The sequence below is a fragment of the Megalobrama amblycephala genome, linkage group LG18 (assembly GCF_018812025.1).
Source record: "Megalobrama amblycephala isolate DHTTF-2021 linkage group LG18, ASM1881202v1, whole genome shotgun sequence".
Taxonomy (NCBI): domain Eukaryota; kingdom Metazoa; phylum Chordata; class Actinopteri; order Cypriniformes; family Xenocyprididae; genus Megalobrama; species Megalobrama amblycephala.
The window spans coordinates 19,053,226-19,197,404 of NC_063061.1; the positions used below are offsets into that span (position 1 = coordinate 19,053,226).

At 38.3% G+C, this 144,179-nt stretch overlaps 8 protein-coding genes, 2 long non-coding RNA genes and 3 other non-coding genes across 18 annotated transcripts; 6 read left to right on the forward strand and 7 right to left on the reverse strand.

The window, feature by feature from the left end:
* Positions 1–2,326: 2,326 nt before the first annotated feature.
* On the reverse strand, positions 2,327–33,798 carry ssh2b (slingshot protein phosphatase 2b). Of its 3 annotated transcripts, none has more exons than XM_048165443.1 (15): positions 33,571–33,798; positions 31,045–31,088; positions 16,401–16,516; positions 16,242–16,306; positions 15,876–15,997; positions 15,725–15,790; positions 15,567–15,632; positions 14,238–14,432; positions 11,954–12,047; positions 11,708–11,836; positions 11,575–11,621; positions 11,254–11,400; positions 9,933–10,133; positions 7,205–8,114; positions 2,327–4,826 (listed from the first exon to the last, which is right to left on the reverse strand). In XM_048165443.1, the coding sequence occupies exons 1-15, from the start codon at positions 33,631–33,633 to the stop codon at positions 3,531–3,533; spliced, it is 3,561 nt and encodes a 1,186-aa protein (XP_048021400.1). In that variant the 5' UTR covers positions 33,634–33,798; the 3' UTR covers positions 2,327–3,530. The 3 variants fall into 3 exon arrangements, with proteins under 3 accessions (XP_048021400.1, XP_048021399.1, XP_048021401.1); XM_048165444.1 differs by lacking the exons at positions 31,045–31,088; positions 33,571–33,798 and adding exons at positions 6,666–6,687; positions 21,716–22,407 and having other exon boundaries at positions 4,663–4,826; XM_048165442.1 differs by lacking the exons at positions 31,045–31,088; positions 33,571–33,798 and adding an exon at positions 21,716–22,337.
* A 2,202-nt stretch (positions 33,799–36,000) lies between these two features.
* nsrp1 (nuclear speckle splicing regulatory protein 1) lies at positions 36,001–42,033 on the forward strand. The gene is made up of 7 exons (XM_048167070.1): positions 36,001–36,148; positions 36,833–36,920; positions 37,003–37,059; positions 37,149–37,277; positions 37,787–37,994; positions 40,033–40,135; positions 41,007–42,033. The coding sequence occupies exons 1-7, from the start codon at positions 36,081–36,083 to the stop codon at positions 41,812–41,814; spliced, it is 1,461 nt and encodes a 486-aa protein (XP_048023027.1). The 5' UTR covers positions 36,001–36,080; the 3' UTR covers positions 41,815–42,033.
* Positions 42,034–42,440: 407 nt separating this feature from the next.
* On the reverse strand, positions 42,441–43,724 carry LOC125253206. The gene is made up of 4 exons (XR_007181377.1): positions 43,288–43,724; positions 43,064–43,092; positions 42,848–42,870; positions 42,441–42,652 (listed from the first exon to the last, which is right to left on the reverse strand). It is a non-coding gene; the product is annotated as an uncharacterized LOC125253206 (long non-coding RNA).
* On the reverse strand, positions 42,726–42,800 carry LOC125253654. Its single transcript, XR_007181516.1, has one exon. It is a non-coding gene; the product is annotated as a small nucleolar RNA SNORD65 (small nucleolar RNA).
* On the reverse strand, positions 42,941–43,015 carry LOC125253655. Its single transcript, XR_007181517.1, has one exon. It is a non-coding gene; the product is annotated as a small nucleolar RNA SNORD65 (small nucleolar RNA).
* Positions 43,162–43,236, reverse strand: LOC125253653. The gene has a single exon (XR_007181515.1). It is a non-coding gene; the product is annotated as a small nucleolar RNA SNORD65 (small nucleolar RNA).
* Positions 43,725–44,076: 352 nt separating the features above from the next.
* Positions 44,077–66,899, forward strand: nup98 (nucleoporin 98 and 96 precursor). Of its 4 annotated transcripts, none has more exons than XM_048167069.1 (33): positions 44,077–44,263; positions 45,609–45,715; positions 45,824–45,919; positions 46,494–46,676; positions 46,805–46,944; positions 47,049–47,156; positions 47,317–47,500; positions 47,592–47,752; positions 47,864–47,983; positions 48,160–48,292; positions 48,431–48,523; positions 48,626–48,769; positions 48,904–49,037; positions 49,265–49,452; positions 49,545–49,664; positions 49,765–50,048; positions 50,143–50,256; positions 52,485–52,623; positions 53,633–53,810; positions 53,932–54,084; positions 55,070–55,294; positions 55,378–55,504; positions 56,881–57,298; positions 57,401–57,630; positions 58,460–58,729; positions 58,823–58,980; positions 60,369–60,509; positions 63,263–63,417; positions 63,530–63,751; positions 63,860–64,101; positions 64,934–65,088; positions 65,179–65,290; positions 65,478–66,899. In XM_048167069.1, exons 2-33 carry the CDS (start codon positions 45,637–45,639, stop codon positions 65,678–65,680), a joined length of 5,409 nt encoding a protein of 1,802 aa, XP_048023026.1. In that variant the 5' UTR covers positions 44,077–44,263; positions 45,609–45,636; the 3' UTR covers positions 65,681–66,899. The 4 variants fall into 4 exon arrangements, with proteins under 4 accessions (XP_048023026.1, XP_048023023.1, XP_048023025.1 ...); XM_048167066.1 differs by having other exon boundaries at positions 44,078–44,263; positions 47,861–47,995; XM_048167068.1 differs by having other exon boundaries at positions 44,078–44,263; positions 47,861–47,983.
* A 958-nt stretch (positions 66,900–67,857) lies between these two features.
* Positions 67,858–79,546, forward strand: LOC125253603 (neuronal acetylcholine receptor subunit alpha-9). Its single transcript, XM_048167638.1, has 5 exons — positions 67,858–68,251; positions 71,907–72,052; positions 73,165–73,319; positions 75,688–76,220; positions 77,629–79,546. The coding sequence occupies exons 1-5, from the start codon at positions 68,191–68,193 to the stop codon at positions 78,321–78,323; spliced, it is 1,590 nt and encodes a 529-aa protein (XP_048023595.1). The 5' UTR covers positions 67,858–68,190; the 3' UTR covers positions 78,324–79,546.
* Positions 79,547–104,515: 24,969 nt separating this feature from the next.
* On the forward strand, positions 104,516–106,365 carry or6at1 (odorant receptor, family 6, subfamily AT, member 1). Its single transcript, XM_048166592.1, has 2 exons — positions 104,516–104,642; positions 105,033–106,365. Exon 2 carries the CDS (start codon positions 105,056–105,058, stop codon positions 106,004–106,006), a length of 951 nt encoding a protein of 316 aa, XP_048022549.1. The 5' UTR covers positions 104,516–104,642; positions 105,033–105,055; the 3' UTR covers positions 106,007–106,365.
* A 2,151-nt stretch (positions 106,366–108,516) lies between these two features.
* On the reverse strand, positions 108,517–111,078 carry LOC125252178. The gene is made up of 4 exons (XR_007181171.1): positions 111,001–111,078; positions 110,670–110,720; positions 110,364–110,457; positions 108,517–108,569 (listed from the first exon to the last, which is right to left on the reverse strand). It is a non-coding gene; the product is annotated as an uncharacterized LOC125252178 (long non-coding RNA).
* A 4,094-nt stretch (positions 111,079–115,172) lies between these two features.
* On the forward strand, positions 115,173–118,627 carry LOC125252835 (olfactory receptor 6N1-like). The gene is made up of 2 exons (XM_048166448.1): positions 115,173–115,309; positions 115,706–118,627. Exon 2 carries the CDS (start codon positions 115,729–115,731, stop codon positions 116,677–116,679), a length of 951 nt encoding a protein of 316 aa, XP_048022405.1. The 5' UTR covers positions 115,173–115,309; positions 115,706–115,728; the 3' UTR covers positions 116,680–118,627.
* An 11,340-nt stretch (positions 118,628–129,967) lies between these two features.
* On the forward strand, positions 129,968–132,497 carry LOC125252815 (olfactory receptor 4E2-like). The gene is made up of 2 exons (XM_048166400.1): positions 129,968–130,138; positions 130,536–132,497. Exons 1-2 carry the CDS (start codon positions 130,087–130,089, stop codon positions 131,507–131,509), a joined length of 1,026 nt encoding a protein of 341 aa, XP_048022357.1. The 5' UTR covers positions 129,968–130,086; the 3' UTR covers positions 131,510–132,497.
* Positions 132,498–138,796: 6,299 nt separating this feature from the next.
* LOC125252763 (olfactory receptor 146-like) lies at positions 138,797–141,858 on the reverse strand. Its single transcript, XM_048166326.1, has 2 exons — positions 141,745–141,858; positions 138,797–141,575 (listed from the first exon to the last, which is right to left on the reverse strand). Exon 2 carries the CDS (start codon positions 141,554–141,556, stop codon positions 140,615–140,617), a length of 942 nt encoding a protein of 313 aa, XP_048022283.1. The 5' UTR covers positions 141,557–141,575; positions 141,745–141,858; the 3' UTR covers positions 138,797–140,614.
* Between the last annotated feature and the right edge of the window lie 2,321 nt (positions 141,859–144,179).

The following is a 144,179-nucleotide window of genomic DNA, read 5'->3' on the forward strand; positions in this document are numbered from 1 at the left end:
CTGAAGTATAGTATACACATCAATAACTGAGACGCAAAATACGTCTCCCACTACGTCTGTATGAAATGAGAGAAAGGGAATTGGTGGTGTGATACGAGAGACATGAAAGAAACATCAGCTTCACATGGATGAGCAGTCTGTTATCCACCTTATTTTTCACATAAGAGCAGGTGCGGCCATTTATAAATTAATATGTCTAGCTTCCAGTGTCCTTCACTTCTAGTTTTTTTAGCAGTACAAAACAGCTCATGCTGCTTGATATTGCAAACTGGCTTAGTTACCATATTATTTTAATGTATTGTCATAATTATAAACACTGGTTTGTAGAAGTTTTGTAGAAGTTTGCAAAGTTTTACCATTTACTTCATTATTCTTATCATTATTTCCCTATAGCAGCTAATGAATCGAAAGCCTCTCACATTCACAAAATAAGGTGGATACAGCAGTCAGACCTGTATTATCAGACCTCGGAATGTCATAACAGACCAATCACAATCAAGTATTCCAGAGGGCTGTGTAATAATTGAATTGAATGTTAAATGTGAAAATGGCTTGCCATAGAGTATGGGCAGGGGGGTCAAGGCGGTCCTGTCTATTTTCGAAACGGCTGTCGGTGTCGGGCTATTTCTCTCGGGCCGGTGACAGGGCTATAGATTGCAGTGGGTGCACTCACCGAGGTCAGGTGGCTGTGAGCACAGCATAAACCACTGCATTCTGCACCCCTGATTTAAGTATACATCAGTTCTGTGGATGTCAGGCATTAACTTTGCTGTAGCCCCCTGCCATTTATTTATACCTTCTGAACAGTCAATAGCTTTAATGCATTACTGTACTCTGTCTTTGGTCTGTTTTTTAAGACACCTTTTCACTTTTTTGCACTCTTTTCACTTTGCAGATGTTAAAGTAATTTTTGAGATAGACCCTTGCCTTTGTCCGCACACTGAAAGACATACAATTAGACCATTTTGTTTACTGTAAAAACAGTTTTATTAGGTGTAATTCAAAATACTATATACTAGGACTAAAACACCTACAGACTACATTTGGTAGGTCTAATTTTAAAAGTGTAGCAAGCATCAGTTAAACGATTAAAGGTGCCCTAGAATCAAAAATTGAATTTACCTTGGCATAGTTGAATAACAAGAGTTCAGTACATGGAAATGACATATAGTGAGTCTCAAACACCATTGTTTCCTCCTTCTTGTGTAAATCTCATTTGTTTAAAAGACCTCCGAAAAACAGGCGAATCTCAACATAACACCGACTGTTACGTAACAGTCGGGATCATTAATATGTACGCCCCCAATATTTGCATATGCCAGCCCATGTTCAAGGCATTACACAAGGGCAGCCAGTATTAACGTCTGGATCTGTGCACAGCTGAATCATCAGACTAGGTAAGCAAGCAAGAACAATAGCGAAAAATGGCAGATGGAGTGATAATAACTGACATGATCCATGATTACATGATATTTTTAGTGATATTTGTAAGTTGTCTGTATAAATGTTTTGTTAACATGTTGCTAATGTACTGTTAAATGTGGTTAAAGTTACCATCGTTTCTTACTGTATTCACAGAGACAAGAGCCGTCGCTATTTTCATTTTTAAACACTTGCAGTCTGTATAATTCATAAAAACATCGTCATTCTTTATAAATCTCTCCAACAGTGTGTAATGTTAGCTTTAGCCACGAAGCACAGCCTCAAACTCATTCAGAATCAGATGTAAACATCCAAATAAATACTATACTCACATGATCCGGTGCATGCATGCAGCATGCATGACGAACATCTTGTAAAGGACAGGGGCAGGGAGTGCACGATTTAAAGGGGCCGCAGCCTGAATCGGTGCAAAGTTAATGATGCCCCAAAATAGGCAGTTAAAAAAAAATTAATTAAAAAAAAATCTATGGGGTATTTTGAGCTGAAACTTCACAGACACATTCAGGGGACACCTTAGACTTATATTACATCTTGTGAAAGAACGTTCTAGGGCACCTTTAACTATGTCCTGAACAATATGAAAAACACTATATAAGTAAAACATTTAGATTGATACAGGGTTCCCACTCTTTTTGACCAACAGATCTCAATACTTTCCTTGTCATGTTATTGGATAATGATTATTAATATTATTTATAGAGACTGGACTCACATAGAGCAATTTCTGTTTATATATTTATATATATACAAAAAAATGAAAATTAATTTTACATAACATTTTAAGATTACATTTTTAGGCCATTTTATTTTTATTTTTTTTAGGACTGTGGAAACCTGGTCATAAAATACCCCCCTCCCCAAAAAAATACCAAAAAATACTTTGTGAATTTGAAATTTTCTTTAATTGTCACAGTTTATGCACAATAAAAAGAGAAAATATTTTTCCAGTCTTACGACAAACAGAAAGACACATTTCAGTTTTCTTTCTTTCTTTTCTGCACTGTACAACAAACATCCTTACAAGCAACTCTAAATACATACTCTGTGAGCATGCTTCCAAAATACAAACCACAGTTTAAAAAAAAACATAAAACAATAATAAAAAGTGCATATTAAAATACCCCATGTTTCTTTTTTGTTGTCCCTTTAATAAAACAGAAAATGCTGAAGAAAGAAACTGCACCAAAAACAGACAGAAAATACACACACACCCATGTTTAAGTATACATATCATACACATCCACAAAATATGCATACGCATAATGAGGCCCATAAACTCTACATTCTACGTGTACCACAGAACTGATCCCATTCTCATTAATCCAACATGCATACACATATTAATCTCACATCTGTAAGAATTTTACACTCACAATTACATCTCATTCTTTTTTTAATGTATTTAAACACACTCATCTATGGCTCTCCTTCAACCCCCAACACACACACACACACACACACAGACACACACACGCACATACATGCACACACACCTCCAGAATCCAATTCAGCAGAGAACATTGTGGGTTTCGTTCATAGACTGACAGGTAAAGGATGAAGTGGTAATGTACTACCATAGTATGCAAAGAACGACCTGATAGACACTGTGCAAAAAGTATATCAGTCATAGCACTTCATTGTTCCTCCAGAGCAGCAATTTTTTTCTACTCAAATGATGGGTCAGGATTACACAGTTCCTATTTTATGAGCCATCAATCCCACCAAAAACATTCAAATCACATTGTGCTCTAAAATGTCCACATTGTTTGATTTCCGGTTGGATAAGGCCCACTGAGGTATGCGTGGCAAGTTAAACAGATAGTTCAGCCAAAATGACCATTCTGTCATCATTTACTCATCCTCATGTCAATCCAAAACTGTACGACTTTGTTTCTTATGTGGAATAACAAGACACTTTTAAAAATATCTTCTTTTGGGTTCCACAGAAGAATGTTATACAGATTTGGACTGAGATAAGGGTGAGTAAATGTTGACAGAATTATCATTTTTGGATGAACTATCCCTTTAAAATCACAAATTCACACTTGCAGACACAAACACGTACACTCACACATACAGAATAAAAGTCACATAGTGTGATAAGGGTTAACAGTTCGTTTCTTCAGCCTCCGCAGGGGATGTGTCCTCCCATATTGTTGGCGTGTTGCCACGGGTATAGAGGCAGGAGCAGGTAACGGGGCGTAACCTGCCTCCTCCTGTTTATTATCCTCCCTCCAACATTGATTGGTGGGTGGAGAGAGTGGCAGTGGCATGGGCATGACATCATAGTCACTATATTCCGCATCTTCAGTCTGATCATTATTCTCTGCGTGTCCGAGCGTTTGAGATCCAGGGGACGAAACAGGAGGGGCAGAAGAGGAAGGGAGAGCAGGAGTGCAAAGAGGTAAAACACGCTTCTTTTTTGAGGTATCGTCACTGTACGAGTGGGGCCGTGGCTTATTGGTGGGAGCAGGGAGTAAGGCGGGACGACGCAAGTCAAGCTCGCTCAGGTCAATGGGCGAGAGCTCCAACGATCCAAGCTTGGCCAATGAGGCCGAGCGCTTCATCATTGAGGGTGGGGTCAGTCCAGCCTGCCGGATCCGAGCCTCCACCTCTTTGGTCCTCTCTCGCATAGCCCAGCCTTTTCTTTGCTCCCTCCTTGCCCACGGGAGGGACCTGTCCGAGCAGCCACTCACCTGCCAGAGGAATGCCCCAAGCTCTTTCAGGGTCTCCCAGGTTTCTCTCATGTCCTTTGGACAGCGTCCCAGGGGACAGTCAGAGTCAGTGTAACTCTCCTGCTCGGTGATTCCCTCAAGCTGGAGAAGCACGACTGGAGATGAGCTAGATGAATCTGAATGGCTTTGTCTTGAGTGCGTGAGGCCGGTGTTCCTGTGCTCTCCCTCCCTGAGTCGTCTCTCGCTTTCACTCCCTGTTCTGTCCTCTTCAGCTGAAAGACTCTCATCTTTCTCCATCTTGTCCGTGTTGTTCTGAGGCTGGTGATGGTGTGTTGACACAGTGCTTGGATCAGGTGTGAGGTGTGTGTGGGATGAGGTCTCCTCAGTTTTCTCTCTGCTGCTGGTGTTGACGGGGGAGCTTAGCGAGGGAGATGCAGGGGCCGAGGACACCTGTGCCACTGACGAGACCACCTGCTTGATCTTCTGCTCAAGCTCCCTGGTGGCTCGGCGCACGGTGCCCTTTGGCCAATCTTTCCCATGCTCCACCTTCTCAGTTTCAGCTTCTGCTGATGTGGCTGGAGTGAACTCCTCTTCCTCACTGCTGCTACAGGAAACAGGTTGGCTGGTAGGAAGGGGGGGAGGGGTTACACTGTGCTGTATGGACTCCATTTCTGAAACTATGTTATGGACTGAGACACTGCAGCTCTCCTGTAGCAGAAAAACAGGGACATGGGGTGGTCATTTGAATTGAATATGTACATCCATTATTTTGTGATTTAAAGGGTTAGTTTACGCAAAAATTAAAATTCTGTCATTAATTACTCACCCTCATGTCGTTCCACACCGTAAGACCTTCATTCATCTTCAGAACACAAATTAAGATATTTTTTGATTAAATCCGATGGCTCAATGAGTCCACCATTGCCAGCAAGATAATTAACACTTTCAATTCCCAGAAAGCTACTAAAGACATATTTAAAACAGTTCATGTGACTACAGTGGTTCGAACTTAATGTTATGAAGCGACAAGACAAAATAATGACTTTATTCAACAATATCTAGTGATGGGCGATTTCAAAACATTGCTTCATGAAACTTATGAACCTTTTGTTTCAAATCAGTGGTTCAGAGCATGTATCAAACTGTCAAAGTCACGTGATTTCAGTAAACGAGGCTTTGTCATGTCATAAGTGTTTCGAAATTTCAACTTTGGCAGTTTGATACGTGCTCCGAACCATTCGAAAACAAGATTCATAAAGCTTCGAAGCTTCATGAAGCAGTGTTTTAAAATCACCCATCGCTAGACATTGTTAAATAAAGTTATTATTTTGGTTTTTTTGGGGCACAAAATGTATTCTCGTCACTTCGTAACATTAAGGTTGAACCACTGTAGTCACATGAACTGTTTTAAATATGTCTTTAGTAGCTTTCTGGGCATCTGAAAGTGTTAATTATCTTGCTGTCAATGCAGGCTTCACTGAGGCCGGTCTTACTCACTGAACGAAGGTCTTACAGGTGTGGAACGACATGAGGGTGAGTAATAAAGGACAGAATTTTCATTTTTGGGTGAACTAACCCTTTAAAGGTGAAGTGTATAATTTTTTTGCCTCTAGTGGCACAAAGCAGAATTGAAAAAATAAGTCGATAAAATGTGAACAATGCTTGGCCGTGCAAAACCTTGATACTAGGGTGTTGCCAGGGAGTTACCATGTGATTGCTATGGCATTCTGGGTGGTGGAGTAAATTCATAGACGCATAGATGCTAGACGTTAGCTTAAGGTGATGATACACGGGGCAACTTTTTGAGCAATGCTGCCGGACAATGTTGTCAAGCGATGTTGCTTGGGCACTTTCCAATTGAGAATGGGGAACAAATTTTATCCAGATAGAAATTTGTTGCCCATTTTCAATGGGAAAGTGCCCAACCAACATTGCTCAACAACATTGCCCGGCAACATTGCTCCATGTATCATCACCTTTAGAGAATAAAAGAAAACATGTTTCTCTAGTCAGTCAGATGACTGGCTACTATTACTGAACCCGTAAGTAATTTGTTACATTTAATAAAAGAGTCACAGTGGCTTTCCCAGTGATTCCAACTTCCATTTGCATTTATATTTCGTGCCAATTTTTTCCAGAAGTGACCATTTTGTTCTTTTGAACACATCAGATGGAAACGCAGCTTTATTCACAAGTTGTTTTCATATTTTTGGTATAAATGAAATTCGTAACTGGGATGGAAGCAGCTAGTGTTAAGGATTGGTTATAGGATTGGTGTTCTTTTAGTTTAAATGGGAACATGAAACTGGAATGTATAAAAGCATTTTAATGTCACAAAATTACACACTTCACCATTCACTATACATGTGCATAAAACTCCAATACAGCTTCAGCAGATTGATCAACACCATGACAGATGAATGATCCCATGCAACATTTCTCATCAACAGTGGGTGGCAGTGTGGGGCATGAGATTTCACTCAAACATGGTTATGGTGAGACACGGTATGAGAACGGATCCTGATTTTAATAAAGTTTGACACTTACTCTCTGGAACATTATTCCCTTGCTGCAGGACGATAACATAATATTAAGACAGATTCATTTAAATATTTGTCCAGCTATCTAAATAAGCATTTAAAATCATTCATAGAGATTTATTTCACTGATAGTTAACACTGTGATTTTGTTTATTTCTCCAAGTAAGAAATTAATTAAACACAAGTTTAGTATTTTAGCACATTAATACATCATTATAAAAGTTTATGAAAAAGAGTTTGGCTGATTCTTTAAATGGACAAGCCAAGTCATCATTTACTCACCCTGTTGTTCCAAACATGTATGACTTACTTTCTTCTGCAAAAATAAATGAAGATATACAAGATATACAATGAAAGTCAATGGAGTACTATTGTTCCCCACTGACTTTCATGTTATGACAATATTCAAAATATCTATTTGTGTCCCACAGAAGAAAGCACAGGTTGTACAGGTTTGGAATGTCATGAGGGTGAGTAAATGATGACAGAATTTTCAATCCTACTATGGGAAGTTACAAAAATGGCATAATCCCCCCAGTCCCTTACCTTTTTCTGTTCCTCCTCTTTGATAGGGTTGTCAGGAAGTAGCCGTTTGGTCTCTACACTTGGACTTTTGTCCCGAGGTGCCTGCTGCACCGCCTGCTCAGAAGTCCCGCGGATCTGACCCTCCTGAGAAAGGCCCTGGAACTTCTCTCTGGCACTGAAGAAGTCAATGCGATCTGTGCTTAGAGTCGAGGGAGGGGTGGTAGAGAGCTCAGCTCTGTGTAATGTGGCACTGGGGTGTTGGTCTTCATCACTGCTGTGACTTAACCCCGCACAGTCCGTCTCCGTGTTAGGCACTTGCTGGCTGAGATCCTGCAGCCCTGAAGAGTCTGGGGCCTGTGTGCATGGCTCAGGAGTCCTACTCCTAACGTTCACAGATGAGAGCACCTTTGGACTAGACTTCTCCAAAGGCACAAGATTGGACACCTCAAGCTGCTCAGGCAGTACTTGATTGGCCTTTGCATCTGAGAGAAGCCTGGGGGACGAGGGTGGGTGATGTACAGCTGCGGGCGGATGAGGACGACCCAGCGAGACAGCCTCAGCAACGGTCACAGAGGTGACATCAGATCTGGCCTCCGGGACCACAGTGGCAGCCCTGGGTCTGGGGATGGAGGGGGCCTCTGTGAGTTTATGGAGGTTGTCGTCAAGGTTCCCCAGGCCGTTGTAAATGTGAGTATCTGGCCAGGGTGTCGTATCGGGCTCCGCCTGCTCCTTAACTCCAGTAGCATTGGCTGAGATGGGTGTGAGAGTCTGCAGTAGCTCATGTATTGAAGGTGACGTCTGGCCGAAGGTCTGGTTGCGGGAATTGGAGCGTCCGAGAGACTGTGCAGCAGTGGCCTTACAGAGCGGCTCATGGTGCTCCGACAGATCACTATCCGAATGGGAACGCCACAACTTATTGTGTCTCTGTTTGCTATTATGGAGAAAAGGAAAGATTGAGTAAACAAAACATGCAGGGAGTGGCAATAACTAATAAAATCAAAAAGGAGGTGTATGTTTATGAAACTAACCACCAGTGGAGCAATGAATAAAAGAACTAGAGGTGTGCATTTTGGTGGCTGATATATTATTTGATAATAAATATGGACAACTGATTATTATTGATACAGAAAGTCGAATTACAAATGATAATTCTAACTGATAAAGTGTGACCGTATAGTTTCTCGCTGTATTGTTTTTTGTAGTGTGCACGCAAGACCTAACCAGTCTCACATGTCAATGTGCATGTGTGCGCATAGTGTATAAGTGTGAGCTGAAAGAATACCATGTTTTTAGACTAGTTGACGTCACTGTGGTTGTCAACTTGCATTGTGTTTGGGCTAGTTTTAAGTGGGATCATCTGCTGTAAGTAACAACATGCCATTTTCATACTCTGTATGTTTCATGCTGCACAAACTGTTGATTACTGGTTATGTTGTCAGGCCAGAAATTCCACAGTGCATTCCTAAGATAATATGTTTAACATTTTGCTGTAAAAATATGATTCTGTTTTTGAAGCAAACTACTAATGAATTATAACACACAGTCCTGCAGAAGAACAAAAAGTCACTCATAGCACATTTGTATTATTTCACACCCTCTGCTCTAATCAGCTGAGTAACTATTGACTGTAACAACACATTTACAGACTTACAGTACACATATGACAGCTTGCAGGATAAGACAGAGAAATGTCAACTGTGGTATAAATAACTACCAAACATTCACTGGCGGTTTTGTTCATCTTAAAAGAGTCATACCATGGAAAAACAGGATTTTTTCTTGCTTTGCTGAAATAAGAGTATACAGTAACAGACATACACTACTTTTTTAAAGTTTGGGGTCGGTAAAAATGCTTTTGAAATAAGTCTCTTGTGCTCACCAAAACTGCATTTATTTGATCAAAAACACAGTAGAACTATTATTACAATTTAAAATAATTGTTTTCTATTTTAATATATTTTAAAACGTAATTTATTCCTGTGATGCAAAGCTGAATTTTCAGCAGGCATTACTAGAGTCTTCAATCAGTCACATGATCCTTCAGAAATCATTTTAATAAGCTGTTTTCTTTTCTTCTTATTATTTTTCCAGTGTTGAAGGCAGTTGTGCTTCTCATTGTTTGTGGAAACCATGATATGTGTTTATTCAGGTTTCTTTGATAAATAGAAAGTTTAAAAGAACAGCATTTTTTTGAAATTCAAATGTCTTTACTGTCACATATTTGATCAATTTATTGCATCCTTGCTGAATCAAAGTTGTGTATGAGGTAAATAAGTGTTTGAACTGTTTAAAGAGTCAGAGAGACGATAGAAAATTATGTAAATATAAAGAATTATGTAAATATATAAACTTCAGAGGAAAAAAAAAAACCGAATGTGTATTATATGGTTCCTTAATATTTCACAGCTTGAGAGGTTTTGTTAGACCTAAAAACGTGAATAGCCCCATTCATTAATTTTACAGGAAGTGCAAAGTGCATTGTGTTGCCCCACCCACACCAAAGCCCACATGCACAAAACTACAACCTCTGAGACGCAAGGACACGATCAAAGACGCATACAGTATGTTACTAAGCGGAATGTGGTCAAACAGCCACTGTAACTTCTCAAAGAATACAATTAGAGCCCTATAATCAACTGTGAAAAGAACAGTGTCATCAGAATGGAGTGAGTGGCATACTTGCATGTTTAAGTATTTTTAATGCACAGACATTTCCTGCTATTCACAAACATTCAACTGACATATTTACCTGGCCATCAGGATTCCCTGATACTCTTCCAGCTGTCTCATGAACGATGGGTTGGGTTTGGTGACGGCCCTCCGCTCTTTAACATACTCAAAGGCCTGCTCCAGGTCCCAGCCGTACTCCTTCATGGCATATGCGATCACAGTGGAGGCCGAGCGACTGACACCCATCTTACAATGCACCAGACACTTTGCCCCTGCTTTCCTGTAGGTATCAGATTAGTTTTTTGTTAAAAGATGGATGTAGTGCTGCTAGTACTGTCAACATGACACATGTTGGTAAAGCAAAACTAAAACACAGGTTAACAATTAATTTGAATTAAGACTTTATCTGAAACCAAGGAGGAGAGAGAAAGAAAGAGAAACTTTGAACCTGAAATTACGATTTATTTATACAAATTCTGTGCTCACATTATATCAGAGTGACTGTAATTTTGAGTTTATGACTAAAAACTGTTCATACCTTGTCAAACTTGAATTACAAAAAGAAAATTCTGATTTCTCCAGCATTTCTTTTGATCATCCGTTTATCCTTATGAATTTTCTGGCTGTTATTTGATTTCTAAGTTCTTATTCATTTGGATCATGAGCATTTGCATTGCTCATTGGTTTCCTTGTATAAAAATTAATTGTGACGTCATTTTTAAAGAACGGCAGCAGCAAAATGGCAGCATTCTCAACAGTAACAGCTAGTTAGATACCTCAACGCATTTTAATAAGCCATTTTATTATAGACAGTGTTCCAACGTGTGCTATTTTTGCTCTATTTTTTAAGTGCATGTAAAAGATGAATTAATTAGGGTTGCACAGCATATTGAAAAATGCTGCTTGCTCAATGTTAAATGATTAAAAACATGAACAATTTAATAGCACTGTTAAGTGCAATCTCAAAATGATTTCCCATTTTTCATACTGTACATTACAATGTTGTGATGCCTAAATTAACTATTTTTTATTATAGATTTATTTTAATACTTTTATATATTTATTTATTATATTAGATTTATAGTAATATTTAATAGACTAATGATAATAATAATTGTATTAGTCAGTTATATTTTATTGCCAGAATTTTAATATCGCTATATCCCTATTTTAGTTATAAAGTACTTTTCTGCTATTAACATCAAAGCCACAGATGGATCAAATATAAGCATTACTAAAATGTTTTAAAGTAGAATCTCAGGATTGTCAACTCATAAATTGTGGTATTTCTGACATAACAAACGTAGCAAAAGAAGTGTGAAACAACTTTATAACAATTACATCTAGAACACCAGCACATATTACTCCAAAGAGAGCATTAGGAGGTTATTCCTACTCACTTGGCTCTAGAAATGAACTTGTAAGTGTCATTCCAGTAAGCCAGTAAGTCTGTGGCCTCTTCGTCGTAAACCCGGATATTGTGGTACTCAAATAGCCCTGGAAAAAAGTTGTCGATCTCCCGCGTCACATTAAGGATGTATTGCACCCTGATGGTAAACACAAAGACATAACTGAAAATCTGTATAATCATTAACGCCAGGAACAGACTTCAAAGAGAATATAAAAGATAACAGGTTTATGGCTAAAACAGCAAACTAGCTTCTACCGCAGGTATTATAGGCATGAGAGTGTTTTCAGACGAGGACGTCTACAAAGCTCACCCGCTGTTTTGTAGTTCTTCCAGATTAGATGCATTCCATTCAGAACCCTATAATTAGATATAATTCAAAAATGACTGATGGTACAATGTAACTGAAATGTATGATTAAAATGTGTGGGTGACATCACTCTCACCAGGTAAACATGCTCAAAAATCTCTGTGGGCCTGTCCATCTGTCCCAAGATGACGATCATCTCATTATCAATGTACTCCTTAAACTCCCGTAGGTTACACACCATCTGCATCTCCAGCTCCGTGCGGATCTAAACAGGAGTGTGTGTGTGTGCAGGTACAGCGTGAGCTGAGTACACGTGAGAAAATTCTACAGAATTAATAAATCATTCAGGAAGTGATTTTCAGGATGTGTATTTGCATCATACATCTTTTGAGGTGACGTTCTCAAGGTCCTTCTGCATCATGATCTCTCTTAAACGATTCTTGATGAGTCTTTCTGTTCTTTCTCGCTCAGTTGGCCTGGAGACACAAGGTAAAAAGAAAAATAAACTTTCACTATTCTGTTAAAGCCATCACATCCTCCAAAACCACTCGAAAAAAAAAAAATATTTTGTTCAAATCTAACACACATCCACTCGTACAACTTTGCAGGCCAAAGATATGATTAATGAATAATATTTAGAGAAAGTGTCTTATTTTAAAGTGCCCCTATTATGCTAGGTTACTAATTTTGTTTTGGAGGTCTTCTACAAAAGGGTTTCATGCATCCAGGGTCAAAAACACTTTAATTTTCTCATAAAATACATTGCAGCATCACCTCTTTTCTCACAGTGTCTGAAATGGTTTGATCAAGGATCCAGTCTCTCTAAACCCCTTCTTTTACGAGAGCCTGCTCTGCTCTGATTGGTCAGAAAGCCCAGTCTGTTGTGACTGGTCTGCTTACAGCGTGTGTCAGAAACAAAACATCCATTACCATAAATTATATTTGCGGGCAGCCAATGAAGACCATAGGTGGGCATTATGCAAATTTGTTACAAACCTATGTAAGTTGGTGAAGGAACCTCATGAAGACTCACTGGAAATGTCAGAAACTGTTCAGCCTTTTATGTTCAAACCGAAGTCGGACAATGATGGAGAGACTCAAGAAGTGACATGTAGAATGCAACAGGATGTTGATTAGTTGCTTAATTTATATAGTTGATGTGGCATATCATGATAATCTATAAATCGCTCATGTGGGAACTTTTTGTAAGCCTATAGAGCCAGAGTATATGCTGCATGAAGACAGAACAGGTATAGTTTAGTTTAATTATGGTTATAACTTATGTTGGTATCTTCCTTTTATGACATGCTATTGCATTTGTGTTATGTACTGTATTGGAATAACATAGCCTCACCCCTTTGTTGCGTGTTCTCGGGGAGGGGTTTATATAAATTTTAGGGTTAGTGATGTCACCAACCAGGAAGAAGCTTGTTGTAGTTCCTACCAGCTGTTTGTTGTAGTCCTTAAAAAGAGAATTCTTTAAAAGAAAATATCTCCCTTTGCTTTGAACTTTGAACGTCGTAAGTTTGCAGATGTTGTTTATGCTCTAACAGCAACATTACAAACTAACTAAAGTTAAAAAAGTGAAATCATAATCAACCACCCCTTTAAGGCATGTTTATTCAGCCAGTTTCTGTCTTTTGGAAGACAATAGACCAATTTGGTGTTTGCAAACAGCGATGACGTTTTTTGTGGGCGGAGCCTAGCTGGTTGCAGAAAATGACAGTTAGGCAGTAGAAGTCTATGGAAGCCACGAAATAAAAGAATAAAAAAAAGTTAATTTCGAGTTTATATCTCACAATTCTGACTTTTATTTCTCGCAAATCTGAGTTTACATCTCACATTTCTTACAAAGAAAAACAGAATTGTGAGATATACTCGTTATTCTGTCTTTTCTGAATTGCAATTTATCCCGCAATTCTGACTTTTTCCCCCTCAGAATTGTGAAATAAACTCACAATTGCGAGTTATAAAGTCCGAACTCGGAGTAATAAACACGCAAATGCAAGAAAAAAAAAAGTCAGAATTGTGAAATAAAAATTATTATGTTTAAAAGTTATCTATGTAAAATATTATAGGTTTAAATTATTTTAATTATAATTATTTCATGCTGTAACTGCTATGTATGTATGTCCTCTGAACTGCATATGTGAATATTATGTAGACTTAGTGTTTACATCAAATTCCTGCTTTAATAGTCGACTTAATCCTTGCAGGTGTCATCAGTCCAGTCTGTGAAACGTCTCTGTTTATCTTCAAAGGACGTTTTCAATTATGGTTTTCTTTAAAAATGAAGACTATATTTTTTGCATTCCGATTCCAACATCCAGAGGCACAACAAAACATTTTTCTCTTATTCTGTGGATTTTGCACATTTTCCTTCAATTGCTACCGCTATTTTTCTGCAACCAGTATGCGCGCGCAGCTGCAAGTGACGTAATTGTGACGTCTGCTCCAAAGTGGTCTATAACTTCATTTGTCGAGCATTTTGATCTTTGAAACTTAGCAGACCTTTTAAATTCACAATCAGCTATATTACACACTACATGAAAGGTGATATTTGAAAAAAGCATAACAGGGGCACTTTAAAAAATAAAGTCTCATGATCCTTCAAAACTGGCTTCAATTCGCTCAAATTGCAGGATCCTTGACAAATTAGTACTCACACATCAGAGAAGAGCACGGGCGAGTCTGCACGGTGGGACTGCACATCCTTCATGGCATTCCATTCGTTGATGCAGGCCTGATCTGAGGACACCCGGCTCTGGTAGTAACTCACCCAGGTCAGGAAGAGGCTGCCTGGGAAGTAGTTATGACAGCGGGCCACTTCACATGCCTTATGAAGAGACTGCAGGGCTGACCTGAGAGAAAGAGGTGCTCCATGTCAAAACATGTCACCATATAAAAGTTGGAATGTACAATAAAAAGAAAATCCAGTGGTGAACCATTGAAATTTCAAAATACTTATGACGTAACTAAGCCCCGTTTACTGAAATCACATGACTTTGGTAGTTTGATGCACGCTCCGAACCACTGATTCGAAACAAAAGATTTGTAAAGCTTCGAAGCTTCATGAAGCAGTGTTTTGAAATCACTATAGATATTGTTGAATAAAGTCGTTATTTAGTTTTTTTGGCGCGCAAAAAACATTCTCGTTGCTTCATAACATTAAGGTTGAACCACTGTAGTCACATGAACTGTTTTAAATATGTCTTTAGTAGCTTTCTGGGCATCTAAAAGTATTAATTATCTTGCTGGCAATGGTGGCCTCATTGAGCCATCGGATTTTATAAAAAATACCTTAATTTGTGTTCTGAAGAAGAACGAAGGTCTTATAGGTGTGGAACGACATGAGGGTGAATAATTAATGACATATTTTCATTTTTGGGTGAACTAACCCTTTAATGTCAAAACATTTTTAATAAAAAAAAAAATCATATATAATTTAAATTATATGCAATCAGTTCATTTTTTATGAAAATAAATAATAATAATAATAAATAATATTAAATAATAAAATATATTACAATAAAAAATATGTTAGTGGAATAATACAATTCACCAATTGACTATTTTTTGTAAAATATCTAACTATGTTTGATTTGATAAATGGCAGAATGAAACAAGTTTTCATATCAAATTCAGTAAATGTGTTAAATAGTGATGCACCGAAATTTAAAAAAAAATAAAAGAAAAAAATTGTGACATCTATTTAGCAGCGTTTCTCGCGTCTATTTCATACACAGTGTAGATGAGCTGTAACAGGTAAACATGTCAGCGGTGTGGAAAATATAGATTTCTTGGTTTTAATTGATCTTCATTTTGATAAACTGATATTGATTATTAAATCCCAAGATCTTTACTACTAGTTACAGCACAAAATAAATATGATAACTTAAATGTCAGTTCTGTTGTTTGCGTAAAAAAATCATTTCAGTGCATCACTACTTAAAATTCTATTTAATGAATCTCAAGAAGAAAGGAAAAGCACCAACCACATGGCTTGGACTGAGACTGGCTTGAATATGTGTATCCTGTTATCTGTAGACACACTGAAACCCCTGTGAAGAAAACAGAGGAGTGAAACACTATCCGAACAACCTGCACAATCAAATGTACATTTGTCAGTTTTTAACAGATTTGCCACACCTACCCGTCACCATCCAAATGGATCCGTGCGTCACTCCACAGAGGAAGCACCATGCCTATGGAACAGGAACTGCAACACACACAAAATGTATTTATTTGTTGTTAATACATTTAATTGGTTTAACTTAACAGTACAAGTAGCAGCACACACAAACCTGTCGGAGGGGCTGAAGTCCATGCCCAGCACCACGCTCTCTTCTGTGTCCTGTCTACCATTAGTGGAGACCACCACCATGTAGCGGGTGCACTGGGGGAAGGTGCTCTCCAACCGCACAGCCTGTAGGGAGGGTAAGGAGTTAATTCAGAAAAACACAGTATCAGTTTTTTTAGATAAGCCCTTTAGGTTTTTATGCTATGATTTGCATGTTCCCTAAGGTTGCTGCAATACATTTTGGAATTTTATTATGTGTAAAGTATTCATGCAGTGTTGCTTGCTTCTGTCCAAAACTTGCCCAAAATTGTTGTCTACATGGGCAGCTCACTAGATTTTGGCAGAGAGCTAGTTACTGTGTGGTGCTCACCAGACGGATGTTGTCCTCTGGCCGCAGTAAAGTGAACATGGTCTGCAGGTGCTGCTGAAGATCCCCTGTACAAAAAGAGTTAAAATACATTATTAATCATATATATTCATATGCTTTTTATTGCCTAGCTTGCACGTGCTGTCTAACGGATGCCCATACCTGCATGTTTGCTGCGCTGTGCTGTAATTCTGGAGGAGCAGGAAGAGGAAGAGGAGCCATTCCCACGTGGAAGAAAAAGGGCAGCACCTTTCACTGTTAGAAAGCTCTCACTGATGCTGAGGACAGAGAAAGGGACAGAAATTGAGATAATGTGTATATCTGAATATGAATATACTACTGTTCAAAAGTCTTGGGTCAGTAAGATTTTTAAAAAAATAAATAAGTAAATACTTTTATTCAGCAAGGACACATTTAATTGATTTTAATCAAAAAGGACAGTAAAGACGTTTATAATGTTACAAATGTTTTTTTATTTCAAATAAACGCTATTTTTTAAATATTCTATTTATCAAAGAACCTAGTATCACGGTTTAAAATATTAAGCAGAACTAATGTTTTCAACATTGATAATAATAAGAAATGTTTCTTGAGCACCAAATCAGCATATTGGAATTATTTCTGAAGGAGTGTGTAATCCTAAATAAGTTAATGAAAATTAGTGAGTGAATTCGGACATTAAAAAGGCCCGGATATACTTCATTTTCCACATTCCGCTGCGTTCTGCGCACAGCATTTGACCGTGAGCACAGAAAGACGCATCTAGTGGACTTTGTTTTCCAGCGCTCAAGTCACTCGCACATATGCTGTTGCTACGCGCACCGTCCGGCTCATTATTGGCCGCATCGTGCTGCTCACGTGAACAGCATCGGCCAATACTGAGCCGGCGTTCGGACATAAACACATAAGCCTGCACTGCGCTCACTACGTCAACTGCGTATGACAACAGTTTGAATTGTTAAATAAAGTCATTATTTTCATACATGAAAATTGAACTTGAACTGTGTCAAGATTTTTGGGTGGAATAAAATGGCCTTCTTGAACAATGTTTCAAAAGCAGAAAGCTTGTTTAGCACTAATTTATCACATAAATAGCACAAGGAATAGCATAGGATGCACATTAGTTGGGGAAATGATCCTTTATCTGTGTATTTTATCATTCCCTGTGCAGCTCCTTTTTAAATGAGCAAAATGAGTAGTGCTTTTTCTGGCAAGTTTCATCATTCTTCATCAACAGTAGACAAAATGCATTATTAAAAAAACCTATCACATTACAATAAATAACTATTTGCCTTGAAACCCATGAATGTGTCATGTAACGCACATTAAAATGAAGATAAAACTAAGAGGAAACCTAAAAATCTACAGAAACTAATGTTTAACATTATTTAAAGAGGATCCATTAAGGTTTTTTTTACATTTAACTTTCTTTAGCGTTTAATGTTGCTGCTTGAGCGTGAAAAAGGTCTGTAAAGTTACAAAGCAAAGTCACTCGAAAGGAAGTTAATCTCTCTTATCAGTAAACACTGTTTCTGAACTCCCTGAAAAACCTCGATTGTAGATAAATCTGCATACTGCATAATTACAGTGTTTAATTTACAACAATAATCTATGATTACATCTATTATATAATTACTTGATTTTCCACAAATTCCTTCCATCTTTTCCACAATAGAGCCCCTTTTTGCTTTGTCAATTTTAAAGAAAAGGTAAGGATTTCCATCTTATATATTTTAATTACAATTGCTTTCTAGTCTTCTATAGTGGGTGAAGTAGGTTGAAGCCATTTACACCAAAGGGTAAATTTTTAGCTGAAACCAGAAATATTCTCTATAAGGTAATTGGTTTCATGCAAATTCAATTTCCCAAATATAAGACATAAAATTGGAATGGAATTTTGATCTTTAATATAGTCTCTAATGTCCTGTGTACATCGTTCCAAAATATGTGAATGACTGGACATGCCCATAATATATGGTGATGATTTGCTACTTCTGAATTAAAGTGTCTCCAACATCCTGATCCTATTTCACTATGGCATTTTTGAGCTGGTGAAAAAAAAAAAAAATCGAATTACATTTTTCCAGACAAATAACCTCCATTGGTGAAAGCCTTTGGTTTTCCATTGGGATCTACATGTTTTTAACCAAGCCTCTTCTGTTATAGTCATGTTTCCTTCCTTCTCTCATTTAATTCTGACATAAGAGGTGGATTCTGTCGATTGTAGTCTTAAGTTTCTTCCGGGAACGTACATGTCACAATATCCCTCATTTAAATTCTTGCCTAAGGCAAACAAGGAGACAAAATGGGGCAAGGCCTGGTTGAGTTGCATTAGTAGTGTGTTCAAAGTAGTAGTGTGTTGAAACGATTATGGTAAGGGGTGTGACAAAACATGCAGGCTCGAAGCAGTTGACCAATCACAACACCCTGGTCCAGCCGACCAATCAGAGCACACTACGCTTTTTGAAAGGAGGGGCTTCACAGAGACAGGAACTAAACACAACGTTACTGACTGGGAAGAGAGCTGCAATAATGTAAAATATTTGAAAAATAAGGCGTTTTTGATCATTCAAGTGTTAAAACCTATATAGTAAACCCCAGAAACAAAACAGACTGTAAATACTATTGCTAGCACTAAGAAATCAGACTGTTAATTTTTAAATTAGACATCTTAACGGTGTCTATCATGTAAAAGAAACATTGTGTTATTTCTATATGTTCTATGAATGTCTCTGATGTGTTTTAAATCCTGTGTGGAACATGAGACACTGAGTTCAGTAAGGAATATGGGAGGACTCCTTTTTGAAGGCATTAGCTCACACACCGAACTCTCTGTGCAGGACACAAACAAGAACACTCTGTTCCCCATCACTGCGACAGCTGGGGGATCTGTGTGTGCGAGTTTCTGTTCTTTGAATAATACCATGCAACATATCTCCTTCCAATCAATGACATTCAGACTATGCAGACTGTAAAACAAGAGCGAGTGTGAATAGCAGAAAGAGCAGAGAAGTGAGAGAGGCACAGATTCATTTAGTGTGTGTTCGTCTGCTGTTTTGAGTCATGTGCGTAACCATATGTCTTTTTACGAGGGTGTTATTGTAGGTCGGCTTAAAAGTGTGAGAATGAAGTATTATGGGAGTGTGTACATGTGACTTTGTGTTGTGTGTCTAAAGTCTGTTGCATCTCTTCAATGATCTGTTGTTAATCATGAACCTGTTACGTTATTTCTTTATAACTACTATAAAGGAGTGTTTCTAATAGGATTTTTTTTTTTTTTTTTTTTTGCAGCATATTTGGGCCTAAGAGCTTTCTAAATAATAATACATCAATACATTCTGTGCTCTAAATACGTTTGTGTGCTGTAAAAATGTATTTTAAACAAACGTTTTTATTAACACCAAGTCAGCAATTGATTTAACTGATTTAAAGGGATTGTTTGTGTTTGTTATTTAGGTAACACTTTACATTAAGGTTTCATTAGTTAACATGCTGTACAAATATACTGATCATTGTTAGTTAATGAATTAACTAATGTTAACAAATGATACCTTATTGTACAGTGTTACTGTAATTTATTATATCATTATTTACACACACACACATCAGTTTATGATAGACTACATGCGGATAGTGGAGTGGAAGAAATGAATATTGTGACAGATCTTTTCTGTCGTATTGTAATGAGTGGAACAGATTATCAAAGTGGGAAAAAAATTAGGGAGGTCAAGAATATCACCCAAAATTATGAGGATTACTTATCAGTATAACTTATTTATTATTAAAGCCCCATTTAAATAAACTTTAGGTTTATAGAAGTGGCTGACTGCTTATAATAAACACACATAAGTGCGCAGAGACATCTAGACAAGTACCTGACACTGTTATTAAAAAGGGCGGTCTTCGCAGTTTCCGCGATTTGGCTCTATTTATTAATTTTATAATTGTATTTTTTCATCAGATACCATCCATGTTGAAATGGAATGAAAGCACATGAGGAGAAGTGTTAATATAATGTCCCCCTGTCTGAATAGGAATAAACTCATAGTTCTTGGCTCAATTTCACATTTTTCATTTCATTTCTTGGCTTATTTCACAACATCTTGGCTCAGTTGGACATAATAACCTGCAGTTGAGAGTAATCAGAGTCGATTCAATAAGGAAGCTTCCCAGTTAAATCCCAAAAATCCTTACACTCTTGAAAACAATTTTTAAAATGTGCAAACTATTCACTGAATACCCACCACAGAAACTAACAAACTCAGAGAAGCATACAAATAAAGTGGCAGTTTTACAGGGGTCAAGAACTGTCCAACCACACTTCAATCTACGGTCGTCTGTCTCCTCACACTGTACGATGAAATAATAAAACACACATGGTTTCATTTAAGCAGTGGTTTGTGTGTTACAGCAGGAAAAGGGAGGGGAAAGACAGAAAGACGAGATGACAAACGTGTAATGCTTAACCGAACACTTCATCAGTGTGTCTATTGACAGCATCAAGTTTGAGTCATTATTGAAACCAGCTGCATGGGTGTTATTCTCCAGCACATTTCTGATTCAATTTTGATCAGTTGATTTATATGAATCAAGAGAGTCTGGATATTCAAAAGAATGATTTTGAGAGAGTTTCTGTATTAAAAATGCTTTAGAACATTAAAAAGATGTCAATGTTGTGTATGTAAAGACAAAAAAGGGCACATCTTAGACATCTTAATCTATCTTAAATTACACATATATACAAATCACAGTTAAAATGTAATGACGTTTCTGCACTGTACTGTACTATATTTTCACACTTAAGAGATTGTGTGGTCTGCAGCGGAATGAAAAGTTTGGTTTTTGCATAATGATAAAAACGGGTGTGCGGCAAGAACTTCCTGTTTACTGAGAATAGGAAGAACGTGTACGAGTGATGTAAGGTGTAAAATTATACTTTGTTTGTTTTGACTGCCTCAATCACCATGTGACACGAATACATGCATATTTAGTTAAGATGAACTGAACATCCTTCATTACAGGGAGTACCAGTTTTCAGTCATGACAGCAAAAATAAAGAGCTCAATGGTCTCGTAATATAACCAAACTTTGGAATCTATGTGTGAGAGAGTGAAGAAAAGAAAAGAAATGAAATGAAATAAAAGAAAATAGAAATTAAATAAAAAACAACTCCCAAAAATACACAAAAGCAAATAAATAAATAAATGCATGCTCATAAGAAAAAAAAAGATATTAAATGAAAAAAAAAAAAAAAATCAATTAAAAGAAAATAGAAAATAAATAAATAACTCCCAAAATACTGGGTAAAAAAAGAAAGAAATTTAAAAATAGGAAAGAAAGAGATTCCAAAATTGTCAAAAGAAAATAAGAAAGAAGAAATAAATAAATATGTATATATTAAAAAGAGAAGAAAACAGAAAAGGACTTCTTAATTTACTTCAATGTTAAAAACATATGCTGATCTTTTTCAAACTTACAAAGGGTTGATGTTGTCCTGGTACATGAAGCCGCTTTGCAGCAATATTTGTATTCCATCGTGTGCAGAAAGGCATTCTGTGGAGGTACTTAAAGCAGTCACCAGACCACCTAAAGTCATCCTTTACGTCGGACAGTGGTGAGGCAACCCTCACTACAGCTTTTCCATCCTTCTACCACATGCTGAATAAACGATTAAAACACACTTCGAATGACTGATCGGAGAAACGTATTCAGAGCTAATTTAGTGGTAACTCATTGTTAAAATCTATTTTTCTTGTTGTGTAGACTCTCAGTTCGGATCTCTAGTGTATCCATCTGCTCCACGAGTAAATAGAGGCAGACACTGAGATGGTGGGTGGAGTCAGGACACGTGCTCCAGTGGACAACAGACTCCTTATCAACCGACAGAGTAAACACAAATAAACTAGATTCAGAGCTATCTGGAATAGAATTTGAATATGTGCATAATAAACTTTTAAAGTCTTTTAAAAGTAATAATAATCTACCGAATGACTATTAAGAAGGCCAACATAACTATTATAAAAGTCCAGTGATAAACCTACAACGAACTGAGGAAACCATAAAATCTAGACTAGACGTGTCTATACAGTCTAAACTGAATATATCTAAATAAATACATGAGACTAGGAACTATGTAATGTAATTATCTCAAACAACAAGGCATATTTGATGTGATCAAAACAGCCTCATACTGCACACTAAATCGCAGCTATACAATAGGAGGAAGCTACAATAAAAGTGAGGAAATTGCAATAAGTGCTTATTAATAACTATAAGCTGAATACGAGCGTGCAACAGCAGTGTTTGATCGAGGTTGTTCTATCTTCAGGTAACAGAGGGAAGATGATGGAATTTCCCTTGGTAATGATAGCAATCATGAGAGCCCTTGGTAGGGGACAGGATAGGTCTTTTCCCATGGGTCGCACTTGCCTTTTGTCCGGCCCAGTTTCCCTTGTTGTGACTGACTGAGCTACTGAAATCCTAAACCAAAGGTGAAACACAAGGCCTGTGTAAACATTTAGGTTGCTTGTCATGTGACAATGTGCTATGGCAATGTATTTAAACCAGTCCAGATTGCTAGGGCCATCAAAACACAAATGGTACTCTTATCAGTGAAACTTGTATAAACAGAGAAAATTACTGGCAAAGTATTGTTTGTTGTCCATTGAAGTGCAGCATTTACTACATAGTTGTGCTATGAATTTTGATCACAGAATATAGTTGGCGCAAGAAATTCTAAGCTAATTCAGAGGTTTTTTTACCGTCCAGATTTGTATCCATTGGATAATTTTGTTCTGTGCAAATGCACACTCACAAAATGCAAACCTGAGCACATATGCAGCGATATTGATTATCAGGATCTGTCTCTCATCATCTGTAGAGTAATCAATAGGACCAAACAGGTCAAGGTCTCTCTTGACATAATTTACAAGGGGTTTTATGAACTGGTTTAATTAGGTAATGGCTCACATGGGTGAATGGAAAATGAGAACCAATCTGATACGATCTCAAAAAGCAACCGTGTTATTGTTTGTCAAACGCTTAATGGTGAATTAATTTGGTGTAGGGGTGGCAAAATCTACATATATTTTAATTTAGCTACACTTAATTCAGTTTATGAGTTGTCTGAATGACTAACACAGTGTCTACACCAGACGCAACAGTTTGAGGCTGTCTACTAGACGTGACAATGCGACCGTTGCAAATGGCCTCGTTTACACCTGGTATTAAGATGCTTTTTTGTCGATCGGATCACCAGTAGACGAGGGAGACACATACCCGTTTACAACTGGTGTTTTAATCCGTCTCTTTTGTACACTTTCGACCACTTCTGTTCTGATTTGTTCGAGGGGAGGGTCTATGGGTGGGTAAATATGTGGGCTTTTTCAGATCTTTCCATCTAATGGACGAAATACGCTCAAGCAATTTACATATGAATGCTCCGGGAGACGTACGGAGGAGAGCAGCAGCTTTCGTTTCTGACAGCCGCAAGACCATGTCTTCAGCCAACAAAGTTTAAATCCCGTCTGGCTAGTGCACTTCCCACAATGTTTATGCATTAGGTTAATAGGCAGAGAGAAGGCGGTCTTTAGTGGCTGTTCAAACGCATAACCACATGAGCGTCTACACTACAAAAGCAATCCGGTTGAATGTGTTTTCGACTACTCCTGGAAGTGTTTGAAAGTGGACAAACTCAAAACGTTTTAGACCCTGTTTATATCTGTATTTAGTGTTGTCCTCTTGTGATTTGATAGACCAAAATGCATCTTAATACCAGGTGTAAACAGGGCCAATTTGTTCTTCGTGTCAGAAGTAGCCCAAGTGCTTGAAGTATGTCAGAAATAGAACAGGGTATCAGTTTAGACAGTGTAGACAGCATCACTGATTATAATGGATTCTATTTGCTTTTGTTGCAAAGCGACACTCACGTCTGGTGTAAGGGGTCTTAAGGAAGCCATCAAAAATTTGCTATTTTTGGGTTAATTTAACCCTGATCAGACATACTTCTTCACGGGTGTTCACACAATATGTGTTCTTACATTTAAAGCCAATTTTACTTAACTTAATGTATGGTACAAGATAGTACAAAGGCATCTGCTTGTATGTATGTCTTTAGCAGTGTTGTTTTAAAGAGGATGACTGTAGAGATGTCACTTTTCTAAGAGAGTTTTACCATGTATAAAACAAAAATAAATAAATAGTCAACCTTATTATCATGACCCATGCCTAATTTACATAGGTTGATTTTTTCTTATATAGAAATGTCTATACATTTTGCATACAGTTGACATATGCGTTACGTGAATGAACACCTTCCCTTGGACATCTAATAATGTCATGTTTATACATGTGAGAAAAGGACTGCTCAGAAATGATGTGGGAATATTATCAGTAGTACATATAAAACACAGCTGTTCATACAAGAAAAAAAGTCCAACAGCACCGGCAGACCATCAAGAGGCTGTTCCACTAAAGGCCATTAGCACATGTTATCAGAACACACGTGACTGACCCTGTGTCAATATCCATTTTACACAGAAGGAAGTTTCTATTTATTTGTAAAAAAAAAAAAAAAAAAATTAGAAATTAAATATTTTTTTAAAAAATTCTGCTATTCACCAAGTGAGTGAAATTAAAAAAAAAAAAAACACCAAAAGGGGTTGATAAGTTTTTTTAAAATACCTTTAAAAGGATACTCTTATGCTCACAAAGTATCAAAATTACAGTAAAAATATTTTCAGCAGCCATTACTCCAGTCTTCAACTTTACATGGTCCTTCAGAAATCATTCTAATATGCTGATTTGTTATTTTTCTGTAAAAATTACAAACATTTTTTACATTTGTTAATGGCAGTAAATTGTGCCCATTTTCAAAGCAGGTGTTACAATAGACAACAATTTCTCAATTATATACTAGAGACAACTTCCTATAAAAAGGAAGGAGACAGGCATAAGCTAAGGCGACATGGGTTCCACTGAAATTAATCTACTTTATTGAGAAAAAGCTTGAGAAAATACTTATTACTGTATATAAAAGTATAATACTAACTTGCATCGTAGCTAATGATTCAATGGGTGTCATTATCGTACAGTCTACATACATTTTTATTAGAATGCATGTTGTGCAGTGTGATTTGTAATGATCTTATAGGATTGCCGAAATAACAGTCTGTATAGCAGGCATAACAGCCTATAAGATCTGCTTAAACAAGTCTTATTTTTCTTCAGTTTAGTCTAACGATTGACCAGTAAGTACAAGATTCTTTTAACAAAGTAAATCTACAATAAAAAGTAAAACAATTAGTATACGCTGACTTACACCTTTGAAAAAACTTTTTATGCTAGATCAGTCATGAATGTACTTGCCTAATCTCTACAAAACCGCAAACACTCTCATCCTCCTCCCTCCCACGTTCTTACCAGCGTCTCCATCCCTGTTTTGACTTGTTTTAAATGCCGCTCTACTCACCCTTCTGGTGCCCTTCGGCTATGACTAATAAAACCACTCCAGTGTGGAAACCACTGCTTGCAGCTAGAGGGTTAAACGGATCACAGTTGTCACGCATGTGTTTTGTGGATTAATTGCTAAGTTTCACCATCAACTCGGTACTCTCGCACAGCCGTTTCAGATAGTACACAAACAGCAAATTGATTCCTCTTTCGCATCTTCATGAGCTTGAACAAAAATACACAAAATTATATCAAAATACCAGTCTTGGCAAGTATTCTCATAAAACACAGCCAGTTATGTCTTAAGTGAACATAAATAGTTGAGAAAGAAATCAAATGTGTATCATTATACTGGATCCATGCATTCGTTCTTAAAGTGAACAACTGTTTCGAAAAAGAAAAAAAAAACATCCGTAAAGCTTTGAAGCAGTGTTTTGAAATTGCTCATCACTAGATATTGTTGAAAAGTTGTTATTTTGTTTTTGTGGCACACAAAAACTATTCTCGTTGCTTTATAATACTAAGGTAGAACCACTGTACTCACATGAACTGTTTTAAATATGCCTTTCTGGATCTTGAGAGGTTCAGTGACATTGCTAGCAATAGAGACCTCACTAAGCCATCAGATTTCATCAAAAACATCTTAATTTGTGTTCTGAAGATGAACGAAGGTGAACGACGTGAGGGTGAGTAATTAATGACATTATTTTCATTTTTGGTTGAACTAACCCTTTAATAATGTTGGAACTTTATTAGTAAGGTTAGTAGTTTTTGCTGTGGTATTGAGATGTGCTTTAAGTAATAAATGGAAAGCAAAGTTACATTTGCCACATTAAATTTTGCTGATGTGAAAAATTATCCGATCCATGAATCAAAAACCACAATATGATTTGAACTGTGAGTTTTGTGATCCGTTGATCCACTACTTGCAGCCCTATTCTTCATAAATCAGAATATATTGGCCTCAAGACAGAACAATATTTCTAAACACCTTCTAAAAATCTACTGACATTTACTGAAATTATGATGTTAATGAACCAACAAGACAAAAATGTATAACTCACTCTAGTGGTTTTGGTGTTTCCCATTGTCAGCTTCAGTAAAATACCAATTAATGCACATCAGTTAGATACAATTTATTCTGCTGCTATGTTAAAGGTGCTAAAGAGGATCTTTTCGTCGACTGAGAAACCAAAGACTGTTAGTGAGTTTTTGAAATGAGCACATGCGTAAGAACAACCCCCCTCCTTCACAGCTCATTTCGAGGGAATGCCTCCCAAAACTTGTGCACGAGTATTGGAACACAAGTGTTTACCACCGGCATTCGCTGTGTCGTGTTAGTGGATTCATTATGTCGGACTCACCGCAGGTAACTCATAATCTGCAGTTGTTACTCCTGTCTCCTGACAAAAACATTGCATGCGGCGCCTGTGGAGTGTGGAAAGTTACTGGAGCGCGCAGCCACGCATGTAAATATGTAAGCGCACTAAAACTGTGTACAAGTGATTTGATATACTACTGTTGACTATGAAAGAAATAGGAAATACTGCAGGATGCAGAAGCTCTAAAATCAACAATGATTTATGGAAACTTGAGTAAAGACGAAACTGGCTGAACTTGCTTGTTCGGTGTCTCTATGAGCGAAACATGAGAGGAAAAACTACATCATGTTGTCACAAAATTACCATCTAACTTGACATGACGAAATCACTGAATCTCAGAGCAGGTCTCGTAAGATGTCACTGCTATCATGATAATAATGTCCATAGAAATCAGAGCTGTGGCTTAATGATCTGTCAATCCACAGCATGCAATGTGTTATTAAAGAGGTCCGATATCTGATGGCATATTCAATGACACTGATATATGAGAACTTCCCATCTCATTTGATACTCTCTCAAAAAATGGAAGTATACTCTTAATCTCTTACTAATCATCATTTAAGAATGTCTGATTAAAATGTCAATGATATGCGCATAAACTATATGATATGCGCATGAGAAGAGCAAGTGAGGTCTCAGTTTAGTTAAGGACAGTATGCTATTGATTTCTAACACAGCTCTAAAGATCAGAGATACCATAGAGCTTATAATATCTTTAGAGAAAAAACTCTTTTAACATTGTAACGCTTAAGGGAAAGATTTTGTTATATAATTTCAACTTTTCACCCGAGAGCTTTAAAGACATTATGAAAGAGAGAGCTTTCTTTACTCTGTGTCAATGTATTAAAGCAATGTATTGCCATTACGTCATAAAGTAGGAGTCATTAGAAAGAAATTATAAAGGTCCTTGTTCGTGTGACTGCCTAATGCATGGGTCGGGAACCTTTTTTGACCAAAGAGCCAATTTTTAATTTTTTGTTAATGAATTTATCTAAAAAAGCCAAAGTAAAAATAATATAGTCTAATATTATATATATATATTTTTAAAAACATTTTAATAATAGTATCTTTATATTGTCAATACATGTAAAATGTGCCATGCTTTAGTGGAGGATTTCTGTCACCTGGTGGAAAACAAAAACACTTTTCATGAAAATGACATGAAATTATATAACCAGTAGATGGCTGCAGAGAACCACTCATTAGCTCATTTGCCATTTCCAATCCTTTTTATAGTCCCTTTTTAATGTGTTGTGCTTTTGGATTTATTATAAAATTAATATTATGACAAATTTTAGCAATTTTATTGTACTGAAGTATAAAGTAGGAAAAGTCAAGTCTCATGCCATGTAGATGAAAGGAACATTTAAAATAATAATAATAATAATTATTATTATTATTATTATTATTACTACTACTACTATTATAAGCCCAGATTTTACAGTGGATGGGAAACCGTCTTGCCATATCGCCCTCCTAAAATGGGCCCAGTGACGCCCCTGCCGTGCACACTATTTTACATGAGTGAGTGAAGTAATGAAGTAAACAGAATGACTTTAAAACTGTTTTCACTATGATATACACACATTTAGATCAAATATTTCACTCTCATTAATTTAGATATTTGTAGGGGATGTGCTACTTTTGAACAATTTTCTTGTGACAAGATTTGTTTTAATGTTTCAATGACAGCGAGGAGTGCTAGGCGCATGATAAATCCTCTTTAAAATAAACTGCAGGACTCACGATCTGAGAAAATATTTCTCGGGAGAACAATGATCAATGATGCACACTTGATGCAGTGAACACAGTGCAGAGCTTCCGTGATCTACGTCAGAACCAATACTGAGGCCAATACTGAGCCAGCATTCGAACGTAAACACGGAAGCTCTGCACTGCGTTCACTGCATCAACTGTGTAGAAGACTGACAGGGAAGAGGAAAAATTCTTGAATGAAGCCACTATTTTTGTTTTGTTTTTGCACACAAAAAGTATTTTTGTCGCTTTAAAACATTAAGGTTGAACCACTGTAGTCACGTTGACTATTTTAACAATGTCTATACTACTTCTCTGGACCTTGAATGTGGAAATTTTGTTGCTTTCTATTAGAGATGAATAAAAACCTCTTGGATTTCATCAAAAATATCTTAATTGGTGTTCCGAAGTAGAACGAGTTTGGAACAACATGAGGGTGAGTACTTAATGACAGAAATTTCAATTTTGGGTGAACTAACCCTTTAAGGTGTTTAGGAATCTGGTCCTTTGGATGGATCAAATGTTGTCTTAATGTAGTCATTGGTTTAAAATACACAGGAATGTTATGCTTGGAGAAAACCCTTCTGAACTTCTCAGATACTCCAGCCACATAGGGGATGACCACATGGTTTTCATGGACACTAGTACTCGCTCTTGATTGTTTTGCCCTCCTTTTTCGTCTTATATTGGTTTTAATAAATCAAGGCTCGAAATTGCAGCCATTTTGGTCGCATATGCTCCCTAAATGTGTGCGACCTCAAAATACATTTGGGAGCATTTGTGCGAGTGCAAATAATTGTTGAGGTGCGACCTGTTTTCCTTTCTCTACAAAATGTTTGCTAATTACTGCACCGTATGTATCTGCTGTGAGCTGATACAGTAACTGATCCACCGTACACATAACCAATTAAACTTCATCTTTTCGTTCTTAAGTTTTAAGCAGCTTTTAGGTTGGTTAATATTAGCTGTCAATCACTCCCTTTCACTGTGCTCTGTTGTCTCGTGACATGGAGCTAACTAGCGCACAAAATGTTTTCATTACTTAACGATTCAGCATTTTGAACGAATCGTTTGAGTCAAAGAATCTTGAATGAATCTCGTCTTGAATGAATTGTCAGTTTGAAAGAATCATTTGAATGAATGACTCAATGACTCTCTCATTAAGCCAGTCACCTTCCGCCACCTACTGGCGTTTCAATTTCATGTTTAAAAGTATCATTCTTTCCAACATTTCATATTTGTATATTCAAACATTTCATGCAGTTGTAATTTTTCAGTGTAAATTATTTAATTTGACTGGTAACAGCCCCATAGTGTCTAATTCTAATTGAATATATTGATCAAATTTAAGAATTTAAAATGAACGAAGAAGCATATATTAAATAAGATAAGGTAAAAAAGCTCTTTAGATTTAAATATCAAAGCTGAGTGAACACCAAGGAGAATATTGCTTCAGAATAAATTATATTTACAACACAAAAATCCTATTTTTTCCATACAAGCAACATTTTTACACGGACAGGTGAATGACAAGGCTTTTTTTGGTGGTCCTAAATTTTTGCTAGTGCTCCTAACTTTTTGAAGTTGGGAGCACCAGTGCTACAAAGTAAAAATGTTAATTTCAAGCCCTGTAAATGCCCAATCTGGATAACCACATTATTTCAGTGCATGTTTAATGTAGTTATTTTCTTGTTCTTTGGCCTCAGGATATGTGTGTACACTCTCCGCTTGATGTTGCAAGGTGCGAATCACACCCAGTTTTTGTTCTAATGGGTGGTGGGAATCAAACAGAAGATACCGGTTAATATGTGTGGGTTTACAATACTCTTTCACTTGTAGTTTCCTATTTCCACCCACTTTTATGGCACAACCTAAAAATTGACCTTACCATCAACTCTGGCAAGGATACTATGTGGACAACTTGGTTGTCATGTGAATGACTTGTGTGCTGTTCATGTGACTTATGTGTATATTTACCAGAATTACTTCCTGTGTTTTTAAAACTGAACACGTTTGTGAGTACGTCAAATCAAGCTTTTGTGCCTACTCACACTTTAAGGATGAAATCTACAGAAGGTTTTAGACATTAGGGCCCTGGTCAATTCACAATCCAATCAGAGAAAATGCACAAAGTGACCATGTGTAAACAGGCCCTGTGACTTTATAACTACTTGTTTTTAAGACATCAAGGCTTCATTGAGTATGAGTTTATCCTTTACCTTCTGGGCTGAGATCGGCGGTCATCTTCCCCACTGCCAGACTCCTTTAAAAAAAAAATAATAAAAGGAAACAGAGATTTATTATTCTTATTGATCTGCAACATAAAATATTACCTCTAGTCATAACTCAGAGGCTAAACAATAAGATGAAAATGCAATGTAAAGATTAGTATCAAAATTCAATCTTTAATTTAGTGGTCTTTTAAAGATATCAATTCATGAAGAGACAGAGCAGGGACACCAAATTGAGTGTTGCATTTTATAAGGTTTCATAAGCGTAGTTTTGGTTGAAGTTAATTTTGCACATATTTTCAATTCTGACAAAAAATAATTTTAAATATATAAATATATATATATATATATATATATATATATATATATATATATATATATATAACATGGAGTATCACTGTGAAGAGCCCTACTTTAATATGTGATCAATAAATTCTATCCATCCATACAGCTTATTAGACCTTTCAAATGCTGCACCGTTTATTTGGGTCTGACGGCTCAGATCATTGCATAAGCCCACATTATTATATTTAGAGCAGATGAGCAACTGAAGATATAGGGATTTCATGCTAAATGCATATGAACATGTTAAGAAGAGTTTGGAGTTTAAAGCCTAAAAGATTTTAAAATGAACAGTTCCCAGTACCATCTTTATTCCAGATAGCAAAACATAGACAAAGTGAGGCGCAATATCATATTAAGGCTAACAGAATATTTAAAAACTTGCTTCTTTTTTTTTTTTAAACAATGACACAACCGGCTCTGTAAACACTGAAGAAACTTCCACCAGACCAGTTGTGTGACAATAATAATAATTCTATTGCAAAAACACAAGGGGAACATTGTTGTTTTTAATGAAACACAGCAGCATCAGTATTGTGCCTAATTTGAAATGCACTGTATCAATAAAGCCTGAGATTTGCCATGTTCATAAATACATTGAATGTGCCAAAAAAGACAGGGCTATCATAGAACCAATTTATCTCAAGTTACTCATGGCAGATAGACATTACCCAAGAAGGGCATGATTTTGCATAAACCCAAATGAAAGCTCAGTGTTTTGCATTATGGAAATGTTTCACTCCAGAAAATTTCTGTTTGAATCATTTGGTTTTAAGCCAAATGACTGGCAATCTAGACCTCCAAAATATTTCACTATCCAATGTGTTCAAATAGTTTATAGTCATACGCATAGTTCACATAAATGTATAGTTAACGCATAGTACAGCAAACTAAGACCAGATTTGTTGCATGTATAGTATTGGTGCTCCATAGAAGTCAAACAGAACAGGTTGGGGTTAAGTGTACTGCTCAAGAAGATGAAAACATATATCGGTTCCTAGAACCTGAATCAACCCCACCTGGAACCAAACCTACGAGTTCTGTCATACTGACCCAGATTTTAACAGCACCATCATGGCTGCAGTTTTAGCAACTAAATAAACTGTGAAATATCATATGACTCTGTAGTGGTAAAAACGAATTGCTTCATCATAGGTCTTGGCCTTTATCTTTACATACAAATTTACATTCCTCCAGGTCAAGTGATTTCAAACAGGAGTCTAAGGACCCATAGAGGCTGCAGGTGGTGTTAGGTAAATTTGAAACAAAAAAATTATTTTCTTGTAACAATTGTATTGCATGTAACACAATATTATTATTGAACTTTATAATATTCATTCTGCTGTCTAAAGACTGGTGGGAAACAATAATAACAGTTAAATAGTTCAAGAATAGTTTGTGTTGTTAAGTTTCTCCTTGAAATCATATTTATTTTGAAAAGAGCTGCACAAATAATTCTGAAAATATTTCTCTTCAGTTTTATCTAATTAATGGGTAGAGGGCATGCTTTAATATATTACTTTGGCAGTTTAAATGGTTATTATACATTAAAATATATAGCTGATTCTATTGTGAAGGGGTCCCTGACAAGGGGATTAACAAATATTGGGTCATTTACATTACATTATATTGGGTCATTTACATTACGTCATGCTTTATGTTATATTTAACAAAAATGCTGCCTCCTGCTATTCAGTCTAGTTTTGGACGTTTATATTCTCACATTTTCACTACCCTACAGACAGCCAGTTTACTATGACTGGCTCAGTTTTTAAGGGGGCAGCCGTTTACTTCCTGGTTCCAACAAGACTTTCGTTTGAATCACATTGTCATAGTCAAATTTGTATTTGAATATAACTATTTGATACATTGTCAAAAAGAGGCTTTGAGTCATTTCAGCAATTATGAAACACTTCCTGTCTGTGACATGCCGCTGCAAACAACCGGTAGATTTTGCAGAAAATCTCAACAACTGAGATACAGCCCATGTCGCACGCTCGCCAGATATTTGACAAGCCATATGGACAACAATGTAATTCCGAGTCTATATTTCACGCATGCGTGTTTCTATAGCGTCTGAGGACAAACGGACCTTAGGAAACAGCGGAAATGAACCCAAAACTACCGAGGCGGTGGAAGGTGTCGGAAAAAAGAAAGATGCGAGTCACTCACCGAAACGCACGGACTGGATGTTGCGCTTGGAGTAGGCGACCGCTGCACAGTTACCAACGCCATTCAGGCTCCGGTAAACGGATACCTGAGAGAAACTGGTGGTGGCGAGACAGACATAATTGTGTCAGGGATATCAGCCGCAGCTCGTCCGTTGCTACTGCTCTGTCGCGCTTCCTCCCTGCGGCTGCTCTGCGCATGCGCCGGAACCGCCAGCTGTCAAGATTCAGTGGCCTCAAGCCATGGTTAACTGTATGTGTACTGAACAAGCATGTGAAATAATGAATAAAACAGCATTTTTAAAAGGTCCAGAGTGGGTTTCATTCATCATTTACTCACCATCAAACGTGTATTGCTCGCTTCTGTAGAACGTGAAATTATATAGTATGAACATGAAGAATGTTGGTAACCAAACAGTTTCATTTCCCATTGACTTGCGTGTATGGACAAAAAATACAATGGAAGTCAAAGGGTTCCGAAACTCTGACAACCAACATTGTTCAAAATATCTTCTTTTTTGTGTCTCACATGAGGGTGGGTAAATGAAAATCACTTTAAACTAGGGCTGTCAAACGATTAATCACGATTAATCGCATACAAAATAAAAGTATGAGTTTGCATAATATATGTGTGAGTACTGTGTGTAATTAATATGTATATAGAAATACACACAAACTAATGTATATATTTAAGAGAAATATGTTATGTACAAAATATTTTTATTTATATATAATTTAAATGATATAAAAAAATATATATACTTGTAAATGTTTCTCAAATATATACATGAATGTGTTTGTATTTATATATATATATATAATAATTATACACAGTACACCCACATATATTAGGCAAACACAAACTTTTATTTTGTATGCGATTAATCGTGATTAATCGTTTGACAGCCCTACTTTAAACCTATCAAACATGGTTAATTGGCTATTTATCTGTAATGTCTTAATTGTTCTATAATCTATACAGTATTTAATGCAATTACATTAGAAATCACTGTAATTAAATTATAGTAATTCATTAGTAATACATACACCCAACAACAGCAACACACACACACACACACACACACACACACACGCGCGCGCACGTGCGTGTGTACACACACACACTCACAAAGAGACCAGCATCTCTGTTTTCTCAGATGATGTGCAGACAGGAAATGGGTTTACAGACAAGCTGTGACTTTCCTCTTCTTTTGCTCATAACCTCTACTCCCACACAGCTGCTTCACACATGCCAAAGCAAATGCAGCTCAGTTCTTTGTGGGCCATGTGATACTCTCAAAGATGAATAGATAGTAGGCTACACAGTTTTTTTTTTTTTTTGCTTCATGACAAGTGTGAAGCCACCCGACACAGAATTTGATACACACAACTTCATCTGTTAGTGGAAACTTCCTCATACCTTGTTTTGCTCTATTTGCCTCTGACCATTCAACCAAATCCACTGGTACCTACAGTCACTTGAATGGCATTAACAGTGAGAGTAGAGAAAATGAGATTAGGATTACGGCAGGTGTAACAGAGTTTGGGTTAATGCTGAGATACAATATTAAGAATGCCATTCGACATATATAATTAAATAATTTAAAACATTCAAATCAGGTATGTGCACAATACACATAACAGAAATAAATGGACAAAAATCTAATTCTGGATCTAAATGTGCTTATACACATAATATAAATAAAGAACTGATTAGAAGATATACAAAACATGGATCAATTAACTTTTAACCATAATAACTTTTGGCAAAAGGCCTATATGACATACAGTAAGGGAAAAATATTACCAACACGTATAAGATTCAAATATTTGTAATAGTACAGTCTGTTCTGTTTGCTAAAGGAATAAAATGTGTGCTTTCTTTTTACAGTAAAATGACAGCAACTTGCCTGGGGTGTGGTGCTTGGTGATTTAGAGATATATTAAAGAGATTGTCACCATCTAGTGGCAGCCTGTTCTGCATCTACTTTAACAGTTTCGTTTCAGCAATATCGTTCAAGTTTTCCATACAATAAAAACTTGAAAATGGAAGTGCATTAAATGTATTGTAATAATAAGTTATAGGGTACTTATTATTATTGTAATAATAAGTAGGGTATTAATAATATGCCACAAATGTTTATATGTTTATATTCAAACATCAAAATTTGTCATTAATTAATTCAGTTTCCTTTTAGAGGTTTAGCAGATAGCGAAATGGTAGGCTAAAACAAATTACTGATGGTGCTGCATTTAAAACCCTTGCATATTACTATAATCACGTTTCCATATATTTTTCTTTCTATTGGTGAAACGTTTTATGGACGTTCCCAAAAGAAATGGGTCAAGTTGATATGTCGTTCGATTCATGTACGGTACTTTCATAACAACATAAACGAAATCAGTATGACTAATTTGTAATCATTCAGAGGGTATATTAATTCATAGTTGTTTATTAAAATAATTGTGATTAATTACATTTCGATTCTGATTAGTTTTTTTAACGTCGTATTGATGTTAAATGATCGAATCTGCTGTACGCCAGATAGTTTTGGAAGCAAGATGGCGTTCTCTGGTAAACAGTAAGTGTCTTAATGCTAATTTTCAGTTATTTTATTATTTTGTCCACTTACACAAGACATATGAAAAATATACTGTTTATAATGATGTTTTGATAGTTGTGTCTACATAAGTATCTTGAGTATCTTGCTAAGAATAAGCTAATCAAAATTGTCCGAACCACTGAGCTAATGCTGCTATCCCCAAAATACATGTGAATACAATAACATTAGCCATATTATAAATCATAAATAAATTGTATTTATATGTTGCATTTTACTAAAATCTTTAATTCGCTTTATGTAATAGTATTGCTTTTTGTTGCTAACTGTCCTTATATGAAATTGGGAGCGCTTTTGCTTGGCAACCACTGCTGGAAAAAAACAGATAAAACCAACCTACGCTGGTTAGCTATAGCTATATATATATATATATATATATATATATATATATATATATATATATAGCTGGTTTAGGATGGTGTCTCAGCCTGGTGTTTGGCTGCTTTTAGCTGGTTTGTCAGCTGGTCAAAACCCCACAAGCTTAGGCTGGTTTCAGCTATATATATATATATATATATATATATATATATATATATATATATATATATATATATATATATATATATATATATGTTATAATTCTAATTAACCATATCACTTATAATGGATATTAAGTGTATTCATGCTGTCTTATGTGCATTTAAGGTATGGGCTCATTTTGCCCCAGAAGAGTGCATCAAAATCTGCCCTTCTCTCACGCCCCTCTGTGTTTGGAGATGATTCTGATGATGAGGTGACAGCTTCTATGAATCTGAATATCACTTTCTCTATACTTAAAGCAGTGCACTGTTATAAAACAATCTCTTATATTGTAGGCCTCTGTTGGGGAGACCTTGCAGAAGGAGGCAGTCAAAAAGAAGATGATGAAGCAGGTGAGCATGGAAGATATCCCAACAGCCATTGCATAATTCTGAGGTTAATGGTGTTGAAAACAGTTCTTTTGTTATATATCCCACTTCAGACCCGTCTTGAGATGCAAAAGGCACTTGAAGAGAACAGCACTGTCTATGAATATGACAGCGTGTATGATGATATTCAGAAAGAGAGACTGGAAAGCAATAAGAAATTGCTAGGTGGCACAGATAAAAAGGTATATTTTAAAATTTTATTACAAATAAAAAGTTGCTTTGTTCATTTGTTCAATAAATTTTTTTTAAGACCAATTCACACCAAGAATGATAACTATAACTATATTAGCTTCCACACTAATGGACGATATTGTTCTGTTTATTATAAGCATGCATTACAGCTTTGTCGTCTGCCACTTTAAATGCTCAAACTCTTTAAAGCAGGATGGATTCTGATTGACTGTCAATGTTTTCACCCTTCATTAGCTGGAAAAAAAGGTTCTGAAAGTGATTCCAGCAATATAATTCTCTTCGTTGTTATTGTTATAGTCATAGTGTGGACATCCCTATTCTTATAGAATTAGAATGATAAAAACTTTATATTTATTGTTCTAGATATTGTTTTTGGTGTGGATGGACCTTTAATTTAAACCAATTTAAGTCTGTACAGCTGTTATATTACAGTATTATGCTTTGCAATAATTAAAAAGTAGCACGTTCGATAGCTAATTGTTCACTTCAACATTTTCAGCCCAAGTATATTAACCAGCTGCTCCGTGCAGTGGAGGAGAGGAAGAAGGAACAAGAACGTCGTGATGAGAGGAAAATTCAGAAGGAAAGAGAAGCAGAGGGAGAGAAGTTTGCTGATAAAGAGGCCTTTGTCACCTCAGCTTATCGCCAGAAGCTTAAAGAAAGACAGGAAGAGTTGGAGAGAGAGAAGAGAGAAGCAGAGTTAGAAGGTGAGTTCTTGAAGTATAATGCATTGTTGTTAAAGAAAAATGAAAATTTGGTGATTAATTATTCACCCTCATGTCAATCCAAACCCGTAATACTTTTGTTCATCTTCGGAACACAAATGAAGATCTTTTTGATGAAATCTGAGAGCTTTCTGTCCCTCCATAGACTGCCTTTGGAACTGAAACTTTGACGCTTCAAAAAGTTCATAAAGAAATTATAAAACTAATCCTTATGAATTGAGCAGTTAGTCCAAACTTTTCTCAAGAAAAAATATTGCTTTATATAATGAACAGATTGAATTTCGGCTTTTATTCACATAAACATTCATCAACTCACACATCAATTGTGGTCAACAGAAGCTCAAGCAGGTTTTCTTGACATGCGAGAACCTAGGGCTGGGCGATAAATCGATTTTATCGATTAACTCGAATTTGACGTTAAGGGCGATTTGTTTTTAATGAAAATCGGTTTTCTCTTTAACTTCCACCACCGGCTCTCCCCTTAGGCTTCCGTAGTTCAGAGTGGGCTCGCCCTCCCCCCGCTTACCTTACAGTCAGCCGCACACAGACAACATAGCAGGTAACAGCGCAGAGCTCCTTCCAAAGAAAGGCACCGTTTCATCCGTTGTTTGGAATGGACTATATGCACGGAGCGTTCTTTAGAACTTCCGCATTAATATAAGCCAGCTCGAAAACTTCCGGTGAGATGTCATTTGCTGGTGTGTTGAGCATCAGTAGTGTAATACTTAGTTTATAATCAGATTATAGTCACTTAAATAGGCATAGCATCAATTTAGTTATTCAAACATAACACGCATACAAAATAAATAAATAAGGACGTACCTCAGTGTTCCTCCTCGGCTAAATTCAATTCGACCATCAGTTTTCACACTTTTATGTGAAAAAAAAAAAGCTTCAAAAATTAAATATTTATTGTACACTTTAGTTAGATTCATTTAATAAAATGTGTGTTTTTATAAGAGTGCTGAAATCATTGATCTTGCGCTGCATTGACTGACAGCTGCTGTGATTACAAGGTAAAAGTGCGGTATCACTTCCTGTTTAATTAATTCACCATAAAAGTTATTGTTTTTCTTAAGTTTTGTAAGTATTTCATACTTCACATTGACAAAATATATTTGTAAACCTAGTTACTTTATAATGTTTAACATTTAGTCAAAAACAAAGTGAAAAACGATTAGAGGAAATGGCTCACAAATGCGCAAATACATGCTACTTTGCCGCCACCTGCTGGTTAAAGTGGTAATATTGTCTTTTTTATTTTTAAATAAGTGTTTTCTATCAAATGATGAATTTACTATATTTTTAAACGATCGGTTTTACAATGGGGACAATCTCAGAAGGATGAACAAGTAATGTTTGTGGTCATCATAAACTGCATAAGCGAAAATCTGAACAAAATAAAGAGTACATTTGTTTTGAGCAATTTCTTTGTCGGTTGTTGTTTGTTTTTAAATAGAAAAAAAAAAAAATCGATTAAAATCGAAAATCGGGTTTGGTGTGAAAAAATCGGAGATTTTTTTTTTAAGTCATATCGCCCAGCCCTACGAGAACCAATGAGGTTCATTGTTGTGTTACACAGCACGTTTGAGCTACTGCAACAGGTTTGTTCTCGCGGGTCAAGCAGGTTTGGGTGAGCTTCTCTTTTTTTGTTCGCTGATCAATGTTCATATGTGAATATAAGCCTAAATTCAGTCTGTTCATCATATAAAGCAATCGAGTCTCTTCAGAAAATTTGGACTAAACTGCTCAATTCATATAGATTAGTTTTTTTTGCGAACTCTTTATGAACTTTTTGAAGCGTCAAAGTTCCAGTTGCGTAGCTGTCTATGGAGGGACAGAAAGCTCTCGGATTTCATCAAAAAGATCTTCATTTGTGTTCTGAAGAAGAACGAAAGTCTTACAGGTTTAGAACGACATGAGGGTGAGTAAATAATGACAGAATTTTCATTTTTGATTGAACTAACCCTTTAAGAGTATTAAAATGGACATACATAATAGTTTTCTTTATCATTTTCAGCTGCACTGGATGTCAAGAAGCAGAAGGATCTCAGTGGATTTTATAGACATCTTCTCAATCAGACAGTCGGAGAAGAGGCAGTTCCTGATCGTAGTGCTCAAAGGTGAGGCATATCCACCTTATCTTGCAATGCGGAAGCAAGATATTTATTTTTTTGTGCTACACACCAGTGTTTGTGATTCTGTTTTTTTGAGACCAGAATCCTTGCAGATTTAAAAAAAAAAAAAAAAAAAAAAAAAAAAAAAAAGTTCAAAATGGCTGCGCCTGCTCTTACATTACAAATAAAGTGGATTCGTTTATCATAGATAACTGCAAAACAAGCAGGAACTTCAAGTATAAAGTGCATAAATTCACAATTACCTACCCCAGGTTAACATTAAATTGTTACAGGTAAATGGTCTTTCTGTACAGTTCTGCTCATAAGTTTACAAACCCCTTGCAAAACTTGCAACATGCTTAACATTAAAAAACAAACAAATTGTAATTATATTATTTTTTTAAAATGTAAATAAAAGCTTTCATAAAAATAGCTTTTTTTGATAAAAGTATGTTGTAAATATCGTTATATATTATTTTATAAAATAATAAATTTTTGAATTTTTCTGTACAGCAGAACCTGACTGGACCTGTCATTTAGGTCATTAACTGTTATGTTGATGAAACATAAATAAACCTTTAATTTCATTTAAATTCATGCAGTATGAGACATGAAAAGTGTTCAGTTCAAACTGCATCAATTTATATCTGAAAAGATTAAAGGGATAGTTCACCAAACCTGTATGAATTTCTTGAATACAAAGTGAGTAAATGAATTTCTTGAATACAAAGTGAGTAAATGATGACAATTTTCATTTTTGGGTGAACTATCCCTTTAATTGCTCTTTTATTCTTTGTTACTTTTTGACTATTTGAAAGTTTGAGTAACTCTTAAAGCTCTAATTAAATTATTAATCATCAACTTGAACTTATTTTAGAGAGGACAAAGCTACAAGCTCTGCAGCAGCAGAAAAGCCACCGACCCCAGAGCCTGCACCGAATCTAAGAGAAAGCGAGGCTGAATCCCACAGTGATGAGGACCAGAGCGATAACAGAGCAACGTTCAATAAAGCCACCACAAGCGGCAACCACTCAAAACGGCACTACAGACAAAAATCCCCTCATTCAGACAGTGGTGATGAGCAAGACTGGGAAAGGAAAGAGGTTAAAGAAAGGAGTCACAAATATAGAGATGGGGATAGGGCAAAGGAGAGAGAAAGGACGAGAGACAGAGAAAGAGAGGACAAGCACAGTCATAGAAAGGAGGACAGGGACCGCAGAAGAGAGAGGGAACGAGACAGGGACAGAGAAGAGGACAGAAGCCGAGACAGGAGGGAAAGGCACAGAGATGACAGACATGGTAAGAGGGACAGAAGAAACAGCAGCCCAAAAGACAGAGAACGGGAGCGGAAAGGAGAGCAAGATCGAGACAGAAGAGACAGCAGCCCGAAGGACAGAGAACGGGACCGCAAAGAAGAGCAAGATCAGAGGGACAAAGAAAGCCAGAAAATGGACACCAAAACGAAAATCGGGGATGATGAAAAAATTAGTGAGGGGAAAACTGATGATGCTAAAGAAGAAGAAAAGGTTATGGAAACTGAAGATCAAAGTGATGCAAAACAGGAACCCAGTAAATTTGCAAAACGCAGCAGTGACCAGACTGTAAATTCAGCCAGAGAAAGATACTTGGCCAGGCAAATTGCTCGTTTTGCTGTGAAGCCCTACATTGAAAAAGATGAAGACTAGTAAATGGATTGACCATTATATCTCAGTTTAAAGGACATTGTTCCCTTTTTGAAACAGGAAATTGGGTTTGTTAAAGGCAAATAATTTAAATACTTCAGTGTTTATGAACATAAGGAGAATGGAGCTTATTTGGTGCGTTTGTTTTTTTTTTGGGGGGGGTTCACTTTAAAGTGTATAATTGTCCATCTGTGTTAATAAAATAAACCCACATGGTACTCATTTTGGTAAAGCTTTTTAGTGACAATTACACATTAACTAAAACCTTTTTGCCGCTTTATGACAATGGCGTTTTGGGGGGCCTGACAAAGCAAACTTTTGAAAACGGGTTTCAAAATGCATGTGAAAATGATAGTTATTGTCAGATTCATAAACACAAATTTGTGAAAACTGTGACGTCATGCTCACGCGTCTTACGTGTTCCATCTATAGGTGCATCATTTCCTTTTACAAAGTGACCTCGCCAACTACTGACCTGGCATGCATATTACAGCTTTGTTTTCGTGGCTCTGCGTGAACGGGGTTTAGTTTTGACAACCACGTCATCTGTATGCTAAAGAAAATAATTTCCGTTTTTAGTACATCGTGTAAAATGACCCCCAGTTGTCGTTATGCACAATAAAGGTTTTTTTTGTGCTCAAGGTTTTGGAATTGCTTGAGGCTTTTAATAAATCAAAAGAAAATAGAACACAATGTGAATAAACAACTTTTATTGGGTTTTGAGATTTTCAAGTTACAATAATACAAAACATACAAATATTAAATTCACAAAAAAAAAAAAAAAAAAAAAATCAGCTGAAAGTCCAAAGTTGAAGTCATCTCAATCCCCTTCGTTTGAAATCTGGTGGGCAAAAAACAAAGATTTACATCATTTGCAGGCCATTTTTCACAAAAGCTAAACACGTTTGGTTTCATGTCAGAAAACCTTAAATCACCACTGATCAATCTGACGGTAATTCCAGCTATAATCAGTTTAGGTTTCATCATAATGAACTCGGCCAGCATTTAAAAGTAACCGCATTCCTGCAGAACTCACCATGTGAAGCCCTCCTAAGAGATCTGAAAAGACAGACAGATTGTTAAGGAACAGGTCACACATGTGGGTAAGTACCCAGTCCACATTTAGTGTGCTCAGAAAACCAATAATCACCACTGATAAATCTGACGGTAATTCCAGCTATAATCAGTTTAGGTTTCATCATAGTAATGACCTCGGGCAGTATCTAAATAACAGCTTTCCTGCAGAACTCACCATAGATTTGTGAAGCCCCCGAAAAAGATCTGAAAAGACATACAGGCTGTTAAGGAACGGATCATACATGTGATAAGTACTTAGTCCACATTTAGTGTGCTCAGAAAACCGATCATCACCACTGAACCATCTGACGGTAATTCCAGCTATTTTCAGTTTAGATTTCATCACAACACAGTACGGAAGAAAATTATTATTGTGAAACTGGGTACATTGTGTCTTACCATAAATCAGTCGTATATTTTATCGAAACTTCACTGAACACATATTTGTCGATTTGCCACTTCAGAAGAGAAAGAGCTAACCCTCGTGCGCCTCGTGATATATATACGAGTCGCTCAATGACGTAGTTCTTCCTGTTCTTCTGTTATTGAACACTCCGCGCGACCTGCTCATTTCTGCCAACTACTGGATTCACTTAAAAACTTGAACTCGTTCCTCAAATATCATGTTCGTAAGGCTGGACTTGATTTTCATGTGAGTGACAGGCTGTCCCACCCTTGTGCCAGTAAACAGGTCATCAGAGGAGAACTCGAGAAGAAATTACTTTTTATACACAAATTAATAATAAGGTGCACGGATAAATTATTTATAATAAATACTGCAATATTCTATGAAATGTGATTTCATGGTGACTTTAGCATTGGTAGATATAGCAAAATATAAGCATGACTCCAAATGTATGATTCTTTAACACACACACACACACACACACACACACACACACAAACCACATATAGAGACACTGTAGAGCAGCTAGATTGCTTATTTTAAACAACCTGTAAATTGACCAAATTGACACTTTCCAAATGTCCAAAGGACATGTTTATAGGTTTCCAGGTCAGACATTGGCTTTATGTTCAAAGTCTTGCAATTTATGATATAGGAGTAACAACAACTTTCTCTTCAACTTTCAACTTTCTCGACATTTATATAAAAACATCCGCTATGTACGTATATTATTACACAAGAAAAAGCCGAAGAGAAGGACATTATCACGTGATGCGTGATGACGCATGAGGTCTAAATATGACGCGGATTGCTATCGGTTAGCTAGCTACGTTGTTTCCCTCCATCAACACTGAGCAGAGACGGAAAGTCAGCAAGTTGATGTTCAAAACTGACAACACCGGATTCACGTTTGCTATTAATATCGAGTCTTTCGACCGAGGAACTCTTCGCTGGACGTTTGAATAAACGGTAAGACTGATTATTTCTGTTTGTTCGATAAATTGCGTTTTAAACCCGATTGCTAGCACGTTAGCATTTGTAGCGAGCCATGTGAATTTGAAAGTAGAAACTTTGCGTATTGTATTCGTATATCTGCATGCGGGGATTAAATACATCGAAAGATTTTTGAAAATGTTATATTTTAAATCGATTGATAGCAGCTCGTTGAAGCTTTAAAGAAATGTATTTGAAATAGAAACTTTAATGTAAGCACATGACGGCTAACTTTCTCTTTTTTTCCACTCCTAGCTGCGTTGGTTCGCACTTGTTTGTACAGACTGGTTTGCTCAGGTTTATTCCGGCACAAACCAAAATATTTAACGTTATGTAATGTCATATCAATCCCTAAACCATAAAGAAAATCTAATAACACATTCTCACAGGCCGTAAAACCACTTGGACATGAAATTTCTGGCGCCCAACGTTGCTAATAGACGTCCAATCTAACGTGAACAATAACAGACATGACAACTTACCTGAAACATGTCACCTGTTTCTTCACGGCACATCATATGCGACATTTTGGAAAATTTATATGTGTGCTCTCACATTTTTGTCTACTTAACCAGATTATCAACCTGTTTTCTCGTGTGGTTAGATTTCTTGTGAAAGCTCATTTGTTTTTTGTGTAGATGTTTGGACTGTATGAAAATGTGAACTATGCAAAGGCAGTATTCATTTAAATACTTGCTATGTCCAGTTAGTCTTTGTGGTTGTTTATTTAAATTTTATATATATACACACACACACACACACACACACACACACCTTTTTATTATATATAAAAATAAAATAAATGCTGGCTTGATGTTTTCAATAATAAGATAGTAAATATAAAGAATAAGTTGGGAAAATGAAAAGTAGTAGCATGTAAATCTAATTCTTTTATGTTAAAAAGTGTAACGTTTGCATATGTTTTAGTATCATATTTGATGCATCATTCAGACTTACTTGCTTATATAGTGAGAATATGAGAATATGGAGTTCACACTCATGTAATAAAAACACCTAAATTTTATTTTAGTTTAATTTTAACTGGGCAGAAATATTGGTGCATTTGCTGATATTTGAATGGCCAAAAATATGAAATTCTGATATTTATGGAAATAAACTGATTTCCTATGACTTTGTCACCAATATTACAATGACTGAAATAAAGTCTAAGGTCTAAAGTCAACACTCAACATGGTAGTGAACAAAACAATGTTGAGACAACAACACAAACATTCAGTTATTTTGAATAGGTTGATGGTAAGTAAAACAGCTGAAGTGTATTTGGCTATTATAGAACTGAAAGCACTTCTCTTTTGTGTAGACATATGCAGGCTCTATAGCAGTGCAAGATGTTCAACAAGTCTTTTGGTGCTCCCTTTGGGGGAGGGACAGGAGCATTTGGGACTTCATCAACATTTGGGCAACAAAGTAAGTTAATATGTGTGCTAAAGTATTTTATGTGTAGAATAATGAGAGAACCAAGAATTAATACTGTACAGAGACAAAGTAAGAATATTTTGCTTCCTATGTCATCAGATACTGGTTTTGGAGCAGCAGGGGGCTTTGGATCTTCAGCATTTGGTGCGACAAACAACACAGGAGGACTATTCGGGGCCACCCAGAACAAGCCTGGTAATGCTGTTTTCTGTAGCTATAGATGTGTGCAGAATTTTTTTAGTTACTCAAAGAATGAATCACTTCAGGACTGAATTAAGTTGAGTAAATTTGAAATATATAAATAACTTTTTATTGATTGGGTACTTGCTTGTATTTGAGACGCATCTGAGATTTATGCATTCATTTATTTGGTGTCAATGCATAGCCAAACTGCATGAACTCACTGGTGTGTTACAAGACCTGTTCCCACTGATTTGAGCACTGCAGGTTGAGAAGACAAGAATAATTTACTTTGAATGTTAGTCTTTTGCTAAATAGAGCGTGATTACATAGATGAGTGGTGACTTGAGCTGTAATGAAACAAAACAAGTGTTTGCTGTTGAGTGAATCATCTTAGAAGTGAGTTTGCCGTGAGTCAAGTGGTGACATGCTGTGAAGACTTGTATGAGAATAACTGATTTGAGATAGTTTGGAGGGAAGACTTAAAGGGAATCACTGATGTGCTACCACATAAGATGAGCATTCCCATAAGAAGATTGTATTTGGTCAACAGTGTCATTTGTCTTGAAATATTTGTGTTTGTCCTCAGGTGGTCTCTTTGGCTCGAGCACTTTCAGTCAGCCTGTCACCTCCTCCACCAGTACTGGGTTTGGGTTTGGTGCCACTAGTGGCACATCAAACAGCCTTTTTGGAAGCACCAACACCGGAGGTGGAGGACTGTTTTCCCAGCAGAACAATGCCTTTGGTGCCAACAAACCAGCAACTTTTGGCAGTAAGTTTCCTGCAGAAAGTCTGCGTAGAAAAATGTTTTGATTTGTTGTAGACTTGTCTTGGATTAAAAGAATAGCTCTGAATCAATGGACCTAAATATATATAATTTTTTTTTTAATTGCTTTGCAGCTTTTGGTACCAGCACTAGTAGCGGTGGATTGTTTGGGACAACCAACACGACATCCAACCCTTTTGGAGGAACGTCAGGCTCTTTGTTTGGGTCATCAAGTTTCACTGCTGCACCACCTGGCACAACAATCAAATTCAATGTTGGTTTAGACGTGATTACACTTATGTATTTTTTGTTTTCTTCATGGATGCTCTTTATTAACCAAAGTGTTTTTTTTTTTTTGTTGTTGTTGTTTTTTTACAGCCACCAACTGGTAGTGACACAATGGTAAAAGGTGGTGTGACAACCAGCATTAACACCAAACACCAGTGCATCACTGCAATGAAGGAATACGAGAACAAATCCTTAGAGGTAAGATGGATTCTCACTTTGTGATGGTTGTACAAGTACGTGGCGATCTACTAAAGAAATTGTCTGCAGTGATCAAAAATGTGTAACATGCCTGCTGTCTAGAGTTTAGAGGATTTGGAACCATGATAAAATATCTATAGCTTTCTTTCCTTCATCTAAGGAATTGAGGTTTGAGGATTATCAGGCTGGAAGGAAGGGTCCTTCCAATCCCATGGCAGCTGGCACCGGTGGTCTCTTTGGACCGACAGCCGCAGCTACTCCCAGTACTGGCACTGGACTCTTTGGCTCATCAGCTCCAAACACTGGCTTCAACTTCGGCCAGAACAAGACCTCATTTGGCACGAGTAAGTGGTTGTATCTTAAGAATTGTTTTAGTTTTTTTTTTTCTGTTTGTGTGTGTGTCTTGAATATATGTGTTAACTGTTTGCATTACAGGCACTGGGGCATTTGGGACAACCACAGGAAATTTGTTTGGCCAGCCACCGCAGCAAGCTTCCAGTCTCTTCAAACCATTCGGCTCAGCCACCACCACCCAAAACAACACTTTCTCTTTCGGCAACACCAATACCATGGGCCAGCCCAATACCAGCAGCATGGTGAGTTCCAGCAGGTGTACTAAATGTCTGCACTGATTTACTAAACTGATCTTCTTAATGTAAAATCAGGTTAATTCTAGTGTTTAATTCAATAATTTCATTTCTAAGCAGGGGCTGTTTGGCAACACGGCTGCCTCTCAGGCCGGAGGACTTTTTGGAAACACTAACACAAGTACCGCCACAGGCTTTGGCACAGGAATTTTCGGTCAACCTAACACCGGCTTTGGGAATGTGGGTACACAGGTGATTTTTGAAGAGGCTACAATTAGCTCTTTTTTTTATTTACTCTATTTTTTTTTTTTTTTTTTTTTTTCAAAAGTCAATTTTCAGATTTTCACCATGTTCAAATATAAGTTACAATTGTTGCCTTTTTTTCAGAATGATTAACTTGTGTCTTTATTTCACAGAATCTTTTTGGTAATAAGCCTGCTGGATTTGGCACCACCACCACTAGCGCACCCTCCTTTGGCACAGGCACTGGTCTGTTTGCAAATAAGCCTACACTCACTCTAGGGACTAACACGAACACTTCAACCTTTGGTGAGTCTTAATACCTGCTTAGTACTTAGTATTTGCTGCAATCAAATTTTGGTTGTGAAAGTGATGGGGCATCATTTCACCACTGCACACCTAAATTTGATCTAGATATTTAATGTTAATGTTTTTAATTTTTCGAAGGTTTTGGTGCAACTGGTACAGGTGGGGGTCTTTTTGGGAACAAAACTGCTACGACAGGACTGGGAACAGGATTGGGAACTGGCTTCGGAGGAGGTACATTTTAGGGTGCTATTTTTATTTATTTTTTTATTTTTTTGTTCATTTGTTACTTAGAGAATTAAAACATGCCTTCTAAGTATTTATCTGTATTTTCAGCTGTAGGAACTGGCCAGACATCATTGTTTGGGAACAACCAGAACAAGCTGGGCTCCACTCTGGGGTCAGTGGGCACCTTCGGAACTGGAGGCTTCAACACCGGAGCCAACACTCTGAATTTTGGTGCTCCTCAACAACCTGTGGGTCAGTGCAAATGCTTCATAAATGATTTTATTCCCAGAACTGGTTTAGATCATGTTGATAAGTTAAGTAATGTGAGGTTGATTTCTTTAAGGTTTTGTTAAATAATTAACTAGCATACCGTGTTTTGTTCACAGCTCTGACTGATCCCAGTGCAGCAGCCGCTCAGCAGGCCGTCCTCCAGCAGCAGATTAACGCATTGGCCTACTCTCCATTTGGAGACTCACCCCTCTTCAGAAACCCACTGTCGGATCCCAAAAAGAAGGAAGAGGTTTGATTTTTACAGATTTGTGATTTTTAAGATAAAAAAATATTTTAATGATTTAAAAAAAAAAAAAAAAAATCAGTTTTCTTGTTTGTAGGGCTGCACAATTTGGCCAAAATATGTGATTATATATCAATATGCCTATAAAATAAAAGAATAATTTCTTATTAAATGAAAATAAAAAATACTAAATAAAACAAGAAATGCACTGCTAACATCTTCTCTCTCATTAGCGTCTCAAGCCCACAAATCCAGCTGCCCAGAAAGCCCTGACTACCCCTACTCAATACAAACTGACCCCTCGTCCTGCCACCCGTGTGCGTCCCAAAGCTCTCTCCTCCTCTGGCTCATCCAAATCTCAGCTCTTCGATGGACTTGATGATGATGAACCCTCTCTTAACAATGGAGCTTTCATGCCTAGGTAAGAGCCTGACGTCATAACTGTAGCTACACTTATTGCTCATGTAGTGCACTAACTGATGTGTTCCTGTCTGCATGCATTCTTTGTTTTAGGAAGAGCATAAAGAAGCTTGTGTTGAAGAATCTGAATAACAGCAGTCTGTATAACAACTCTGGGAACAGAGAGGTTGATGACTTGGCCTCCCCTTCAGAGTACCCACAAAATGGGCTCAGGTAAGTTGAAACTAGTTCTCAACCATTGATGTGAAGTAATATTTTTGCAGTCAGTAAAGATGCAACCTCAAATTTATAATGTTTTCCTGTCACACTTCAGTCTGAGTATGGATGAAGGAGAAACCAGAGAAGTTGGTGTGGAGAGAAGTGGGGAGGATGACCTAGAGGTCTCCAAGTTCTACACCAACCCGATCACCAGACCCATTCCACACACCCAGCCGAGCCCCTTGCTACAGGACACCATCTCGGAGTTCAACATGCGGGGAACTGGCAGTCATCGCAATGGCTTGGAGGCCAGCAGTGAGGACATTTCTCTGGCTGAGGATTCCATTCAGGAGGAAAGAGATGAGGAGCTGGAGGCTCAGAAACCTCCTCACCCAGCTGGTACGCTTGTCTCTGTCGACTTTCCTTAAAACATACACTGTGTTTGATGGTCTAGAAATCTTATTCTAAGCTATCTTATTCTGACCTCTTTCAGGTATAGTTCTTGGCCGTGTAGGCTACTACACCATCCCATCCATGGAAGAGCTGGGGAAGATGTTGAATGAAAATGGGGAGTGTATTGTGGAGAACTTCACTGTTGGCAGGAAAGGTAAAACTGAAGCATCACCATGCAAAGGAACAAATGATATCAGGGGTGTGATTCTTCCGGAAAAATCCAGAAATCCGGATTTTCCGACCTGAAAATGATGGTCTCGTAAATCATGCAAAAAAAAAAAAAAAAAAAAAAAAAAAAAAAAAAAAATGGGGGGGTGGGGGGTCAGGGTTGCGGCGGTTGCGATGGGTCGAGTATTGGTAAACATAATGACCGCTCACCGCTGTCAACGTTTTTTGTGCCTCTGATTCATGTCGTCATGTCACTCCGCAAGTAGTCCAATCATTTGTCACGATTGAAGTTCAAAGTGTACGCGCACTGTTATGAATGCGCACACACCCAACCGCGCCCAACCATCTACTCACGTGAACAGCTTCAGTGAACACGGATGATTCAGATAAGCAAATCCATATTGTCTTTCATTTTTATATGCAGGTCTAGTAAAATTTAACCAATCTATTGATCATTTTTGTCATGATTCCATAACATTAATGTTAAACGATTCTGTGCTAATTTAGCAAAGTAACGGCAAGGCTGCCAACTCTCACGCATTCAGCTAAACTCACCCAATTCTCACGCTCTGACGCCACACCCCCATATTCTCACGCAGACTCGTGCAGCAGTGAGGAAAAAAAATCGCGCCGCATGATCTCGCAAAGCAACGCGCAGAGAGACCAGACAGACAGTGTACAGACTAGTGAGATTTTGTGACAATTGTGAGGGAAATACACAATTTATTCCCATGAACTGTGTAGTCAGCCGTTCTCCTTCCCATCTGCACCGTGTGAATTGTGAACGCAGGCGGGTCAGTGAGTTACAGGGCGCTCCGTGTCTCCGTCCAGTTTAGGCTATTAACTAATAGGCCTATGCTGTTATATAGTTTATAGGGGTGTGACGAGCGAGACTAAAATGTGAAGAGATTTCTCGTCGAGGCGGAAAAGTAGTCTCGTGATGTTGCCATGACAGAGTGTTAGGATGATTAGGAAAGAATATGCCACCTACGTTTACATTATGCCTCTCCTGTCGTTTTTCTTTGTATTTAAATAAAAAAAACAAACATTTAATTCAGTTGGATAACGGTTGCCACCGCTCCATATTTACAGAGTACGAGCGATCACGAAAGTGAAAGTAAACACGAGCGCGCATTCAAACGAGATTTAAATACCCGCATCTTGAAAGCGGCTCCCTGATGAATACAGATATCTCTCAATATGAAAGCTATTTTAGGCTGGGCAGTGTAGTTGTAACCATCTCTTAGCTCTGTATCAAAGAAAAATTTGGTCTTATTTGCACTTTGAATATTGAGAGAGTGCAGTTATGGTTGCATTTATTGTAAAGTGTTATCATAAAAATGAATAACAGTTTTCTCTTAATCTTATTAAGCACAAACAATAATGTTTCATTTGTTAACATTAGTTAATGCACTGTAAACTATGAACTAACAATGAATGACCATTTTTATTAACTAACATTAACATGTTAGATTAATAAATACTGTAGCACATATATTGCTCATTGTTAGTTGATGTTGGTTAATACATTAATGTTAATAAATGAGACCTTATTGTAAAGTGTTACCATTTTAATTTATACTGTTTTATTTCTATGATCAGTTTGTGGAAAGGAGTTCAGTTAGGAGGTCAAAAGTTGTAGAAGCTCATAAATCATGTACAGTAATGTCTGAAGAGACTGAAATCATACAGGAGAGAAGTCAGTCAGTTGAGTTAGTGGCAAAACCTTTTACAGTGCTTGAGTATTGTTGTCTTTTACTGCATATGATAATTCATACTTGGAAAGTAGAACTGAAATGACATTCATTACAAGATGATTAGTTAAAACATTTCAAATACACCTGCAGAATATTTTTTCTAGTCGTGCATTTCACCATCTTGTCTCGTCTCGTGAACTCAATCTCGAGTCTCGTCTTTTGAGATACCTGTCTCGTCACACCCCTAATAGTTTATATAGAATTAAGTTAGCATTAGCAGAGTTGTCTGTTTTGCAGCACTGAGCAGTTATTTTACATAACTTTATCATAAAAAAACTGTACAAAAGCAAGCCACGCCCCTCAACAAGCCCCTCCCCATAACAAAGCCCCGCCCCCATGGTAAGTGCACCGTATAGTTTCCTGCTTTTTTGTCCTTTGCCAATCACACCTATGTGATATTCTAAGTAGCCCACCAGTGGAGCGTAACATAATGTGTTTTGTTTTTGTTTTTTTGCAGGCTATGGGTCAGTTTTCTTCTCTGGTGAGGTGAATCTTACCAACATGAACCTGGATGAGGTTGTGCACTTCAGGCGTAAGGAGATAATCGTGTACCCGGATGACAAAGACAAGCCTCCTGTTGGAGAAGGGCTAAACAGGTAATCTTAGGGCTCAACATTGCAATTGTTTCACTCACATTTGTGATTTAAGAGACATGTTCAAACTGTGTTTTGGAGCATGCTGTATGCGTTTAGTTTAGTTAATTTATTTAACAGGGACCATGCACAGCATAAATGTTGTCAGAGTTGGCTAAACAGCTAATTTGCATCTGTAGTCCCTGGGCAGGATGTTATTACATAGAATTACAGCACTCATTACAATCCAGAAGTTGTATCACAATGTCACAAATTACAATATCAAATCAGATTGAAATAATAATAATAATAATAATAATAATTTTATTATTATTATTATTATTATTATTTTATTAATAATAATAATAATAAATGATCACATTATTGTTTTTTTTTTTTTTTTTTTTTTTTTTTCTTAAGCCATATTTTAAGAGCAGTGTAACTTGAAATTTAATGTCAAGTCTTAAATGTCAGAAAAAACGTCTTAATTATCAGTTTAAGTGGTCTTAAATTTAGGAATGGAGAAACGGGAATCATGAATACAGCTTAATGTAATTTATTAAACTTCAAAAGGCTATGATTTTATTAAATAAATATTAGCGCTGCTTGTTTCAAAATAAAAACATGGTGCTGTTGCACATTCTATGGGCTCACGGTTTCAGAACAGCTCCCAATCAATGAAAACTGCATTTATGCCAATAGATTTCTTATGCAGGCCTATAAATAATTACATAATTATTAAATACAATTTGAAGCAGCAATAATTAAAAGCCTAGTGTACTTTTGGTATTCAACTAAAAAAAACATTTTTGAATGTAAATGTCTTTTAGTATCCCGTTTATTAAAAGAAAAACATTATTTGATATATTTATCACCCTCCAAAAATTTTCATGTGCTCCTTGGAGGAAAAAATGAGCATCAGGATCTGAATCTGCATGGATCGGTTTTGCATTCTTAACCACTTCAGTCTCTGCTGCTGAAACAACGCTTTTCCCTATAGGTTCAACATAACTTTGTTTCCTGTATCACGCAGACGTGCTGAAGTGACTCTAGATGGTGTGTGGCCCAATGACAAGACAACGTGCTGTCAGATCAAGAGTCTAGAGAGGCTGACAGAGATGAACTACGAGGGCCGTCTCGAGGCAGCATCGCGCAAACAAGGCGCCCGCTTCTTGGAGTACCGACCCGAAACTGGCTCCTGGGTCTTTGAGGTATGAGCGCCTTCACAAAGTGCTCCATTTTGCGTCATTTTATTTTCTGACCAGTCCTGTATTACAGTTATCTGTTGTCATGTATAATAAATTGAGAATGTAACTGAAATCTCCTCTACAGGTGGCCCACTTCTCAAAGTATGGCCTGCAGGATTCTGATGAAGAAGAGGAAGTCCCCCCGGCCAAGCTGGACCTGAAGAAGCTGAAGACGGGGGTTCCTCCTGGGATCCCACAGCTTCCACTGACCCAGCAGCAGATGGCGCCACAGGCTCAGGTAGACTGAGGAACGCACTGAGTCTGACACACATTGGTCTCCGGGGGCCACTCAAGTTCACTCATACCTGCTGTGTCCCCCACAGTCCAGATCTACACTAGCAGCGGGGAGAGAGCAAACAGTTTTAGTGGTTCAAATGCTTTTCAGCTGTGATGCAAAGACATCTGAGATTATTGAAATGCTGTGCACACATTTTAAATATAAGTTTACAAAGCAAGTTCATATAACAAAGGGAGTTGCCTTTTATGTAATATTTATAGTTTGTAAAGCTGACTCTTCTCCTAAGCAGTTGCAATTAGCAGGTGCTTAGAGTGTAAAGACTAGATCTGTCATTTTCAGTGAAAAATGTATTGTTACATGCTTGAATGAAAGTTTTACTTTTAAAAATGAAAAAGGGTGATTCTGATTGTTTTGAGTGGAATATGATGCAGCCAAGTATTATTAATAGTGTATTAAATTATACTTGGTTTCTTTTATCTTTGCCATAATATAAAGTATATTTGTATGTTATGATATTTGTAGAACACGAGCAAAGATTTGCTTGACCAGCTATATTTGAGATTTATTTTTAACAGGTGATTTGAGTAACATTACATGCAATGATTAAAAGTGTGTCTGATCTGAGATTTTCTACAGATGAGCTTGTGAGCTTTCAGATTGTTTTATTTTGAAGTATAGCAGTGGAAAAAATGTATGAAAGAAAGTGTGTGAATTTGTTTTGATTTTTGTCATGTATTTCATTGACAAATAAAAGTACAACAAAGATAAAATGTTTGTGTCAGGACGTTTAATGGGTATATAATGCTTTCATAGCAGCTTTTGATTAGGCAGCAACTACATCCTCGATGCCTGCTAAATAATTTGGTAAAAATTTATGTAAAGTTAACGGGGTGTCGGCATCAGTTTAAAGATGTTACAGAACTGTACTCTGCACTCAGATCAAGAACAAAGACTTGACTTGAACTCTTTGTGTGCATATGTGTAGAGTACTGCAGTACTTGAGCTGCTCAGCCGGGTGTCGGAGTTGGACAGTGACATGGCTGACATTACTCAAGAGCACCCAGCGGACAGTGTTTTGGGAGAGGAGGATGGAGAGAGAACTTCTGTGGAGGAGCACAAGCTGAGATCTGAGACTCCTGCCGAGCATGAGCCCATGTCCGCATCCAGCCAGATTGCTTCCTCGATGGGCATCAACCCTCATACCTTACAGGTAGCGTGCATGTAGTTGAGTTATCGATTGCAAATATGTCACATTCTGTCATTTTAGTAACATTTGATTTGTGTTCCACACAGATTATGAAGGCATCTCTCTTTGCAGAGGATGATGAATGTGACATGTTTCAAGAGCATGGTTCTTCAAAGCTCATACAAGATGTGGCTTCCCCCAAAGTTTTGCTTTCTGGAGCTGGTCGGCTATCAAGTACGCCCCACAAATTCATTAAATGCAGTTTACATACACTACTGGTCGAAGGTTTTGGAATAATTAATAGTTTTTAATTTTTTTAAAGGTCCCGTTCTTCGTGATCCCATGTTTCAAACTTTAGTTAGTGTGGTTAGTAGTTAGTTAGAGTATAAATAAAATCTGTAAAATTTTAAAGCTCAAAGTTCAATGCCAAGCGAGATATTTTATTTCACAGAAGTCGCCTACATCGAACGGCCAGTTTGGACTACATCCCTCTACTTCCTTCTTTAATGACGTCACTAAAACAGTTTTTTGACTAACCTCCGCCCACAGGAATGCACAAAAAAGGGGGCGTGGTCTTGTTGCGCTCCCACGGAGAAGAGCAAGAGTTGCGTTTGTAGAGTGTGTTTGTCGCCATGTCGTCGAAACGCTGTTATTTTCATCCCGCAGTCCAATCACCTTTGTTTGGCCTTCCCAGGGACGCTGTACTTAGAGATCAATGGTTACAATTTATGTTTAACTCGGTTCCCGAAAATTATAATCCACATGTAAAACTATGTTTACAATAACACTGAGTGCATGCATCTCCACGTTATGGTAAGAGGCGTGACCTTTCCGGGCAAGGTGCGCTAAGCTGCTGTCGAATCACAACACCGGAACCGCTGGCACAATCAGAACTCGTTACGTATTTCTGAAGGAGGGACTTCATAGAACAAGGAAGTCATCATCCCGTTTTTATGACAGTGGAAACAGCGGTATACAGATAAGTAAATTATGTGAAAAATACTGTGTTTTTTTTTTTTTATGCGCAAAACATGAACACATGTTATACTGCACACTATAAACACAATCAAAGCTTCAAAAAACCACGAAAAACGGGACCTTTAAATAAAATCACTTATGCTCACCAATGCTGCATTTGATTAAAATGCAGTAAAAACAGTAATGTTGGAAAAGATTATAATTTTAAATGAGCTATTTTCTATAAATATATTTTAAAATTTAGTTAATTATTGTGACTGCAAAGCTGAATTTTTAGCAGCCATTATGTCTTCAGGTTCAAATGATCCTTCAGAAATTATTCTAATATGCTGATTTGGTGCACTCTTATCAAATATTATTGGTACTCAATTAATAATGGTTCTTCCAACAGTTCCTCCTTAATATTGTAGAAATCATGATGCTCCTTTTTTTTTCAGGATAGTTCAGCTTTGCCATCACAGGATTTTTTTAAATTGTAATATTACAGTAAAAACTGTAATATAGTGAATTTTAATCAAAATGCAGCATTGGTGTGCATAAGAAACTTCTTTCAAAAAAAAAAAAAAGTCTGATATGTAGGGTACTTGTACACTTCTTTAAACATGTCTGATATTATGGAATTTCTATTATAGTTGGAGCCCTGTTACAAACAAAGTTCACCTCAGGTGGAGGGCTTTTTTCCCAGTTCCCAGAGGCTCCTTTTGGTGGAATACCTCAGAAGATTAGCAAGTCACTAGCATCTGAAGCCCCATGGCCATCATTGGGTCCATCCTTCCTGTTGCCGGCCCCCCCTCCAGAACCTACGCTTCGGACCATTGGAGCCCGTAGGCTAGGTGGGCCAGTACCTCTGGAGAGCTCTATAACTTTAGGGAAAGGCCGTTTACTGATGGACGCGGCTCTGTTCAGAGGGCGGTCTTTCAGAGTGGGCTGGGGTCCCAACTGGACACTGGTGCACTGTGGAGATCAAGTTAGTGTCACAGAAACAATGAAGGAGCAGGCAGCAGAGAGCATGGGTTTTGGTTTCTTACCCAAACCAACCAAGAGCAAACCGTAAGTTTAGCTTCTTTATAGTTTGTCAGCGCAAATAGAATTTATCTAAAGTGTTACAGAACTTTTCCTCAAAGTAATTTTTCCATTGTTGCATCACACCAGGATCACTGAAAGTCTGTTTAAAGTGCGTATGGAGCAGGTGGTCGGCCTGGAGCCCAAGCAGTCAGCTGAGAGCCTTGCTCTTTACCACAGGCCACTGGAGATCAGTCTAAAGCACAGCACAATCAACAAAGACGACCCCTGTCCTTTCATTCAGCCAGAGAGAGGAGTGGATGCTCTGCATGGTTATGCAGAATGGATTGTGGAGGTCAACAAAGATACAGGAGGGGATGGTATGAAGTTTTTACTAAGGTTTTATGAGTCTAAATAAAAAAAAAAATGGGCTTAGTGAAGTTTTTTTTATCAATTTAATTGATTAATTGAAAGATTTCAATTTCACATAAATCCTGTTCTTTAGAATTTTCTGTTCATTAAAGGATTCTGAAGAAAAAAAAAATTGGTTTCCACAAAAATATTAAGCAACACAACTGTTATCAACATTGATAATAAATGTTTTTTGAGCAAATTGATTTGTGAAGGATCATGTGACACTGAAGACTGGAATAACTGCTGCTGGAAAAAGTTTAACTTTCCCATCTCAGGAATAAATTAAGATACATATTCACTGTATTACAGTTTTTACTCTGTTTTTGATCAAATAAATGCACCTTTTAAGCATGGGAAACCTTCAAAAAGCCTTTTGAACAGTAGTATGTTTGTTTAAATTTCTTATTGGATATTAAAGCTGCTGTCCACGATTTTTGGCCCTCTAGTGGTTAATAAACAGAACTGCACGCGTCTTGCAGAGGAACATTCTAGCCGGAGCTACTTTTCTCCATGTATGTCTATGGCGAGTCACGCCGTTACTGTGATACTCTGCAGCGAGTCCTACCAGTCTGGTCTGAAATAGTCCGAATATAAACACTTATTGTAAGTGTACCATAATGATTCAGGATAAGACAAAAACACAGTTTGGAAAATGGATTCATGTTGTATATTCTCATTATATAATTTTTGTAAATTTTTAACACAAAAAGTTGCGGACTGCAGCTTTAAATAACTTCATTATATATATATAAAAAAAAACATTGTATATTAAATCACTTTGATCTTCCACATTAGCTGGCCTGGCCCATTGGCGGCAAGTTTGGACTTTGTGTGCTGCTCTGTGGGGTCGTCTGGGTGACCGAGATGTGGAGACTGAGCAATACTCGGACTACCAGCAGCAGCTTGAGAGGAGGAGGAGCTTCTCACACTGGCTCTCTGAGAGCTCGGCTGAGTGCATTGAGGAGGAGGTGGGCCGGGCCCTTCAGCGCAACCATGCTGAGGCTGTATTCAGTTACCTTACCGGTCACTGCTTAAGCAAGGCCTGCAAACTGTCCCAGAAGAGTGGTGAGTGTGCACAAATTTTTTTTTCTGGATCCTATCAAGTTGCATGCTGTACAAGCAGCATTAGTGGTTCTAATGAATGCTATGTCTGTATAGGGGACCATCGCCTTTCACTGATGTTGTCTCAGGCTGTGGGGTCTCAGTTTTGTAGAGATCTATTGGCTCTGCAGCTCAGTGACTGGAACAGGATGCAGACAGACTCCTTCATAGAGGAGGAGAGGCTGCGAATCTTTGCTTTGCTTGCAGGCAAACCAGTAAGTAAATAAAATAGAAGCGGGCACGACCATTTGTAAATTGAATGTGTGAGGCTTCTTGTGTCATCTGCTTTGTTAAATTTAGTTGTACAAAAACTCTTGTTATGCTGCTTGATATTACAAACTGGTATTTTTTACCATATTATTTTAATGTACACTCACTGGCCACTTTATTAGGTACACCTTGGACCCCATTTTTGTCTTCAGAACTGCCTTCATTTTTTGTGGCATAGATTTAACAAGGTGCTGGAAACATTCCTCAGATTTTGGTCTATATTGACATGATAGCATCACGCAGTTGCTGCAGATTTGTTGGCTGCTCATCCATGGTGTGAATCTCCCATTCCACCACACCCCAAATGTTCTCTACTCAAATGGGCTCCCCAATTACCAGAGCTTTGTGACATGGCATGTTATCCTGTTGGAAGTAGCCATCAGAAGATGGATACACTGTGGTCATAAAGTAATGGACATGGTCAGCAACAATACTTAGGTTGGCTGTGGTGTTTAAAAAATGCTCAAATTTGAACTAAGGAGCCCAAAAAGTGCAGAGAAAATGTCCCCCACACTATTACACCACCAGCCTGAATCGTTGATACAAGAGCAGGATGGATCCATGCTTTCATGTTGTTTACGCCAAATTCCGAACTTTCCATCTGAATGTTGCAGGAGAAAATGAGAATTATCAGACCAGGCAACATTTTTCCAATCTTATGTTGTCCACTTTTGGTGAACCTGTGTGAATTGTAGCCTCCATTTCCTGTTCTTAGCTGACAGGAGTGGCACCGGTATTGTGTTCTGCTGGCGTAGCCCATTTGCCAGAACTGCCATTCACTGGATTTATTTATTTTTATTTTTTTTGACCATTCTTTGTAAACCCTAGTGATGGTTGTGTGTGATAATCCCAGTAGTTTCTGAAATGCTCAGACCAGCTCATCTGGCACCAACAACCATGCCATGTTCAAAGTCACTTAAATCACCTTTCTTCCCCATTCTGATGCTCAGTTTGAACTTCAGCAGATCGTCTTGACCATGTCTACATGCCTTAAATGCAGTGAGTTGCCAAGTGATTGGCTTATTAGATATTTACGTGAACAGGTAGTTGAACAGGTGAACCTAATAAAGTGGCCACTGAGTGTATTGACGTAATTATAAACACACTGGTTTATAGCGCAAATAGTTCATTTACAGCACTTTATTCTTCTAGTTATTTACTCAAAGCAGCTAATGAATCAGAAGTACCAAATAAAGTAATTTGGTGAACATTCCTGTATTTCTTCATATCTCAATATATAGTGCAGAAAAAAGTAAATATTGCAATGTCAGTTTTTTTTGTACAACCCTAATTTCTTTTTTTTTTTTTTTTTTTTTTTTTTTTTTTAATGAAGGTGTGGCAGTCAACAGACTACTGTATAAACGTGTGCTCCGAGCTTGACTGGAAGCGGTGTGTTGCTGTTCATCTCTGGTACATGCTGCCTCCCACTGCATCTGTAGCTGATGCTCTCGCTAAATACGAATCTGCATTTCAGGTACCTCACATCTCACTAAATTTTTAGAAGCTATTTTAGTTTATCTTTGACACAAGTATAAAATTTCATAATTACACTACCTTTCAAAAGTATGTGGTTGGTAGGATTCTTTTATGCTTAACAACGCTGCATTTATTTGATCACAAATACAGTAATATTGTAAAATGTTATTACAATTTTTAAAAAGCTGGTTTCTATTTAAATATATATTAAAGTGCCCCTATTAGGCCTTTTTAAAGATTCCTAATATTGTTTTGGGAGTCTGCTGCAACAGGTTTAAATGCATGCAAGGTCAAAAAACTCATAATATACATTTAATTTCACCTCAATTAATTTCACCTCGTAAATGATTCGTTTGAAGCAGTTCAAAGAATCGGTCTTTTTACCATATCAATTTGAGTCCGACAATGAAACGTCTGAAGTAGTCGATCAACCAGAAACTGATTCGCAGTCCCGACTGGAGTAAGTGTCACCTTAGTTTGTGTAATTTATAAGAGGTGATAGCAGCATCACTGTTATACTTTATGTAGGTGCACCTGTACGAACTGTATCAGAATGCCAAGCGACGCTGAAAACCTCTAAACATAAGATAAACATTTAGGCCAGATGTGTACACAGACTTTTTCGTTATAATTATTAACAAAGTAAAAAACGGCTAGATCATTGTTTGACATTACAATGCATCTTAACATCCTATTACAATACCGATAGAGCTCCACTCTACTGTAATGATAAAAATGCAGAGGAACAAAAAAGTTAAGCGAACCGAGCCCACAGTTATGTTGTAAACTCCCACGTCAGCCGAGCACAAACGTGAATAGCTGATAATGCATTGTACTTTGTAAACAGACGTCGTGCTCCATCCTTGATCATTACTCCAAGTAATAAGACAGATAAGCTGCATTAATTGACACATTTTTAGACAATATTGGACCCACATCTGAATAGCAGAACTATAGAAACATGACTTAGCCGGTTACACAGCATAACATACAAAACTACGAATTTTGAACAATCGCTAGAAAACATAAACCTCAAAAGCTGCAAATTCAACTTGTTCACAAAATCAGAAAAGTGAATTGCATGATAAAACCTTTGTTAATAAAGCACTGTGGCTCTCTTTTCATACATCACAAATGACTTGTGCCTCAGAGCGCTGTCATGTTATGTGTTCGGCGGTGGAAAGCCTGGTGTTTGGGAATGCAATCATGCACATACGTTTTTTTTTTTGTTTGTTTGTTTTTTTTTAATGGTGGATGGAAACAGCTAATGTTTAAATCAGCTGTGCTGCTTAATACTTTTGTGGAAACTGAGAATTTTTTTTTTTTTTTTTTTTTTTTTTTTTCCCCAATAGAATTACTTTACATGGCAACTTGTCACAACAAGACCATAGCTTGTTTAAAGACCACGTTTTAGCTCTTTCCTTTTGAGAGATGCCACTGATTCTTGATCAACTGTGTAATGAAGTTAAAGGGATAGTTCACCCAAAAATGAAAATTGTCATTTACTCACCCTCATGTCATTCCAAACCCATAAAACAAATGAAGATAATTTAATTTAATGAAATCTGAGTGATTTCTGTCCCTCCATTGACAGTCTATGCAACTACCACTTTGAGTCTTCAAAAAGTTCATAAAGAGATTGTAAAACTAATCCATGTGAATCGAGCGGTTTAGTCAATTTTCTGAAAAGACACAATTGCTTTATATGATAAACAGGTTTAATTTAGGCTTTTATTCACATATAAACATTCATCAACACACACTTCAGATATGGTAAACAGAAGAATGTTAGCTTGACGTGTATATATGTGAATAAAAGCCCAAATTCAATCTATCTGTTCATCATATAAAGTGATTAAGTCCTTTCAGAAAATTTGGACTCAACCACTTGATTTATATGGATTAGTTTTACTATCTCCTTATTAGGGCTGCACGATTAATCGTACGATTAGAAAAAAACCCCCATTGAAATCGCACTTAAACGAAAAGCTGCGTGTTTTTTTTTATTTATTTTTTATTTTTTTTTTTTTTATGCGTGGCTTGTCAATGAATTATGGCTCCAAATGCTAATCCATCTGAAAACATCTGAAAGTTTGAATCGCTTATAATGTATATTTGAAAAAGCAACACGCGTCAAACATCTTTCCAGACATGAGAAGCATTTTTTAACATCTTGTCCAACAAAAGAAAACATTTAATAATGTTTTACTCCAAACTCACTTCATAACGACAGTTGAGCATCCTTCTGTCAGATGAAGTGGCTTCTTCTCTTGTTTAATCATGTTTAATCAATCAAAGCATTTCAATCTTCTGTTTATTCAGCTACAGTGATTGTATAGGATTTCCTGGAATGACACGTGTTCTACTTCGGCAGCAAGGCATATTTGCAGTTTCTGCCTGAGAGCGCCCTCTGGCTTTCAGAAGGAGAAGCATTTACTACTGATCACAGAGCCGTACAACTCTGACAAGCTACGCATGAAATAATCGCAGCCTTTGCCAAATCACGTGCGATAAAATTGCGATAAATCGTGCAGCCCTACTCCTTATTAACTTTAAGCATCAAAGTGGTAGTTGCGTAGGCTGTCAATGGCGGGACAGAAATCTCTGATTTCATCTAAAATATCTTCATTTGTGTTTCAAAGATGAATGAAAGTCTTATTGGTTTGAAATGACATGAGGATGAGTAAATCCTCCTTTTTTTTTTTTTTTTTTCCCACTAACCCTTCAAGACTGTATTTGTATGTGTTACAGGGTTCAGAGGAAGTGAAAAGGTATGCTTGCCCTCCTTTACCTCCCTATGTAGATGAACTCGAGTTGTTGGGTTTGGATGAAGAGATGGATGAGACGGAATCCAAAAAGTCACTCTATGACATCTGCTTCCACCTGCTTAAACTTTACAGTGACAGGTTTGTAATCACATCCTCTTTGATTCCTGGATTTTCCTTTTGAAGATGGTGTCCATAGGCTGTCTATGTATGCAGGATGATTTTGCTCTTATACTATTTCCCCCCTCTTTAGGCACTACAGCCTACAACAGCTACTTGATCCCAGCACAGTAACTGCTGATCATCTGGACTACCGGCTGTGCTGGCACCTGTGGAATGTGTTGCAGGCTCTTAACTACAATCACCTGTCCACCTCATGCCAGGGCTTGCTGCACACCAGCTACGCTGCCCAGCTGGAGAGCGCAGGATTATGGGAGATGGCTATCTTCGTGCTGCTGCACATACCTGACTCTGGGTAAATGACTGCTCTGTTCTGAGTACTCATTTAGTTCGTGATGGGTTTTATACAGGATGAGTTGAGTGACCATACATGAGATGATTCCTATTTTATATAACTGTACAGACGCAGAGAGAGTGCAGTGCGGGAGATGCTCAACTTACACTGCCCCCTTGAGGAGACAGAAGAGTCAATGGAGAAGGAGCAATTTCTTACGGAAAAGTTGCTGATCCCCATCCAGTGGATCCATCAAGCCAAGGCCATCCGTGCCTGCAGAGAGGGAGATAAACATCGTGAAGCCTTGCACCTTTACAAGGCCGGCCACTGGAATCACTGTCATCGGCTGGTCATCCAACACCTGGCCTCAGGTTTGAATAAGCCAAAAACACACACAAACATAATTATTATTTATTTTTTTTTTTTATCTCTCAAATGTGTTTCATGTGTGCAGCAACATAAACGGCGCATGTTAATTTTGGCTGCCATTTCCACTAGCATTCACATTGACTGTACACATAAGTAGCACTGTAATGGGGCGATCGCACTGCACTTTTCGTCCTTTTGACTTCTGTTCATAAACACAGACTCAGGCGAAAAAATTTGGCATTTCGCTACATTTCAAATTTTTCAAAGTTTGGTGAACTCTCACCTACGAATTCGCATTACGTGAAGACGTGTGACCAATACAAGATTAATACGTCATGACGTGACCCCAGAAACTTTGTAGCTGCAGGTTTCAAAGCTTGTTGCAGGAAAGTGGAGTAGGTTGTATATTTTTACATATTAGATTTGTTGAATTTATGTTTTTAAAAAAGCCATCCCAAACCATCTCATAAGTAGATTTGCCACTGTGAAAATGCACTATAAACCTTTTTATCAACTTAATCTTTTGCATTATAGACTTAAAGTAAAATAAAGAAATGAACTATTTACCCATAATTTGATCAAGTCTGAAACTGGTGGTCTGAAAAGGATTTAAGCAGTTTCTAACTAAATATTTGGTTTGGCTTGTTTAAATTTAAATGCCATTTGGTCCCCCAGGAAATGAAAATTAGACTAAACTTTTTGGAATTTATGGCCAAACTGCTCAGTGTATTTCTTAACTTATTTTCTGTATAGAACTTTCTGTAAAAGTTCTATATGCCTGCCATGAAAACCAGCCTAATGTTATCTTCTTGTCTTTTTTTATTTTTCCCTCAGACTGCATAATTAACGATAATCATAAGTACCTGCTGGAATTCCTGGAGGGTTTGGCAGTGCCAGAGCGCAGTGTTCAGATTCAAAGCTGGGACACATCTGGACGGGTCTACCTTGATTACATCCATGTCATCCAGACTTTGCAGGACATCCAACAGGTAACGTGCTGCTTCAGGAAAGTATGTAGCTCTACTAGAATAAAAATTTAAGAAACCACTAATGTGATAGTCTTCTACTTCTATCTATAGACGGAAAGCCCAGGGTATGAGCTGGAGCGACTGCATACAGAGGTGACATCTCTCTGTGGGAGAATAGAGCTCCTCCCCTGCTCCAAAGCTAAAGACCGACTTGCCCAATCAGGTCTGAAATTCTTTTCCTGTGTTTTGTCATTTATACTCTAATAATGTTTCTGAAAAGTTAATTTCAGCCATATTCTTTGTTAGATTATGGGACCGGCTAGAAAACATATAGAAACAATATGAATTAACAATATGAATCCATACAATTACTGTAGAATTGTAACTTTGGATATAAATTTGCCTTATAGAGATGGCCAAACGTGTGGCTAACATCCTACGAGTGGTTTTGAGTCTCCAGCAGGGTGGTGAAGGCACCCCAGATCCCCGACACATCCCTCTTTGCCAGCTTGCTCCACACATTGGACGTCTACCCATGCCAGAGGACTATGCTTTAGAGGAACTCCGCAGCCTTACTCAGTCGTACCTGCAAGAGTATGTTATCAGTCACTGAATATCAAGATATAGGTTTCTTGATCAGTTCTGCAGAAGTAACATGAGTCTTGAGTGGAATTACCTTCAGCACTCCAATTATATGGCTGTTTCAGGCCGTGGTTGAACTTTCGATGCATATTTAGACACAATACTTGTGAATAAAGCATTCCCTTTTGTGCTTGTGTAGGAGCTTTTTTTTTTTCTTTTTTTTTTTCTCTCTCAAATCCTGTTTTGTAGTCAGACATGATTTGTGTGAGTGTCTTTAATTATTAAAGTATCTATTTGAATACATCTCTTGATTTAATCTGCCTAAGATACATTGAGGGAAAATGCCAGACATTGGTCTATTCAGTTACAAAGTTACATTGTGAAGTATCATCTAGTCCATTCAAAGCTAAAATATAATATTGTGTTTGTGTGTTTAGAGCCTACCTTGTACAATTCATAAAGACATAAAAAAGGAACTTTTCATTTGACTGTTATTTTCAGTCAGTGTTTTTAAATCTTAGTGTAACCATGATGTGTGTATACCTTTTGTAAGTACAGTATTTTCATTGTTCTCATGGACTGCCTTAGTCTACAAGTTGCAAGCTTCTGTGTAAATGATAAAGGTTACTCAACCTGTTTTTTTTTTTTTTTTCTTTCGAGGAGACTACGCATTTATTTAAAATTACTCTCCTCACACCAAAAATATATGGCAAGAATAAAAATTTAAAAGTGTGGGCATATCTCTATTTTTGTAGGGTTTTCAACATGTTGATCTGGAAAACCTTATTGTTAAAGGTTTACCTAATGTGAAACTAAATAAATTCAATGCTATTGATTAAAGCTCATAGAAGTATATTTTGGGGTTTCTAAAGTGTTCAACAATATGTGACTGGCGATTCTTATAAAACTTTAATCAAAGTCAACATGACATCTCTTCTGACTAGGATAGGGTTTCGCTGATGTAATTACATTAGAGCATTATGTGAACCCTTCATCCTCTCAGGTTTTTTTCTTTTAGTGATACAAAATTCTCCAGCATCCAGTAATGTGCTTGCTTCATGTAATTTTTATTTTCTAAAAGCATTGTAAACATTAAAATTGGTTTATGACAGATTATGCTTTAGATGATTAAGGTTGTGCTCTTTGAATGGGTGTGTGTTTATGGATGTCTGATTATTTCTGTGCATGAATGTGCTGAATGTTTTGTAATGTAAAACTACAAATAAAATACTTTTAATTTCTATTGAAAATTTTCTGTGTATTTTTATATAGAGGAGTACAAATGTCTGAGAGCAATGCAAATATGCTTGTTTTGGTTTTTTTTTTTTTTTTTTTTTTACAAATTCATATCAGCATAAGTCTTTTAAGTGAAAAATGAATTGCAGAATTTCATAGTTTTTGTTATGTATTTCCTTTAATGGCAGGATAGATAGATAGAATGGTTTTTAAACTTAAAGCCCTTTAATTTGTTGTGGTAATTTATAGTTGCTGTGGTAAGATAACTAATATAAATTACTTTACCCAATACTGTTTTCTACAACTATGGCGTATATTATACTACAATACACTACAGTTTACTGTAGTAAAATCTAAAATCAAACCCTAATCCTAACCCTACATGTATTTCTTAATATTCCTCAGTACTTAAAGGGATAGTTCACCCAAAAATGAAAATTCTATCATCATATACTCACCCTCAAGTTGTTCCAAATCTGTATAAATTTCTTTGTTCTGTTGAACACAAAGGAAGACATTTTGAAGAAAGTTTGTAACCAGGCCACTTTGGGGCACCATTGACTTCCATAGTGGGAAAGAAAACTACCAAGGAAGTCAATGGTGCCCCAAAACTGTTCAGTTCAACACATTCTTCAAAAATATTTTCCTTTGAAGAATATTTTTCAACAGAACAAAGAAATGTATACAGATTTGGAACAACTTGAGAGTGAGTAAATGATGATAGAACTTTCATTTTTGGGTGAACTATCCCTTTAAATGTATAATTACACTGTAACAAAGACACCTTAAAATAAAGTGTAACCCAGTATTTATTACAGTTTATCAGTTCACTATAGTTAATACTACAGTATGCTGTAGCATTCATTAAAGTGTTGTAAATACTATAATATAGTATACTACAATTTACTGTAGTATGGTTCAAAAACACTATAGCATTTACTATAAATTATTATAGTATTTTTTCATGTGGATAGAGTAGCCTACTTTCACTCAAAAGTGGTCTTCGTAGTGTCCTCTCAGTACTCTTGTCTCCAGTCCTACGCAATGTATTGCTATAACTACCACAACGCTCCCAGTTTACCACTAAACACGAGTCGACTATCAGCACTTAAGTATCTAGTACTGAAACTCTTCGTCACCGCTACTAACTAGCACGCGACACTTCTGTTGCCTCGCGAGTTGCGCATGGATCTTGCGCTGCCTGCCTGGTAACAATACGGTACTGAACTATGGGAATTCCTGAGAAATGCTGCACCTGCCTTCACGAGATCACAGAAGAGTTTTATTCCTCATTCACGCCACAAAATGAATCCACGTGTCATTTTGGCTTCTTTCCATTTGATTGCCACCATTGGTTTTATTCCAGGTAAGACTGCGCACATTTTAATGAACGAGTTAATTCAGGCATCCAAGGTATTTTTCGTTTTTAGCTAAATGCCGGCTATATCTATGTTTGAACAAGATCATAATTACTCAAGAGTTACTGATAAAACTGACATTAGCGTCTTTTATCCTACTCCTTGTATGTATTGGCTATATGTGTTTCTGTGTATTTTACGTTGTTATAGTTTTTTATTGCAACTTTTGTAGAGTTTATATTTAATTTGCTGTTGATAATTAAGATTTAATGTTTTTGTCTGTGTGTTTGTTTATTTGGTAGATTTAGTCATATAGGCTAAATGTGAATTCTTAAATAATACACTCAAATAAATAAACTCCATGTGATAAAGGCTGATGCTGAATTAAGATCTTGCGTTTACAGCAAATTTCAACACATGACTGTTTTCCTAAATCAGTGGTTCTCAAACCTGTCCTGGAGTACCATCAGCCCTGCACGTTTTGTATGTCTCCCTATATTTGACACACCCATTTCAGGTCTTGCAGTCTACTAATAAGTTTATGAGTTGAATCAGGTGTGATAGATGAGGGAGACATACAAAATGTGCAGGGCTGGTGGTACTCCAGGAAAGGTTTGAGAATCAATGTCCTAAATGCTCTGCATGCTCTTAGCATCAATTTACACACAAATATCCCTCCAAGAGATTCTAAGATGGACATGTCCCATGGTGCTCTGGAATATCTGTGGATTGAACCTTAACGACAGTGGACAGATGACAGCACTGATCTATAACTTAATGTGTGATATATTCTAATCAACCTGATCTGACCTGTTCTTTCAGAAGGTTGTCCCACTGATAAATAATTAGTGTTTAAAATTCCATAGAGGCATTTATAAAACAGTTAGTTCCTGTCGTTAATTCTGATTGGTCAATAGCTTTGTTTTATTCATGATAAAGCATGACTATGACCGCTTCACCCAACGGTTCTGTGTATCACTACACACAACACCCTTAGCAATGTAAACTATGTTCTCAATTGATATTGTTCATTGAAGCTTACTGTATTATGTAAAAGAGTATTCGAAAGAGATCGAGTGAGCGAGTTTATTACCTGCATTTAGCATATTCCTTCAGGTCAGTCCTATGTTCATAATAAAAAATCTGTTTAAATGTCCAATGTATTATCTTGTCCTTTTAACAGTTAAGGGGGTTTTCCCATGACCGACAGCGCTAGTCAAAGCAAGTGTGAACAACAATTCAGTCTTTTCAATGTAAAAGCTACTGACTGACACACTCATAAAGACAGTCTTTGCCACCATCTAATGGCGTGATAATGTAACTTCTGTTGCTGTTCACGGTCAGGGACAATTTTTTTCTTTTAGTAAGAGTTTACTTCTCTTTGCTTCGCGTCGTGCCTAACAACGCCCTTCAGCCGTGACTTATTCATGATACAGCACAGCCTCTCGTACCTTATTGCTTACGTAAAGATCAGCAGTCCAGCATTACCCAGAATTTCTATTTAATTCCCGTTGGAAGTGCTTTTTTAAATTATTATTATTAATTACGCAAGAATGGAACTTCTGTGAGTATATGGATTTGTAATTTACATATTGGACATTCAACAATTGCGGTCATTCTCAAGTCCACACATCCAGGGAAACTTGAATAAATTTTTATTAAAGGTGCCCTAGAACCAGTTTTTACAAGATGTACAGTAATATAAGTCTAAGGTGTCCCCTGAATGTGTCTGTGAAGTTTCAGCTCAAAATACCCCATTGATTTTTCTTAATTAATTTTTTTAACTGCCTATTTTGGGGCATCATTAACTATGCACTGATTCAGGCTGCGGCCCCTTTAAATCTCTCGTTCCCTGCCCCCCGAGCTCTCGACTATAATACAGTGCATTTACAAAGTTCACACAGCTAATATAATCCTCAAATGGATCTTTACAAGATTTTTTTCATGCATACTGCATGTATGCGTCGGATCATGTGAGTATAGTATTTATTTGGATGTTTACATTTGATTCTGAATGAGTTTGATAGTGCTCCGTGGCTAAAGCTAACGTTACACACTGTTGGAGAGATTTATAAAGAATGAAGTTGTGTTTATGAATTATACAGACTGCAAGTGTTTAAAAATGAAAATAGCAACGGCTCTCTTGTCTCCGTGAATACAGTAAGAAACGATGGTAACTTTAACCACATTTAACAGTACATTAGCAACATGCTAACGAAACATTTAGAAAGACAATTCACAAATATCACTAAAAATATCATGTAATCATGGATCATGTCAGTTATTATCAATCCATCTGCCATTTTTCGCTATTGTTCTTGCTTGCTTAACTAGTCTGATGATTCAGCTGTGCACAGATCCAGACGTTAATACTGGCTGCCCTTGTCTAATGCCTTGAACATGGGCTGGCATATGCAAATATTGGGGGCGTACATATTAATGATCCCGACTGTTACGTAACAGTCGGTGTTATGTTGAGATTCGCCTGTTTTTCGGAGGTCTTTTAAACAAATAAGATTTACATAAGAAGGAGGAAGCAATGGAGTTTGAAACTCAATGTATGTCTTTGAACGCTTGTTATTCAACTATGCCAAGGTAAATTCAATTTTTGATTCTAGGGCACCTTTAAAGATAAATGTAATGTAGCATGTATTATTAAATGTACTATCTTAAAAGTTTATCTTTGTGGCAGTTGCCCAATTAGGAACCCAGTAAATGATCCACAGAGTCCTTAAAGCATTTTTGCATTTTGTCTAAAGAAGCAACTTTGACACCAGTGTTTTTGATCACAAGAATTTGATACTTTCTGCACACTTGCTCAGTTAATGCTGCAGGACAGCAGTGCTGCCAGCTGGAACTCACACATCCTTTTCACACCACAGCCTCCATTTTTATCTTTCATTAGAGCGCTATTTTGTCTGGCACTTGGAGTGAATTGATTCACTAGTGAAAGCGCTGACCACACTCATCCTCAGCGAACAAATATATGGACTTCATATATTTTCAATCAAATATATGGATTGCAGTTTGAAAGGTTGTTGTAGCTCTCCTGTTACTAGTGCTTTTTGGTAAAGTCGGTTTTGATAAAGCATGCTCATTCATCAGGCCATCCTGAGCTGGCAGTCAAATCGTATTTTTTAGCACCTCTGAACTATTTTAACACCCAGCTGGTTACTAAAAGAAAAATGAACAAATCTAATGCTTTGCTGAATGATGTTATTCTTATTTATTTGTCCTACAGACAAATCCAAATGTCAGCAAGAATCAAGGGAATTTGAGAAATCAGGGGAAATCCTTAAAATATTTTAATTTTCTTCGACATGAAATGAAATAAAGATAGTTAAGCTAGTAAAATAGTTTGTGGTGTGGTGGTAATTTTCCAGAATTATTATCTCTGAGAGGGAACCATTACTGACTATAGAGTGCTAAAGGGTCTGATGGGCTTATTGTCATAAATAAGCTAACATAGTTGCAAATGCCTCAAGTGCTCAGATTGTTCTTTATCAGCCCTGGACACTCATCAAACTATTCCATCACAAGCCACCAAGCTCATTATGGCTGTGAGGATAGCCATTTTACTCAAGTAACCACCTTTAATTGATTAATCAATCTAATAATACAAATCGACCAAATCTAAATCACTTTCCTCTTCCTTTTTGGCAGTGTGTTTGTGTGCCCAGGGGAAATATGCATTCAAGCTGCTGAATGATTTATTTGTGAATTACACCAGTGCATTGAGGCCTGTGGAGGACACAGACAACATCATTAACGTCACCTTGCAGATCACTCTCTCCCAGATTATTGATATGGTAATGACTCTTGATCAATCACACATTCTTTCTCATTCACCTTCTTTCTGGGCTCATTTAGCTGTTTTGCATAAGCTCTTTAACTTTGAATTGTGCTGTCTGAACAAATATGTCAACTCTGTTTCTTTTACTACATGTAGGTGAATAGAGTTAAACTAGTTAAAGTAATAGATATCATCATACTGTATATTCCCTAGTTGATTAATTGGAGTACATTAAGACAATTATTTTTGTACTATTTGTATTATTCCAGAGCAGAAATCTGAAGAGTAGACAAAGTCAGGTCAAAAATTTGTTTTTATTTTCATGTATTTGAGTGTAAGGATTTTACAAAGGGAATTGTGTATATCTCTTTTTATCATTCCATAAATCAGAAAATTCTGTCGGGTCGAAAAAATGGCATTTTCACCATGTTTTTTTTAATAAAATGTTATATAAACCAGAGATATATAAGAGAGAGAGAGCAAGAGAGAGAGAAATGGTTTAGCTCATAGTGTCTTGCATTAAATATATTAAAACAAATGTGCTAGGAAATTCAATATTTTCATGTTGGTATCATACAGTTTTGAAAAAAAGAAGGAATTTTTAACATTTTTTTATTTAATAATTTTAAAATGTCAGCTTTTACAACCAACAAGTCAAAGGTAATAAAATATTCCCCTTTTCCTTGAATACACTAGGTGTACACATTTAATCATTATTATAAAAAAAAAAAAAATTAAAAATAACGAACTTACTGACCTTAACACAATATACAGAGGTTCTCTCTGTGACTTTTCTGTTTTTTTTTTGCAACAAAACTGTTTATGTGTTTAAGAATAATAATTAAAGATTATGCAAAACTTAAACTTTTAATTAGACTTTTTTGTTTTGGTTTTTATACAATCTCTGGACAGTTATACCACATAGACATTTTTAACTTCATGCTCCATAAAATAATAAAATCCCTTGTAATTCCTAAACTGAAAGCATGTTCTGACAAAAATAAACTAATGTCACATCTGAACAAGCCAGAACATTTTAGCTATTTAAAAACAAAAAAAAAATTATTTAATTTGCTGACTGGATTATATTTGTTCATATGAGTTGTGAAATCTATCTTTTTTTCCTAGGATGAAAGAAACCAGATCCTCACGACATACTTGTGGATTCGTCAGGTGTGGTTTGATGCCTACCTCACCTGGAATAAGACAGACTACGATGGGCTTGATACCATCCGTATACCTAGTAGTTATGTATGGAGACCCGATATTGTCCTATATAACAAGTAGGTCGGATTGGTATTGGGTTTCATCGATTCAACCACAAATTATGTGTCATGTCCTGTCCATCACTTTGTTGCAAAGGCTGTACATTCTTATGAACTGCTTGTTCATGGGACTGTACAGTTAGTTTGCTGTTTTTTTCTCATAACAAACTGCACTAAATGATTATCGATTAATTCAATAGCAAACAAGTAAAAAGTAAAATATTCAATATTAATCTTAATTAATCTTAATATATATATATATATTCATTTTCTTTTCTGAATCATAACAGCTTTGGCCATAACATTGCGGCATTAAAGCTCTTTCCAAAGATTTAGCTTATCTGATGCTGGTCAGTTGACAGATGGTCTGAACTCTCCACTCATTATTTTTCATGTCCAGAAAGCTTATCATAGCAAAACATGCTAGGACTAGTAATTAATTTAGAGAGCAAGTTCAGATTGTGACACTTCAAAGTTTTTGGACAGTTTTGTGTTTGACATAGCAAATCATAACCAATCTGATTCACATGACCATCCTCAACACAGCTCTGGTTGTCTTCATATATGTGGTTATACTGGCCTTGTTAGTCTTAGATAACTGTGGAATTATATAGCAAATCTAAATATTGTGTTTATTTGTCTGCATTGCAAAAAGTAATTTTCGTAAATCAGCATTTTTGTCTTTTAAAAATATTTAAATATATCTAAATAAGATCAATATACCTGATTAATATATGTTTGCATCGCCACATATTAAATATTTTTTTTATTCAATTGACCAATATACACTATATTGCCAAAAGTTTTGGAACGCCTGCCTTTACATGCACATGAACTTTAATGACATCTCATTCTTAATCTGTAGGGTTTTATATAGAGTTGGCCCATCCTTTGCAGCTATAACAGCCTCCTTTCTTCTGGGAAGGCTTTCCACAAGGTTTAGGAGTGTGTTTATGGGAATTTTTGACCATTCTTCTAGAAGCGCATTTGTGAGGTCAGACAGTGATGTTGGCGTGAAGGCCTGGCTCGCAGTCTCCACTCTAATTCATCCCTAAGGTGTTCTATCGGGTTGAGGTCAGGACTCTGTGCAGGCCAGTCAAGTTCCTCCACACCAAACTCGCTCATCCATGTCTTTGTGGACCTTATGACCTATGGTCATGTTGGAACAGGAAGGGGCCGTCCCCAAACTGTTCCCACAACGTTGGGAGCATGAAATTGTCCAAAATGTCTTGGTATGCTGAAGCATTAAGAGTTCCTTTCACTGGAACTAAAGGGCCAAGCCCAACCCCTGAAAAACAACCCCACACCATAATCCCCCCTCCACCAAACTTTACACTTGGCACAATGCAGTCAGGCAGGTACCGTTCTCCTGGAATCCGCCAAACCCAGACTCATCCATTGGATTGCCAGACAGAGAAGCATGATTCGTCACTCCAGAGAACACGTCTCCACTGCTCTAGAGTCCAGTGGCGGCATGCTTTACACCACCACATCCGACGCTTTGCATTGCACTTGGTGATGTAAGGCTTAGATGCAGCTGCTCGGCCATGGAAACCCATTTCATGAAGCTCTTTACACACTGTTCTTGATCTAATCTGAAGGTCACACGAAGTTTGGAGGTCTGTAGCTATTGACTCTGTAGAAAATTGGCGACTTCTGCGCACTGTGGCCTCAGCATGCGTTGACCCCGCTCTATGATTTTACGTGGCCTACCACTTCGTGGCTGAGTTGCTGTTGTTCCCAATTGCTTCCACTTTGTTATGATACCACTAACAGTTGATCGTAGAATATTTAGTAGTGAGGAAATTTCACGAATGGACTTATTGCACAGGTGGCAACCTATCACAGTACCACGCTTGAATTCACTGAGCTCCTGAGAGCGACCCATTCTTTCACAAATGTTTGTAGAAACAGTCTGCATGCCTAGGTGCTTGATTTTATATACCTGTGGCCATGGAAGTGATTGGAACACCTGAATTCAATGATTTGGAGGGGTGTCCCAATACTTTTGGCAATATAGTGTATATATACTGTATGGTATATTGCTTGTTTTAAGCATGTTAGAAAAATAATAACATTGACATTAGGTAAAGAAAGAAATGTAATTAAACTTATTAAGCTAATATTTCGTATTAAACTGCATTTATTATATTTATCTTGTTTTAAAGATGTGTAAATATTTTTCCTGGAATACAAGACAAAAATACAGTTAAGAAAATGATCTTTTGCAGTATTTGACTAGTCACCAGTAAGAAGGCACTTCAGGTGAATATGTAAATTATCAAAGATGATTCATGCATTCATTTTTGGTTTTAATTAAGCTTATGAAATGTAGGAAAGTGGTGACTGAGAATGATTTTATTGATTTCCACCTTCTGCCCTCCAGTGCAGATGACCAGTTCTCCAGCTCCATGGAGACCAATGTGGTGATCCGCCATGATGGCCAGATTATGTGGGACCAGCCTGCAATATCCAAGAGCTCTTGCAAAGTGGATGTGTCTTTTTTCCCTTTTGATGCCCAGCAGTGCCGCCTCACCTTTGGCTCTTGGACCCACAACGGTAACCAGATGGACCTTCACAATGCCCTGGACAGTGCTGATCTGGCTGACTTTGTGGAGAATGTAGAGTGGGAGGTTCTGGGAATGCCTGCTAAGAAGAACGTTATTCTCTATGGCTGCTGCTCAGACCCCTATCCAGATATCACCTACACACTTCACCTAAAGAGAAGAGCTTCCTTTTATATCTTTAATCTGCTCATTCCGTGCATGATGATCTCCTTCTTGGCTCCGCTTGGCTTCTACCTGCCAGCCGACTCTGGAGAGAAAGTGTCTTTAGGGGTCACAGTGTTACTAGCCCTTACTGTCTTCCAGCTTCTGGTCGCGGAGAGCATGCCTCCTTCAGAGAACGTGCCACTCATTGGTGAGATCCTGCCAAATAAGTTTCACTTGCAATTAGTAAGACTTGCTTTCAGAGAATTTATTTTGAATTAAGTTGAATAAAGCATAATCAAAATAAATTTAACAAGGTTATTGACATGGAAGATAACAAAGGAAAAAAACAAGATATTGTGGCCAGAATTTGTTCCCATGATGTGATTAGTATTCCCACAGTTTATTACTAAAACGAGGGAACAAATTAGTACAATGTGGCCATGATTTATTGAATTAATTATTAATATTTTTTTTGCATGTTGTGAAATACCAAACAATTTAATTCTAAGTTTGTACTCAAGATCTTTTGCTTTTCACAAAGTATGTTGAAGCCATTTTTTCTGTATCAAATACCATGACCATAAACAGTGAGTACCAATTTCAGTCTTACATTTGAGACAAAAGAGTGAAAAGGAATAGTAAAAGATATGTCTATAGTTAGGGGATATATGCAATCTTTGTACTATCTTCAGCTGAATTGCTTTTACCCAATTACAGACTGATATCATTTTAGTATGTTCCCAATTATCATCCCTAGTGTCCTCATTAATTGGAATTGATAATAACTTTCCCCATATTTTTCCCGTATCCTGTGTGTCTGTACAATTAATGCAGTGACCTCAATTAACATCAAATAATGGACCATTAGAACCATAATTTTCTATCACCTTTCTATCACACTCAGTGTTAAAGTGTCTTTGCCTTGGTAAATCTGTTCTGGTACTTTTATTTCCTTCCCATAAAAGTGGACAAATACTGTATAAAGTTTAGTCTTCTCTATTCAGCACAACACCGCTTTGGGTTCCTTTGGTGTGCAGTTAATTTAAAGGATTAGCTCACTTTAAAATGAAAATTACCCCAAGCTTTGCTCACCATCTTCCGTATTCAGTTTATGAAGAAAGTGTAACGGCTCTCGCAGTTCAAAATGCTTGGATGGATGCTTTCTTCACCTTCATACTCATTGGTCATATACATCTAGGATGGCTTGAGGGTGAGTAAAGCTTGGGGTAATTTTCATTTTAAAGTGAACTAATCCTTTAAGTGGATCACTAAAGAGAATACACCCCCACCCACAAGGCCTAAAAGAAATAATTATCAGGAATGCATGACACGCAGATAGGCTGATGGAGCAATAAACAATGCGCCGTGGGTCAATAATTTTAATGAGCCATCCTAATTAATCTAGGACCGCCTGCAACTGTGCCTTATATTAGCAAACTCACTATTGGAGTTGTAGCACAGTCAACGGTTAACGTTGGAATAATTTACAGAAACTTTCCTCTTGAATTCAGATAATCAATGATTCTCATGTCACGCCTAGTTTAATATCTATTCATTGCTGAAAGCTTTAAAATGAAGTCTGCTGTCTATGTTCATCAATCCCAATGTTTCCACAGGGAAGTATTACATTGCCACAATGACCATGGTTACAGCTTCTACAGCCCTGACCATCTTCATTATGAACATTCACCATTGTGGACCAGAGGCCCAACCTGTTCCTACATGGGCACGCCGTTTTATCCTGCACTACCTGGCTCGAATTTGCTTCGTCTATGACATGGGAGAGGGCTGCCTGTCTGTGCACACAGACAAAACTGCTCAAAAGGGAAACAACTGCACTATAATTGGCCAGGCCGGGGGTGAGGACTTCACTCTGAGGGTACGAGGCATTTCAGCCAGTGACGGTTGTTCACAGAAGATAAAAGATCAATTAAATGAGGATGTCAGTCCAACATTATCACTACGGCAAGGAAAGGAGTGTCACACTGGCTGGACAGATGGTACCTGTGTGGGCATTGACCATGGAGAGGTTGCAGGAGCTACAGGAGAGAGAGTATTGGAAAGCGGAGCGAGTGGAATAGAATCGGCGAAGAAAAGGGAGATAGTTGTTGAAGGTCAGTGTTTATTCCATCAACAAAGCCTCTTGAGGAATATCGAGTACATCGCTAACTTTTATCAAGAGCAGAAGGCCACACAGAGACGAAACGGGGAGTGGCGGAAAGTTGCCAAAGTCATGGATCGCTTCTTTATGTGGATATTTTTCATCATGGTCTTCCTGATGAGTTTGCTTATTATAGGGAAAGCTGTCTGAATGCTTGATATGAAAGACATCAGGGGCCTCATGCGTACTGTAAATGTCTGTGCAGTTATCATACTAATGAATGGAAAAATTTGCAAATGCAAAAATTTTCATCAAATTGTCATCAACACTGATGGAACTCCCTTGTGAAAAAGAAGTGTGCCTAACTGTATTGAATGTGCACTAGTAGCCAACTTCAGATCTCAAAGGTTTATTTTTTAAAAACTGTATTTGCAAATAATATAAATTAATTAAATAAAAGGCCACTTATTGTACTTAAAGAGTACAGAGTGCACTGTAATAATGTCCAATTAAAAGTATAACTTTAGTACATTTTAAATTATGTTTTTTTTTTTTTTTTTTGTCAGTTTAAAATAGTACACTTATATTTATGTGATGACTTACTAAAGCACATGTAAAGTTCTTGATATAATTTAACTTTAAAGTTAATATATTTATGATAATGTTAAATGGTATTTATGGTAAATTAGCACTTCATCATTACAAATGTGTAACTACTACAAAAGTATTTAAATACATGAAATACAAGTTTCAATAGAAATTACATTAAAGTATGTTTTTGTTTACCCTAAATGCTTCTCAGTAGATTCGGCAGTACACTTTAAACATATTTCAAAATCAATATGCACTTAAAAGGATAGTTCACCCAAAAATAAAAAGTCTGTCATTATTTACAAGTTGTTTCAAACCTGTGTGCTGAACCCAAAAGAAGATATTATGAAGAATAATGGGTAACCAAACCATAGTATGCGGGAAAAAAATATATTTTTTTTCTATCATCATTTTTCAAAATATTTTCTTTTGTGTTTAGCAGAAGAAAGAAATTAATACAGGTTTGGAACAACTCGAGGGTGAGTAAATGACAGAATTTTCAATTTTGGGTGAAATATGCCTATATATAGTATATTCTTTTAAAGTATATTATTTCCGTAATAAGTAGGCCTACTTTTTTTTTTTAAGTATGCTAAAGTCTACTTCCTTTTCACAAGGGCAAGCTGGACATACTAAGTCTCATTTGTTCTTGTATCATTGATTGTATATTGTTGATAAATCCAGATTATTCTAAATGAGGGAGTGTGTGCCCACAGTAATTAGCAATTAGCATAATACACTGCTCGAAAAATTAAAGGAACACTTTGAAAACACATCAGATCTCAATGGGGAAAAATATGCTGGCTATCTATACTGATATGGACTGGGTAATGTGTTAGGAATGAAAGGATGCCACATCGTTTGATGGAAAGAAAATTATCAACCTACAGAGGACTGAATTCAAAGACACCCTGGAAATCAAAGTGAAAAAATTATGCAGGCTAGTCCATTTTGCTGAAACTTCATTGCAGCAACTCAAAATGGTACTCAGTAGTTAGTATGGCCCCCCACGTGCTCGTTTGCATGCCTGACAGTGTCGGGGCATGCTCCTAATGAGACGACGGATGGTGTCCTGGGGTATTTCCTTCAATGTTGTTCCTTCTATGTTCCTTTAATTTTTTTGATCAGTTTACATGCCCAACCTTTCCCCATTCCTGCCATTCTGAAAATCAGCTGAACACAATAAACATTATATAGGCCTAGACTACTTGTGATCGGTTATTATTCTTAAATAGGGATGTATTGTAGGTTCATTTAGTAATTCAGTTACTACTAACAATTGATGTATAAATAAACATTTCAGTTTAATATATTCTAGGTTTAAAATGCCAACATTAAATAGTTTTGTCCTTTTTATCCTAAAATTTAAATTTGGTTAGTAAATCAGACCTATTGTGTGTTAGCCTTTGTTTTTTGGTACAGGAGTTGATCATTCAGGTACAAGGTCACAAAAATCAACTTCCTTGAATTTATGTTTGTTTGTGTGTTAATTTATTTATTTGGTATTAGGTGAATGAAATGGAAATTAAATGAATTATTTTATGTATCAGCAACATTAAACTAATGTACCTCATTATGTTTACTGACCTTAAGGAAAATGGAGCTCTGAAGCCAAAAGCCATGCAAGCAAACAGCCAACCAGGCATTTTACTACATGAATGCCCTTTTTTGTTTTAATATCCTTACTAAAGTTTTTCCTGCTCTGAATAGTTTTAAGCAGGAATATCACGGCATTATGTTTGCAATTTAAAAAAAGAGAGACAAGAGAGAGGTGAAACATGCAGTATGGAAAGCTGTTGTTAATTTTATTTTTGTCTTTGTAAACAACATGGGGAAATGGAGATGGACAAAAATTCAGAGCAGAATGACAAATGGAGCCAAATCCACCTACAGTAACACTGACTGTTTCAGATTTAAGCCTATTCCATAATGTGGCTGTTACTGCATGTGAGCTGTGGTACTGCTTGATTTGTGTGTATATATATAATACTATATGCACTACTGTATGCACAATATCATTAAATGTTTAGATACAGCATTTAATTGTTTAGCTGTGCTTAGCCAATGTCTTGACTTTGTGAGACACAAGACGTTTATTGGGATATTGAAAGCAAAACATTTTGTGATGTTTTATGAATGTGTAGTGGGCAAATTTCACACAGTGTAAATCCATCAAAAATCCTCATTAAAATGACAACAGGAGACACTGCCTGTGATCCATGGACACAATTTCATCTCATACATCCCATAAAAAAGGACTGAACTAAATGCTCATCACCTTCAATAATTTGTTAATGGTGAGATTTATGCAATTAACCCTTTCAGCATATTTAAATCCCTTTTAAGGAGAGGATGTAGTTACTGAACATTTAATAAGTTTGCAGTCAGAAATAATGGATTTGATATAAATCATCAAATCACAATATTAAATATTCATTATTTCTTCCACCCCACGGTCTAACCTTTTGCTCTGTGTACTTTCACAGCAATGGTAAGGTTAATTAGCTCTTGGCTTCAGCAGACCTCAGGAGGGATGGTAGAGCTATAAAAACTACATTCATCACACAAATTGAGGCTTATCGAACTTCTTCTTTGATTACAGAGCCCCCCTGAGACTTTCCAAATATGCTTTAAGAATTGAAATTAACCCTACAGTTCCTTTCAAACAGTTTTTCCTACACTACCATTTAAAAGTTTGGGGTCAGTAAGATTTTTTGTAAGGAAATTAATAGTTTTATTCAGCATGGATCTGAAAAAAATTGTCAGATAAATTCTGATGCTGTATGTATAAAGCTGCTCAGAGTAAAATTTTAGTCTTAAGTGTGTCAAAATTCTACTCTTATTCATAGACTTAACAGTAAGAGTGATTCCTAAAAGTTCCTAAATGTTAATACTAGGTCTCAGATCCTAAATTATTTAATTAGGAGAGGTATCCTAACCTAGTTAGGAGTAACAAGATCAGCAGAGAGAGGAGGAGAGACCACACACTTTCCAACAAAAACATAATGTATTGGAGTTAAATTATGACAGGGAGTTGATTAAACGATAAAAGCTTGATTGTCAAGGTATTATTTTTGTAACTGACCCAGTAAGAATTTTAATAACTTCTCCCACTCTACAAATCAATGCTTTAAATGCAGAAATGAAAGTAAAAATGACATTTTTGGTGGCAGGAAAATGCAGCAGTGCACCGGTGATGATTTGGACCCTTGAGTCCACAGTGAGAAGGGTCTTAAAGGGATAGTTCACCCAAAAATGAAAATTCTGTCATCATTAGTAGTTACAGACCTGTATGAATATCTGTATGAACACAAAGAAAGATATTTGGAAGAATGTCAGTAATCAAACAGATCTTGCCCCCATTGACTATTATAGTATTTATTTTTCTTACTATCGAAGTAAATGGTGGGTGAGATCTGTTTGGTTACTGATATTTACAGAATTTACAGGTCTCTGCAGGACATTAAAGGATTAGTTCACTTTCAAATTAAAATTTCCTAATAATTTACTCACCCCCATGTCATCCAAGATGTCCATGTCCTTCTCTCATCAGTTGAAAACAAATTAAGGTTTTTAATGAAAACATTCCAGGATTTTTCTTCATATAGTTGACTTCAATGGCCTCCAAACGGTTGAAGGTCAAAATCACAGTTTCATTGCAGCTTCAAAGTGTTCTACACAATCCCAGACGAGGAATAAGGATCTTATCTAGCAAAACCATAGCTCATTTTCTAAAAAAAAAATTAAAAATTATATACATTTTAACCATAAATGCTCGTCTTGAACTAGCTCTCTTCTTTTTCTTCTCTATTAGAATTCCGGCAGTGTAGACACTGCTAAGTGTATTACTGCCCTCCACAGGTCAAAGTTTGAACTAATTGTTATATACTTGCACTAGCAAGTTTAATTCAAACTTTGACCTGGAGAAAAATCCTGGAATGTTTCATCAAAAACCTTAATTTCTTTTTGACTGAAGAAAGAAGGACATGGACATCTTGGATGACATGGGGGTGAGTAAATTATCAGGAAATTTTAATTTGAAAGTGAACTAATCCTTTAATGAATGATGGGCGAGGCCATAAACAGAGGGGCATTTTTGAGAGCATTACCTGATTTGCCCACGTCAAAATGTGGGTAGGGTTTAGGGGTGGGGTCAGGTGAAGGGGATCTAGAAACAATTCACAGAATTGACTTTACACAGACTTTAAACCATCAAAATATGAGGAAAATATGTTTATATTTATATATATTTTAAAATATGGGAGAAGAACAAAACACTAAACTTAGTGTTTATCTGACAAAATTATTTGGCAAAAAAAGACAAACTACAGCTATAGGTTTTAGAAAAACAAAAAAGCTCACAGGGAAAAAAGCATACATTGACTGCAACATAATCAGTTATTAATTGTAACGGAGCGGGACTCAAGGTAAGATCCAAATGCAGCTTTATTAAAAGGTGAGCGTGGTCGTACAGGCAGGGGTCAGATAACAGCAAACAGGTACAGCAAGGAACAGGCAGAATCGTAGTCAGGAACAAGCAGAGGGTCAGGGCTGGCAGATATCAATCACAGGTCAGTATACAAAGCAAAGGTCAGGACAGGCAGCACAGGATCGTAGACAGGAAACAAACAGGCAGACAAGATATAAACGCTTGGAATTGTACACAGAGGCAACAAGACTTCACGGTGAGGTGGTGTGTGTATGAGTCTTTTATAGTCCAGATAATGTGTGGCAGCTGGGTGTGGTGATTAGTGTGGAGTGATTGTGAAGTGAGTGCAGGTGATAAGCAATGGAGGATCATGGGAAATGTAGTCCAGGATGTGACAGGAACAGACGTGATCGTGACATTAATATTTCATTGGTCCTCTCTCGTTTTTGCATGTGTTAATAATTTTCTCGTTGTATATCAGCCTGGCTTAAAATTATATTAAAATTAAATTAGCATAATTTGGCATGTTTTATTGCATTATCACAAATAAAACAACTGACTCCAAGCAAAAACTACGCAATTGTGTGTCTGTTTCCCGTTGTGTCACATGTTCTTTTGTTCTGTTTTCTCACCATTATTTAGTTACTATGGTTACCCTCATTTGAGTTCATTTGTCCCAACTGTGTCTCGTTAATTAAGTCTTGTTTGGTCCTTGTGTGCCCTGTATGTATTCCCTTACATGTCTTTGTCGGTTCTCATTTATGTTCATGGTTGGTTTTCTGTTGTACTCCTGTTAAGTCTCATTAAAGTCAGAATGTTCATTGGATTTCCCTTCGTCATGTGCTTAGTCAACCAACATGTATCATTACAGAAGAACCAACCAAACCAACACCTTCCTGGCTGAGGATCGCCTGCGGGGCTTAAGGCAGAGTGGTCGTCCATTGGAGAGGTATGTGGAGGAGTTTTCTGAGCTCTCTTGTCAATTGGGCTGGCCAGATTCTTCCCTTAGTGCTTGTTTTCTGATGGGCCTGGATGAGGATACCATTCGTTACTGTGAACCTGCTTGTTATCTCTCTCTCTAGTCAAGTCCATTAATCTCGTTCTCTATTTAAATGGTTCAGATTTTGAAGTTAAAGAAGTTAAAATAGAGAAGTATCATCCTCATCTAGCCCCATCAGAAACACAAGTGGCCTGGTCAGCTCACTCCCCGCCTGCTCCCTCCACATACCCCTCCAATGAATCTGTCCATTTCTGCCCTCCAGCACTTCCCCACATCCTCAGTTCAGGGATCCTGATGGCTGCCACTCCAGAGCCCTCGGTCAAGATGGCTGCCGCCATGGCTCTGTGTCTCTTCCTCACCCAGGATCCAGTCCCTGATCTAAATCCAGTGATGGTTCCCATTCCTTACCAGAACCCAGAGGCGACTCTCTCCTTCGTCTCAAGCCCAGAGGATGTTATAGTGTCTATAATGACACTGGCAATTGTGTGTGTTTGGGCCACCCACACAACGGCTCCAACCCCTGACCAGCATCCGGTGAAGGCTCCAGCCCCTGACCAGTGTCCAGTGACCGCTCCAGAAGTCATTGTAAACTCTTAAGGTTTTTTTTTTTTTTTTTTACAGTTTTGTACAGTAATTCCTTCTGATGTATTTGGTAACACTTAAGTAATTACTAGTGGGTTACCATGATCTTCACTTTAGAATACTGATCCGACTGCTTTTAAGTAAATACTTGCCAAAACCGTAATTTTAATGTAATTTTGTGTATTTGTCCGTTCAAGCGCGGAAATACATAAAAGAGAGCTCAATTGAGTACTCGTGCACTGTCTGAGAGGCGGCTTTCTGCATGCTCCCTCTCACATCATCATACTTTTTCAGATTTATCCATATGTCTGCTCTTCTCTTTCTCCCAGACTTTACTTTTTTAAACGTTTTATGAGACATGCACCAAGTGTATGCCAACTTGTGTCCCACACATTACAATTCAAATTTGTGCATCTACCACGCAGGACATAATTTCTGACTGGATCTCTTCCCAAAATTGTTCCTCCCTAAAATTTTTGTCTTTTTTTTATTTGTTGAAGAAAATGTCAATAGATTTTCATCATAGATTTTGTCATTCAAAACTGATTTTTATTTAGTTATTGTCTCATTTTCATCAGTGAAAAAATGTTGACAAAAATTATGACAAATTATTTGTCAACGAACTTCACATTGCCTCTGTGTGTTTGTAACCATTGTTCCCTGCCGGTCATCCTCTTCAGGGTTCAGAGTTGACTACTTGAAATACACAAGAGACCAGTCTTGAGAGGTTGGTTCCCTTAGTAGACCATCTGGTAGTATGGAAACTTCTGCCATTATGTCTCAGTAGGTCCTGCAGACTATAGAAAGAGGGTACAGAATTCAGTTCGGTTCTCATCCGCCTTAGATCATTGGGGTCCTGCTCACAGTGGTAGGCTCTGGTAATGGAACAAGAAGTTTGAGGTCTTTTTGGGAAGGAGGCCATAGAATGTGTTCCTCCTCCAGGGTTCTACAGCTGGTACTTTAAAAAAAGATAGGGGTTGCGGCCAGTTCTAGATCTGAGCCAGCTGGATAGCACTTTAAAAACATTAAAGTTCAAGATGTTAACGTTGAAGCTAATCGTGATTCAAATAAGTTTTGAGGACTGGTTTGCATGATAGATCTCAGGGCACATACTTCCATATATCCATCCTTCCTCAACACAGGAATTTCCTCAGGTTCACTTTTTGGGGGAGAAGCTTATCATTATTGGGTTCTTCCTTTCAGTCTAGCATTGTCACCCTGCACCTTTATGAAGTGTGTGAATACAGTGGAGTTTTCACTTCATGGTGCGCCAGATGGACCCAGTTAACTGCTCAATTGGCTCAGTGTTGGAGTTCCTTCAGGATTGGTTCTCACCAGGGCTAACTCCCTCCACTCTAAAGGTCTACGTGGCAGCCATACATGTTTACCACACACCTTTGTGTGATGAGTCATTGGAGAGAAACCCATTGATGTCACATTTCCTACATGGTGCTTTAAGGCGGAGGCTTGCAAGCCACACAAGGTTTCCAACTTGGGATCTGGCCATTTTTCTGGAAGGCCTGACATTGGCTCCTTTTGAGCCCATTAAAACTATTGCAGGGAAAATTCGAACTTTGAAAAAAAAAAAAAAAATCTGCTATCTATTACATCTCTAAAGAGAGTAGGAGACCTTCAGGCCCTGTCAGTTGCCCCTTCATGTTTAGAGTTTGCACCTGGTGTGGTGAAAGTGTTTCTACACGCTAGGCTGGGTTATGTGCCTAAGGTCTAGACTAAAGTGGTGTGATCGATAGAGCTGCAGGCCTTTAGCTCTCCTCCCTTTTGGACATTGGTCGAGAAGAAGTTAAATTTGCTTTGCCCTTTCTGTGCTCTGGATGCTTATGTCCACAGAGTTGCCCTGTGGTGAACATCTGATCAATTGTCCGTGTGCTTCGGGTCACCAAGCAAAGGATGAGCAAGTAGATAGTCGAGGTTATCTTTCTTGCATATGAAGCATGTGTAGAGCCTTCACCTATGGCTGACAGAGCTCATTCAACTAGAATTATGGCAGCTTCCAAAACCTTGTTGGCAAGGGTATTCCTACAAGAAGTTTGTAATGTGACAGACTGACATTTGTGATGTTTTATAACCTAGACTTGGACTTTGCACCAGGGTCCCCGGTGCTCATGTCTTCGGTTGTGCTCAGCAGGACTCACACGAGACAGTGACTTGTCAGTATGGCAAAGTGGATATTAATGTTCCCATAGCTGACCTTGAAAGGGAACGTCTCAGGTTTTCACTGTAACCATGGTTCCCTTAAAAGGAAATGAGATGCTGCGTTATCCTGCTATACTTCCTGCATGCATGCCTGTGATCAACCTATGCTTCGGCCAATAAGAATCTGACAATGTTTGGTCCGGGTGCGCTTTATAGCTGGTTGTGGTGTCATGTGGTAGGGGGTGACATCCCTCCGTTCCATTGGACTGATTACACATGTGCTTCTAGACACAATCCTGGCATTCCAAAGAGGCTTTCCAATAGCATTGTAACTTCCGACACAGTGTCGGAACCCGAGATCTTTACAACATTGATAATAATAAGAAATGTAAAAAAAACACCACCAAATCAACATACTAATGATTTCTGAAGGATCATGTGACACTGAAGACTGAAAATTCAGCTTTGCCATTACCAAAAATAAATTACATTAAAATATATAAAATAGAAAAGTTGTTTAAAAATGTACAAACCCGATTCTAAAAAAGTTGGGACACTGTACAAATTTTGAATAAAAACAGAATGCAATGATGTGGAAGTTTCAAATTTCAATATTTTATTCAGAATACAACATAGATGACATATCAAATGTTTAAACTGAGAAAATGTATCATTTTAAGGGAAAAATAAGTTGATTTTAAATTTCATGGCATCAACACATCTCAAAGTTGGGACAAGGCCATGTTTACCACTGTGTGGCATCCCCTCTTCTTTTTATAACAGTCTGCAAACGTCTGGGGACTGAGGAGACAAGTTGCTCAAGTTTAGGAATAGGAATGTTGTCCCATTCTTGTCTAATACAGGCTTCTAGTTGCTCAACTGTCTTAGGTCTTCTTTGTCGCATCTTCCTCTTTATGATGCGCCAAATGTTTTCTATGGGTGAAATATCTGGACTGCAGGCTGGCCATTTCAGTACCCAGATCATTCTTCTACGCAGCCTTGATGTTGTAATTGATGCAGTATGTGGTTTGGCATTGTCATGTTGGAAAATGCAAGGTCTTCCCTGAAAGAGACGACATCTGGATGGGAGCATTTGTTGTTCTAGAACTTGGATATACCTTTCAGCATTGATGGTGCCTTTCCAGATGTGTAAGCTGCCCATGCCACACGCACTCATGCAACCCCATCTTCTGAACTGAGCGCTGATAACAACTTGGGTTGTCCTTGTCCTCTTTAGTCCGGATGACATGGCGTCCCAGTTTTCCAAAAAGAACTTCAAATTTTGATTCGTCTGACCACAGAACAGTTTTCCACTTTGCCACAGTCCATTTTAAATGAGCCTTGGCTCAGAGAAAATGCCTGTGCTTCTGGATCATGTTGAGATATGGCTTCTTTTTTGACCTATAGAGATTTAGCCAGCAACGGCGAATGGTACGGTGGATTGTGTTCACCAACAATGTTTTCTGGAAGTATTCCTAAGCTCATGTAGTGATTTCCATTACAGTAGCATTCCTGTATGTGATGCAGTGCCGTATAAGGGATCGAAGATCACGGGCATCCAGTATGGTTTTCCGGCCTTGACCCTTACGCACAGAGATTGTTCCAGATTCTCTGAATCTTTGGATGATATTATGCACTGTAGATGATGATAACTTAAAACTCTTTGCAGTTTTTCTTGGAGAAACTCTGAGTCCATTTTAAATGAGCCTTGGCCCAGAGAAAATGCCTGCGCTTCTGGATCATGTTGAGAAATGGCTTCTTTATGCATTGTAGATGATGATAACTTAAAACTCTTTGCAGTTTTTCTCGGAGAAACTCCGAGTCCATTTTAAGTACACAAATTCCCAGCCAGAATCCATGGAGCTCTGCATGAGGTCTGGTCTTCTGTCAGGACACAGATGGAGGCAGGCAGGTAAGTGTTAAACAGGTAGTTTATTGAAAATAGAGGCACAGAAACTGGCAGGTGCAGGTGAGAAGGCGACTGCTTAAATAAGGAGTGCTGATGAGTGTTGATGACTTGCAGGTGCAGGTGATTGGTGAGTGAATGCAGGAGTGCAGTGAGTGAGGAACCAGAGGGATGCTGGGAAATGGAGTGCAAGTGCTGGTGGCTGTGACAATAACAGTAGTGTATATCATATGACATTCCAGGAATTAAAAGATGCTTTCTCCTGAAGAATATAAAACTAATATTTATAGGTATGCTAGCTGTGCTTTCTAGCTTTAATTATAATTGATATGCTATACCCCCAGTTTCACAGACCAGGCTTAAGCTAGTCCTAGACTAAAATGCTTGTTTTAGCTGTTTTAACTGAAAACTGTTACAACAGAGACACGGAGACAGAGGTAAAAGCAATCCAGGTAAGTTTAATTTCACAATTAGCAGAGCACTGGGTGATAGCAAGCAGATATGTGGTTCTTGAGAGATGAATGGAATGTAATACTGTCCTTTTTAAACTTGCAGATGCTGGAGGAGAGATGCACTGGAGGGAGACGACGGAGACACTCACACACACAGGCAGGTAGGCACACGAGGAGAACAGGAGACGAAGGAGATGAAGGAGATCGCTGGAGCAGGTAAGTATGTCGTTGGGAGTCTTTAAGGTAAGCATACATGTGCTGTAGTGCAAACGAGACCGGACATTGAGTGTGTGTGAGTGTGGTGGCTTTATAGTGGAGGTAATGATGGTGCTGATGATCTTCAGGTGGCGGTGATTAGTATGCTGGTGATTGAGTGCGTGGGTAAGGGAGTGAGGTGGAACCTGACGTGTCTGTGACAGTACCCCCCCTCCCACGGCCCGCTCCTGAGGGCCGCGGACCCCGACGTCGTGGTGGTCTTCCTCTGGGGCGTGGAGCAGGTCTGTCTGGGTGGTTGGTGTGGAAGGTCTGTAATAGAATAGAATCAAGGATATCATTCTTGGGAACCCATGAGCGTTTTTCGGGGCCATAGCCTTCCCAGTCGACGAGATATTCGAGTCGACCACCACGGCGCCGGGAGTCCAGGATCTCGCGAACCACGTAAGCTGTGCCGTCCTCCAGGATGAGTGGAAGGGGGGGCTCGGCGGCTGTCACGTCAGGTTCTGTGGAGGGAACAACAGAAGGGTGGTGAGGCTTAAGCAGTGATACATGGAATGTGGGGTGAATCCTACTGTACTGTGGAGGGAGTTGGAGTCGGTAGGTGACGGGGTTGATCTGCCGGAGGATGGTGAACGGGCCAATGAAGCGGGGACTTAGCTTCTTGCAGGGCAGACGCATCCTGATGTCACTGGTGGACAGCCAGACCTTCTGCCCCGGTTGGTATACAGGAGCGTCGGAGCGCCGAAGGTCGGCTGCCATCTTGCGTCTGCGCAGGGCTCTCTGCAGTTGGTGGTGAGCTGAGTCCCAAACCCTCTCGCTCTCCCGGAACCAGTAGTCGACTGCAGGGACGTTGGAGGGTTCCCCATCCCAGGGGAACAGTGGGGGTTGGTAGCCGAGTACGCACTGGAAGGGTGTTAGTCCAGTTGTGGCTTGGCGGAGGGAGTTTTGTGCGTACTCGGCCCAACCCAGGTACTGGTTCCAGGAGTTCTGGTGGCCGTGACAGAAGGTACGCAGGAAGCGGCCTATCTCCTGAATCTTCCGTTCCGTCTGCCCGTTCGACTGAGGGTGGTACCCAGATGACAGGCTGACGGTCACACCCAGGAGGGAGAAGAAGGCCTTCCAAACGTGAGAGACGAATTGGGGTCCTCTGTCGGAGACTATGTCTTCAGGAATTCCGTAATAGCGAAACACATGGTTAAACATCAACTCAGCAGTGGCCATGGCGGTAGGTAGACCCTCCAGGGGTATCAGACGGCAGGACTTTGAGAAGCGGTCTACCACCACCAGGATGCATGTGTGACCGTCAGACTCAGGGAGGTCGGTGACGAAGTCCACTCCCAGGTGTGACCAGGGTCTCTCAGGAACGGGCAGAGGAAGAAGCTTGCCGGTGGGAAGATGGCGTGGGCTCTTTGAGATGGCGCACTCCCTGCAGCCCCGCACGTACCTCCTGACATCGTTGGCCATGTTGGGCCACCAGAAGCGTTGTTTGAGCAACGAGAGGGTCTCATTGGCCCCCGGGTGGCCAGTGCCAAGTGAAGAGTGGGTATTGTGCAGGAGTGGAGTGCGACGTGCCCGTGTGACGTATTGCAAGCCTTGGGGGCAACCCGGCGGAGTGCGTGTGGAGGCATTGGAGGAGGGCATGGTTTCTTCAGACCACTGGATCGGGTTTACGAAGATGGACTCCGGTAGAATTGTTTCAGGAACTTCAGGCTTTTCCTCAGGGGAGTAGAGACGAGACAAGGCGTCAGCTTTGGTATTCTTAGAACCAGGGCGATAAGAGATTGAGAAGTTGAACCTTGAGAAGAACATGGCCCAGCGAGCTTGACGAGGGTTGAGCCTTTTGGCAGCCTTCAGATATTCTAGGTTCTTATGATCAGTGAGAACTTGAAAGGGATGAGTAGCCCCCTCCAACCAATGCCTCCACTCCTCAAGGGCAAGCTTGACGGCCAGGAGTTCGCGGTCACCGATGTCATAATTGACCTCCGCCGGGTTGAGCTTGCGGGAGAAGAAGGCGCATGGATGGAGTCTACTAGGTGTCCCCTGTGTAGGGAAAACACCCTAGGAAGTAAAATTAGCTCAAATGAATAAAGAGTTGTTTAGATTACGACCGAGCAACTGATTCGTCCAGCGTTCATTTGCTCGAGCCGTAATAAGCTCTTGTAACGGATATAAATATCCAACAATCGTGAAAACACTGATTAGAGCACGGTAACTTGAAATCGACAGTTTAAGACATTAAATCATAAAGCACATAATACAAGACACTTTCTTTTTAAAATCTACAAGAGATTTTATTTATTCTAACACAAACTAATCTAACACAAAGGCACGCACATACACACACACACACGCACATACATTCATACGCGTTGCAGTAAGAAGGAAATGAGAGAGAAAGAGTTTTGAAAGAGAGAGAGAGAGAGAGAGAGAGAGAGAGAGAGAGAGAGGGTGATCTGATTAACCGAATTCCTATCAATGCATTTCAAAGACCAGAACGAACCATGAATCATTCATTTAAATGCACCAGTTCAGTTTTCATCTGGAGGTACTTGCTTGCGTTGGCTTAAAGGTGAATTTCCCTCGTCGTGCAGAGAGGGGTTTCCCAAGTCGATGATTGGTCCAGATCAGGTCCGTGTGGAAGTCTCTTTGTCGCTGGAGTTGAAGCGGCAAAAGTCGTTGGTTGAACTTTGCGGCGAAACTTAGGACACAAGACTTTCAGCAGTAAAGGAGAATTAAGTAAAAGAAAAGAAAAGTGAGTGAAGGTTGAATGGCTTGAATGAGCTGCTTGTCTGTTCTTTCTTGTTACTCCATTGTTCTTGGTACTTGTCTTGGCTTCTTTTCCCAGAACAGAACCAACTCCCTGTTCGTTTACTAACCAACTTCTCCCATTCACTATCTTGCAATAATGATCATTTAAACTTAGTTGTTTGTCACACCTCTGAGGAGTCCTGGCCAATCAGACATTGTCCTGTTTCAAGAGGGCCTTCCTCTGACCCCAATAAAACATAAGTGTTACATCCTGTTTCTGCTTCAGCAGAGAGTGCCATTTTAACATAATTTCTATTAAATGGAATACAATACATTTTAAACAGATTTCATTCAAGCCATGATTTAAGAAAGATGAAAAGAAATAGATCAAGTCCAAATAAGGCATACTTTCAGTCATTCAGTCAAGAGTTAACACATTTACATGAATCGTGAGTGTTCTAAAGCCTAACTGTTTACAGGTAGTACTTGTGGACACATCATGCAAAATGTATGTAGTTAAAAGATGTTTGATAAGTCCGTTAAAATTGTTGGAACAATTTTGAAGCAGATTTATTTGTTCAACAGTCTCTTTGGCTTTCCTGTGAAGTAAGGAAACAAAAGGGTCTGGATTGTCTCTCTGTCTTCTTGGGTGACCCTTTGGTATGTCGCTTCTGCTATCAGGAAGCATGTGTCGTAAAAGTAATCAGCCTGGCTTTATCTGCAGACGGGCCGGAGCCGGAACCCCAATTCTGAATTAGAATTATGTTTTGAAAGAATCATCTGAATGATTCATTTGTCTGGTTCGTCCACAGTTGCTACATATCCCCCCTTTGTTCGGCGATGTGTTGAGATGAAGACATCGGCGGACACTGTGGAAAAATGGACAGAAGCAGACACACACAAAGCAACAACAAAACAACCCCTCCATGATTGACCACTATACTGGTGCAGGGAATTCGATTATCTGAGTACTAATGGATTAAGTTTGAATTTTAGGAGTGTTACTCTACATTGTCTCAGTATGTTAATGCTTGGATCAAATTGTGTGATTTAAATTGTTTGTTTCCTTCTCTTCTAAATTGTTCTAGGTTGTTCTGGTGACATCATTTGTGGTAAAAATGATGTGACCCATCATAGAGCTCTCTCGGGCTCACATTCGCATTTTAACTGGCTTTCAGACCTTAGGCGTGGTGCGTCAATCCTAATGTCATGACCTTGACCCTTATGGGGCAGACAGGTATTTTACCTTATAAAGAAGAAGGGAAAGAGAGGAAGAGGAAAACAAAACAAAATAAAACAGTTAAGTGTTTCCTGGTATGGCTAACACTACTGCGTGCATCTAAGGTGTCATGTATCAGCTTAATGAAAGGTGTTCTACTTGTTGTGCAGATGGTTGTATGTTTCTTATGGTGAATGTAGCTAAGTCGATGTTGAGCTAGGTTCTGAAACTAATATCTGTCTGTAGGAAGAGCATGTTGGTGAGTATGTTAATGTAGTGTAGTGTAAAGTAATGTAGTGCAGTGTATGTATGGTCAGCTCTGGTTCAGTCTGTCTTGCTCCCCCCTTTTCTTGAAGGGCTTAGATGAAGATTGGCTCTTTGCATCTTGGACTTGGGACGAGGGATCATCCCTAATTTGATGGGAGTCAGTCCAGTGAGGCAGGAAGTTCTTTGGCAGAAGGTGGGATGAAGTTTGACATGGCTGTGTTGAGCTGTGGTGCAAAACTTTGTCTCCTACGTTGCATTCCTTCTGTAATGCCTTCTGGTTGTGACAGACTGTCTGACCTTCTGTGCTTGCTGTTGTTACTGTTGCACAAGCATGGTTCTTGAGATGGGAACCCGTTGGGTTTATTGCTGGGTGATGAGTAACCAGAACTGTGTTCTCTGGTACTACAGAGTTTTCAGCGGTGTTTGGCTGCAAGAGACCGCTTGTTCTGTGCTGATGTAGAACAGGTGGCAGTCATCTCCATTTGGAAGGTGGATCAGATGATCACTGACCTTCCGTTCTGTCTCTAGTCATAACGAGGGTGACTCATCCTTGTGATCATCCCTATTCATGCTGTTTGCCAACAAAACTGACATCTGCCTCATCAGTTGTTCCATGTCTTCTGAGGTAGAAATGTCTTGTTCTTGGGCCTGCTCAGTGCTGTGTTTAACTGAGTGAATGCGAGGTGGGTTCCGTCGTCGCTTACCCACGGCGGTTGCATTTGAATGGGTTGGTTGATGGCCTTTGGCTGTCCAGTTTGGATCCCAGATGTTTCTTTCTGGTGGGTTTCTTGAGAAGTGTGGCTGGTCCCATGGCATTTTCCAGCTGTCGGTGTGGAAGCTGTCAGTGGCATGGGGGTCACGTTCTCCTGTGTCCTTTATGATGGGCTGTGGCGTTGTCATGCCACTGGCCGTCTTGCAGTGCACGGCTTGGATCTTGGCTGACGGAGTTTGACATCGTGGCTGTTTTCAAACCTTTCTTTGAGTTCATCTTCTGTTTGATGTAGGCCTTGTGTGTCAAGTCACGTAGCTGTTGGATTGACATGGTGCTTGGGCAGGCCATGACACCAAGATGGTGACTTAGTCCAGGGTGCAGGTTTCTCAGGAAGAGGGATTTGAAGTTCACATCCTCTTCAAGCTCAGGTTCGTGATGTGCACCTAAGTAGGCTTGTCGGAAACGGTTGTAGTAAGCTTGGGGAGTCTCTTGTCGACCTTGTTTGGTTTCCAAGGCGACTAGCAGTCCATGTTCAACTCTGGGCCTGTAAATTCTTTGATCAGTGACTCACGTAATAGCTGGTAGTTGTGCTTAACGTGAACAGGTTGTCGATCTAAGAAGCTTCGTACCTCTGGGCTGGATGTGGACCTGAGGAGATACAACCTGTCTCTGTCAGTCACATTGGGTCTCGCCTCTAGGTAGAAGTCAATATCTCGGAGGTAAGTCTGGATGTTGTGGTTCTCCATGGAGTTCGGGTTGAACTGTGTGATGTTCTTAGCCAGCTTGTTAAGGTCTTTAAGGGTCATCTCGTGTGCAACTTTGGGGTCTGCATGGATGAGCTCTCTTTGGTTGACAGGGAAGAATTCTGTAGTGAAGGCCGGTGATGTTGTGGGTTGTGGCCATTCACTTCTTCCGTTGCATGGCAGTTCTTGGATGGGGGACTCTGTTCTGCTCAGCAGTGGTGATGCTGAGGGAGGTCCCTCCCTTCTTGACTCTGGTTTCTGGGCGTGAACATGTTTAAGTTCATTTCTGACCATGTAGAGCTTGCCGTTGGCATCATCTAATTGTTGGTTTAGATGGTCCATTTCAGTGCTGTACCATTTCAAATGGTCTTCCAGAGCATTGATTTTAAAGTTCTTATCTTTGATGTCAGAATTGGCATTTTCTAGTTGGTTTACCAGGTGACATTGGACAGTCTTTAATTCTTGCTTGTCACGTTCCACAACTGCAAGGGCTTCTTGGAGCTTGTCAACTTGTTTCTTTGTTTCTTGCTCCACAAGTTTGTCTTGAGCTTTCACCTTGTGCTGATCTGTGCAGCATTGGATGTGCATTAGCTCTCTCAGGAACTCAGTGGTCTGACGCTTGAAGTCGTCCTGGACTTTCACTTCCAGCTTGTCTATGCGGCTCTGGGCACGCGTCAGCTCCTCCTGTAGGTGGGTGATGTGCTTGTCGCTTAGTTTCAGCTGGGCTGTGAAGGCCATGCTTAGAGAATTGGTTATCTTGCCTAGTTCAGTGTGGTCTTGGTTCTGGCTTGAATCATGTGTCGGGAATCTTCTCAGAATTATGATTATTATTAAAAATAATAACAGTTCAATTGTCTTTGGCATGAGGCAGTTTGTAATGCCGCTGAGCCAGGCGTCCACATCTTGGGCAGTGGGGTTTTCCGTCTGCGACATGTTGGCACGCTGGGGAGAAGAGACTGACACAGATCTGTGTGGGGTGCAAGCCTATATGTGGTGGAACAGCTAAGTGTCGTTTCAGTGAATGTACACCAATAGTGAAGTGTGGCCACGTGTTGGTCTCAGTGTGTAGACAGGTAGGCTAGTGATGAGAAGGCTTTGTCGCTCAACTGAGTAAGAGAGAGAGAAAGAGAAAAGTTAAAACAAATTTCAATAGATGAAATATTTCCTATAAATATTTTCTATCAATGAAAAACTCTTTTCAACTCGTGATGTGAGGACTTTGCCACTCAACTGAGAAAGGGAAAAGGGAGAAAATGTTAAAACAAATTGTGAGGTTTTTTTTTTTCAATTTAGAAAAACATTTATTTCCAATAAATATTTTCTATTAATGAAAAACTAAAACTAAAATAAAAGAAAAGAAAATATATATATTATTGTTTACGTTCGCAAGGACAATAATAATGCCGATACCTCTTTTCTTAGTTTGACAGGATTGACACCACACACCTTCAGTTGAACTGCTTACCAGGGATGCTGTGAAGGCAACGGTTGCTCAACACTTGTCTCTGTTAAATGTTCTTGGAGGAAATGTCAAAATTTAAATTGCGTTTACAAATGCAGGGAGTATGGAGAACACAAAAGGGTTTGATTAGAATCAAATACCTAATGGATTGTTTCTTTGGAAAGATTGTGTTTCTCTTTCTTTAGAATTGATTGATGGTTCGTCCAAGCTTGATCCCTGCAAATGTGAAGAATAGGATGGAAGAAAGCAGGAGAGAACAGGAAAGACGTGAGGAAAAGGAAAGGAGAAGGAAGGAGACCAGATCCACAAATGGCTCTGAAGCCTTGGTCTAATTACGAGTATAGAATTGGTAGTTGATGAACAACTAACACATGAGAATAAAATTTTAGTAAGAGAGGGTTGTCTCTGATTGGTTTGAAACTCGTAATAAGTTATCAATGTCTCCTAATAAGGCTCAGATGTGTCGTTCCTAAGCTAGAATACAAAGAGGAAAGGAAAAAGTACGAAAAGGAAGTCAATGAAAATAACAGGATGAAATAAGGAAAAAGGGAATTACACAAAGAGGTAAATGAATAAATAAAATAGAGTGGCTAAGTGAATAACCAAGAAGGGGAAAAAGGAAGATACAACGCAATAAAATAATGAGCAAGTGTGAGTCAAAATTAGGAAAAACTTTGGTGGAATAAGTTTGCTTAAACTTCTAAAGTTCAAGGCTTATTCATACCTAAAGTAATTCGATCTAAAATAGAATTTTAGATTTATGAAAATTGTGAAATTAGAAATAATGGAAATTTGGAAATGTAGAAATAATTTAAAATTACTTTCTAGAAAAATGTAGGATTTCAATTTAAATTTAATTGGTTTTATTAAATTCAAATTTGACAATTAAAATTGTAAACCAGTATTTCTTTTCCAAGTCAAATGCAGGTAAGGCAATTATTAATTGTAAACCAATATTTTCCCTTTCAAGTAAAATATAAAGTAATCAGTGAGAAAGTCAAGGGGAAAGTATGAAGGAAAGACCAACAAGTGTACAAGTTGAAGTGTTTTAAGTGGTTAAATCACTTTGTAGTTGCTAAAACAGACACTGCATTCACACAATGATGTTAACTAGATTAGCTTTGAGGCTAAAGGCTTTAGCATACGAACTTCAATGTAAAAAAAAACTACAGAGGTTAGTTTAGCAACACTGTGCGGTTTGTTTACAATGACGTTCTTCCGGAAGCGTTGGTTAAGACTTCCGTGCCACGACTGTAACTATGGCGACCAAACAAAATGATAGTGGCCAACATGTGAATTACATCAAATACATGTAACTGTACAATGGTAAATGAAAGACACATGCACGTACAATCAAGCATTACGTGAAATGCCGGCGCATTTCAACTCTATAAATAAGAGACACCACTCGTAGCTGTTTTACGACGTGGGGCTTAAACTTAAAGTGATAGCTTTCTGCTGTAATAGATGGAAAAATCGCGACCTCGGCGGGTCTCTATGTGCACGCAAAATATAACAGTTTCAAAAGCTTCACTTGATCAATTTCAAATCACTTTCCATTAAATTGCGCTCGAACACACGTAGTGTTACACGAGCTCAAACAAGGAAGCGTATAGCGTTACTGTTTAACAAAAGGGGAAATAGCAGATTGAGTACAGTGGAACACGCACTATAATCAGTTTAGCTATAAATATAAAACAAGCAAGCCTATAGCGTTACTGTTTAACAAAAGGGAGAATATAGCAGATTGAGTACAGTGGAACACGCACTATAATCAGTTTAGCTATAAATATAAAACAAGCAAGCGTATAGCGTTACTGTTTAACAAAAGGGAGAATATAGCAGATTGAGTACAGTGGAACAAGCACTGACACTTTAGCTATAAATATAAAACAAGCAAGCGTATAGCGTTACTGTTTAACAAAGGGGAATATAGCAGATTGAGTACAGTGGAACACGCACTGACACTTTAGCTATATAGTTTTAGAAACAGATCGAGGAACACGCTCAATCTAGCCGTTCTGTGAGGAGAGTATTCGTCCTACACAGAGGTATTTTAACTGTTGCAGTTTAGTTTCAATTTAGCTCTCTGATACACAATAACGTTATTATAGCTATTTGAATGACGCTGGAACACGCAGACATCAGGATAGCTATAAACAAGGCATTCTAGAATTTAAGGAACACGCTTAATTCTTACCTTATTGTGATATCATAGATCTGAAATTTACTGCAGACTGGAGTTTAGAGACAAAACAGCAGACTGGGGTTAAAGCTCTCACTCATTCAGGCACTCGTTCAAACGGGCCGCGCCGTGCGCGCTGCATACGTCACACGAACACTAAGGGGTTTAATAATTTGCGTTGATAAAAAGAAAAATGACTTGATATGTGCTCCAAATTTAGATTAAACTGCCCGAATTATCCTCCACCATTACTGTAGGGAAAACACCCTAGGAAGTAAAATTAGCTCAAATGAATAAAGAGTTGTTTAGATTACGACCGAGCAACTGATTCGTCCAGCGTTCATTTGCTCGAGCCGTAATAAGCTCTTGTAACGGATATAAATATCCAACAATCGTGAAAACACTGATTAGAGCACGGTAACTTGAAATCGACAGTTTAAGACATTAAATCATAAAGCACATAATACAAGACACTTTCTTTTTAAAATCTACAAGAGATTTTATTTATTCTAACACAAACTAATCTAACACAAAGGCACGCACATACACACACACACACGCACATACATTCATACGCGTTGCAGTAAGAAGGAAATGAGAGAGAAAGAGTTTTGAAAGAGAGAGAGAGAGAGAGAGAGAGAGAGAGAGGGTGATCTGATTAACCGAATTCCTATCAATGCATTTCAAAGACCAGAACGAACCATGAATCATTCATTTAAATGCACCAGTTCAGTTTTCATCTGGAGGTACTTGCTTGCGTTGGCTTAAAGGTGAATTTCCCTCGTCGTGCAGAGAGGGGTTTCCCAAGTCGATGATTGGTCCAGATCAGGTCCGTGTGGAAGTCTCTTTGTCGCTGGAGTTGAAGCGGCAAAAGTCGTTGGTTGAACTTTGCGGCGAAACTTAGGACACAAGACTTTCAGCAGTAAAGGAGAATTAAGTAAAAGAAAAGAAAAGTGAGTGAAGGTTGAATGGCTTGAATGAGCTGCTTGTCTGTTCTTTCTTGTTACTCCATTGTTCTTGGTACTTGTCTTGGCTTCTTTTCCCAGAACAGAACCAACTCCCTGTTCGTTTACTAACCAACTTCTCCCATTCACTATCTTGCAATAATGATCATTTAAACTTAGTTGTTTGTCACACCTCTGAGGAGTCCTGGCCAATCAGACATTGTCCTGTTTCAAGAGGGCCTTCCTCTGACCCCAATAAAACATAAGTGTTACATCCTGTTTCTGCTTCAGCAGAGAGTGCCATTTTAACATAATTTCTATTAAATGGAATACAATACATTTTAAACAGATTTCATTCAAGCCATGATTTAAGAAAGATGAAAAGAAATAGATCAAGTCCAAATAAGGCATACTTTCAGTCATTCAGTCAAGAGTTAACACATTTACATGAATCGTGAGTGTTCTAAAGCCTAACTGTTTACAGGTAGTACTTGTGGACACATCATGCAAAATGTATGTAGTTAAAAGATGTTTGATAAGTCCGTTAAAATTGTTGGAACAATTTTGAAGCAGATTTATTTGTTCAACAGTCTCTTTGGCTTTCCTGTGAAGTAAGGAAACAAAAGGGTCTGGATTGTCTCTCTGTCTTCTTGGGTGACCCTTTGGTATGTCGCTTCTGCTATCAGGAAGCATGTGTCGTAAAAGTAATCAGCCTGGCTTTATCTGCAGACGGGCCGGAGCCGGAACCCCAATTCTGAATTAGAATTATGTTTTGAAAGAATCATCTGAATGATTCATTTGTCTGGTTCGTCCACAGTTGCTACACCTGCTTCTGTGAAAGAACCGCTCCCACTCCGGTGGTGGACGCGTCCACTTCCACGACGAATGGGAGATCTGGGTTAGGGTGGACGAGGAGGGGAGCGGTTGTGAAGGCTCTTTTAAGGGTCTCGAAGGCGTTGGTGGCTTGTTGGGACCAGGACAGAGACTTGGGCTGATGACGGAGTAGGTTGGTGAGTGGACTGACGATGGTACTGTAATTCTTGATAAATCGGCGGTAGAAGTTGGAGAAACCTAGGAAGCGTTGGAGTTCTTTGATTGTTGATGGAATGGGCCAGGACTGGATAGCGGAGACCTTCCCCTCGTCCATCCGGATGCCACTGTGATCAATTATGTATCCCAGGAAATGGACAGAGGGCTGGTGGAAGGAGCACTTTTCAGCTTTAAGGAAGAGATGGAATTGCCGTAAGCATTGGAGGACCTCCGCAACGTGGTGGCGATGTTCGGCCAAGCTCCGGGAGTAGATGAGGATGTCATCAATATATACCAGTACGAACTTGTGGAGAAACTCCCGGAGCACCTCGTGTATGAAATCCTGGAATACGGAGGGGGCGTTGACCAGGCCATACGGCATGACGAAATACTCGTAGTGTCCGGTGGGCGTGACAAAGGCGGTCTTCCACTCGTCCCCCTCACGTATCCGGATGAGGTTGTACGCGCTGCGGAGGTCCAACTTAGTGAACACAGTGGCACCGCGGAGATGTTCCAGGGCCGCTGGGACGAGGGGAAGTGGGTAGCGGAACTTGACGGTAATCTTGTTGAGGGCACGGTAATCAACGCAGGGCCTCAAGCCTCCGTCCTTCTTCGCCACAAAAAAGAAGCTTGAAGCAGCAGGGGAAGTAGACGGGCGGATGTAACCTTGTTCGAGTGCCTCTTTGATGTATTCCTCCATGGCCTTCTCCTCCGGTATTGATAGGGGGTAGATGCGTCCCCTGGGCACTGGCTCACCCGGTAGCAGATCGATGGCACAGTCCCATGGCCGGTGTGGAGGAAGCTTGGAGGCGCGTTGCGGGCAGAAGACGTCACTGAAGGGGGCGTAGTCCGGGGGAACATCCACAGAGCGCTTCTCTACAGGGCTTTCGATGGACGTGGCATTGATGGCGAGAGACTTGGAGAGTGGAGATTTCGGAACAGGAAGCGCTGGGAAACAGTCTGGGAAGCAGTGGTTGCCCCACTTCAGGACTTCGCCCGTGCGCCAAGAGATGGTGGGATTGTGTTGTTCCAGCCACGGGCGCCCTAGAACCACGTCAGCGGTGGATTCCTCCAGAACCAGCAGATGGAACTTCTCCGAATGCAGGACGCCAACACAGAGTTGAAGAGGTCCCACACAATGACGGATGTTCTTACGGCTCAGGGGTTTGCCCGTGATGGAGTGGATTTGATAGCTAGTCGGAGACGGGGAGATCTTGAGCTTGAGTTGACGACAGAGGGTTCCTGAGATGAAATTTCCTGCTGAGTCGAGGAGCGCCACCACTGGAATAGAAGTATTTGCAGCAGTAAGGGTTACAATCGTAGAGAGTGGTTTCATCTTCTGAATGGAGGGGAAAATTGCACTCACCACGGGCCGAGGAGGACGAGTTGGGCATGTGGAGATTACATGCCCCGGAGATCCACAGTATAAGCACAAGTTCAGGGTCAGCCTTCTTTGTCTTTCATTAGGTGTGAGACGTGAATGATCGATTTGCATAGGTTCGGGGGCTGGTTCTGGAGGGCTGACGGGTTCGGACCGACGGAGGAGGTTGGTGGTAGATGACTGGCCCTGGTGCTCTAAGAGACACGACTGCATACGAGAACCCACGCGGATGGCGAGTTGGATGAAGCGTTCTAGTCCCATCGAGTCCTCGTATGCAGCGAGATGCAGCCGCACATTGGGTTTCAAACCCTGACGGAAAGTAGTGATGAGGGCTTGTTCATTCCATCCGCTGGTAGCGGCTAGCGTTCGGAACTGCAAGGCATAATCGTTAACAGATAGATTTCTTTGCTTCAGATTATAGAGTTTCTCACCTGTCGAAGAGTCCGCCAGAGGTCTCCCGAAGACCTCACGGAAGTGAGAGACGAACGCCGAGTATGACTTGACAACAGGGCCCTTCTGTGTCCACAGGGAGTCTGCCCATTGCAGGGCCTTACCTTGCAGTTGCGAAATGATAAACGCTATTTTCGCTGTGTCAGTAGTGTAGAGGTGCGGCTGCATCTCCAGGACCAGTTCGCATTGGAGAAGGAATCCGCTGCATTCCTCCGCCGATCCACTGTAGGGCGCCGGTTTGGCCATGGGACTGGCGGTGAATGCTGGAGAATGAGCGGTGATGGTGGGTGCGGGAGCAGCAGCGTTGGTGGGTGACGGTGAGGATGGCTGTGGTGTGAGTGCTAGGCGCAGCGCGTCCACGAGCTCCTGAAAAGGATCGTTGGTGCTCATGCTGTGAAGTTGTTATGGTCCGGTCTTCTGTTACAACAGAGACACGGAGACAGAGGTAAAAGCAATCCAGGTAAGTTTAATTTCACAATTAGCAGAGCACTGGGTGATAGCAAGCAGATATGTGGTTCTTGAGAGATGAATGGAATGTAATACTGTCCTTTTTAAACTTGCAGATGCTGGAGGAGAGATGCACTGGAGGGAGACGACGGAGACACTCACACACACAGGCAGGTAGGCACACGAGGAGAACAGGAGACGAAGGAGATGAAGGAGATCGCTGGAGCAGGTAAGTATGTCGTTGGGAGTCCTTAAGGTAAGCATACATGTGCTGTAGTGCAAACGAGTGTGAGTGTGGTGGCTTTATAGTGGAGGTAATGATGGTGCTGATGATCTTCAGGTGGCGGTGATTAGTATGCTGGTGATTGAGTGCGTGGGTAAGGGAGTGAGGTGGAACCTGACGTGTCTGTGACAAAAACAACTTGTACTGACATATCTTAAAATATAACAGTGCCATTGTTTTGTCTCAAGAAGCACACCAGTGATGTTATTTTCTAGTGTACTAATTGAACTAAGGCCTAACCCTGGCTTAGGCTAAGCCCTGTCTGTGAAACCGGGCCATAGACAATAGGTTCACCTTAAGTTTCCTCATCATTAAGACTGCACTTTCTGGTGCTTTGCAGAGGAAGCAGGATTCTGGCTTTGCAGTTTTGACTTGATTGCAGTGCCACAGTTCTTGCTGACTCAGGAGGAGCTTTGATTTGAGTAATCAAGAGTGCTCATGCGTGTCATGGCAGGATAGTTTGGAGGAAGGTCAGATAGAGGATTTACAATATGCCACTCAAAAGGCCAAACCCAGGGTGAAGTATAGATCACTGCTCACATCTATTGTTCCACAGCATTTTCTTTCAGGTTCAGCAGCTTGACCCAGGTGAAAAAAGTACACTTGTACACTGTGCTATTTTTGGATACCATGAATATGGTATCATACTTCATATATGGAACATATCATATATGGAACATACTCTGTATTTAAAAAAAAAAAAAAAAATTTAGTTAACACTGAGGTAACACATATATAATATATGTGTTTCCAGTTCCAGTTAACTTTCCTTCTTCAACACTAGATAGCGTCATAGACATAGTAAATATCCCACTGGCCATTATCCTTTACATCTAAAAAAATAAAAGATCTAAATATAAATTAGGCCTTAATTGACTGTATAGCTTTTTCATTTTGTTTACAGGTTTCCTTTATATTATTTAAATATATCTTTACAACATTTCAAACATTTTCAGCTTATAATAATGAAGATAATAATAATATAATCTGAATATATAGTCATGAATCCAACAAAACTAAACTGTCATTTGCTACTCTTAATGATGCACCATGAGAGTTGTTGCCAAGGATATAAAATGCACAACATCATTAAAGGGAAAGTGGTTAATAATAATTAAAAAAAAACAATGTGTTTTTTTCATTCTTGAAAATGTCCGCATTTAAAGCTCCTTCTGTGTTTAATGTTCGTCACATAGGAAGATGCCAGAGTGACAACACTGACCTTTACTGACTCTCAACTGTTAGAGACTTAACTAAACTACAGAATTTAATTATGAATGATGGTTAAATATAGCACTGATTACATTTCACTTCATATTTTATTGTAAGGTTAGTTCAATTTCTCTACATATCCAGAAATTGTCAGATATTTTAAATATCTAAATTACTTTTTTATGCAGTAAAAAATATGAACTTTAATGGCATGTTTAAATGACGTCTAAATGTTATTTATTAATAGCAACATATAATATAATATAATTTATTATATACTATGATTTATTAATATAGTAAACAGTGTACTGTATAAGGCCTCTCTTTAATTTTTAATGTGGGTGCATATACTTTAAAGACTACATAATTTCCAAGATGGCATAAAACTGTATGTACTGGTATCCCCCAATATACAGCACACATTGCACATTGCGGAAAGAATTGTTTTTTATTTGTTTTGTTTTGTTTTGTTTTACTGTTATTTCCCACATATATTTCCTTGACCAGGTCAGGATCTGCAAATCACCACAATGAACACCAGTGGGCCTGTGGAATATTTCATCCTCGATGGACTGAAGGACAGATATGTGCTTCCCATTTTCTTCACTGTCTATGTTTCTATTCTGAGTGGAAACAGCATGATCATTTATCTTGTTAGAACTGACCCCAAGCTCAACACTCCTATGTATTTTTTCCTTCATAATTTATCCTTTTCTGATATTGTGTACACATCAGTGACCATTCCCAAAATGCTGTCAGTGTTGCTGACTGATGTCAAGACCATATCCAAAACAGGATGCTTTGTACAGATGTACGTTTTTCTCTCAACTGGAGTGACAGGGCGTGCTTTGCTAACCGTGATGGCGTTTGATCGGTACGTAGCAATTTGTAACCCCCTTCGGTACACGACTATCATGACTAGGCGGCTCTGTATTCTATTGATATTTGCTTCTTGGGGTTTTGGGGTCATTATAGTGCTGCCTCCAGCTATTTGGGCGACTCAGCTGCCTTACTGTGGGCCTAATATCGTTAGGCACATGTTCTGTGATCACTCTTCAGTAGTGAGTCTTGCCTGTGTTGACACCACCAGGAATGGTATTGTGTCCCTAACAAATGCCCTCATTGCACTTCTCAGTACATTCCTTTTCATCTTAATTTCATATGTCTGTATTGGCAAAGCTATGAGAAAAATGAGCAAGGCACAGCAGCTCAAAGTTGCGGCCACTTGTGTGTCCCACCTGATAGTGGTGTGTATCTCATATGTTTCAGCCACCTTTGTGTATATCTCATATCGAGTTGCTAGATTTGACCCAGATGTTCGCATAGTCATTGCTGTGCTGTACTCTGTGCTCACACCCCTGCTGAACCCCATCATTTACAGCTTGAGGAATAAAGAACTGCAAGATGCAATGAAGAGAGCGTTTTGTAGATGCACTGTTACTTTTAAAACCTCCAGGAAAACAGTTCCTTCTGTTGCTTAGAATCTGCATAAATCTGTTCATTGTGAAAACAATTAAATTTCATCCATTAAAAAGTATGAATATGTGTGGAACAAACAAGACTGAAGCAAATTGGATTTATAATTACAGTTACAGAAATCTGAAAATTTCTTTCACTCCATTGTATTTTCAGTAGTGCAAGAAATCAACAAATCTACTATTTGTAATGACATTATAATTTTGTTTGATTGCTTGTTTTTCCATGTAAAATTCTATATTTTTATCCATTACTTGAATCATAAAAATTGTCATAGTGATTTCAGATTATAATTTCTAATATGTTTTAGGATTGTTAAAACTGTATGCTTCATTTGGAAACAACTGTTTTGTAATGTTCATATCATGAGAAAATATTACATTTAAAAATATACCATTTAAAAAAATCGCAATTCCATTTTTATTTCAAATGATCTCTGAATCTCTGAAGGCCAATTCACATTGCACAGACAAACACCAACAAACACAATCAACCAAGTTGGCAGTTGGATTTAGAATTTTATGAAAAATAACTATCATGTTCACACGGCCCCAACAGACCCCATCAAACAATGATTGAACATGTTCAGTCAGGTGAAAACCCCCCCCCCCACCAACTCCAACAGATGCCAACAGGGGTAACACACTGATCGGACAAAACCTAACAAACGTCTGCTTTAGGCTGGTGGGGCTTTTATTTTGTTCCATTAAAAATGTTTTTTGGGCTAGGGCTCTGGAGCTCTGTGGAAGGCTGTTTTCACATCCTATTGCTTCCTCTCTATTGAGAGTTTGTTAGAAGCTCTTAGCGGGTGTTTTTCTTTAGAACGGTTTGATAGTATGGCAAGCTATTTTATCATCTAGCTGCCCTTTACTTCTGAAACCTCCTAACTATGTTGAGTTTCAGTTTATTCCTTTTTAGTGTAGGCCGTCTGGCCTCCGTTTCAGGTCCCTTCCCTTAGGTTGCAGTGATGCGTTTCTGTCTGAACCTCTGCTCCCTTGAGCTCTAGTTCTTAACATGACCTATTTGGGTAGTGTTTTTTTGTGTTTTTTTTTTTTTTCTCATTCGAGCTTTGTGTTTGTCCTAGCGTCTGCCTTTTTCTTAGGCCGCCTTGACATTCCTGAGTGTGTTGGCCCTCTCTGTTATTATATTTGGAGGGCCTCTGCTCCCTGAGCTCCGGGTTGTTTCTCCGTCGTGTGTTGGCCCTTTTTTGGCCACATTGTTTTTTTTTTATTTTTGCCAGCCTCCTCTCTTATGAGAGTCGTTAGGTTCAAACCGCTACCCCGCTGAGTGCCAGCGTTTTTCTTTAAAATGTTTTTTCCTGGTAGGCACCCAGGTTTTGTTTTTTTAACTTTATGGGTTTTAGCCTCCACTGAGCCTCAGTGAGGCCATGTTCAGAGGGTCGGCCCTGTCCCGAAGACGATGTCAACCTGTTCTGACTATTTCAGCAGTAGGTGTTGGCTGCTTCATTTTCAGCCTCCCTTGCTAGTCGCTCAGCTCATGTTTGCCTCCCCTCTCGTCAGGGTTGCTTCTGGTCAGGGGCCCGCCTTCTGCATTAGGCTAAGAATGCGAGTAGCAGGTCCTGCGGGCTCCTCTCCTTTATTCCTTTACTTTGAACTTCTGTACTTGCAAGATTGATAATATTAGAGATAAAATTATAACAATGAAACCATCTACTACAGTATTGCATCAGTTAGTGCATTGTAGTGTCCCTGAGGAAAAATTCCATTCTTTCCTTGCTACAGGATATAAAGAATTGTCTAAACTTGTTAAATCTTCTAAATCAACAACAGTTGCAGTAACTCAAACCATTTGAGGAAACTAATTGCTTCAAACTATTTAAGTTTTAAAACTAATATGTATAAGTACTCTAAACTCATATGCATTGAGTTAAATTCACTTAAATTTTAGAGTTGGTTTAGTCAATCATAAGAGTAAAGTCAACTTAAAGATTTTAAGTTTATTCCACTCATTCATTTTGAGTTCAGGTAACAAATCTAACTAAGTCTTAACAACTATATCGTTACTTAAATGGTTTTAGGAAACAGATTGCGGCAAATGGTTTAAGTTAATCCAACTCAAAGTAATAAAGTTACGTAAAACTAAGCAAAACTTAACATTGGCACAAAATTATGACAGAACAAGAGGGTATTCTTAAGTATTTATTGAAAAACAAGTTACTTCACAAAATGTTCAAGCATAAAACAAAATAATTGGGCTGTCAAGTCTAAAATATAACTTTAAAACAATCTTAGATTTTTTCCCCCTCCAAGTATAAGACCCCACAAACAAGGAAATATGTTTGTTTAAAATTTTCAATTTTAAAATTAGTAAAAGTTTGTAAAATGAAAATAATAATATAAAATAACTATGTTCTAATACCTCCAGAAACAGTAGATCATTTTTATGTAAGAAAGGTAATCCAAAGGCAGTGCACTGACTTGGCAGACATCACCTCATCTTCAAAGACAATCAAAATATCCAGTGGGTTAAAAGGTAAAAAGTTCCCTCTTCCTCATCAACAGCAATGATGGTGAGTGTTGCCTTCTGCACCTGGTCAAGCTCCTTTTTCTAAAAGCATAGGAAAAAAAAAACCTGCGTTAGTGTATGTCACCACACATAAAAAAAACCCTTGTCAGAGCAGACACCATATTTAAATTTTCATAAATGAAAATAACATTGTAAAGGTTTTGGAGTATTGTCTACTCAATAGGGTGTGTTTATTTAAAACCCTGTAGTACTTTAATTTTCACAACATGTCTTTCAGAGTTGTTTGAATGTTTTTTATTTTTCATTTGATACAAATTTAACTTGGCATCACCCTAAAGTTATTTATTACACTTCTATTACAAAGAAAAGTGGTGCTTAAAGGGTTAGTTCACCCAAAAATGACAATTTTGTCATTAATTACTCACCCTTATGTTGTTCCACACCTGTAAGACCTTCTTTCATCTTCAGAACATAAATTAAGGTATTTTTCATAAAATCTGATGGCTCAGTGAGGCCTGCATCGCCAGCAAGATATTGAACACTTTCAGATGTCAAAAAAGCTACTAAAGACATATTTAAAACAGTTCATGTGACTACAGTGGTTCAACCTTAATATTATAAAGCGACGAGAACTTTGAAGCTTCATGAAGCAGTGTTTTGAAATCGGCCATCACCAGATATTGTTGAATAAAGTCCTTATTTTGTTTTTTTGGTGCACAAAGTATTCTTGTTACTTTATAACAGTAAGGTTGAACCACTGTAGTCACATGAACTGTTTTAAATGTTTTTAGTAGCTTTCTGGGCATTAAAAGTGTACAATATTTTGCTGGCGATGCAGGCCTCACTGAGCCATCTGATTTAATCAAAAACATCTTAATTTGTGTTCTGAAGATGAACGAAGGTCTTACGAGTGTGGAACGACATTAGAGTGAGTAATTAATGAAAGAATTTTCATTTTTGGGTGAACTAACCCTTTAAGGCCAGAACACACCAAGTCGATGCCGACAAACTAGTGGTGACGAAAGCAAGGGGTTGGCTCACGTCGGCAGCATCTGTGTCCAAAGTTGCCCTAACACAACAAATTGACGCTAAACAGCCGACGGCCAAGTAGCACGTCAGTTCTGCGCCTGCGTGAGATGAAATGCCTTTCTGAAACAGCAAGTGGCAGTAGCTGAACAGCCAATCAGAATGATCAGATGGCCCGACGGACCAACGAGCTCCGACGCCGATTCAACATTTCAAATTGGACAAAAAAAAAAGCAGACGAGGACCAACTTCAGCCGACGGTGCAGAACACACTGAGAAAACTTAGTCGGCCGACGAAGAAAAACTGGCCGACCCCCGACCGTCGGCTTGGTGTGTTCCTGCCTTTTAATGGATAGTGCAGCTTCAAGAGGAACATAAAAACACAGTTAATCTATAAGAATAAAGCAGTGTAATCCAAGTCTTCTAACAAGACACGTATTTGATTAACAAATATTAAGCTTGAGCAGAGGTTGGTTTATTATGTGTCAAACAAGCTTTGAGCCCCCATTTACATTATTGCTGTGGTTATATTTATATGTGAAAAATTGTAGCACTTTTTGAAGCCTGAAAAGTAAGACTGCCTAGATTTTCAATGGATAGACAAAAATAATGAAAAAATATCAAAATTATGAAAAAAAAAAAAAAAAAAAAAAAAAATCTGAAGAATAAAATTGTGTGTTTGGAACAACATGAAAGTGAGTAATTCATGACAGAATAATTAGTTTCTAAATGGACTATGCATTTAAGGCAACTTGAGCTATTCAGTCATTGTACCCACACCATGCATTTATGCTCGTCAGCAAAAAGCTTAAAATGTTGCTAAGTAAATATAATGATAATTTGACCTACCTTGTGTCTTAAAAACATCGGCAGACTCTTCTTTACAGATAGTAAGACCCGCCAGATCGTAGTTCGAATGACATCAAAGCCAAAAAATGCAGCCCTTAAAGACAAAACACAAAATTGCTTCAGTATACTTGCCATTTGTGCTGCAAGAAATTTCTGGTCATCATTACATTTGCAAAAATAGCAATTTATCCAAAAATTTAAATTGAAGAAAGATGTATTTAACAACTGTTCATAACGTGACAATTTGCATTTTTTTTTTTTAGCATACTAAAGCCCATCGATTTGTTCAATGTGAATTCTACTTACTCATATTATTGTAGCCATGTTGATATCACACCACCCTTTGATGTCTTTGCTCTGAAAAGATTAATTTCAAAAGCATGACAATAAATTGTTATTATAAGTTTCAAATTAGAAAACGTGAAGAGCAAATAACCGTCTTAAATGTTAACAAACGTTTGCAAAACAACCATCATAAACGATCCTCTAGCCTCTATTCACCGGGGCTTCAGCTGCTTTAGTAAACTGAATTAGCATTACAAGGATATACTTTATGAAACTTACGAAGCGGGTCATAAATAACTATTAACAATAAGTTTAATGGTTGTAATATAGGGAATGGGTGGGTTTGCATTACCTGTTGCTGTAGTTTCTGTGGCGCCGCGTGCGAGGGATGTGGAAGATGGTCTGCCAACCGTCTCAAAACATAAAAGTCGCGTTATCTGAGTCCGACTGTGAGAAAGCACAAAAAATATTTCTTAATTTACCACAGACAACCTGTTGGGTATAAAACACAGCATTTCACTTGCCTTTGATAACTTGGATAGCGTGTTGGCTAGCGGCCTAGCACCTCAATAGTTTGCTAGCAAACGTTAAACAAATTAGTATTACTGAATTGGTTATCTTCGGCTAAATAGGTACGAGAATAAAACAGAAAACGTTAAAAATGCCACAAATATGAATAAAGTAGTTTGAAATGCTTACCAGTTATTTTTCTTGAGTGTTGCGTGTGCCCGTCCTCCTGCTGTGACTGAAGAAGGGAAAATGGCACCAGCACGGTTTTTGTTGCTTAGAAACGCACTTGGATAACCATTGTTCCCTGCCGGTCATCCTCTTCAGGGTCCTGCAGACTATAGCAAGAGGCTACAGAATTCAGTTCGGTTCTCATCCGCCTTAGATCATTGGGGTCCTGCTCACAGTGTTAGGCTCTGGTAATGGAACAAGAAGTTTGAGGTCTTTTTGGGAAGGAGGCCATAGAATGTGTTCCTCCTCCGGGTTCTACAGATGGTACTTTAAAAAAAGATAGGGGTTGCGGCCAGTTCTAGATCTGAGCCAGCTGAATAGCACTTTAAAAACATTCAAGTTCAAGATGTTAACGTTGAAGCTAATCGTGATTCAAATCAGTTTCAAGGACTGGTTTGCATGATAGATCTCAGGGCACATACTTCCATATATCCATCCTTCCTCAACACAGGAATTTCCTCAGGTTCACTTTTTGGGGGAGAAGCTTACCATTATTGGGTTCTTCCTTTCAGTCTAGCATTGTCACCCTGTACCTTTATGAAGTGTGTGAATACAGTGGAGAGTTTTCACTTCATAGTGCACCAGATGGACCCAGTTATCTGCTCAATTGGCTCAGTGTTGGAGTTCCTTCAGCATTGGTTCTCCCCAGGGCTAACTCCCTTCACTCTAAAGGTTTACGTGGCAGCCATAAATGTTTACCACACACCTTTGTGTGATGAGTCATTGGGGAGAAACCCATTGGTGTCACATTTTCTACATAGTGCTTTGAGGCTGAGGCTTGCAAGCCACACAAGGTTTCCAACTTGGGATCTGGCCATTGTTCTGGAAGGCCTGACATTGGCTCCTTTTGAGCCCATTAAAACTATCGCAGGGAAAATTCGAACTTTGAAAAAAAAAAAAAAAAAAAAAAAAATCTGCTATCTATTACATCTCTAAAGAGAGTAGGAGACCTTCAGGCCCTGTCAGTTGCCCCTTCATGTTTAGAGTTTGCACCTGGTGTGGTGAAAGTGTTTCTACACACTAGGCTGGGTTATGTGTCTAAGGTCTAGACTAAAGTGGTGTGATCGATAGACCTGCAGGCCTTTAGCCCTCCTCCCTTTTGGACATTTTACAAGAAGTTAAATTTGCTTTGCCCTTTCTGTGCTTTGGATGCTTATGTCCACAGAGTTGCCCTGTGGTGAACATCTGATCAATTGTCTGTGTGTTTCGGGTCACCAAGCAAAGGATGAGCAAGTAGATAGTCGAGGTTGTCTTTCTTGCATATGAAGCATGTGTAGAGCCTTCACCTATGGCTGACAGAGCTCATTCAACTAGAATTATGGCAGCTTCCAAAACCTTGTTGGCAAGGGTATCCCTACAAGAAGTTTGTAATGTGACAGACTGACATTTGTGATGTTTTATAACCTAGACTTGGACTTTGCACCAGGGTCCCCGGTGCTCATGTCTTCGGTTGTGCTCAGCAGGACTCACACGAGACAGTGACTTGTCAGTATGGCAAAGTGGATATTAATGTTCCCATAGCTGACCTTGAAATGGAACGTCTCAGGTTTTCAATGTAACCATGGTTCCCTGAAAAGGGAATGAGATGCTGCGTTGTCCTGCTATACTTCCTGCATGCATGCCTGTGATCAACCTGTGCTTCGGCCAATAAGAATCTGACAGATCACAGAACTTATCTATGAATGTAAACAGATTGCGGCTGGATTCAGCCGCCGCCACGAATTCCCAGCCAGGAAGGTAAGTGTTAAACAGGTAGTTTATTGAAAACAGAAACTGGCAGATGGATGATGCAGGTGAGAATGGACACAAGCACAGTAAACAGTCATTAAGCTGAATTAGTAATGGGAGAATGTCTCTTTGCAGGAATAGATCAGCAAAGGAGGGAGAACAGACGATGGAGGGATATCTGGATGGCTCAGGTCAGTAGCCCAAGGTACATATAACATTGTGCTATCCATAAACAAGACCAGACAACTGTGGTGAGGAAGGCGACTGCTTAAATAGGGAGTGCTGATGAGTGTTGATGACTTGCAGGTGCAGGTGATTGGTGAGTGAGTGCAGGAGTGCAGTGAGTGAGGAACCAGAGGGATGCTGGGAAATGGAGCGCAAGTGCTGGTGGCTGTGACAATAACAGTAGTGTATATCATATGACATTCCAGGAATTAAAAGATGCTTTCTCCTGAAGAATATGAAACTAATATTTATGTAGGTATGCTAGCTGTGCTTTCTAGCTTTAATTATAATTGAAATGATATACCCCCAGTTTCACAGACCAGGCTTAAGCTAGTCCTAGACTAAAATGCTTGTTTTAGCTGTTTTAACTGAAAGCAAGTTGTACTGACATATCTTAAAATATGTCAGTGCCATTGTTTTGTCACAAGAAGCACACAAGTGATGTTATTTTCTAGTGTACTAATTGAACTAAGGCCTAACCCTGGCTTAGGCTAAGCCCTGTCTGACTATAGCCCGGCCATAGACTATAGGTTCACCTTAAGTTTCCTCATCATTAAGACTGCACTTTCTGGTGCTTTGCAGAGGAAGTAGGATTCTGGCTTTGCAGTTTTGACTTGATTGCAGTGCCACAGTTCTTGCTGACTCAGGAGGAGCTTTGATTTGAGTAATCAAGAGTGCTCATGCGTGTCATGGCAGGATAGTTTGGAGGAAGGTCAGATAGAGGATCCTTCTCAAACAGGCAGTCAAAATGACAGGTGTATTTACAATATGCCACTCAAAAGGCCAAACCCAGGGTGAAGTATAGATCACTGCTCACATCTATTGTTCCACAGCATTTTCTTTCAGGTTCAGCAGCTTGACCCAGGTGAAAAAAGTACACTTTCATAATGTACTTAAAGTGCTCTAATTTTGTACTTAATATCTTAAGAATAAAAATTTAAAAAAAAAAGTGTACTCAACTGTGCTATTTTGAGATACCATGAATATAAACTAAAATGAGCTTTTAACATCTTTGTATTTAAAAAAAAAAAAAAAAATTAGTTAACACTGTGGTAACTAAATATATTTTTTAAATACAGTGATAAGATAATATGTTAAAAGCACATTTTAGTTCATGGATTCCCCTCCTTTTTCTTTAAAACATTCTACTCGCCATTTTCCAAATGTTGTGGTAGCAGTGCTGCCAAATCAGCTAAATTTACTTAAATGGCAGTGGACAGATTTATATTTAAATTTTTCCTAAGCCTGCATACGTTTATTTAGTGAATTGAATGAATATGAATAATATCTCTCTATATATAATATAATATAATATAATATAATATAATATAATATAATATAATATAATATAATATAATATAATATAATATAATATATCCCACTGGCCATTATCCTTTACATCTAAAAAAATAAAAGATCTAAATATAAATTAGGCCTTAAATTAAATATTAACATAAAATGTATCATCCAAAATAATCTTTTCTCATTCAAAAATACTGGGAAAATAGAATTGACTGTATAGCTTTTTCATTTTGTTTACAGGTTTCCTTTATATTATTTAAATATATCTTTACAACATTTCAAACATTTTCAGCTTATAATAATGAAGATAATAATAATATAATCTGAATATATAGTCATGAATCCAACAAAACTAAACTGTCATTTGCTACTCTTAATGATGCACCATGAGAGTTGTTGCCAAGGATATAAAATGCACAACATCATTAAAGGGAAAGTGGTTAATAATAATAAAAAAAAAACAATGTGTTTTTTTCATTCTTGAAAATGTCCGCATTTAAAGCTCCTTCTGTGTTTAATGTTCGTCACATAGGAAGATGCCAGAGTGACAACACTGACCTTTACTGACTCTCAACTGTTAGAGACTTAACTAAACTACAGAATTTAATTGTTATGAATGATGGTTAAATATAGCACTGATTACATTTCACTTCATATTTTATCGTAAGGTTAGTTCAATTTCTCTACATATCCAGAAATTGTCAGATATTTTAAATATCTAAATTACTTTTTTATGCAGTAAAAAATATGAACTTTAATGGCATGTTTAAATGACGTCTAAAGCATAGTGTTATTTATTAATACATATAATATAATATTATTTATTATATACTATGATTTATTAATATAGTAAACGGTGTACTGTATAAGGCCTCTCTTTAATTTTTATTGTGGGTGCATATACTTTAAAGACTACATAATTTCCAAGATAGCATAAAAAATGTACTGTAGATAATAAGGTATCCCCCAATATACAGCACACATTGCACATTGCGGAAAAAATTGCTTTTTATTTGTTTTTGTTTTGTTTTACTGTTATTTCCCACATATATTTCCTTGACCAGGTCAGGATCTGCAAATCACCACAATGAACACCAGTGGGCCTGTGGAATATTTCATCCTCGATGGACTGAAGGACAGATATGTGCTTCCCATTTTCTTCACTGTCTATGTTTCTATTCTGAGTGGAAACAGCATGATCATTTATCTTGTTAGAACTGACCCCAAGCTCAACACTCCTATGTATTTTTTCCTTCATAATTTATCCTTTTCTGATATTGTGTACACATCAGTGACCATTCCCAAAATGCTGTCAGTGTTGCTGACTGATGTCAAGACCATTTCCAAAACAGGATGCTTTGTACAGATGTACTTTTTTCTCTCAACTGGAGTGACAGGGCGTGCTTTGCTAACCGTGATGGCGTTTGATCGGTACGTAGCAATTTGTAACCCCCTTCGGTACACGACTATCATGACTAGGCGGCTCTGTATTCTATTGATATTTGCTTCTTGGGGTTTTGGGGCTGTTCTAGTGATGCCTGTAGCTATTTGGGCGACTCAGCTGCCTTACTGTGGGCCTAATATCGTTAGGCACATGTTCTGTGATCACTCTTCAGTAGTGAGTCTTGCCTGTGTTGACACCACCAGGAATGGTATTGTGTCCCTAACAAATGCCCTCATTGCACTTCTCAGTACATTCCTTTTCATCTTAATTTCATATGTCTGTATTGGCAAAGCTATGAGAAAAATGAGCAAGGCACAGCAGCTCAAAGTTGCGGCCACTTGTGTGTCCCACCTGATAGTGGTGTGTATCTCATATGTTTCAGCCACCTTTGTGTATATCTCATATCGAGTTGCTAGATTTGACCCAGATGTTCGCATAGTCATTGCTGTGCTGTACTCTGTGCTCACACCCCTGCTGAACCCCATCATTTACAGCTTGAGGAATAAAGAACTGCAAGATGCAATGAAGAGAGCGTTTTGTAGATGCACTGTTACTTTTAAAACCTCCAGGAAAACAGTTCCTTCTGTTGCTTAGAATCTGCATAAATCTGTTTATTGTGAAAACAATTCAATTTCATCCATTAGAAAGTATGGATATGTGTGGAACAAACAAGACTGAAGCAAATGATACATATATAAGCCTGGTTATTGTGTAGTTGAAACATTCAGTTGATTATTACAGTTATAGAAATCTGAAAATTTCTTTCACTCCATTGTATTTTCAGTAATGCAAGAAATCAACAAATCTACTATTATAATTTTGATATTATAATTTTGTTTGATTGCTTGTTTTTCCATGTAAGATACTATATTTTTATCCATTACTTGAATCATAAAAATTGTCAAAGTGATTTCAGATTATAATTTCTAATATGTTTTAGGATTGTTAAAACTGTATACGTAATGTTCATATCATGAGGAAATATTACATTTAAAAATATACCATTTAAAAAATCGCAATTCCATTTTTATTTTAAATGATCTCTGAATACCACTGAGGTGGTTTTAAGGCCAATTCACATTGCACAGTCAAACGCCAACAAACACAATCAACCAAGTTGGCAGTTGGATTTAGAAATTTTATGAAAAAATTTGTTGGCCCCAACAGACCCCAACAAACACTGATTGCACATGTTCAGTCAGGTGAAAACAAACTCCAACCAACTCCAACAGATGCCAACAGGGGTAACACACTGATCAGACAAAACCTAACAAACGTCTGCTTTAGGCTGGTGGGGCTTTTATTTTGTTACATTAAAAATGTTTTTTTGGGGGGCTAGGGCCCTGGAGCTCTGTGGAAGGCTGTTTTCACACCCTTGCTATTGCTTCCTCTCTATTGAGAGTTTGTTAGAAGCTCTTAGCAGGTGTTTTTCTTTAGAATGGTTTGATAGTATGGCAAGCTATTTTATCATCTAGCTGCCCTTTACTTCTGAAACCTCCTAACTATGTTGAGTTTCAGTTTATTCCTTTTTAGTGTAGGACGTCTGGCCTCCGTTTCAGGTCCCTTCCCTTAGGTTGCATTAATGCGGTTCTGTCTGAACCTCTGCTCCCTTGAGCTCCAGGTCTTAACATGACCTATTTGGGTAGTGTTTTTTGTGTTATTTGCTCAGTCGAGCTTTGTGTTTGTCCTAGCGTCTGCCTTTTTCTTAGGCCGCCTTGACATTCCTGAGTGTGTTGGCCCTCTCTGTTATTATATTTGGAGGGCCTCCGCTCCCTGAGCTCCAGGCTGTTTCTCCTTGTTGTTTTGGCCTTTTTTTGGCCACCTTGGGGGTTTTTATTTTTGCCAGCCTCCTCTCTTATGAGAGTCGTTAGGTTCAAACTGCTACCCTGCTGAGTGCCAGCTTTTTCTTTAAAATGTTTTTTTCTGGTAGGCGCCCAGGTTTTGTTTTTTTAACTTTATGGGTTTTAGCCTCCACTGAGCCTCAGTGAGGCCATGTTCAGAGGGTCGGTTCTGTCCTGACCTAGGCAGACATTGTCAACCTGTTCTGACTATTTCAGCAGTAGGTGTTGGCTGCTTCATTTTCAGCCTCCCTTGCTAGTCGCTGAGCTCATGTTTGCCTCCCCTCTCGTCAGGGTTGCTTTTGGTCAGGGGCCCACCTTCTGCATTAGGCTAAGAATGCGAGTAGCAGGTCCTGCGGGCTCTTCTCCTTTATTCCTTTACTATGAACTTCTTTACTTGCAAGATTGATAATATTAGTGAGAAAATTATAACCATGAAACTGTCTACTACAATATTGCATCAGTTAGTGCATTGTAAAAATTCCATTCTTTTGTTGCTACAGGAGAGAAAGAATCGTCTAAACTCGTTAAATCTTCTAAATCAACAACATGTATGTTAGTCCCTATACTGACTAAGCTACAGAAAAAGATGTTTCCACAGGTCATAGATCCTCTTCTTAATATTATTAATTCACCTTTGTCACTAGGATACGTACCAAAAACGTTTAAGCTGGCTATTATTAAAACACTCATTAAAAAAAAAAAAAAAACACAACTTGATCCTAGAGAATTAGTCAATTACAGGCCGATCTCAAATCTACCGTTTCTGTAAAAATACTAGAAAAGGCAGTATCCGCACAACTATGTTCATTTTTAGAAAGAAATAAAGAAATAGTATCTGTGAGGATTTCCAGTCAGGATTTAGAGCTTACCATAATGCTGAGACTGCTCTCATTAGATTTAAAAACGGCATTAATGGAATTGCATGGTTTAAATCATACTTATATGTATGTAGATATTATTAGTATGCTTTCTTATCAGGTTAATTTTATTTATTCATTTTATTTATTTTCCTCACGTTTACATATTCATGTATTTATACAAGACATCTTTTTTATGTATTCAGTCACTGAATGCTGTGTGAAGTCTTGTTTCTGAAACTTATGAACATGTTGTGATTGCTATTGATGATTCCCTGTTATGAAAAGCAAAAATAAAGTATTAAAAAAATTGTAGCAGTAAACGAAGATATGTCATACCGATCACAAGTTCAGTATGGAGTACCGCAGGGATCAGTACTAGGACCGTTGATTTTCACTCTTTACATGCGACCCTTGGGAGATCATTAGGATGCATGGCTTTAGTTTTCACTGATGATACTCAGCTCTGTATTTCTTCATGCCCTGATGAAACTTGTTGATTCACAAAATTAATGGAATGCATAGCTGATAAAAAAGGGGTTGACTAGTAGTTTCCTGCTATTACATTTAGAAAAAAACAGAGATTCTACTTATTGGACCAAAAACCTCCACACTTAATAACCTATACTGTAATGATTTGGGGTGGAAACAGCATCCAGCAGAGAGTGAGGATCCAAATGCAGTTTATTTACAAGTATACCCCAAAAGGTGTAACAAATACTGGTAACACTTTAGAATACTGATCCTTCATTAATGAATAACTACACAGGAACAAATGAGTAATGCATTATTAACACTCTAGTAACTACTATTAATGAACAAGAAACTCCGATGAATGAATTAGTAAGTAATAGTGCTCAGTTGTAGGTGGTAGTTCACTATTAACTAATCAGTAACTACTGTTTTTTCATACCTCCCAGGGAACTACTAAGAACTACTATATACAAGTTCATAATTAACATGAATGATGCATAATGTATAATTAATTCTAAAGTAAAGGTCATGGTAACCTACTAGTAATGACTGAAGTATTACCAAATCCTTCAGAAGGAATTACTAATTATTTGGATCAGTATTCTAAAGTGAGAACCATGATAACTCTCTAGTAACTACTGAAATCATTGTAAACTTTCAAGGTTTTTTGTACATTCTTGTACAGTTTTGTACAGTAATACCTTCTGATGTATTTAGTAGCACTTAAGTAATTACTAGTGGGTTACCATGATCTTCACTTTAGAATACTGATCCAAATAATTAGTAGTTCCTACCCACCAGAATGCAGTTGGGCTAGTTTTGGCTGTGATTGGGTGGGTTTTGAATAATAATTAGGCTGGTTTTGTTACCAAACCTGGCAACCCTGGCCGACTGTTTTTAAGAGAATACCGCTCAAGCGCGGAAATACATAAAAGAGAGCTCAATTCAGTACTCGTGCACTGTCTGAGAGATGGCTTTCTGCATGCTCCTTCTCACATCATCACACCTTTTCAAATTTATCCATATGTCTGATCTTCTCTTTCTCCCAGATGTTTACATTTTTAAACGTTTTATGGGACCTACACCAAGTGTATGCCAACTTGTGTCCCACACATTACAATTCAAATGTGTGCATACCACGCAGGACTGGACATCAGTTCTGAATGGATCTCTTCCCAAAATCGTCCCTCCCTAACATTTTTGTCTTGTTTTTATTTGTTGAAGAAAATGTCAATAGATTTTCATCATAGATTTTGTCATTCAAAACTGATTTTTATTTAGTTATTGTCTCATTTTCATCAGTGAAAAAATGATGATGAAAATTATGACAAATTATTTGTCAACGAAATTCACATTGCCTCTGTGTGATTGTGACAATTGTTCCCTGCCGGTCATCCTCTTCAGGGTTCAGAGTTGACTACTTGAAATACACCAGAGACCAGTCTTGAGAGGTTGGTTCCCTTAGTAGACCATCTGGTAGTGTGGAAACTTCTGCCAAATGTGTCTATAGTCAGACTATAGAAAGAATTCAGTTCGGTTCTCATCCGCCTTAGATCATTATATCTAAATATAATAGCCCCATGATATTGAGTAACCAACGGACTAATAAACACATGATTTGGGCAGATCTTGCTTTACCTAGTAACATGAGGGTTTGACATATGAAGAACCAGTCATATTCTAGAATGCTTTACCATGCTCCTATCCTATATAAACTGTTGTATTCTTCTTGCTGGTGGGACTCTCTGTGATTGATACGAGGTCCTCCGGTCATGATTAAAGCATATTCTAAGGCATAGTCTGGAGTCTGTTTGGTTTTTAGGCTGTGCAGCAAACTAGGCACTAGAGATCTTACTTCTATACTCAAGTGATAATGTTTAGTGGAGAAGCACTAAAGAGCATAGTGCCCAAACAGGCCGAGACGTCGACTTGAACAGGTATTGAAGTATGCTTAGTAGAGTATAAATTCATAGGTGTCTGGGACACCTGGTTTAACTTAAGTCAGGTGTGTAGGGGAAAATCTACCACAGAGTCCATAGAATGTGTTCTACAGCTGGTACTTTAAAAAGATAGGGGTTGCATCCAATTCTAGATCCGAGCCAGCTGAATGGCACTTTAAAAACATTAAAATTCAAGATGTTACCGTTGAAGCTAATTGTGATTCAAATCAGTTTCCAGGACTGGTTTGTTACGATAGATCTCAGGGCACATACTTCCATTAGTGATGGGGAGTCGACTCCAAATGAGTCAATTCCTCGACTGAATAGCCCCAGAGTCGGGGTCAACTCCAGCACAGGAATCGACTCTCTGTGTCGACTCTGTTGCTGTGTACGGAATCCTTCACTTGTTTACTGATTCTCGAATCCATAGCCTACATAATGCATGGCAGTTAAGTGCATAATGTCTATGGTTAAGTGCACTAAGCAAGGAGTGAACGAAATGAAGCGAGGAATTCGGACACTGACGAATCGCGTCAGAGAGCTGTCGCAGAAACTTTGTCACATACATTTATGTAGCTTACTTTAGAAATAGATAACAGTCATAGAGACTTTAGTTTGTAATTATACATACCTCCGTGTCAGCTTTAGTATTGATGGTAGCTTATATTATTGCAATAAATATAGATTTGATTTTCCATAGTTAACCGTGTTCATTAAACTAACCATACATAAAAATAATAAACTCACATCAATAAACACATTAATAAGTGTACATTATTGTATGCAGTTTTTATATATTGTATTAATTTTAGTATCTTTAACTCTCGTGTCCAAGCACTTTTAAGACAATGATCATGTGCGTTTAGCGCCATCCCCCGACCATTATAATGAGATGAATTCATTAAAGAATCCCTGCTTTCTCGTTTATTTAATTCTGACATAATATTCGACCACAGATGTTTTTTGTGACTTTTCTCTCGGTAAAATTAGGTATCGGCAATTAGCAATATTGATAAGCTACTCATCAAGTCATCTCTAAATTGGACTAATTTGGACAGTCTCGCTAAACGTGTGTTGTTGTAATGAGGGGATTTTAAGGCTTTGCGTCGGTAAAAAAATAAATTAATTGTGTAAGGACTGCCATCTTGGCTTATTTATGACCCTGTTTTGATGTACAGTAAATGGAGTTGAGTGGGAGTGGGAGTTGGGAGTCGGAGTCGACTCCAAAAAACCTGGAATCGAACACCCCTAACTTCCATATATACATCCTTCTTCAACACAGGAATTTCCTCAGGTTCACTTTTTGGGGCGAAGCTTACCAATATTGGGTTCTTCATTTCGGTCTAGAATTGTAACCCTGCACCTTTATGACATGTGTGAATGCAGCTCTGGCTCTGCTGTGACTCCATGGCATTCTCATATTCAGTTACATCGAGGGATACATTGAGGGATCGCTTTGCTCCTGCAAGTTCTACAGAGGGTCCCCTGGTCCCCTGTCTAATACTAGTAGCCCTGTTCTGGCCGGCCCGACGTGATTCTCAGACCTGGGCCCATATGTATAAAACTTCTCAGAAATGCTCTTAAGAATAGTCTTAAGTTTTGACTTAAGTGTCAAAAAATTCCTCGTAAAGAGTAGGACTTTTCTAAGAGTAGGAGACTTTTATAAAGAAGCTAAAAACAACTTTTAGTAAAGTATATGACTGATTCTTAAGTGCTGACTTAAGTGATGTGAACTAAGGACTACATTGATGTTAACTCAAAATGGCCACCCTTAACCTCTGAATCAGCCAATAGCAAGTCTGCAAGGGTGAAGTCACAGTAGCTAACATTAATAATTTAATGCTATTATAAAAATAAAAATATTTTAAAAAATGTGTTAAATGATGTAAGCATATCGTGTAGCTGTGCTTAGAGTCAATTGTTTCATGTGTTATAATAAAATGAAATTTCAAATTATTTCAGTTTATTTTTGGCCAGGCTGTCATGCAAAGAAATGATGGACACATGGAAAAACAAGAGAAAACCAATGAAATATTAAAAATTGATTATGTTGTAGTCAATGTCATATTTTAAAACACTTAAATAATATAAACATACAAATAAAAATATTTTCCTCATATTTTGATGGTTTAAGCAAAATTGTAGGGTCATTTAAACAAACAAACAAACAAACAAACAAACAAACAAACAAACAAACAAACAAACAAAAAACCTTTGCACATCAATTTTAGCCACTATGGTTGGTGTAGTAACTTTACACTATACAGCTCAAAAGAATATCACTGCAATGAAGGTTTATGACTGGGCAAGTGCTTTAGGACCGTGTTAATATTAGAAAAGCTTTCCAGCGCTGGAGCTAAGCAGGAAGGCCTGAAAACAGACACGGATGCTGCTTTGATTTCTTCTCATGTAAGTAACACTGGGTTTGATTGTATGGAGCTGCGGTTCTGTTGGCGATTAACAACAAACTCTTGTTTGTATTTACTCTTGTGTACTGTACATTAATTTTTGTGTTTCCTTGTCGTTCATCATGCGCTTTATTTTTTGTGAAGCATTTTGTTGTGCGTCAGCAGTGATAAACAGACATCCACTCTCATATTGCTAGTGTAACAGAGGCCAGATAGTGAGAGTTGTGCAGTTAAACTACTGCACACCGACACCAGCTAGAGAATGAGATGTTTTAGCGTCATTGGCTGTGCACTCGTCTCGCGTGCCTACAGTGATCGGGCCAGGGTTCGAGACAGATTCGGGGCAGAGTGTTTAGTATTGGAGTGTGAGTTTTGGAGGCAGCGGAATGAAGAGAGGGGTGTGTTTGTTTGGGTTGATTTCAAATATCAACAAATTTGAGAAATCGCATACAGCACCTTTTAAATGTATTAAAATGCATTAAACATATGAATTATTGTTTAACCCTTAAATGCATACCTCGGGTCTTTAGTGACCCGGGACATCATTCACTACCCTCCTCCTCATTCATTTTTTAAAGTTAGACATCAACCTTCTTGGTAATCCTCAATGAATTGATTATAAAGAATATAACAAGAAAAAAATCATAAAATTATAAAAGAATGCCTATTTTTGTATTCATTTTTTTGTAAAAATTGTATAGGGTCACTAACGACCCGAGGTGTGTATGAGTGTACGTATATTTTTTCTTCACAACATTAATTGAATCTTAGATGACGGAATAAGTGCAATTCACCTTTATTCCACAAGGTGGCAATGTCTGATACACAATGCTGAAGTGATGACTCATTCAGACAGAAAACGAAATAAGAAAAACATGAAATGGCTCAGCGATTTACTGCAGAGCAGATTACTGAACGCAATCAAATATGACTGTAACTGTCACTGGATGGATCTGGTGAAGCTGTTAGCGATCGAAATATTGATTTTGAAGATGTTGAAAATTATATAGTTTTGAGAATATGTTTGAGATCGCGAATGGGCTCATATTCATGACCTCAAACATAAAACTAGCCTATTATTTGCTGAATTTACTGGGAAATGAGCTCTGACAAGGACAGTGGTGATGGCATAAAACATCTGCTCAAACTGAGCACTTTCAAGCTCCAAAAGGAAACAAAATATGCTTTATTTTATTCTTCTGTAATTGTTACTCTAATATCAGAGGAGTTTTATATTATCACGACAGGTAGAGATCATTCCGTGTTAGATATAGATCCGGTTCGATAACCGGATAACCGGTTCGATATCCGGTTCCGATAAAGACCCGAATATGTAAGAATGATTGGCGAAACAGTCATGCATTTAAGGGTTATGTAATATTTATTAAATTTATTTAAAGTTATTACATTTCTTATTAGGTCAGTAACAAAAAGAATTGACAATCAAGTTTATATAATTTTATCAACTCCATGTCATCATTTAACTCCAGTACATCATATCTTCATTGGAAAGCATGTGTCTCCTCTTCTTTGCTGCCATCTTGTTACTCTTAACTAGGTTAAGAGACCTCTACAGCTCTCTTAAATAATTTAGGAGCTAAGACCTAGTCTTGAACCTTTATGAATCATACTTATTCTTAAGTCTTAGAATAAGAGTAACATTATGTCATTCTTAGAATTTTGACACACTTAAGACTAAAAAACTCTGAGTGGCTTTATACATACGGGCCCTGATGTCTCACCTCAGGAAGATTCCCATTAGGAGGGACCTTTTGTCTCAGGCAGGGGTCACTGTCTTTCACCCCTGTCCAGAACAGTGGGTTTGGCCTCTGAGGGGGCACACCTCTTAAACTCTGGTCTCTCAACTGAGGTCGTTGAGACCATACTCAACTCTAGAGCTCCTTCCACAAGGAAATTGTATGCCTTGAAATGGAGAGTTTTCACTTCATGTGCCAGATGGACCCAGTTAACTGCTCAATTGGCTCAGTGTTGGAGTTCCTTCACGATTGGTTCTCCCCAGGGGTAACCCCCTCCACTCTAAAGGTCTACGTGGCAGCCGTAGCTGTTTACCATACACCTTTGGGTGATGAGTCATTGCATTGGGGAGAAACCCATTGGTGTCACGTTTCCTACATGGTGCTTTGAGGCTGAGGCCTGCAAGCCACACAAGGTTTCCAACTTGAGATCTGGCCATTGTTCTGGAAGGCCTGACATTGGCTCTGTTTGAGCCCATTGAAACTATTGCGAAAGAGAAAGAGAAAATTAGAAATTTGAAAAAAAAAAAAAAAAAAAAATCTGCTATCTATTACGTCTCTAAAGAGAGTAGGAGACCTTCAGGCCCTGTTGGTTGCCCCTTTGTGTTTAGAGTTTGCACCTGGTATGGTGAAAGCGTTTCTACACACTAGGCCGGGTTATGTGCCTTAGGTCCAGACTAATGTATAGTTTGGAGGAAGGTCAGACAGAGGATCCTTCTCAAACAGGCAGTCAAAATGACAGGTGTATTTACAATATGCCACTCAAAAGGCCAAACCCAGGGTGAAGACTGCTCACATCTGTTGTTCCACAACATTTTCTTTCAGGTTCAGCAGCTTGACCCAGGTGAAAAAAAAGTACACTTCCATAATGTACTTAAAGTGCTCTATTTTTTTTACTTAATATCTTAAGAATAAAAATCTTAAGAACATTTAAGTGTACTCAACTGTGCTATTTTGAGACACCATGAATATGAACTAAAATGGGCTTTTAACATACCAACTCTGTATTTAAAATAAATATTTAGTTAACACTGTGGTAACAAATTTTTTTAAATACAGAGATAGTATGTTAAAAGCACATTTTAGTTCATGGATTCTCCTCCTTTTTCTTTAAAACATTCTACTTGCGATTCTCCAAATGTTGTGGTAGCAGTGCTGCCAAATCAGCTAAATTTACAGAAATTATATATATATAATTATATATAAGAATATATATATATACACACACACATTATATGTTTCCAGTTAAGTAACTTTCCTTTCTTCAACACTAGATGGCGTCATAGACATAGTAAATATATTAAAATATATAAATATATCATGCAAAATAATCTTTGTTCATTCAAAAATACTGAATTAAAAAAAAAAATGCTTTTTCATTTTTGTTTACAGGTTCAAAGGTTTATACATAAGTTTCCTTTATATTATTTAAATATATCTTTACAACATTTCAAACATTTAGTCTAAGTCTAAGAAACTTCAGGGATAAATTCAGTCTCATAGATATTTGGAGAGCCAAATTTCCACATAATAAGTCATTTACCTGGAGCAATAAAACAGGGTCCAGTCTGTCCAGAATAGACTTTTGGTTAATGTCTGAGAACTTCAATAAAGATGATGTGGTAATTGATATTACTTCTACTCCATCAACAGACCATAAAGCTATCTGGATTCATGAGGAACAGGCATATTACAAACAATATAAGATTAGTTTTAGATATTTTGGATTATCCATAATTTAATGTAGACAAGGAATTTATTCTTTTTCTTGATTTCTTTAAGACCTTTGACCCTGTAGAGCATCAGTTTATTTTTGAGTCACTTATAAAATTTGGTTTTGGAAATTTCTTTACTAACGCAATTAAAACCCTTTATAACGCTTTATATGCCAAGAGGCAGTGTAAAAAGCAACAGTGACATATAAAAACAAACAAATAACTAAAAACAAGTACAATGATCTTGAATTATTGACTGAATTGAATTTTTAAAGGAAGAAAGCGATATAAATGAACTAAGCTTTAGAGTCTGCTGCAGATAATTCCAATCATATGCAGCAGAGAACTGAAAAGAGCAATGACCAAAGGAGGTACGGACTTTGGGTATTCAGAGATTAAAGAAACTGCTAGAGCGCAGATTATGACTTGCATTATAAACATTTAGAAGGGACTGTAAATATGATGGAGTTTTACCAATAAGAATTTTATAAATAAACAGAAACCAATGAATGTGTCTTTTCGAGAATGAAAAGACCAATTCAATAAAGAATACAGGTGGCAATGGTGAGTGTTAAATGAAGCTCCAGTCACAAAGCGGACTGCAGAGTGGTAAATAACATCTAATTTTTGAAGGAGAGTTTTTGAAGCAGACCAGAAAACGACATTACCATAATCCAAAATTGGAAGCACTGTCGTTTTAACCAAAAGCTGTTTTGAAGAATGTGTAAAAGAAGATCTATTACGATAAAGAAAACCAATACAAGATTTAAAGGGTTAGTTCACCCAAAAATGAAAGTTCTGTCATTTATTACTCACCCTCATGCCGTTCCACACCCGTAAGACCTTCGTTAATCTTCGGAACACAAATTAAGATATTTTAGTTAAAATCTGATGGCTCAGTGAGGCCTGCATAGGGAGCAATGACATTTCCTCTCTCAAGATCCATTAAAAACATATTTAAATCAGTTCATGTGAGTACAGCGGTTCAATATTAATATTATAAAGCGACGAGAATATTTTTGGTGATATTTCAGTGTTTTCAAAACACTGCTTCAGGAAGCATCGGAGCGTTATGAATCAGCATGTGGAATCAGCTGTTCTGAGCACCAAAGTCACGTGATTTCAGCAGTTTGGCTGTTTGAAAAGTGATCCGAATCATGAAGAGTTTTCTAAAGCATCTGGTGTCTTTTTAAATGTAAAGAAGTGTGAACTTATGGCAGTTAAAGAATGTCCTGTGGCATCTTATTGTAACATTCCGGTCAAAACAGAAGTCAAATACCTAGGAATTATAGTGAGTAAGACACAACAGAATAGAAGTTTATTAAATTTTAATCCTATTATTCAAAATACTCAAAAGAAGTTAAACCGATGGCTTCCAAGAGATCTATAGTTAAGAGGAAGAGTTTTGATTTCCAAAGCAGAAGGTGTATCTTGGCTAACTTATACAGCTATGGCTCTTCATGTTGATAATAAAATATCAAATGAGATTGATAAGATGCTCTTTAATTTTATATAAGGAAAACTATTTTAGTGAACTCATATGAAAATGGTGGCCTCAACCTCCTAGACTTTACTACACTAAACAATACATTTAAAGTAAACTGGATTAGACAACTTGTTAAATATCCAACCTCTATTTGGAATATGATTCCCTTTCATATTTTATCCAGCCTGGGCATCATACATTTCTTTCTTGTTTGTAACTTTGATATCAACAAAATACCGGTGAAGCTTTCTGCATTTTATCGTCAAGCTTTTCTTGCATGGAATCTGATTTTCAAACACAACTTCTCACCACACCATTACATTATTTGGAATAATAAGGATATTTTATATAAACAAAAATCAATTTTCTACGAAAATTGGTTTCACAATAATATTGTTCTGGTAGATCAGCTATTTAACTCTGAGGGCCTTCTTTTTACATATGAGGAATTCATAAAAAAAAAAAAAAAAAAAAAAAAAAAATTATAATAGATCAATAAGAGCAATTTTCCAGAAGGATGTTGTGTCAAAACCAAATGTAATTGCATATTGGAATCAGTTTTTGAATGTTGTTGATTGGAAAAAAGTATGGCTTCTGCCTAATCGGTATCTCTTAACAAACAAGGTTAAAGTAGTGTCTTTTAAGCTTCTCCACAAAATATACCGTGCTAAACATTATTTAATTAAATATAAAAAAAGACATAGATGTAAGCTGTAGCTTTTGCAAACAGAAGCCGGAGACAGCTGTTCATTTATTTTGGCACTGCCTTTATGTATCTTTTTTTTTTTTTTTTTGGCAAAATGTATTTGACTTTATTGTTGGAAATTTTATTTTACAGTGGAAAGATGTTCTTTTAGGCATTATTGTAAACTCCAAAGATAAACAGACTTGCACTTATTTTATTAATTTTTTTATTTTAATGGCCAAATTTCATATACATAAATGTAAATTTTCAGGTAAAAAACATGTTTTATAGCATTTAAAAATGAAGTGAAATATTATATTGAATCTATATTACCCTCAAAGAAACAAAAAGCTATTAGAATTTTGCAAGCATGTACACTTTTTAATGTATTCCTATAATTTTATTTATATCCCCCCTAGCATTTCAAATTTCTGTATTGTTATTGTAACTGTATGGATTGTGTTTCTCTGTTCAATAAATTAAAAATAATAATAATAATAATAAAGATAATTATAATATAATAATATAATCTGAACATATAGTCATGAATCCAACAAAACAAAACTGTCATTTGCTACTCTTAATGATGCACCATGAGAGTTGTTGCCAAGGATATAAAATGCACAACATCATTAACTGGAAAGTGGTTAATAATAATAGTAAAAAAATAAATAAATTAAAAAAAACACACACACCTTTTTTTCATTCTTGAAAATGTCCGCATTTAAAGCTCCTTCTGTGTTTAATGTTCGTCACATAGGAAGACGCCAGAGTGACAACACTGACCTTTACTGACTCTCAACTGTTAGAGACTTAACTAAACTACAGAATTTAATTATGAATGATGGTTAAATATAGCACTGATTACATTTCACTTCATATTTTATTGTATGGTTAGTTCAATTTCTCTACATATCCAGAAATTGTCAGATATTTTTAATATCTAAATTGTTTTTTTTTATGCAGTAAATAATATGAACTTTAATGGCATGTTTAAATAACATCTAAAGCATATTATTTATTAATAGCAACATATAATATAATAATATTTATTATATACTATGATTTATTAATATAGTAAACAGTGTACTGTATAAGGCCTTTCTTTAATCTTTAATGTGGGTGCATATACTTTAAAGACTACATCATTTCCAAGATAGCATAAAACTGTATGTACTGTAGATAATAAGGTATCCCCCAATATACAGCACACATTGCACCTTGCGGAAAGGATTGTTTTTTTATTTGTTTTGTTTTACTGTTATTTCCCACATATATTTCCTTGACCAGGTCAGGATCTGCAAATCACCACAATGAACACCAGTGGGCCTGTGGAATATTTCATCCTCGATGGACTGAAGGACAGATATGTGCTTCCCATTTTCTTCACTGTCTATGTTTCTATTCTGAGTGGAAACAGCATGATCATTTATCTTGTTAGAACTGACCCCAAGCTCAACACTCCTATGTATTTTTTCCTTCATAATTTATCCTTTTCTGATATTGTGTACACATCAGTGACTATTCCCAAAATGCTGACAGTGTTGCTGACTGAGGTCAAGACCATTTCCAAAACAGGATGCTTTGTACAGATGTACTTTGTTCTCTCAACTGGAGTGACAGGGCGCGCTTTGCTGACCGTGATGGCGTTTGATCGGTATGTAGCAATTTGTAACCCCCTTCGGTACATGACTATCATGACCAGGCGGCTCTGTATTCTATTGATATTTGCTTCTTGGGGTTTTGGGGTCGTTATAGTGCTGCCTTCAGCTATTTGGGCAACTCAGCTGCCTTACTGTGGGCCTAATATCGTTAGGCACATGTTCTGTGATCACTCTTCAGTAGTGAGTCTTGCCTGTGTTGACACCACCAGGAATGGTATTTTGTCCCTAACAAATGCCCTCATTGCACTTCTCAGTACATTCCTTTTCATCTTAATTTCATATGTCTGTATTGGCAAAGCTATGAGAAAAATGAGCAAGGCACAGCAGCTCAAAGTTGCGGCCACTTTTGTGTCCCACCTGATAGTGGTGTGTATCTCATATGTTTCAGCCACCTTTGTGTATATCTCATATCGAGTTGCTAGATTTGACCCAGATGTTCGCATAGTCATTGCTGTGCTGTACTCTGTGCTCACACCCCTGCTGAACCCCATCATTTACAGCTTGAGGAATAAAGAACTGCAAGATGCAATGAAGAGAGCGTTTTGTAGATGCACTGTTACTTTTAAAACCTCCAGGAAAACAGTTTCTTCTGTTGCTTAGAATTTGCATAAATCTGTTCATTTTGAAAACAATTCAATTTCATCTGTTAAAAGGTATGAATATGTGTGGAACAAAAAAGATTCAGTTAGTTACAATGTATGAGAATGAAGCAAATTTGATTTATTGATGATACATATATAAACCTGGTTATTGTGTAGTTAAAACATTCAGTTGATTATTACAGTTACAGAAATCTGAAAATTTCTTTCACTCCATTGTATTTTCAGTTGTGCAAGAAATCAGCAGATCAATTTGTAATGATATTATAATTTTGTTTGATTGCTTGTTTTTCCATGTAAGATACTATATTTTTATCCATTACTCGAATCATAAAAATTGTCAAAGTGATTTCAGATTATCATTTCTAATATGTTTTAGGATTGTTAAAACTGTATGCTTCATTTGGAAACAACTGTTTTGTAATGTTCATATCATGAGGAAATATTACATTTAAAAATATACCATTTAAAAAAATCGCAATTCCATTTTTATTTCAAATGATCTCTGAATCTCTGAAGGCCAATTCACATTGCACAGTCAAACGCCAACAAACACAATCAACCAAGTTGGCAGTTGGATTTAGAAATTTATGAAAAATAACTATCATGTTCACACAGCCCCAACAGACCCCAACAAACACTGATTGAACATGTTCAATCAGGTGAAAACAAACTCCAACCAACTCCAACAGATGCCAAGAGGGGTAACACACTGATCAGACAAAACCCAACAAATGTATTTGTTGGTGTTTGTCTGTGCGGTGTGAATTGGCCTTTAACTGTGGACAGTGACATGAGGATAGAAGATTATGATAAAGATATAACATGAAATTGCATCACTCTCTTCTTTCTTTACAAGCTGCCACACATACAGTTTAAGCAAGATTAAACCACCAATACAGAAAGAATAAACAAACTCTTTTCAAGCATTATAAGTAAGTTGATAGTTGAACAACAAACAACTAATGAAACAACAAATTTTTACACTGGAAGATGAGCCTAGATTGCCAGAGCACATTTCGGTTATAAACAGTGCTGCCTGGGATTACTTAGATTACTACTTACAAATTGTAGTCAGTAACTGAATCTAAATTACATGACAAATATTGTAGTTAGTAATGATTACTCATTTTAGGTAATGTTTTCTGACTACTTTTTGGTTACTTTTTAGATTTGACCTAACTCGTTAATCTCATTGATTTAAATAGGCCAATATTGTACCATATTGATATAAAAATACAAAGTATTTTGCAGTCTTTGTTATTAACATTATGAAGTGCATTAAATATTACAGTGCGTCAGGGTTTCCCAGACTAGGGTTAGTGATGGAACTGCAGGGGGTCCTTGAGTTTAATGAAAAGCTATTAAGTAATTAAATTAACTTAAAATCTAATGGCTTACTTCGAATAACTGACTGGCTAAACCGATTGTCTGCTAGCTGTCTCAAGTAAGATAAACCTCAACACATAGAGACTCTTTCACCTAGATATCATCACAGAGACTGTGTCTGTTCCCCAAATTAGTAAATACAAAAAACCCCAAACCCATTTAAAAAACAGATATAATACATATGGACAAATGATAAAGCCTGGGTTGCTGAATATTAGATTCCTTTCTCCAAAAGCACTTATTGTAAATTATATGATCACAGATTATAACCCAGATATGCTGTGTTTGACAAAAAACCTGGCTAAAACCAAATGATTACATTACTTTGAATGAGTCCATGCCTCAAGATTAATGTTAAAAACATGAACCTCGTCTGAAAGGCAAAAGGGGTGGTGTTGCTGTAATATATAGTAATGTAATATCTTCACTTTTACTCAAAAGTATAGATTCAAATATAATTCCTTCGAAGTGATGGTGCTTTATGTAATGTTATCTACTGTAAGTCATAAATCCCATTTGACATTTGTGCTGGCTACTGTATAGGCCACCAGGGCACTATACAGACTTTATCGAAGAATTCAGTGATTTTCTATTGAAGTTAGTACTGGCTGCAGATAAAGCCCTAATTGTTGGTGATTTTAATATCTATGTAGATAATGAAAAAGACGCATTGGGATTAGCATTTACAGACATTCTAAACTCTGCTGGAGTTAGACAACACGTGTCAGGACCCACTCATTGTCATAATCATACTTTACATCTAATACTGTCACAATTCTGCAACAGAGCGATGACATCTCAGATAATTATCTAGTTTCGTGTATACTATTAGCCAAGGTTGCAAAACTGACTTCCTGTTACAAATATGGTAGAACTATCACTTTTACCACTAAAGATTGCCTTATAAATGAAGCTCTAGCACAAGTTCTGCTGGGAAGACTCCAATGTTACTTATTATGTCAGATCTAACCAATCATTATCTAACACTTGGAGTATAAAAGATCAGTACTTACACATGTCTGAGTTTGCAGATGCTGACGTCATCCTTCACCTCCATCCTCCCCACCACCACCAGGATGGTCCCTGTCCATACTTCCTGGGGGTCGGCTAAGCCCCTGCCTTCATCTTCAGGCAGGAAACACAAAGTCCGAAAGCCTCAGGAGGCAAGATAACAAAACAATGATATTTAAATGATATTTAAACCAGGATGTGAGCTACGGACAGGGCCTACACCAAAGAACCTTATCTTGTGTTCCCTTTCAGTCGGTCACGTTCGACGTACGTCAGTAGTGACCAACGAATTGGGATATCGCTTAGAGAGCCCTATCAGCTTCGTGTGAACTAAAACAAGCCAATGGAATTGGCGTGCGATATTTGCATAATGCGCACCGCCTCCGACGGGTGTATATAAATAGGAAGCAGATGCAATCGCACTCTGTCTTTCGCTTCGGAGCCATACTCTGGTGTCCTGCTTCAGAAGACTGTTTTTTTCTTCAAAAGTGAAACTAAAACTGCCTCAGAAGAGGATTAACAGCGAGCTGTTTGTGTTGGCAGTGAAGGCACTTCAGCGAGGTCGCGAGCTTCCGGGGAGCCGAGCTATAAAGCTCTCAACTGCTGTTGTAACAGCAACACTCTAAAAGTGTGTGTGTGTTGCGATTTGGGCCGGTTCCTCGGTGTGTTCAGGGAGTGGTGTACCTGAGCACATCGCGTCACTCCCTGTGTGCTTCAGCACGAGTGAGCTGACTATTCCCCTTCTAAAAGAGCTTTACAGACGAACCCTGACGGTATGTCATTTCGTCTGTGCGTTACTGGGTGCGGTCGTTCCCTGGTCCCTGCTGATGGGCACAATCGCTGCATCTCGTGTTTGGCCGTTCAGCACGCTGAAGCAGCTTTTGTGGATGGTTCATGTTCCCATTGCGGGAACATGACTATCGCGGTGTTGAGGTCTAGACTCTCCTTCCTGAAGTCTCAGGAAGCGGGGGTCCCCTCCCCTATGCCCCGTTCGACCGTTTTTTCTGGCCCCGGTCGGAATGACGGTTCGGCGGCATATAGGAAGGGCGACCTGAGGATTACGGTTAGGGCTTCCCCGCCGAGCGGAAACGCTCCGCGGGCCCCTGCCGCCTCATCAGCACCGCATCCCATCGTGCCGCCGTTGGTTTCCACTGGGCCCTCTGCGGACTGTCCAGCCGTTACCTTTGGTGCGCCTGCAGCGGATCAGATGTCGATCTCTGCATCGGAAGGTGAGCCAGAGTCCTCGGGGGAGGAGGATTCGGCTGCGCTGCCGCCCTCCGGGACGGTAGCGTTGCCCGAGTTGGATCCCGAGTTGACGGCTGTGCTTTCCCGGGCCGCCTTGTGTGTCGGGCTCGAGTGGAACCCTCCACCGTGTCCCGGCCCATCTTGGTTGGATGATTGGTACTTGGGGGGGGGTCGCGCTGGTCAAACCCAGCGTCCCGCCCCAATGCCCCAATCTCCAGGTCACAAGAGGGCGTGCCTGCCAGTGTGCGAGGCCCAGCCTTGCCGCTCGCAGCCCCCTCTCATCCCGCCAGCAGGTGGCAGTGTGATGGTGCAGGCCGCGTCCCGTGCGCCGTCTCCCATACGCACTGCTGCCTCGCAGAGTCTGACCACACTCCGGGCCGCTTCCATGCCGTCCGAGTCGGGTCCCCGTACTCTGCTTCGCTGCCCCACCCCCGGTGCGTCTGTGGTGCCTTAGGTCCCGCTGGTTCGGAGTCTGGAGGCGTGGATCACGCTTCCCAGCCCGTCCCGCTGGCTCATTCGCACCATCAGACTCGGCTATGCGATTCAGTTCGACCGGCGTCCCCCGGTTTTCAGGGGTGTCCACTTCACTCAGGTGTGCACCTGTTCTCCGGGCGGAGATTGCTGTCCTACTGGCGAAGGATGCAATCGAGCCGGTCCCTCCAGCCGATATGAAGTCGGGGTTTTACAGCCCCTACTTCATTGTACCGAAGAAGGGCGGTGGGCTACGGCCAATCTGCGCATTTTGAACCGGTATCTTCACAAGATGCCGTTCAAGATGCTCACGCAGAAGCGCATTTTCGAATGTGTCCGTCCCCAGGATTGGTTTGCAGCGATCGACCTGAAGGACGCGTACTTTCATGTCTCGATTCTGCCTCGACACAGACCCTTCCTACGGTTTGCGTTCGAGGGTTGGGCATATCAGTACAAAATCCTGCCCTTCGGGCTGGCCCTGTCACCCCGCGTCTTTACGAAGGTTGCGCTCAAGCGCAGGACAGCGGCCCCACTGAAAGTTTTTCAGAGGCTCCTGGGGCATATGGCATCTGCAGCCGCGGTCACGCCGCTCGGATTGCTCCATATGAGGCCGCTTCAACACTGGCTCCGCGGCCGGGTCCCGAGATGGGCGTGGCAGCACGGCACGCTCCGTGTCCCCGTGACACCGAGCTGCCGTCGCACCCTCATCCCATGGTCGGATCCTTCATTCCTGCGGGCCGGAGTACCCCTCGATCAAGTGTCCAGGCATGCTGTGGTCTCCACAGACGCCTCTGCCACGGGATGGGGGGCCATTCTCACGTCATCCTGAGACCCCGGCCTGGATACGTGCCCAAGGTTCCTACCACTCCCTTCGAGATCAGGTAGTGAACCTGCAAGCGCTGCCTTCGGAGGAGGCAGACCCAGCCCTAGCTTTGCTCTGTCCCGTCCGCGCTCTGCGTGTGTACGTGGACAGGACGCAAAACTTCAGGACCTCAGATCAGCTCTTTGTCTGTTACGGAGGCCAGCAGAAGGGAAAGGCTGTCTCCAAGCAGAGGATGGCCCACTGGATAGTGGATGCCATCGCCTTGGCGTACGATTCCCAGGGCGTGCCTTGCCCGCTCGGGTTGAGAGCCCACTCCACCAGAGGGGTGGCCTCTTCCTGGGCGCTGGCTCATGGCGCCTCGCTGACAGATATCTGTAGAGCTGCGGGCTGGGCGACACCTAACACGTTCGCTAGGTTTTATAGCCTATGTGTAGAGCCGGTATCTTCCCGTGTACTCGCTTCCACTAGCCGGTAGACGCGTTGAACCCGCTCTAAGTGTCGGCTTGCAATGCCATTCCCGCCCCTGGGCCGGATGCGTGCATATTTTGACTCCAGTTGCGTTCCCCGCTTGGCGAACCCTGTCAAGTTCCTCCGCCTCCCCCTTCGGCTCGGACATTGCGGAGTGTCTGATGCCAGGCCTACATCCGTCTCCGACGTTGTCTGTTGGCTGGGTTCCATATGTTGTGACTCCTCTACGTGAGCGGTCCCATATGTGTAATTATCCACGGGTTTAAACTCCCTACGGCGAGCCCGTGTCTTTCCCTTAGCAGAGCCAGCTCTGCTGTCACCTGTCAGATGAGTCTTCCCCTACCCAGGTGGAGCCATCCCAGGGACTCCATATGCGTACTGCCCCCCGGGCCAGTCCATATGTGTATTCTCCACGTAAACTCCTCCCCCATTGGGTAGGTAGTGGTCTCCGCAGCGTCCCCCTCGGGTTCGCTTCCCCAGTGTAGTCTAGTTTACTTAGTGGGTATGGGTAAGACAGCAGTAAACTCCTTGGCGTGAGCTCGCCCCCTTCTCCAGTCCTCCGGTGCTATGGGCGGTTAGAGCTCGCGTTGAGCACCGGAAGGGGTTTCGTAACTGTGGCGCTTTACTTGGGATCCCAATTCGTCGGTCACTACTGACGTACGTCGAACGTGACCGACTGAAAGGGAACGTCTCGGTTACGTATGTAACCCTCATTCCCTGAAGGAGGGAACGGAGACGTACGTCCCGTCGCCACAGTTTCTGTACCCTCGCTGTTGTGCGGACACCAGTTGTCTCCTCAGCGAAAAACAGAGTGCGATTGCATCTGCTTCCTATTTATATACACCTGTCGGAGGCGGTGCGCATTATGCAAATATCGCACGCCAATTCCATTGGCTTGTTTTAGTTCACACGAAGCTGATAGAGCTCTCTAAGCGATATCCCAATTCGTCGGTCACTACTGACGTACGTCTCCGTTCCCTCCTTCAGGGAACGAGGGTTACATACGTAACCGAGACGATATTTTGCTTGCTGATTGGTAATAAATATCATTGTTTTGTTATCTTGCCTCCTGAGTCTTTCTGGTAGAAATAATCTTCCTGATCAGTTTAACCTCTTCAGCATACCAGATAGCTTAGAAGAAATCAACCATTTATTCATGAGTTATAAACATTAATAACCTGTGAAAGTGAACCTTAATGTAAAATGGAAACATGTGAACCATTTATTAATGAGTTATAAACATTAATAACCTGTGAAAGTGCACCTTAATGTAAAGTGAACACATGTGAACCATTTATTAATGAGTTATAAACATTAATATCCTGTGAAAGTGAACCTTAATGTAAAGTTGAAACCTGTGAACCATTTATTAATGCGTTATAAACATTAATAACCTGTGAAAGTAAACCTTAATGTAGTGGCTTATGCAAGTAAACTCACATTAAACATAACATATTTGATACAAGCTGAATAAAGGCACCTAAATATGTATTATTTTAACAGTTGTGTAAATCATTAAATCAATGACCGAATACACCATTACAGAACATTAGCATATTGGAACGCTGTTACTGGGTCCAAGCCTCGACTCGTTTTACTTGAGAATGGCATCTCCACAGCCGTTTATGAGCGCTATTTATTCATATTAAATATATTGGAACACGAGTGTTTGTTTACCACCGGCATTCGCTGTATCGTGTTAGTGGATTCATTATGTCGGACTCACCGCAGGTAACTCATAATCTGCAGTTGTTACTCCTGTCTCCTGACAAAAACATTGCATGTGGCGCCTGTAGTGTGGAAAGTTACTGGAGCGCGCAGCCGCGCACGTCTCGCACAAGGAACGTCATGGCAGTGATTGACAAGCCAGAGGGAATCCAGAATATTCTCTTAACAGAAGTTCCGAAGTGTCAAACATAAATCACGCCAACTCACCACACATAATGACACACGATAGATGTCAAAAATCAAAACGTTATTTAATTATATTTCAGCATAAACATACACTAGACAGGTAGTGAACATAATAGCTAAAATGTATAGTTTATTTAAGGTTGAAATGTTACAAGTATATATAACAAGCAAAGTATTTATCATAATGTACTTTAAATACCGTTAAAAAAATAATGTCAAAGATGTCAGTTCTGCTGATATTTATAAATACCAGTAGTGACGTTGTATAATGAGGACTTGTCATGTTGCCAGATATAGAGTCATCAGTGTCCCAATGAGTGACCAGTGCACAAATTTGTGTACACGGAATAGCCTACTGATTCAAGACCTAGTGAGTTAGGGAGCTGATTGAGATGCAACTATAGTGTGGCTTTGAACAATATGAACATGTTATTGTTAACAATGATCATTCAAACACTTTACATTTGACACATTCATTACATTACTTTCTTCTCCACAGCTTTTCCGACTAACCTATTTAGAGTCTCTTGTCACAGACTCAGCCCTTTCTAGACTTAATTTTGAGTTGGTCTCACCTTTAGTGATCTTGGTTTGGACAAAGATGCAAGCTATATGATTTCAGACAATGGAGAAATTCAGGAGATACAAAGTCCCTGAAACAGGACATTAAATATGTTGTAATACCTTGCAGTGAGAAGAAAGGATTAAAGGATTAGTTCACTTCAGATTTAAAATTTCCTGATAATTTACTCACCCTCATGTTATCCAAGATGTTCATATCTTTCTTTCTTCAGTCGAAAAGAAAAATATATATATATACACACTTTTCAACCACAAATGCTCGTTTTCCACTAGTGTCCACTAATTCACATATTACATAGTCACATTTTGGTGACATGTGAGTACTCGAAAAACTCCAACTTCAAAATCGTCCGACATCATTGTTTTACCTTTTTTTTTTTTTGTAAAGGGCATTTGACTTAGTCTTTGCACGTTCACTTTGTAAATACTGGGTCGGTACTTTTGCCTACGTCATGCGTGACCTTTCCAACGTGACTGCGTAATGCGTGAAGTCATGGATGAGCATTTTTGTATATACTTTTGTATATACTTTTTTTTTTTTTTTTTTTTGCAGTGAATTTTGCACTGAAACGGCAATTTGGACCTTCAACCCATTACCGTTGTCCACTATGGAAAAAAAAAATCCTGGAATGTTTTCCTCAAAAGCCTTAATTTCTTTTTGACTGAAGAAAGAAAGACATGAACATCTTGGATGACATGGGGGTGAATAATTTATCAGGAAATTGTAATTCTGAAAAATCAAGAACATTTGAAGATGTACCAAAGACTTAGAACCCCCAAATGATCTGATCTATAGTGAGAACATTTTAGATTCATAAATATGATATATATATATATATATATATATATATATATATATATATATATATATATATATATATATATATATATATATATATATAAGCAGATAATGATTGGTGAGGGGAAACAAAGATGGTCTGAATAAATATAACTTTCTGATTTGTTTACATAAATGTAATGTCTGCTAATAATTGTAAAATTCCTGTATTTGAACATGTCAGTCAATGTATGAAACAAATTGTATGAAAATTGTAAGACAATCATTTCAGAACAGTCGCAATGCAATCACCGCCCTGATGGAGAAAGAGAGAGAGGATATTAACCATATACTGCATTTTCTTTATGAGAAAAGGAAACAAAAAAATTTAATTCCCCACTCTTCTTGTAAAAAAAGCAATAAAATTAAAAAGAAATAACTTTTTTTCTCCACCAAAGTTTAGCTATTTTTTGTCTTATCTCTTTGGTTTGTAAACCATATACTAAGGGATTTAATCCTGGTGGTATAATGTGGAACATTATACTAGCTAGTTTCCTGTTGTCAGAGTATTCAGGAAAACGGTGGAGAAATGTCATGATAGCTCCAGAAAAAAACATGACTAAATAAACAGCTAAATGAGTGCTGCAGGTTTTTATGGCTTTGCTGTTGAGTGCTTTGTTTTTGCTACTTTTGCATACAACAGCAATCTTGACATATGTTATAAATATAGATACTGCTGAAAAGCAAAGTACAGCCACAGTATAAACAATTCCGTAAATATTATTTATGACCACACTTTCACAGGACAGTTTAAACAGTGAGGCATTGTCACAGAAAGGGTTTTCAATTTTAGATCTGCAATGAGACAGTCGTACAGTGAGACCTAACATAATTGTCACCAAAAGAATGGCCAGGCCCCAAGCAAATGCTGATAGTTTAACCACCATCTTATTGGTCATTATAGCTGAATATCTAAGTGGATTACATATAGCCACATATCTGTCAAAGGCCATGATTATCAGCACATAGTGACATGCTGCTATAAATATATGTACAAAATATGCTTGGGTAACACACTCCATATATGTGATATATCGCTCTGAGCTTTCCTTTAAAATGTCTTGCATTAAGCGTGGCAAAATTACAGTGGTCCCTAGCATATCGTTCAGTGGCAAGTTACAAAAAAGAAAATGCATAGGATGATGAAGATTCTTTTCTGTTGAGATCAGAACTAGAAGTACAAAGTTAGATACCATAGTAAAGACATAAGCCAAAAAGAGCAGGATGAAAACTGGATAGGAGGACTGAGGTGTAACTTTCAGTCCCTCAAGGAGGAGAATGCTGTGTCTGAATGTCAGGTTGTCCATTCTCAGCTCTGCACAAAATCTAAGGGAAAAGAAACAACCAGAGCTAGCATTTCATTAATAGCATTTCAACTTGAAGTACTCATAAAACAAATAAATAAATGCAACATAATAAACAAAAAAAACAAATAAATCTCACAAAGTGTAACTATGTATCAACTGGTAGCTGTCAAATAAAATGATTTACTTACTTCAGACGTGTTCCACTATTATGAATCTAACCAATTTATTGCTACATAGATTGTGTAAAACAGAATAGAAGGCAACTCTATTAAGTAATATAAACATTAGTCAAAATGTATAACATGTACATCTCTGAAGAAAAATGTATTTGCCCTGACCTTTAAATATGCTGTTCAAAGGTGTTTCTATGATTCTGTAATCATCCCATAGGGGATTTACCCACTTAAAACAATGTCATCAGGGCAGGACTTATAGGGGCTGTGGGCCCCTGGGCTTAAGTTTATGTTTGGGCCCTACCTATGCAACAAATATCCTCAACTAGAACATCATTATGGAGTAGCACAAAATACACAAAAATTAAAATATGCTTTGAGGTTCCTAGAACAATTAATATGCAACATACCTAGCCTAGTCAAAGTTTAGAGGTAAATATTAAATAGTCATTATAATACAGGATAATATTTTATAATAATAAAATACAGGATGTGCTCTCTCAGTACACTTGAACCCATAAGTATACTACAAGTGGTAACTAAATACATTTTTAGTATGTTAAAAGCACATTTTAGTTTATATTCATGGTGTCTCAAAATAGCACAGTTGAGTACACTTAGATGTTCTTAAGATTATCTTAAGAAGTACTAAAGAAGAATTTTTAGTATATTAAGTACAAAAATAGAAAATAGAGCACATTAAATACATTATGGAAGTGTACTTTTTTCACCTGGGCCCATCTCACCTGATCCGCAACACACCAGCTCATTATGCACAGAGCAATTTGTAACCCCACTTACTAACATAAAAATATAACACAATACTGAAATATAAATGCTACTTATTTTTCTTAACTGAGATGCTTATCAGACTAGCATACTTCTTTACATTATTATTTGTCTTTCCTGGTGTACATGGAAAATAGTAAATAATTTTGAATAATTTTTACACAGCTTTTTTTCACACAGGGACAGTTTAACTACCTTCAACTACCTACCATAAAATCAGTCCATATAACACAATGATCTGGTATGGTCTAGATTAGAAGACTTGGAATGTCAAATGTGGACTGTTTGGTGCCTTTCTAGTGGTTATAGTATCTTGAGCTTGACAGCCCCTGCTCACTGATCTCCTGTCATTTTGTGAAATAGAGATTTCAATTATTGAAAAGTGTAAAAATTCTCATGTTTATGAAAAATACAGTAAAACTGTAATAATGTGAAATATTATTACAATTTAAAAGAACTGTTCCCTTTCTAAAGCTACACTTAATGTTGCGCTTGATTCAATGCTATGGGAATACTTTTTGGTGTGACCAGCTGTAAATATGTATGCAACACGTTAATGAAATTGACCTAGAACTTTTATAGCCTTGGCAGTGACGTCATAGGAATGCTCACGTGACAGAGGTTATAATTAGATGTACCACAGGTGTATCGACAGGTCTTTTATCATCAGAGACCATACTGTGAGTGTGTGCTTCTCAAGCTTTCTGTTTCTTCTGATAGGAGTTAGATTTGACAGGCAGTGCGCAGAAAACTTTTTCTTTTCACTCTGTCACACTAGTGAAAGCAAAGAAAGCAAAATAAAAGAGCGATCAACAAAACAAATGGTGTGTACACACCAGTAATGGTTTGTTTATTTGGGGGAAGAGCATGCTGCCCTTGCGCTGTAGCGGGGTGAGTGCAAGCTTTGTGAGCTGTTCACAGTTAAGATGCTACATGCTCATCTTGCTTACTTCCAATGGCCAGCACCCATTATTCCATCATGGGGCTCGCGAATGGATCTGGCTGAGGCATGTGAGATGGGTTTGCCCCTATCGATCACACTCTCTCTAGATCCATGTGTCCTCTTCCATGATCCTGAAGTGCACCCCGGCACCTCTTGCTGGGGACGACGAATCTCTTGGATCTGCAGATTTTGAGTTTGTCTACCTCTGAGCATTCCAGGCAGTTGAGGAATTACTCGAGGTGGTTACTCGCCTGATGGCCAGATTACAGCTAGACTGGCCACGTGAACAAGAGACCCCCAAACACTCGAAACTGGACAGAGGACAGCGGTTTCCAGTGGAATGTTGGGTGTTCCGTTGTTTCCTGTTGCCGCCCAACATCCAACATTCCCTCAACAACAAGTTTCAAAATTGGTACTCATTACAGAGAACTTGGCAGTGTGGAAGCTACTGCCAGGCATTTCTATGTAGAAAAAGGTTACAGAAAAACACTACTGTGAAGCCACACCAGGTGCACTTACTGTCACAAGAGCTGCAATCTCTGCTGATCAAAGGGGCCACAGAACATGTTCCTCTTCCAGAGAGAGAGAGAGAGTCAGGTTAATAACAGGCATGAAAAGGGGTCAGGGGTGAAAAAGGTGAGAAGGATATTACCCCTCTAGGGGGGTCCGGGGGCATGCTCTCCCGGAAGAAAAATTTAAATATTCCATATTTTAAAGC

What these genes read in the sequence shown, in the direction of transcription:
- ssh2b (XM_048165442.1), bottom strand. Translation starts at nt 21,834, where the DNA reads ATGACTTTAGGTGGTCTGGTGACTGCTTTAAGTACCTCCACAGAATGC. An exon ending in ACAGCGCAGCAAACATGCAG is followed by an intron (nt 16,307 to 16,400) that starts GTATGGGCATCC and finishes CTTTTTGTACAG; the next exon opens with GGGATCTTCAGCAGCACCTG. An exon ending in CAGGGAATCCTGATGGCCAG is followed by an intron (nt 8,115 to 9,932) that starts GTAAATATGTCA and finishes TCTCCATAATAG; the next exon opens with CAAACAGAGACACAATAAGT.
- nsrp1 (XM_048167070.1), top strand. Translation starts at nt 36,081, where the DNA reads ATGTTAAATGATCGAATCTGCTGTACGCCAGATAGTTTTGGAAGCAAG. An exon ending in TAGGTGGCACAGATAAAAAG is followed by an intron (nt 37,278 to 37,786) that starts GTATATTTTAAA and finishes CAACATTTTCAG; the next exon opens with CCCAAGTATATTAACCAGCT. An exon ending in CCTGATCGTAGTGCTCAAAG is followed by an intron (nt 40,136 to 41,006) that starts GTGAGGCATATC and finishes AACTTATTTTAG; the next exon opens with AGAGGACAAAGCTACAAGCT.
- nup98 (XM_048167066.1), top strand. Translation starts at nt 45,637, where the DNA reads ATGTTCAACAAGTCTTTTGGTGCTCCCTTTGGGGGAGGGACAGGAGCA. An exon ending in CAAGACCTCATTTGGCACGA is followed by an intron (nt 47,501 to 47,591) that starts GTAAGTGGTTGT and finishes TTTGCATTACAG; the next exon opens with GCACTGGGGCATTTGGGACA. An exon ending in TTGGGAATGTGGGTACACAG is followed by an intron (nt 47,996 to 48,159) that starts GTGATTTTTGAA and finishes TTTATTTCACAG; the next exon opens with AATCTTTTTGGTAATAAGCC.
- LOC125253603 (XM_048167638.1), top strand. Translation starts at nt 68,191, where the DNA reads ATGAATCCACGTGTCATTTTGGCTTCTTTCCATTTGATTGCCACCATT. An exon ending in CACCATTGGTTTTATTCCAG is followed by an intron (nt 68,252 to 71,906) that starts GTAAGACTGCGC and finishes CCTTTTTGGCAG; the next exon opens with TGTGTTTGTGTGCCCAGGGG. An exon ending in AGAGAACGTGCCACTCATTG is followed by an intron (nt 76,221 to 77,628) that starts GTGAGATCCTGC and finishes ATGTTTCCACAG; the next exon opens with GGAAGTATTACATTGCCACA.
- or6at1 (XM_048166592.1), top strand. Translation starts at nt 105,056, where the DNA reads ATGAACACCAGTGGGCCTGTGGAATATTTCATCCTCGATGGACTGAAG.
- LOC125252835 (XM_048166448.1), top strand. Translation starts at nt 115,729, where the DNA reads ATGAACACCAGTGGGCCTGTGGAATATTTCATCCTCGATGGACTGAAG.
- LOC125252815 (XM_048166400.1), top strand. Translation starts at nt 130,087, where the DNA reads ATGATGGTTAAATATAGCACTGATTACATTTCACTTCATATTTTATTG. An exon ending in ACTTCATATTTTATTGTATG is followed by an intron (nt 130,139 to 130,535) that starts GTTAGTTCAATT and finishes TTCCTTGACCAG; the next exon opens with GTCAGGATCTGCAAATCACC.
- LOC125252763 (XM_048166326.1), bottom strand. Translation starts at nt 141,556, where the DNA reads ATGGACAACCTGACATTCAGACACAGCATTCTCCTCCTTGAGGGACTG.